At 39.5% G+C, this 129964-nt stretch overlaps 2 protein-coding genes and 1 long non-coding RNA gene across 12 annotated transcripts; 1 reads left to right on the top strand and 2 right to left on the bottom strand.

Annotated features, from left to right (window-relative positions):
* Window positions 1-17147: 17147 nt before the first annotated feature.
* fbxo38 (F-box protein 38) lies at window positions 17148-110509 on the bottom strand. Of its 5 annotated transcripts, XM_053235461.1 has the most exons (24): window positions 110388-110509; window positions 109277-109405; window positions 109043-109114; window positions 108661-108696; window positions 81820-82038; window positions 81334-81467; window positions 80536-80699; window positions 80275-80440; window positions 79875-80150; window positions 71947-72040; window positions 71722-71852; window positions 65246-65416; window positions 54999-55141; window positions 45358-45532; window positions 45147-45272; window positions 44372-44545; window positions 43805-44290; window positions 41047-41147; window positions 40875-40977; window positions 40600-40766; window positions 40139-40284; window positions 26755-26858; window positions 26456-26569; window positions 17148-18107 (listed from the first exon to the last, which is right to left on the bottom strand). In XM_053235461.1, exons 5-24 carry the CDS (start codon window positions 81948-81950, stop codon window positions 17929-17931), a joined length of 3285 nt encoding a protein of 1094 aa, XP_053091436.1. In that variant the 5' UTR covers window positions 81951-82038; window positions 108661-108696; window positions 109043-109114; window positions 109277-109405; window positions 110388-110509; the 3' UTR covers window positions 17148-17928. The 5 variants fall into 5 exon arrangements, with proteins under 5 accessions (XP_053091436.1, XP_026773525.2, XP_026773524.2 ...); XM_026917724.3 differs by lacking the exons at window positions 108661-108696; window positions 109043-109114; window positions 109277-109405; window positions 110388-110509 and adding exons at window positions 87135-87261; window positions 92468-92680; XM_026917723.3 differs by lacking the exons at window positions 108661-108696; window positions 109043-109114; window positions 109277-109405; window positions 110388-110509 and adding an exon at window positions 92468-92677.
* On the bottom strand, window positions 73324-77991 carry LOC128318598 (uncharacterized). Its single transcript, XR_008302007.1, has 2 exons — window positions 76006-77991; window positions 73324-75939 (listed from the first exon to the last, which is right to left on the bottom strand). It is a non-coding gene; the product is annotated as an uncharacterized LOC128318598 (long non-coding RNA).
* Window positions 92686-104203, top strand: LOC113528898 (uncharacterized). Of its 6 annotated transcripts, none has more exons than XM_053235466.1 (3): window positions 92686-100357; window positions 100439-103333; window positions 103425-104203. In XM_053235466.1, the coding sequence occupies exon 1, from the start codon at window positions 94013-94015 to the stop codon at window positions 94952-94954; it is 942 nt and encodes a 313-aa protein (XP_053091441.1). In that variant the 5' UTR covers window positions 92686-94012; the 3' UTR covers window positions 94955-100357; window positions 100439-103333; window positions 103425-104203. The 6 variants fall into 6 exon arrangements, with proteins under 6 accessions (XP_053091441.1, XP_053091440.1, XP_053091438.1 ...); XM_053235465.1 differs by having other exon boundaries at window positions 100439-103086; window positions 103218-104203; XM_053235463.1 differs by having other exon boundaries at window positions 100439-102361; window positions 102471-104203.
* Window positions 110510-129964: the final 19455 nt, after the last annotated feature.

The following is a 129964-nucleotide window of genomic DNA, read 5'->3' on the forward strand; positions in this document are numbered from 1 at the left end:
TTCTAATTATTATTTTTTGAATAAAACATGCTGTGTTAAGAATTATTTTATATCAGGTGCAATGCTTGTTCTACTCTCAGCAGTTGACATACAACAATAACACATCATGCTAAGTATGAAAATGCACCCCGAACAAACCCTTGGTATATAGTTTAATTATTATAGGAGGCAAACCAATATTGTATAGGTATGTAAATTAAAATTATTTCAAATTGAGTCCATATATATTTACATTTACATTTATGGCATTTGGCAGACGCCCTTATCCAGAGCGACTTACAATAATGCTTTGAAGTCTATCAAAAATATATTCTGATATTGGCTCACTAGGTCACAAACTATGAATACCATCACTCCAAAACTCTGTTGGGGAAACGCTGCTGAAAGGTCAAGGAGGATGAGGACTGAAGACAGTTTGGCTGATCTAGCGGCATGTAGCTTCTCAGTGACGGCCAAAAGGGCAGTCTCTGTGGAGTGTGCCGGTTTGAAGCCAGACTGGTTGGAACCTTGGAGGTCGTTCTGTGAGAGATAGCAAGACAGTTGATTATAGACAGTTCGTTCAAGGGTTTTAGAAAGAAAAGAGAGAAGTGATACTGGTCTGTAGTTTCTGATGTCAGAGGGATCTAGAGTGGGGTTCTTCAGGATGGGAATAACCCTTGCTCTCTTGAATGAGGTTGGTACATGACCAGATGTTATGGAGCCACTGATGATAGTGGTGATGAAGGGGAGGAGGTCTTGAGAGATGGTCTGGAGCATTGTGGAAGGGATTGGATCCAATGGGCAGGTGGTAGGATTGCAGGATAAGATGATTTGCAGGATCTCTTCTGTTGTTAGTTTAGAAAACTGTGTCAGTGAATGAAAAGGAGAATCCTCAGTGTGTAGCGTAGGGGTAGGAGTAGAAGTGAATGTCTGGCAGATTTTTCCAATCTTCTCATCATAAAAAGTGGTAAAGTCTTCAGCAGTCAGGGAGGATGGAGCAGGAGGAGCCGGAGGATTGAGTAGTGAAGAAAAGATGATGTGGAGCTTGTGAGGATCTTGTGCAGAGGATTCCAGCTTTTCTTTGTAGAAGGCAGTCTTAGCTGAAGTCACTTCAGATGAAAATTTGGACAGGAGAGCACGATAGGAGACAAGATCTGTGTTGAGTTGCGATTTCTTCCACTTCCTCTCTGCTGTTCTTAATTCTCTCCGATTACTGCGTAACACATCTGATAGCCAAGGAGCAGGGCTGGAAATCTTCCTGGGTTTAGAGGATAGAGGACAGAGGAGGTCCAAGGATGAGGAAAGTGAAGAGAGGAAAGTGTTAGTGGCTAGCTCCAATGGTAGGGAGGAAAAGGAGTCAGGGACAGGAAGGGATGATAGGAAGCTAAGGAGGAAGGGGAGATAGAGTGGAGGTTTTTACGAGTGGAAGAGAGGTATAGATGGCTGGTGGTTTTAGGGAGGATAGGGAGGGTGATGGTGAAGGGTACCAAGAGATGGTCAGAGATGTGGAGAGGGGTAGCATAGATGTCTGTAGTAGGAAAGGGGCGGCTGAAGACGAGGTCCAGGGTGTTACCTCCTTTATGTGTAGGAGGACAGCTGTTGAAAGTTAAGGAGAGATCCAGGTCTCAGTTAGTGCCAAAAAGTCAAGAGAGTAATGGAAAGCTAAAGCTGAGATGAAATCAGCTTTCTTTACAGCAGACTGGCAGTTCCAGAGCCCACCTACCACCACTGTTTGAGATTGAGACAACAGAGGAGGGTAGATGAGGTTACTGGTAGTGCGACCTCTGGCTTGTGCATGAAAGCTTCTGCATCTGTGAGAGGCAACAACAGAGATTGGTTTGCGGCACATATCTGCAGCTTAGTCAGCAGTGGGGTCAGTGAAAGTAAAATTGGGAGGGAACGTGTAGCACTTAAACAAGAATATACACCGTTAAAGTTGACACTTTCTAAATTAATGTGTCTAGCTGTTGCAAATTATGTCTGTTACGCATAGACTAACAGACACTTCCAGACACCACAACAGAATCAACAATATACAATATACAATTCAACAATACAACAATTCTAGTGGCGAGAATCTAGATCCAACTGAGTCAAGTAGATAGTACACAAAGTCAGAAACCTACCTTACCAGTAGAGAATAAATTCAGGATAGAACTTAAAGCACACTGTGATATGTGATTTGACATTTGATATAATACCTTTTGTAGTGAATATCAACCTGTGTATGTGTGTGTTTTTTATAGTGACAAGAAAACAAAGGCTTGATGAAGGATTACTTAATATGTAAAGGATGCCCAGCCATTTACAGTTGTGGAAGATGCTGGATCTAGAGAGGTTGTCAGTGCACTGGACCCTAGCTACACTCTCCCTTCAAGGGCTGCTTTAAAGGAAATGGTGACCCTGAAGTACTATGAAATGAAGGAAAATGCCAAAGCAGAAGTGAGCCTAACATCTGGTATGTGGAAATCCATTAAAATGGACGCATATCTGGAAGTCCTGTGCCGTTATATTAAACCAGATGAACTGGTAACCATCCCGTTGGGTGTTGGGAAAGTCTTACATAGCTGCAAATTTGGGGTCGCTCATAGAGGAATGGGGTATCCACAGAAAGGTGAAATGCATAGTGACTAATGTAGCTCCCAACATGATTGCCTATGCCTCTGAAACTCTGACATGCAACTTGTGTTGCTCACGCACTCAATCTTTTGGCCAAAAAGACTGTTGACCAAACCTCTGGCTTTGCTGAAGTCAGAAAAAAAGCAAGAAAGCTTGTTGGATATTTTAAGTGCAGTACATCTGTTAAAGAAAGACTCTGTCAGGTTCAGGAATAGTTGTGCAGTCCTGTTCTGAAACTGGTTCAGGAGGTGGACACTCAACGGAAAGGCACTTACGCAATGCTACAGAATTTCTTTGATCTGAGAGAGCCAGTGGGGGCAGCCCTGACCACCCTGAGAATGGTCACTCCAATAGAGCCCTCAACATCATCCTCCAGCCACCTCAAGTAACCTCCCAACCTGCATGTACTACTACAAACTCTGGTAATTTCTCTTTTTTTGTTGATTTTGCTTATTATAGATTTTATTCAACAGCCATCAGGAGATCAACTCAAAAGTTTTTTTTTTCTTTCAGATTTTTTTATTTAGATCTGGGCTGTGACTGGGCCATTCCAAAATGTTGATCTGAATGCGTTTCTCTCAGAACGAGGAAGCATTCAACATTAATTCCTTTTCCGCTTGATTCTACTGAAGGTGCTGACGTTGTGGATGTAAAGAATTCGTGATATCTCAAACAGGCTGTGATTTTTCAGAAACAGGCTTTTTTGCTTTTTCTCTTACAAATTTTGTCAAATAACCATGAAATTTGGCGTAGAGCATCAGGAGACCAACTCAAACAAAAGTTGTTTTCGGATTTTTGATTTAGATCTGGGCTGTGCAAAATGTTGATCTTCTTCTGAATGCATTCCTTTGTTTAGATTTGAGCTTTGCGATGTTATTATGCACGAAAGTGAAATTTTTCTTTGTCTTCAGCTGTCTATCAGAGGCGTGTGGGTTTTGTGCCAATATAGATTGGTATTTGAAACTATCCATGTTTCCCTTAATCTTGTCTAGAGCCCTGGTCACAGCTGAAGAGAATTAGCCCCATAGCATGATGATGCTACTACCATGCTTCACTTCTCTTTGGTTATTGGCAAGTATGTTTCTGCCCCATATCTTTCAACTTCAACTATAGCATCTGCTGTGGCTGTGCTCTGGTCCACATTGCTGTCTAGCAGCAGCCACAGGTTTCCAGAACAAAAAACTTGAATGGAAGTTATTCACAAAAGCAGCTACCTGAGCTAGTTGTTGGCTGTGACTGATGGTTCATAGGGTGGTAGGGTACCAGGTGATAATTGGGTACCATGTTGAGCCCTGATGACGGTGGCACATTCTGCTTTTATCCGTGTGACAACCTCATGGAGTTTACTTTGGCTGAGGAATCCAAGGGGTTTTAAAACTTGGGTCAAGCAAGGTTGCCATTGGCATTATACTTGTGTATTCCAAACTGCAGAGGTGTTCCTTGACAAGTCTGATCAGGTTTTCTGTTAGTTCTTTTGCAGCATCTGTGGTCAACCTATCACATTTGTGATGTTTTACCCTCACATGCATTATATTGCTGCAGGACAGGAGTACAAGACTGTATAAATTAGCCCCAAAACATTGTTGTGTGTATATGAATAAATAAAATACAAATACAAACTTCAGTTGTATAACTTTGGGGCCAGAGACACATTTTTCCTCAGACAGCTCCATTGTTGCCTGGTGGAAAGGGAAGAGCACACTCAGAACCTCCTCTATGGCTGCATACTCCTGTGGGTCAAGTGGACTGATGTCTGTTTTGAGAGAGACCCCTACGGGCTGTCTCTGCTTGTAGAGGTGTTCCAACATGTAGAAGGTGACCAATTTAAGCACAGGCCCAACTCTTGTTGCATTTGGGTCATTTTCTCTTTAGCACTGGAGCTAGTCTAAAATATTTTTCATCCTAAGGTGGATGTTACAGAGGGCAGGAACCTAATCAAATTATTTTTTAACATTTAAATTGAGTACATATGCAATACAGACAGCATGCCTAGCAGGAGCATCTGTGACTAGGCAATTTTGTAACGTCAATAGTGCCTTCTCAGGCAAATCCGTGGCTGCCTGCACAGTCCTTTATAGTGCCTCAACCCCATGCAGCCAATTAGCGGAGATGCACAGCACCTGTGCACACCACTACTTAAACCCCTGGGTTTTGTCAGTCAGCTTGCATACATAATGTCTGTGCCAAGTAGCAGAACAGTAATTCTCTGTGAGGTAATTTGGTTGAGAAGCGGAAGCTTTATTTCTGAAGAATAGGCTTAGAGAAGTTTTTAATTGAGGTTCAGGACCAGTGTTTTTATATATATATATATATACACATGTTCGAGGGAGGCACACAATCTCCTCGGTTCATGCCCCGCTTTCAGCGGCATCAGCCGAGCTTGTGTCTAAGCCACACAGACTCCTCTTTTCACCCGAGAGCCGCATTTAGGTTCTTTGATTTCCTATCCTTTATCCGTTTGGATAGTGGGCCTAGATCGGTATTTTTTCCACCTTTGTACTGAGCCTTCCCCATAACAATTTCACTTTGTTCTTAATGGCCAACTTTTCCATATACTGTTTTTTCACCACCGCCATGTTTTCTGCAGTGTGGCTGTTTGGGAATTTCTCTACTCCCAAAAAGATTATGCCAAGCTTGTCATTTTCATATATGTAATGGCAGGTCACAGCAAGATTTGCAACCATATTCATCAATGTCCACATATCTGCTGTTAGTGACATACCACCACCTTCTCCATCTTGGCCTTGGCTTTCTTCTTATGCTACTTATATTTAGAAGCTACTGTTGCCTTCAACGCCTAATGACAAGCACATTAGTGTATAATCGTTCAAGAATGATGCCTGTTAAAGGTTACACAGAAAAAGTTGTCCAGTGTAAGTTGTAAATTGCCCACTGCTTTATTCATCCACACATCCACACCTGTCTGGTATGTACACCTATGTACGTAGGGTCCAGCACACGGATGAGCCCCCTAAACCCCTCATCTTCGATCATTCAAAATGGCTGTGAGTCATTAATGACCATTTCCACCAAGGCTTCCTCACTAGCTCTTTTCTGGAAACTATAAGTCAAAACAATGTTTTTGTAATCTAATAACATGCATTTACTGGGATTATGGTCTGTTATTAGGCATCCAAATTATTGTGCTTGACACTCTTATATCTCACCATAATCTTATCTTGAATCATACATTATTGTAACTATAAGTGTATTATCTGTTTTTAATCATCTATGGATGTGTCAAAGAAAGAAAGAAAGAAAGAAAGAAAGAAAGGAAATCTGGTTAAACATAAGAGGAGATGAAGTAGCCTAATACCTTAGCTGCTTTCTGGATTATTCAGAGGCTGTGCATTCTCATGCAATCTCTATAATGCCTAGGAATGGATGACATGTTATTATGCACAAGCTTCTTTTGGTACAGCAAGCACTTAAACTTCAAAATATGAAAATATAAAAAAAGTAAATTATCATAATAAGAAAAATAATATGCTGAAAATGTTTGATAAAATACTTTATTTGCAGATGTTAATTCAAATTATTCCCAAACAGAAGAGGACCTTTGCTTTCTTGCACGTTCCATTGCTCAGTAAACTTTCAATGTCCCGTCACTCAACAAATCCAGCCAGCAAGTCTGTTCCACCGACATCCCATCAAGTAAGGTGGGGTTTGGAAACTTCCAACAATGAAGCAGGCATATGATTGGACAGACAGAGAAGCTTCGTCTGTCATCGACCAAGACTGTTAAGTGTAGACCCAGCCAAGGCATGTGTTGGAGGCACCATGGACCAATCAGAGGACAGGGGTGTGAGAACAATTCTTTGTTGCTTACTGAACTTATTTTATCATTCAACACCACACATTAAACAGTAGACACAATCTTTATTTGACCAATTAATTTTTAATTCAGTGATTTATCTTTTCTGCAAAGGAGAAGAGAAAAGGTTATATGAAGACAATATGCTTATTTGGGAGATTAAATCACATGGCAATACTATCCCATTTTCAATACTTCAGTTGCAGGAGGTTATGTCTTGTTGAATGGGTTCTTACATTTAAAAAAAATCCCCAGAGACTCCTTGGGGCATCTTATGTGCATGTTGGAATAATAGATAGAAGATACCATGGACATAATCTTGTTGTGAAAAGTGCTGGGAAAAAGAAACCTTGCATGATTAATTATAAACCAAGTGAATTCTTACTGAAAGCATTTATAAAGTGTTTTCACTCACCTGTATTCAGGAGTGTGAGTTGTTTTTGTATTGAAGCACATCAGTGTAACTGGTGTTTAAATCCACAGTTCTATCAATCACAGAATGATGCTTTATTTTTTTTATTGGGTTGCTTTGCTTTACATAATCTACACTGTGTCTTTATTGGCAGTCCATTAAAACAAAGAGAAAGTGTGCAATCCTGCAGGATTAAACTGGCTATTATAATGAACTACAGCCGTTATAGTGTCAAACTTTATATATTTATATTAACACAGTATCATGATTGCAGTTTCCTGCAAATAAATCCATTATACAATAATGTGATCATATCTCCATGTGTGAAGCAAACATGAAACGCAGGGGGAAACCTTGCTTGTGTTCATTTATACTTGCTGTTCAGTTTGACTTCTACCATAGAGGTTTGTATGGGAGTGTATTTCATCTGTTTCTGTCATGAGCTGTGTTAAGGTTTTAAAAAGATTACAGTTTTGGAGCACAAGCTTGTCTATAGAAGACAGAAAGTACTGGATGCGATGAGGGATATATTATTTACACTTTGTTATTTAGAATCTTATTGTTTATACTTCAGATGTACTTTGAACCAGGGGCATTTCTAGAACTTTAAGGTGTGAGGGGCTCAGACCACAAAGATCTCACCCGATTTTTTTGCTGTCTAAAATGACCTAAAATGTTTTGGTGTCTTCATGGTTTAATCATGGCAGGAACAAAAGTTTAAGAACAAAAGTGTGAAATTATCAAGTGAGTTCATTGTGTTTCTCCCCTCCCCGTACTGATTTTTTTCAGTTTGATGTTACTACAGTCATGTACCTGGCCCAGCAGACAGTGACCTTCCTGCCACACACCTCACAACTGCTCATGGCCAAAGATACGTCCAGCCTCACCTTCTCACTTCACCTGCACCCCACCTCCCTTACACTACCACCTACTAAATCAATTAACTTGTGTGTTTGCACTAATCTTGCCATCTTGTATCTGTGTTCTGCTTACTGCAGCTGCAAATAGCTAGACTGGTGGAGAATGTGGGCATGAACGCAGACCAGACACTCGTCATGGACGCCACACTCGGGCACTCAGACCAGCTTCCAGCAAACAGGTGGTGATGCAGCAACTGGCACAGAGGCTCCATGCTGTCACCCAGGAACTGCTGGCTCTATGCCAAACAAGTACTACCACCGCCGCCGTCGCCCCTGATCCCCGCCAGGAGATGGCGGCGGACGATCACATCGAGGCCCACCTCCATACCTTTGAGCATGTTGCCATACAGGAGGGATGGCAGAGGAGAGACTGGGCCCACATGCTCACCCTTTCCTCTCTGGGGAGGCACAACAGATCTACTATGCCCTTGCGCCAGGGTCAGCCTCCGACTACGACCAGTTCAAAAAAGAGATCCTGGCGCAGTGTGGCCTCTCCCTTTTTGTGCAGCGGCAGAGTTTCACAAGTGGACCTACAAGCCCAGAACCACCCCCAGGGCCCAGATGGATACCTTGCTCTGCCTCACCAAATGCTGGCTCCAATCAGAGCGGCACATGGCCCTGTAGGTGGTCAAGAGAGTAACCATGGACCGGTTTCTGTGAACTCAGCCACCCGAAGAGCGGAAAGCAGTTGGGATGAGGGTCCTGAAGTCCTAAAAGCCGCCCTGCCTTCCCCGCACCCAGGAGCAAACCCATGCTGACCGACCCAGCACCCTCACCCACCCCACAGGCCAATAAACTGAGGTTAGCCACCCGCACCATGGAAGTCTATGGCACCCCCGTCCCAGCTATCCTCAATCTGGGGAGTATGAGCTTGCAGATCAGTTCGCAGAGGTGTTTTCAACAACCCCCAGCATGACCCACCTGGTGCAGCAGGAAATAAAGACCCCTCCAGGAGTGGTGATACAATAGTGGCCCTACTGCGTTCCTGAGGCCTGCTGCTTCAAGACTATTGAGTAAGAGGTAAACCCTGATGGTAAGAGATGGCATAATCAAAGAACCTGCCAGCCCCTTGCCTAGCCCCATTGTGGTAGTTCTGAAGCCTGATGGGAGTCTCAGGCTATGCAATGACTTCTAAAGGCTCAACCAGGTGTCTTGACAGTTACCCCTCCCCCGAGTGGATGACCTCGTGGAGCGCCTAGGGAAAGCCCAATTTATTTTCACCTTGGACCTCATCAAGGGATAATGGTAGGTTACCCTAGCCCCCAACACCAAGCCCAAAACAGTGTTCAGCACTGCCAGTGGCCACTGGCAGTACAGGGTCCTCCTCTTCGGGCTCCGTGGCACTCCCACAACATTCCAACTCCCCATGGACATCAACAGGTTGCAGCGGCCTATTTGGACGATGTCTTCATCCACTCCAGCACCTGGTCAGACCATCTTCACCATCTCTGGGAGGTCCTGGGCAAGCTCTGGAAGTCCGGGCTAACTGTGAACCCAAGAAAATGCCATCTGGGGTGACCAAGGCACAGTAACTTGGGTACTGCATTGGCAGCCCAAGACAAAATGACAGGTACGTGCCTTTTTGGGTTTGGCTGGATACTACTGAAGGTTTGTGCCTAACCTTTCCTCTCTAGCCTCTCAGACCTAACTCGGAAAGGCCTACCCGAGCGAGTTCACTGGTCACCAGAAGCAGAGCAGGCATTCCAAGCCCTGAAACAGGCTCTCACCAGCTTTCTGGTTTTCAGAAACCCCAACTTCAACTGGTCTTTCATCGTCCATATGGACGCCTCTGAGACCAGACTGGGTGCTGTGCTCTCCCAGCACTTTGACGGAGAATAACATCCCATCTTGTATGTGAGTAAAAAACTGACCCCTGCCAAACAGCTGTACGCCGCCATCAAACGAGAAGCCCTGGCTATAAAATGGGTGATAGGGAAACTCAGGTATTACCTCGCAGGCACACAGTTCACCCTGGTCACAAACCACGCCCCGCTTCAGTGGATGGCCAGAGCCAAAGATACTAATGACTGAGTAATCCACTGGTTCCTCTCCTTACAGGACTTCTCGTTCCAGGTGCAATATTGGGTGGAGTCCCATCATGGCAATGTAGATGGCCTTTCCAAAACACACAGCCTCTGGGCACAACCATCGCTAGCAGTAGGCTCGGAGCTGAGGTGGGGTACTGTGGTGGTGGGTGCTCCACCAGTGCACGTAAAAGGCTACACACTCCTCACGCAACTATCGGCGTGGTGCTGAAGTGAGAGTGCCCCTTCAGCACTAATGTTGTGGAAAGCACGGGAGCACAAGGCTACAAGGCGAGGTGGCAAAATAAAGCACGGCTGGTGGCCAATAATGCAGGCAGCAGCTCCTCACCATCATCGAGATGAAGGGAGAGAGGCAAGAGGTGAGGACATTGTACTCTTCTGATAATGCTGTGCTGTCTCTTTATTTCCACAGAGTCCGATGACAGTGCCGAAGACGCCACTCCTCTGCGCCACGCCTTGAGACTACGACCCCCACGAGACTGAGAGGTGTCCTGATCCCACACTGCTGCACTTCCTGCCATGTTCCTCACAACTGCTCATGGCCAAAGATACGTCCAGCCTCACCTTCTCACTTCACCTGCATCCACCCTCTGTTACCACCTACTAAATCAATAAATTTACATGTGATTGCACTTATCTTGCTGTCTTGTGTCTGTGTTCTGCCTGCTGCAGCTACAATAGTTTATTTTTTAATGAAACAAAACATACCTCGGTGGCTACCAGTATACTTTGACAGGCAGTCTAAGTGTAACCCTGTGTGGGAAATATTGCTAGTAGTTTTGTACATTACATAAATACATGAATCAAATTATTTCTTATGTTTACTTATTAGCTTATGTTAATGGTCATTAACATAAAATTCTGCTTAACGGATTAGATTACAATATAAACAGATTTACCAAATTTAGTGTGACATAAGTGTGATATACAGTCAGGTCCATAAATATTGGGACAGTGACACAGTTTTGGTAATTTTGCCTCTGTACACCACCACAGTGGATTTGAAATGAAGCAGTCAAGATGTGACTGAAGCGTAGACTTTCAGCTTTAATTCAAGGGGTTTAACAAAAATATTGCATTAATCGTTTAGGAATTACAGCCATTTTTTACAGACTTCCTCCATTTTCTCAGGCTCAAAAGTAATGGGACAAACTAATATAATCATAAATATTAGGATTATTTTTATTACTTGGAGGTAAATCCTTTGCAGTCAATGACTACCTGAAGTCTGGACCCCATGGACATCACCAAATGCTGAGTTTCCTCCCTTGAGATGATTTTCCAGGTCTTTACTGCAGCCATCTTCAGTTGCTGCTTGTTTGTGGGTCATTCTGCCTTCAGATTTGTCTTCAGTAAGTGAAAAGCAGCTCAGTTGGGTTGAGGTCAGGTGACTGACTCGACCATTTAAGAACATTTATTTTTCAAGCTCTTGGGCTTATGTTTTGGGTTGTTATCCATCTGTACTGTGAAGTGCTGTCCTATCAGTTTTGCAGCATTTGACTGAATCTGAGCAGAAAGTATAGCTCTGTACACTTCCGAATTCATCCTGCTACTTCTACGCTTCAGTCACATCTTGACTGCTTCATTTCAAATCCACTGTGGTGGTGTACAGAGGCTAAATTACCAAAACTGTGTCACTGTCCCAATATTTATGGACCTGACTGTATAAGTGGTGATTATCAGGGACCATGCACCTTCAGCAAATATCATGCCCACTGGCTAGTTCTTGCCAACTTGCATAGAATAGTAAAGATTCCATAGACGAACATATCAAGTTTTGTGAGGATTGCAAATTTCAGCTCATTCAGACTTTTGGTTCCTGTAAAGCAGCTATTTGAACTTAACTCTGTTCACTGTTGACATCCATACCCCAAACTTTGCAAACCTCCTCAAATCATTGGCCCGAAGGTTTAATGTTTCGTGTGTATCCGTACAATGAGTCCTCGGTTACAGCTGTTTTAGTAAATCAAGCTCTGCCCCACTTGGATTGATTGGCATGTGGAGGTCATATGGAGGCTGTATGCAAATCTCAAACAAAGCTGAAGAAGAAATTTCACAGTACACCTTATTTTCCAAGAGATATCCTTGTTTTTGTGTGCACAAACATGAGTAGCGCCCCAATGCCCGATTTCAATTTCATCACATAGCACTGTATCTGTACCCACACCATTCAAGTTTCATGACAATAGCACAGTGTTGACCCTGTCAAATGCCTGCTAAAAGCTGACTGGCTGAGGCAGCCATGTTTTTTAAGTAATTAGGTCAACATCATAAATCCAGTTGCAGATTAGAAGACAGATGCACCATACCAAATTTCAGCTTGATCAGACACATGGTTGCTGAGAAAAAGTTATCTAATCTACTCAAGTCAAGTGGCTTTACTGTCATTTCAACCATATACAGCCAGTAGAGTACACAGGGAAATGAAACAACATTCCTCCTGGAGCATGGTGTTACATAAAACAACACAGAACTACAAGAGACTACACATTACTACATAAAGTGCATGTGCAAATGTGTGCAAACAGCACAAGACAGTACAATAATTACTAAAACAGGACAGTAGACACAGTAAGAGACAGTGCAGCACGGACCAGTACACAATCTAGAGTGAAAGTGTCAGATATAACAGGTGGTGCAAAAGAATAACAGTATAATAAAATGCTGTCAATGTAAACATAACTATGGCATAGTACTTGGCAGATAAGCTTATATCACATATGGACATAGCAGTTATTGGGGTAGCAGCCAGGTAGAGAGTATAGTACTGACAAAAATTACACACAATATTTTTATAAATACAACAGCAGCAAAAAATGCAGGTAGAAATACAGAAATGTGCACAAATTGCAAAGGGAGCGGGATGGAGTTCAGTTGAGTGTGTGTGTATGTGTGCTGTCAGTCCAGTCTCAGAGTAGTGAGGAGTCTGATGGCTTTGGGGAAGAAACTGCTAGACAGTCTGGCCATGAGGGCCCACATGCTTCGGTACCTTTTGCCAGCCAGCAGGAGGGGTAGTAGGAGGGGAGTTTGTGTGACGGGTACATGGGGTCATCCACAATGCTGGTGGCTTTGCGGTGTAATGCAGCATGTGGTGTAAATGTCTATGATGGAGGGAAGAGAGGCCCCGATGATATCTGTCCTCCGAGACTAAGCCCTTTTGTAAGATCAACTGTGCAGGTGACCTCAGAATGTTGTCCTAGGTATGCCTTTCAAGTTCCATCCAAATCCACATAAGCACTTATGGGTTACAGCTGTTTGAGTAAATTAGGCTCTACCTCATTAGAATTGACTGATGTGTGGTGGCCATATTGTTTACTTTTACCATTTTACAAAAATCCTAGGACTAGTTTGCAAAAGAAGATTTTTGCATATTATGTAAATTAGCAAAAAAATCTAAGTGGGCAGCGCTAAATGGGTCTTGAGGCTATAGCACCACTATTAGGACAATTGGGCCCATCTCACTTGCCTGAGTAGCTGGAGGGAGTACTATCTGTTGACCAAGTTTCATGTCTGTAGGACTTACGGTTTGGTCTACATGATTCATTTTAAGGCAGAATAATAATAATAATAATAATAATAATAATAATAATAATAATAATAATAGCCACAAGTGTTGATTATTGGGGTCCAAGCAGCTTCAGCAAAGATTGTCCCATTGACCAGTATAACAATAAAGAAATTGTACGAAATGTTGCCAAAAGCCATTTGGCTTAAGGTGGCCATGTTTTTGAAGTAACCCAAAAGAAATTAATGTCCAGTTACAGATTAGCAGAACAATTCAGAACACCAAAATTCAGCTCAATCAGACTTTCAGTTCCTGAGAAGCAGATAAACAGCAAACCCTGCACACATACTCATAACATTGGCCTGAAGGTGCCTTTCAGGTTTCATGTGGATCCATACAATAAGTCCTCAGTTACAGCTGTTATATGCAACATCTTTCTGATAATTCTTGAAAACTCGACTCTGCTGACTAATTTGACACCAAATCAGGGACAAAAAATCTTAGGACTAGTTTGCAAAAAATATATTTGCTGTATTATGCAAATCACACCGTCCTGAGTATTTTGACATCGAATTTGACATCAGTCTGACAAAATCCTAGGACTTGTTAGCAAAAGAAGGTTTTGCATATTATAAATCATTGTCCAGCACTTTGTCCTTGAAAAAAAAATTGGAACAAAAACAATAAAAATCGGAACAAAAACAATAGGGTTCCAACACCTTGTGCTTGGTCCCCTTATAATAAGAAAAACAATAGGGGTGCAGCACTTTGTGCTCCAACCCCAAATGATGCATCAGGTGCATTGAAGAAGAACAAATGATATATGGAATTGTAGTTAGTGCTAAGATATGTCTGTAGTTTTGTTTAGGGAGAGGTGTGTGAGGGCCAAATTCAATGAGCTTGTGGTCAAAAATACCTATAAAATGCCAGAAGGGTGGGGAATGCTTAAGTGACATGTGCAGATAGTATCAAGAGTACAACCAGTAGAAAACCAGAACAGTGGTGGGTGAATTGAGGCTAGGAGGGCTTTGCGTTTGGCCGGTGGATAGTATGTGACAAGACGAAGAAAAATACAGTTAACATTCATTTTCCTTGCGGGATTATCCAATATGGTCCTACATTACTGACGTAATGGATTCTTTAATCAACATATCTCCAGCACAGGGGCATGTGAGATTGAGTTACTTAGATAAAAACTAGAATCAAATGAGAAAAGTGTAAACAGTTCAATTTCTCGTACTCTCCTAATGGCTACTAACCATTTAATTATAATTAATTCAATTACATGCACAGGCACACCCATTTCTATGATTTCAGTGTGATTTCAGATTTAACCCAATCATTAGTAAAGGGTACTACACAACCAGTTATTAGAGGGCCAAGCAGTGAAGGCGTGTACTATTTATTTTCTTATTAATATAATTACACAATGGTAGTTTATGGCAGCCCATAGAACACATTACGAAATTTGGCACAGTGATAGAGGAGAGTCTCAGGCTACCTTTTTACATATATTTACAATAATAACTCCACAATGCAATGTCATAAAAACATGATTCCACATGAATAAATGACCTTGTCCTAAGGGACTCCTAGAAATTTTGTCTAAATACCCTTGAGGGGCACTATAATTCAAAAATTAGTAAAACTGCTCCTAAGTTTTGAACCCATCAACATGCAATCAATTTCTGCTGATTCTCTGGAAGGTATCTTAGAGTTTCTCATGTAAGTAATTTGTGATTTGCCAAACAGGAAGGTGGCCATTTTGAAATGTAATAAAGTGTTTTTTGCTTCTTCTCCTACTAATTTTGTCTAATCATCTTGAAATTTGTATCACATCATCTTGAGACCAATCAAAAAATTATTCTTGGATTTTGTGACATTTTGTCCATAACCTGCAAATGAATTTGAAACCAATGAATTTTGTCAAACAGAAAGTGAGGGCATATCTCAAACACTTGTATATTGACAACTTTTCACATATATTTACCAACATTTACATTATGCTGCTACAAATATTTATTATACTGTACATATGCTGCTACTTCTTATGTTTACACCTACAGCAACTTATATTGTACTCTTTTTGCACTATTGTCACTGGATTCACTTTCTAATAGAACTGTGTACTGGTCGGCACTGTAGTGGGACTTACTATGCCCATTGTCTATCTCAGTAGTCATTGTACTGTCTTGTGCTGTCTGCACATGTTTGCACTTGCGCACTTTATGTATAAATTTATGTAGTCCCTTGTAGTTCTGTGTTGTTCTGTGTTTGTCTTGTGTAGCACCTTGGTCCTGGAGAAACGTTGTTTCGTTTAACTATGTACTAACCAGCTGTATATGGTTGAAATGACAAACTCCACTTGACTTGACGACCTTGTGCCATAAAACAGGCAATGAGGCAAAATCTCTTGTCTTTAAATTTGATAGACAATGGATTCAGAAAGTATTCAGTCCCCTTTACTTGTTGCACACTTTGTGTTGTGGATTTGATTTTGAACAGATATAACTGCCATTTTTACCCATCAATCTACACTTAGTTGCCCATAATGATGAAGTGAAAACATGTTTTTAGAGATTTTTGAAATTTAATTAAAAATCAAAAACTGAAATCTCTTATTCACAAAAGTATTCAGATCCTTCATGCAATACTTTCTAGAAGCCCCTTTGGCAGCAATTACAGCTACAATTCTTCTTGGATACATGTCTACAAGCTTTACACACTTGGATTTGAGCAATTTATCTCATTCTCCATGGCAGATCATCTCTCCGACAGATTGGATGGCAAGCATCTATGAACTGCCATCTTCAGGTCTCTCCACAGATGTTCAACGAGCTTTAAGTCTGGGCTTTGGCAGGGCCACTAAAGGACATTCATAGACTTGCCCTGAAGCCACTCCAGGCTGTATGCTTAGGGAAGGAGAACTATCGCCCCAGTCCGAGTCTGCATGTGCGTTCTGGAGGAGGTTTTCTTCATGGATGTTCCTGTATTTGGCTGCATTCATCCGTCCCTCAATTGTTACCAGTCTCCCTGTCGCTGAAAAGGTTACTCATAACGTCACCACCATGTTTCACCATAAGGATGGTATTAGCCAGGTTGATGTGCAGTGCTTGTTTTTGCCAGACATAGTGTTTGCTGTTCTGCCCAAAGAGTTCAATTTACATCTCATCAGACCAGAAGATCTTTTTCCACATGTTGCCATGTGGTCCTTTAAGCCTTTTCCAGAAATTAGAAATTGTTTTATGTCTTACGCCTTGCAATTTGATCATGGAGATCCACAGATGGTTCCCCGAAATTCTAGGCTTGTTTTTTTTTTTTTTTTTTGTCCCGACAATGCAGCGTAAATTCTGGGCCCTTACAGACCCTGGTGAGTACCTTTCCGAACTATGTACAATCAAATAAAATTTCAACAGGTGGACTGCAGTTGAGTTCTGGACAGATCTCAAGGACCTCATGGGTCTGAAGACTTTTGTGAATAAGAGATTTCAGTTTTGGATTTTTGATGGTTAATAATCACAATTATATCCATTCAAAATCAAGTCCACAACACAAAATGTGCAATAAATAAAGGGGTCTGAATACCTGAATCCAATGTATCTCCTTGGGAGCAGGCACTGATTGTCCCAATGTCTTCTGGTCTTCCGCTATCACTAAGGTGAGGGGACATAAAACGATTGGCCCCCTTAACTGCTTGCAGCTATAGTTATTTCTATGTTCATGTCTGCTCTTTAATTACATGGGTATTGATGTATTTTCCTTTGCTCCACATATTACTACTGCACATTTTCATCTTAAGCCAAATATAAAAATACGTAAAATTGTACAATAATACAATCAATAAATAAATAAATAGAGACCTCAGTTGTCTTTAATAAAAGTTATAAGACAGCAGGATTTTACCATTTTCTTGACAGGAGTTTGTGCTTTTATCTTCCATACAAATGGTTCAATTAAAACCATTTTAGCTCTGTAGACACAAACAGGTAAATCAAAATGATTTTGAAAATGATCTCAAACGTCTAGCAACTATGTATTGTCCAAGCATATATAAAGGGGGGATACCCTTTAAAAACATTACATATTTACAATGCATGTAACAAATGAAAGTAACCCAGAAAAACACTAAAAAGATAGGAAAATGTCTAAAGTCTAAAATGTAGGTATTACATTAAAATAACACCTTAGAAAAAAAAGACATACAGGTCATTTTTAAGAATGCACTTTTAGTTTGTAAATGCAAGCATTGTAAAACTTTCTCTATACCAAAGCTACTACAATATAAGTACAGATCTCCTTGATGTACACGATGCACCAAAATTCACACAAGCACAGTAATTATTTTACAAAATGAGCAACTAATTCATTCAATCCTTACGTGCACTTAGATAGAGACAGATATATTTGCCATGTGAAGACATAGAAATAAACAACCTTGTGGAAGCATTTACTGATTTCTCTTGAAAGAATGGCACACTATTGGAATTTTTTGAAAGCTTCTGTAAAAATAAAAGCATTTCTTTCCAACAGGCATCATTAGGCACACAGTTTCTAAGAATAAATTTGTTAGAACCCAAAAGGAGTAAGAAAAGTGTGTTCTGCTTTTCATTCATCAAGTCCTCTAACAATCTGCTTTAAATATAGTCATCATCCACAGGTTCTCCATGCATGTCACAGTAATGGATGAAAATAACAACCACCCGCTGGAACACACCTAGCTGCATCTGACGACGCTCTGAGATCTCCTCACCAATGGTCTCCATGCAGATATCAGCTGAAAGCTGTCCTTTGCGCCGTGGAGCATAGATAGTAGCTGAGGGAGAAAAAAATGTAAAAGTTCAAAAGCTTAAGCAAAAAAGACATTTGCCATACCTGAACTTATCACAAAGCAAATATAAATTCAAAAAATCATAGTGTCTACGTCAGACATCAAAGTGCACTCAACCCATACTGTGCAATGCAGTTTTATTACATAAGCAAGCCTTCACAACTAATGGAAGAAGAGAGCAGAAGGTGTTAATATGTTTCTAGCTAATGGTAAAAGCCTCCATACAGATGGATCAGCAGCACTAGATAATGAGAGGCAGGAAAAGAGACCGTCATGATCAATCAACAGTATAAAACCAAGACACCCATCCGTGAATTGCACAATGTACTTCCATTCACCTGGATCTCTGATCATCAACTTCAGAGTCATGTTTCAACTCTAATCCTGGCTGATCCTGTATCGATCTTAGTCAGTCTCTATCAGTGCAAGACAAAGATGCATGACAGCTTTGGATCTTCAGATTTGCAATCTCCATGAAAGAATTGTGCTCATTGTGTCATTATGCTTAATCCATGATCTCTGGACAAGCTAATTCAGTTGAAGCAGCTGGACATTTGGCACGATTGCCATGGAGTCATTATAACTGCTTGCTGATTTCCAGACAAGCACATGTAGATGTTCAGCACAATATCTGCTGAACCATGCAACACTGAGAGACGGGACTCTGTTTGATCAGTTCATAGTCCTTTATCAGAACCTTTGAATATGGTGCGTACAACAAAGTTGATTATGATTTGGCACAATATACGAACAGCCCAAAATACTCATTTGCTCTTGTCTGCTCATAGACATGATGGGTATAGGGAGGTGCAGAGAAAATTAAAACATTTTCAACATGTCACAAAAAAATTTTTTCCTAAACAGAGATGGCTTAAATTAGTGTGTAAAGCTATTTTTGTGGATGTCACAAAAAATAAATACATACAGGAAATTATTCAACCTGGAGACAAATGAAAAACGGTTGTTTTTAGCATATCAAATGACAATATCAAGCTGCTCTGTCAACTCTGTTGCTCTGTGCTGCCTAATGACATCACAGAAAAAAGGTTCCCATTGTTTCCTACCTTTGGCTGGTGATACTTCTGGTGAAATACCCAGCTCTAGCATCACTGGGCTCCATTTAATTAAATGGAGCATGAAAAGTAGTATTACTGGTTTTGGTTTTGGTTGATATATTATTTCTGAAGAGAGGCAATTATTTTTGAAAAGAGCAGAACAAATTCCACAAACCTCAAGAACGGTTTGAGCCTTTCAATATGTAATCTTCTTAGACTCCAATCCTAGTAGAAAACAAAAAGCTTCTCATGTTGGTAATAATGGAGGTATGAGGAGGGGTGTATTGAAATGTCCTCTTGGGATCTGAACCCAAGCTCTGAAATGTTATTACAATGTACAACCCAAAGATTGTCAATAACAAACACTTTGTTCAAACACAAGATTGCTCATGTCTAGTGGGTACAAGAGCACCTTGGACCAAAGGTCAATGATCGGTTTTGTGATTATATCGTAACACAAATTTTTCGGGCTGTAAGTTTTGGACGCTCAGATAAAGAGAGGGGCAGAACTGTCTACTAATAACCACTTTGTGGTGAGTTAAATTTGTTGCAAAGGGCACCAGACAAGATTCACCTGGTAAACCCAAGAGAGTCTTCTGGTTTGTCTGGGCATGTCTGAAACTAATTTAACTCTCAATGCCAAAAGGACTTCAGAGTGAGGACAGGGGCATTGGGTCTGAATGGACCACATTCAAGGCCTCAATCAAGAAGTAACACACCTCTTCAACCTTAGAGATATTGGGCAATGTCTTTGGACTGGTGAACTGGCATGGTGGTCCCTTTTTCCCCACCAGAGGCTGTATTCCAATTATAGGGGAATCACACATCACCAGCTCTTTACTCTTGCACAGGTTTTTGAGGTCTATGCGTCTTTTTAGAGAAGGCATATTATCGTGTGCCTAAAATCATGCAAGGTACTGCAGGAGGTAGGGCATATCTGGGTCGCTACTTTGTGCAATCCGGTCTCTGTACGAGTGCAGTCAGAGTTATCCCTGCATTCCCGGTGTTAAGTGGAAACTGTTTAATGTAGTCAGTCTCAAGGCTGGATTTTACATTTTACTATCCATCGGTAACTCACCATTACTACTGTGTATGTGATATTTGGAAGAGACAGGGGATGCTTACCAACTTGAAAAATTAGTAAACACAAACGATGCTGCCTGTCTTTCAGTGTGATAGTTTTATGCCTATATGATTAGACTCTGTGCTATAAGACTCAACTCTAATGATTTCACAATAGTAGCGGCACTTACAGTTCTGTCATTGTAAATAAAGTAATTAGTCAAAAAGTGACAATCAAGCCATTTGTCAACAGCAAAGCAGACAATGTGGAGTCCAAAAATTAAGAGAGAGAGATCATTCAACCCTTGTAGTCATGCATACCACACCGCCCGTGTGTGTGGTTTAAGTACATTCTGGTGTGGTTCATGCGACAGAGCCTCCTGGAAGACACGCTTGAAATTTTAGAAGCAAGTCATCAGCCTGCAACTAAACTCCAAATTCCACAGACAGAAATGCGTTCTTGTCTCAGCTTTTCTCCTGAAAGCTTGGGATCTCACTCTTGTACTGGAGTCCCTTTCCCTTACAGGATAAGCCTGTACAGGATACCTTTTTTGCTAGTGATCACACAAAGTGTAGTGAAGCTACAAGCCTTGGTGATGAGCTCAACCTGCATGCATTGGTGTACATACGACTTTGGAATGCCCCAGGTCATATCACCCACTTTTGTGATTACTGATTTTTATTTGGTGTTTCTGTGACTATTGTCCTTGCAGCATTCCTTGAGGGAGAATCTGCCAAGTGTTCCTTGCTATGCCCTATGCCCTATGCAACCAATGGTACTATCTGGACTGGATGCTGGCGATATGTTCATCAGATCAGCTGTTCATGTGTTATGGGGAAAGACATTGGGGGGCTTTGTCCAGGTCAGGGCCATCGGGTGTATCACCTTGGCCCACAAGCAGACTGGACACTAAGCCCCTGCTATTACACGTTACAGCGAGGGTCTCCTCCTCATGGGCAGTATTTAGAGGCATGTTGCTTCAGAAAGTCTGTGCCACTGCTACCTTGCTATCTATGCACATTCTTCAGGCTCTACAAGGTTAACATCACCCCATGGTAATGATGGCATTCATATTTGAACACCTTTCCAGTCAGTCCAAAGTGAGGTGGTTCCATATGACATTGTGGCATTGTGTTGGACACCACCATGCTGTTTAGCAGGGGTGAAATAGAATGGCAGTTACATATGTAACTGTGGTTCTATGAACACCACACTTGTGCATTTCATTATTCAAAGTAAATTTGGTAATAATATTAATTTAGCTTTCGTGGTGCAAAGTAATGAATTCACAATCAGAAGTTAATATTTATTGCACAGTTTGACTAATATACATTTTACTTCTTGAGAATTGTGTACTTAAAGTACTGTAATCCCGACCTTATTCTTTCTGTCACTGCCCACAGCTATTGAGTATTGGTGAGGATAGGGACAGAGATTGGCTGATAAACTGAGAGCTTTATTGAAGTGAACTCCTGTTTCACCACCACTGACCAGTACAGTGACTATAGCACTGCGGTCGATGACCTGCTGGAGCATCCGACTCTTTGGAGAGACCTCTGTCTTGGGTATTGGTTTGTATCCCAGTCTCCTCACAGTCAGAAGTGAAGCATTCAAGTGCATGTCCACTTCGGATGGTGCCAAGAGAACATCATCATCTGCAGATAATTGTGATGTTACCTCTAGCCCCCCATACTGGACATGACTTCATCCCTAGCTGTTTCTTGATATCCTGTCTCTTTAATTGCACAGCGAAGAAGTGCCAAAAATCAAGGCGAGTTCTGTGTTTCATTGTAGGAATATAAAAAAAGAAGATAACAGATGCAATTTTGTTTTGAAATGGGCTGAGAAAAAAGAAACCTTGCATCATTAGTTATAAACCAAGTTATAAAACCAAGGGTTTCAACTCTTCTGCATTCAGCAGTATGAGGAATTTTGTATCAAACCATTTCAGTTTAACTAGTGTTTAAATCCACAGTTCTATCAATCACTAAATGACAATGTTTTAGTTTTTATTTTTTTAAATTAATTTTTTAAAATTTAAACTATATTAATCTGAATTTGATTAAAACCACAGAAGAAATGTCACAACATCATCAAACTGTTTCCAGGTATACACCCAGTCATGGCTCCCTGCCAACCAATCAGCATTTGCCCAATGCATAGCCCAAAGATACGTACAACGCGCAGTTAGCTCATTGGAAGACTGCAAGCTAGCACATCTCTATGTGCTATGTTTATCCATGGTCCCTCCATCTCTGCATTGCGACACAAAGATGCAATGGTGCATTAATGCAAACGTATAAAATGGCCTTAACACTGCATCTAGTGAAATCACCATTGCAATGCAATTCAATAGTTCAAAACCAATAGTTCAATTCAATAGTTCAACTGTTCACTGCAGTTCAACAATCAGTTCACAGTAAAGATAGAAAATGTCTCCCACCCATGGCCACAGATAAAATATTTACTCTTCTTAGCTCTAGGCTCCTGGGCTATACAGGATAACCATGCTGCTTGGATGCCGTGTGGGAGGGAGAATTGGCTCTCGGTCTATACTGAGGACTCTGCTTAAGGGTGCAAGGTTATGTTGCATGTATCAATTTCAAGATCAGTGATTTCAGCTGAGCCGCAACTCTTGCAGCATGGCTCATTACTCACTCAGAACCAAGCGGAAATTCAGTGATTAGCCACAAAGAGCTATTCACTACTTTTCAGGTGGCGGGAGACTTGAAAAATGAATGAAGAATAATAAAAACTTGGCAGAGAGAAGGCAAGATAGTGGGGAGAACTTGGCTCCAACCCCAGTCGGCTGTTAGCAATTTGATTTAATTGAACTTTATTTGCATATGATATTTTTTAAGAACAGACATTGTCACAAAGCAGCTTTAAAGAAATCCCGATCTAGATTTAGATCTCTAATGAGCAAACTATCAATACTAAAGAGTAGCAATATTCAGACTCAAAGGCAAACCTATTTTCTTCTGGGTGGCACAAGAGTGTGGGATTATAAATCATTACAAGCAGTAATATTAGCATTGGGGTTGCATTTTTTTGATGCTAAATTGGGCTAGATTGGAAACAACTAAATGTGTGTGAACTTAATTAAATTGCAAAGACTGAAGCATGATGTAGGATTTTCATTAGTGACAGGCGGATAACATTGCATTGCTCATAATTAATAATATGCTGAAATACTACAAGATATTGCCACCAGTTGTCATTAAATAAGCAAATGGCAAATAAGCAAAATCCTTTTTAATCAAACAGTGACAGGGTTGTGATCAGAGAGTGACTGCATTTCAGTGCGGCACGGGTCCCACACACTGATGAAAAATAAATGCAGAGGAAAAAAAGCATAGTTGATTACGTTCACTAGACAACTTTGATTACATTCATTAGACAACTTTAGCATTTCATTCTTTGTTTTTCATTGAAATGCTCAAGTGACAAGCAATGCACTGAAGATTCTCTTTTTCATTGTGGTATGTTTTCTGCATGGCAATAATAGAAAGCAATACATTTTGTGTATTGCATTTCATATTTTATTCAATACTCTAATTGCTTTTTGATCTATCATGGAATCACACAGTGAAATGCAATGCAGTGGCATGGATTGATTTTAAAGGTGGATCACATTCATTTCTGACAACTTCATTTAATTGCTTTAGAACAATACTTTGCTGATTTTTTTTTTTTTTTTTTTTTTGAAGAGCTCAAGCAATGTAACAGCAATGAAATGAAGGTTTTGCTTTTCAGTGTATCATGTTGTCCATGTGTCACTAATGAAAAGCAAGACTGTCCATTAGTCTAGATCAACAAAATGTAGGTCCTAACTGAAAGAGAGGAAAGAAAAACCTGAAAAATGTGTGTTGAGGACATACACAGATCGGCCATAACATTAAAATCACTGACAGGTGAAGTGAATAATGTTGATTATCTCATTACAGTGGCACCTGTCAAGGGGTGGGATATATCAGGCAGCAAGTGAATAGTCAGTTCTTGAAGTTGATGTGTTGGAAGCAGGAAAAATGGGCAAGCCTAAGGATCTGAGCAAATTCGACATGGGCCAAATTGTGCTCTTGTAGCTAAACGGGCAAATACCTGTAGCCACAGTCCAAAATCTAGTGGCAAGCCTTCTGAGAAGAGTGGAAGCTTTTATAACAGCAAAGAGGGGACTACATCTGTTCAAAAACCACATACGAGTGTGACGGTCAGGTGTCCACAAACTTTTGGCCATATAATGTATGTAAGCATCTAACGGGTCCTTTTCCAAGTTAAATGAATATCTAGTGGTGGTGGTCTGTTGCAGTAATTGGGTGGAGCTGTTTCCCTTGCTCTCATCCCATATACCTCAGATAATCAGCATTTTAACCAGATAAATATTTACTCACAGTGGTATGTCAGTGTACCTGGTTTCAGACAGAGCACACCAGTTCATTTCTTGACTGCTGAACACAATGGGAAGAATACAAACACTCATTATTGCGTGCCATCCTCAAACTAACTTGACAGGGAGTCTCAAGTGAACCACAAAAACCATTATAATCATTGCTCTCTGGACCTGCCTGATCCATCCTGAAGCCCTACTTCTGTTTGGAGCTGGAAAAAACAAAACAGATCTATCAGAGAGATAGCAGAAACTTTAGAAGTGACCAAATCAACAATTTGGTACATTCTTAAAATGCTCAGCAACACCAAAAGGCTTGGAAGGCCATGGAACACAACTAAAGTGGATGATCACAGATTTCTTTCCTTGTTGGAAAAAAAACCCTTCACAACATCTAGCCAAGTCAAGAACTCTTGACTTCAAGACACAAACCACTGCTAACACTCAAGAACAGAAACGCCAGATTAGACTTTGCTTTCAAAAAAAAAAAAAAAAAAAAAAAAAAAAAAAGCCTGACCAGTTCTGATGCAAGACTTGTAACAGAATGATGGGATGAGAAGAGTAATGAAAAGGAAAGGACGGGCTCATGATCCAAAGCATACCACATCATCTGTCAAACATGTGGAGGAGGTGTTATGGCATGGGCATGAGTCACTGGTGATTATTGATGTGATTGGTAATAGTAGGATGGATGTAGCAGGATGAATTCTGAAGCGTATAGAGCTATATTTTCTATATATTCAAGACTTCAGGCAGTCATAAACCCTTTGAATTAAAGCTAAAAGTCTACACTTCAATCATATCATTTCAAATCCATTGTGGTGGTGTACAAAATTACAAAAATTGAGTCACTGTCCAAATACTTATGGACCTGTGTGTGTGTAATATAATATAATAATAATATATTTGTATATAATAATATTTATAGTCGCACTATCCGGTTTCCTTATGGGTTTCCTTTTGAGTCTGTTTCCTCTCAAGATTCCTTCCTCATGTTGTCTCAGGGAGTTTTTCCTTGCCACCATTGCCTCTGGCTTGCTCATTAGAGATAAACTTATCAATTTAAAATTTATATCCGGAACTTACATATTTCTGTAAAGCTGCTTTGTGGCAATGTCCATTGTTAAAAGTGCTAGAGAAATAAAACTGAATTGAATTATAGCCAGCTATGTGGGAGATAATCATTGCTCCTGAAACCAGTGGATACCAGAAATTCATTGTCAATCAGTACAGCCTGGCATAAGAGCAATATACTCTTGCTGAATTTGAATTGCTTTGGGACGCAAACCCAACTGGCTATTGGACTGCCTCTCTCAAATACCAACTGGTTAGTCAAACTACATCAGTCACTATTGGACATGATCAAAGATAGCAATGCAGACAATACCATGCTGTTATAAAAAATGAATCAACATTATCTTACCAATCAGATTCAAGAATTCAACGGTGCTGTGGCATAAGATTATATACTTTACTTCTGGTTGAAATACGTGTAAAAGAGTAATATATTTCAGGAAAGCCTGTAGTTTTCAGAACGTCATCTAGTAGAAAATATCAAAATTGAAGGGTTTTCGCTCAAAAGCCTTTGTAGTACTTCGCTTGCACATCTTTTAAGGAATGTCCTGCTTCTTTGGAAGTGTCAGAGTTTAAAACAAGAAAGCAGCTGCCTTGATGCCTGTGTTGTCTCAATTCAGTTGTTTCATAAGGCAGCACTTCAATATACCCATAAGAAAATGAAGTGATACCAGTTTCAAAGGTAGATAATTTGATATTTTTAGCAGATTTCATCCTTCCGGTCAACAGAAACACCACAGTGAACTTCACTTACTGCTTTCTTCATCCTCAAAGTCAGAACGAGCATAACTGTTGGGTACTGCTATACGCAGAGAACGAAGCCATGGGAAATCAGAGATCATTGAGTAGGGTGCCCCATCTACGACACCTAAGGAGTAAAGGAAATTGTTTCAGGGTGCTGGAAAACAACGTAAAAAACAAAAAAGGTCTCAATTCATAAATTGAAAACTCTTCGCTCAATACACAGGTAGGAAAATCTACTAGAAGATATGAAATCTCAGGTCATACACAGCGCCTTTTGGAGAAAATTAAATCTTGCAGGATTCTTCTCACCCTCTAAGGTATAGATGTTTCGTCCCCAAGGGTAGTTAGGATATTTTTTTATGTCTGCTTCTGTTCTTTTTGCCTCTGGGAAGAATTCATTCTTGATTAGTTCCCTGTTGGATAAACAAAAGAGCTTAATAGAGGAAATAGGCAGGAGTTTATGCACCTCAAAGCATAAAACATTGCTTATTTGAATTACTGCTTGCATTTTATTTCAAGGAAATGTTCACTATCAATACTAAAATCAGATTCTGTAAATCACTCAACATTTATTCATACATAATGTTTCATATATAAAGTATGTGATTAACCATTGTTTGTCCCTTTCTGCTGCATGTTGGTACAACTGCAGAGTTTGGTAATAAATGGCAGGCACAAAGCTTGCAGAGATTTTTGATGTGCTGGTTTATTGTTCAAATAAAAAACTGAATGTTTTAGTGCTGCTCCACTGTAAGCTGATAAAATGTAGGCAACTAGTAGCATCATTTAATTAGATACAAAATACTTTAATTATATGGTTCACAGTTCTTTTAGATGCATATAAAAAGTTCAATTAAAAAATTAGCCCATTCAAACTTCAACTGAATATACAATAACTGCTTATTTTATGATAAAATTATATCTTCAAAAACTGTGTGAGGATCATGTAGCATACAGTACTACTATACATCTTCTCACTATAAAGTCATTTCCTTTGTCTTTTTTTTTTTTTTTTTTTTTTGAGACAGCAGGTATGACTGCTGAAATCTGATTGGCTGTTGGTGGCCATTTTTTTTTAAATAACTCAGTCAACATTAAAAATCCACTTAAGATTAGAACAGTGACACAGTACTTTATGTAATGACACAAATTTTGTGAAGATAGGCCAAACTCCTAGGACTAGGACCAAACACATTTAGACCAATTTGCATAAAAGGCAGATCTGTTTCGTGACCGCCCTGAGAGAGATCAGGCATCTTTTGTTCTACAACACTGCCTCTGAGCCAATGAACACACTGGTGAATGACAAAATTAATACATCTTTTGGCACCAATGCTCCAGAATCCTACACTTCTAATGGCCCTTCTGTAAAGATACGGCCTTGATGTTTGGCTTGTTCATTAAATTGTCTTACAGTCAGTGAAGCAACATGGCTTTTCCCAGAGATGATGGGATGTTTCTTTTCAAAGTTTAGTGGCATGTTCTCCAGCTGTTCTCAAATCATCAATGATGGCATTTACTGTCTTCAAAACATTTCTTTTAGAAATGTCTTTTCCTGCTTTCTAGAGCATGAACACTTATGAATACACATCCAAGGATAAAAGTTTTGGCTTAAGATAGTTCATCTACAGAGCAAGGCTCTGAACAGTAATGCCATTCACTGAAGGAGTTCCCCACTGCAACTAATTTCTGAGATCATATGATATAGATAAGATGGATAAAGGCAGTAGCTATCAGAAGGGACTTCCACCTGGAAAAATGCTGGGGAAGTGGTGAGATCCAAGTTTGTCATGGGTGACACGGAATGCTAGACTGGTACAGTTTGGATGAACCCCATTGTCTGAGTCTGGGTTTATTCAGTGGGAAAGCCATCAGAATGAGCAAGAAAGGCAGATCCAGGAAACCAGATGGAACTATAAGTCTGAAGCAAGTACAGAAAATGCAGCAAGTCAGTTGGGTCCAAATTTGAAGTTATGTATCGCTACTGTTCTGGTCTGGTAGACTTTCAGATTCCTTGCACTCTGTTGCTGATATTGACATAAAAGCATCTTGTTTGGTTTAGATGTATCCTAGTATAAACTTGCTGTCAGTATATAACTCAACTAAGTCTGGTTTGATGTCTCTCTCTCAAGTTCTGCATGTTCAACAGCTAAAACAGCAGCTGCTAACCCGAAAGAGGAAACTGTGTGGACAGAAGTAGGCACTAGTTTCACCTTCCCAACAATGAGTCCAGTTTCACTTGCTCCACTGGCATCTGCCACATTTAGATAAGCCCCTGCTGCAACAGTCATGGGAGACACATCTGAGAATACATGGATCTCTTTCCTTGAGCTGTGGAGAGTGAGAAGTGGACATAGTGATGCACTTAACACCCAAAGACCACAGGAAACATCACTGATGATGTGTGCAAGGGCATCACAAGATGTATTTTAAAACCTTTCTACCTGGGCAGCCAGTGATGTTCAGGAACAGACTGAATGACTATGAATAGGGTGGCTACAACTAGAGGGACAGCAGACAACTTGAAAGATGGCAAACAGGGTACAAAGGGCTAGCAACCCAACCTGCAGATTCTGAGAGGAAGAACCCAAGGTTGTTACGGAAAGCCCTAAATGTATACACTCAAGGGGAACCCGAGAGGGAAGGGGGAATTAGAACCCCCACTGGACGGCCCAACAGGCAACAACCCATAAAACGTAACTATGTCTTCGAGCGTGGAATGTGCGTGCAGCAATGTCTGTAAGGACCAAGGTGAAATGTTTGGTGAAGGAGCAAGTGGTGCAGCAAGTGGTGCAGAAACCCCCTGTGAGATGCAGGAGAAGCCTGGCCTGGAGTCACCCCACAGCATTTGGAACCTTCAGGTGCCAGTTAATCAGCCAGATAAGGTGGAAGCTGAGTATACTGAAACAGCAGATTAACTCTATAAGCTCGACGGAGGTGCCCCCGCATCCAAATCTCATGTCATTTTCTCAGAATAACTCTGGAAAGACTCTGAAAACAGAGAAAACTATCCAAAAGAGCGGAAGACAAGCTCTCCTATGATACCTAGGTAATGTCTGTATACCAAAAGCAAGCAGAGATATTTGGTTTCAAAAATTTTACAAAATTATTTACTTCTTGTGCACCTGGTACTTCAAGAATTAGCAATGCTTACATGCATATATTCGTCATATTTTGACATGAAAACAAGAGGGGGGGAAAAATCTGTCAAATCTGCTATATATGAATTATGAATGAAATATCAATGCATGAGTCCCTCTTCCACCTCATCAACCTTAACAAATAACAGAAACTTTTTGCTGAGGTGTGTTGTAGAGAGTAGGAAACAAAGACTAACAATGACAGAGATGGAGAACAGTGTATCCTGAAAGTCTTGATACCTCATCAAACCACCACGATGGCTTCCAGTAGGAGGTTTTTATCTACTCAGGAAGTATTAGCTGTGCTTTTTTTTGAAGACAAGGATGATGGAAACACTTTGTCTGATTTTCCTGAAGAGGGAATCGATTTACCCACACACGATTTAAGTATACACACTTCGTGCACTTTTTATAAGGAAAGTGGCTGTTTATTTCTAAGCATCTTTGAGAAACTGCAACAGTGCAAAAGACAGAAAAAGAATGCTGGCTGTCAATGTGTGTGTGCATACACAGAGTTCATTTTTTTAAGACAGACTGACAGCCAGCATGTACACATATGCATGTATATATATGTATATATACACACACACACACACACACATATATATATATATATATATTTTTATTACACACATACACACAGTCAGGTCTGGAAGTATTTGGACAATGACAGAGTTTTTCTGATTTTGCCTTTATACACCACCACAATGGATTTGAAATAAAACAATCACGATGTAATCGAAGTGTAGACTTTCAGCTTTATTTTAAGAGGTTCCACAAAAATATGGCATTTACCATTTAGGAATTACAGCCATTTTAAAGCAAAGTACTTCCATTTTCGGGGGCTCAAAAGGTATTTGGACAATTGACTGACAAGAAGTTAATTGACCAGGTGCGGTCCATTCCCTTGTTACTTCAAGACAAATGAAGCAGATAAAAGGTCTGGAGTTGACATCAGGTACTGAATTGGCATTTGGCAGCTGTTACACTGGAACTACCAATATGAAGTCCAAGGAGATCTCAATGCAAGTGAAGGAGGCCATCATTAGGCTGGAAAAACAACATAAATCTATGAGAGATAGCAAAAACCTTAGGTGTGGCCAAATCAACAGTTGATTCTTAAAAAGAAAGAAAGCACTGGTGAGCTCAACAACATCAAAAGGCCTGGAAGACCACAGAAGACAACTAAAGTGGATGATCGCAGAATCCTTTCCCTGGTGAAGAAACACCCCTTCACAACATCAACAGAAGTCAAGAATACTCTGGAGAAGGTAGGTGTATCATTGTCAAAATCTACAAATCAAGAGACGCCTTCATGAATATAAATAAAGATGGTTTACAACAAGGTGCAAACCACTGGTAACATTCAAAAACAGGAAAGCCAAATTAGACTTTGCCAGAAAACATCTAAAAAAGCCTCCCATATTCTGGAATAAGATTCTTTGGACTGATGAAACCAAGATTAACTTGTACCAGAATGATGGGAAGAGAAAAGAAAGAAAGGAACAGCTTATGATCCAAAGTATACCACATCATGTATCAAATATGGTGGAGGCCTTGCCATAGGCATGTATGGCTGCCAATTGAATGGGCTCACTGCTGTTTATTGATTACGTGACTGCTGACAGAAGTAGCAAGATGAATTCTGAGGTGTATAGGGCTATACTCTCTGCTCACATTCAGACAAATGCTACAAAACAGATAGGACGCCGCTTCATAGTGCAGGTGGATAATGACCCTAAACATACTGTGAAATGGAATATTCTTCAATGGCCAAGTCAGTCACCTGATCTCAACCCAACAGAGCATGCTTTTCACTTACTGAAGACAAGACTGAAGGCAGAAAGACCCACAAACGAGCAACAACTGAAGGTGGCTGCAGTGAAGGCCTGGCAAAGCATCTCCAGGGAGGAAACTCAGAATTTGAGTTTTGAGAACATGGGCTCCAGACTTCAGGCAGTCATTGACTGCGAAGGATTTTGATCCAAGTATTAAAATTATGGTTATATTTACAATTACGTCACTTTGTCCAAATACCTTTGAGTCCCTGAAAATGGAGGTACTTTGGTGAAAATGGCTGTAATTCCTAAATGGTAAATGCCATATTTTTGTGGAACTTCTTAAAATAAAGCTGAAAGTCTACACTTTGATCACATCTTGATTGTTTTATTTCAAATCCATTGTGCTGGTGTATGAAGGCAAAATCACAAAAACTGTTATTGTCCAAATACTTCCGGGTCTGACTGTATGTGTGTGTGTGTATTTATATATATTTATATATATATATAGTACCAGTCAAAAGTCTGTACACACCTTCTTATTCAATGGTTTTTCTTTATTTTTGTTTTCAACATTGTATATTAATATGGAAGACATCCAAACTATGAAAGAACATGTATGGAATTATGTAGCAAAACAAAAACATGTTAAATAACCCAGAATATGTTTTACATTTTCAATTCTTCAAAGTGGCCACCTTTTGCTTTGATGACAGCTTTGCACACTCTTGGCATTCTCTCAGTCAGCCTCATGAGGCAGTCACCTGAAATGGTTTTCCAACAATATTGAGTTTCCAGATGTGTTGAGTACTTGTTGGCTGCTTTTCCTTCACTCTCTGGTCCAACTCATCCCAAACCATCTCAGTTGGATTTAGATTGGGTGATTGTGGAGGCCAGGTCATCTGATGCAGCACTCCATCACTCTCTTTCTTGGACAAATAGCTCTTACATAACCAAGAGGTGTGTTTGGGGTCATTGTCCTGTTGGAAAAGAAATGATGGCCCCACTAAGTGCAAACCAGATGGGATGGCATGTCTGCAAAATGCTGTGGTAGCCAAGCTGGTTAAGTATGCCCACAATTTGACTAAGTCACCAACAGTGTCACCAGCAAAGCACCCCCACACCATCACACCTCCTCCATGCTTCATAGTGGGAACCACACATTCAGGAACTGTCCGTTCACCCTCTCTACATCTAACAAAGACATGGCGGTTAGAACCAAAAATCTCAAATTTGGACTCATCAGACCAAAGGACAGTTTTCCAATGATCTAATGTTTAGTCCTCGTTATTCTTGGCCCAAGCAATTCTCTTCTGCTTGTTGTTCTTCCGAAGTAATGGTTTCTTTGCCACAATTTGACCATGAAGGCCTGACTCACGCAGTCTATTCTGAACAGTGGATGTTGAAATATGTCTGCCACTTGAACTCGGAGACGCATCTATGTGGGCTGTAATCTGAGGTGCTGTAAATCGGCGGTTTCTGAGGGTGGTAATTCTAATAAACTTACCCTCTGCAGCAGAGGTAGCTCTTGGTCTTCCTTTAGCTGCGATAGCTGAAGCAGTTTGCTAAAAAGAGTGGGTGAAACAGGCAGAGTGTTGAAGTGAACTGGAATATTTGGATGCTGTCACCCCCCCAAGCTACACATGCTACTCCTGAGATACCAGTGATCCTGACCTCTTCTGCTTTACGGATCTGCCTGATCCATCCTGATGCCCTACTTCAGGTTGGAGTTCTCATTGGTTGGAGATCGCTCGCTGCTGCTGGGGATGGCCCCACATGGAAGGCCTGAAGATCATTGGGATTGCTGGGGATGGTGTCTCTTGGAGGCCATGGAGATGGCTTGGGGATCTCATATGGGGAGTTGTACTGTGATGGCTTGGGACTGCGACTGCTGTGGTGGCTTTGGCGGCTGTGGTTGCTGCGAGCAATTTTGCACTCAGGTCTCCATAAGTGGACAGTGGATAAGTTCAACAAACTGGACTTCATGTGAAAACTGTAATGAATTTACCAGTTGCACTATTTGTTCATGTAGTACACAGTTATAGAAGGGATTTTTTTTTTATAATTGCACTATCCATTATCACCCAGATGAGGATGGGTTCCCTTCTGAGTCTGGTTCCTCTCAAGTTTTCTTTCTCATATCGTCTCAGGGAGTTTTTCCTTGCCACCGTCACCTCTAACTTGCTTATTATGGATAAAATCACACATTTACAATATATTTTGATTTAATTTAATTTGAATGTATTTATTTCTGTAAAGCTGCTTTGTAACAATGTCCATTGTTAAAATCGGTATACAAATAAAATTGAATTGACACTATCAGCAGAGAAGTGTAGGAATTTTACTCAGAACTATGAAAAGATTTAATTGCTATCATTGGCTCCAAAGGCTGTGCTACAAAATATTAAGTTAATATTTTTGTTCATACCATTTTCATTTGTTTTCTTATTTTAAATGTCAAATCATAAATCAAAAGGAAACTTTCTATTCTATTCAATGTAAAATAATATTGACTACTATGCGATTCTGTAAGTTTCAACTTAATTTAGAGAAAATTGAGTTTATTTATTTATACCTATATTATAGATGGCCCCATCTGTAATTTGACAAATTTTGTGCAGGATGAGTATGCAAAACTTGGTTGTACATATAATGCAAATTATCTTATATTGGAGTGGGCAAGGCTAAAAGGTCAAAAAGGAAAATCTGTAGCTTTCAGCCACAGAATCAGCAGAACAAATAGATTCATGGTACACCTTATTTTACAAAAGATATACTTATTTTAATGTGCAAAAACATCAATAGTCACCCCCAGTAGACAATTTACATCAGTTACAAGTGGGTCCCAACAAGAATTGAAGTTTCGTGATGATAGTTCAATTGTAACCCTGTCAGTATTCCCGCTGAAAACTGATTGACTGATACTGGCCATGTTTTTTAAGTAATTAAGTAATCAAAAACACACTTACAGATTAGCCTATACAATCATGGGGAAAAAATATTCTATGTTTTTATTTTGCAGGGTGCTGCAGCCGGGGCATGGTTGAGCATCAGCTGTGGATGGAGAGGAGGCAGGTCAAACCGGCTGGTAACACGTGATGATTCTCACCTGTGTCTTATTACTGCCAGTCTACTTATTTGTGTCTCTTTGTACTTTTAGAGACTCCAGTAACCGGTGAGAGAGAGAGACTGTGTGGTATAGCTGGCGATGCTTGCGAGACATGCATATACACGTGCCCACGCACACACACGCACTGAGAAGCGTAAACTGGAACTTGACGGAGTGAAAGCTGGGAACAGGACTCGACCTGTTTTCTGTCGAGTTGTACTGTTTTCGTTGAGTTGTTGGAAGTGCGCTGAAATGCACAGACTGAATAAAGCCCGGAGCTGGGCTAAAATTCCACCTTCCTCTCGAATTGGAGCTTGCGAGATGCATGCATGCACACACAGCCACCTTGGAAGCTCCCCACTTGCCAGGATCATCAAGTCCCTCACCGTCCTCCACCAAACCCAACGCCAAGTGTTCCTCGACCTGTGCAATGAGAAGTAGTGGTGCTTCGAAGCCCTCGGGGAGGAGCAGGCTGAGAGCCAGCAGGAACTCTAGAAGCTGCTGCAGCCCAGCATATCACCAACTGTGTCCTTTGCAACTGATCTACAAGTGACGCTCACCAAGTTGGCCTCCATGGAAGATCCAGAGGCCTTCTCGGAGGTGTTCGAGCATATGGCAGCTGCATGGCAATGGCCAGAGAAGGAATGGGCTTTGCGACTCATCCACTTTATCAGGGGAAGCCCAGCATGCCGCCCAGCATTCAAGAGTCAAGCAGGTGGTCCTGCAGCATGTCCACCGAACACCTGAGGAGCACCGCCGACACTCTCTCCCTCTCTCTCCTACGCTTTCCCCAGACCCAGCTCCCTGGATCCAAGGTGCAGAGCCCGAAAACCAGCCCCCTGAACCCGGCTTCCTCCCCACTTTCCTTCTCATTTCTCTTTCACCTCTGATGTATCACCCAACTACTCTCTCTACAGAACCTACTGCACCCATGAGGAACAGGGTAAAAGCCCAGGCAGGTTTGCAGGCATGGCGGGAAAGTCAGGCATTTCCAGGATCAGCTTTCCCTCATGGTTAGTCCTCGCCTCACCCATCCACTAATTCTTGGGACAAATTGGCCAGGGTTTCAGGCATCAAAGGCAGTAAGAGTAATGTTTGTAGATGTGTTCTGCAAGTTCAGCAAGTTCAGCCTAATGTTGCATTTTTAACACATGTATTTTTTGATTATTAAGGATAGGTTATATCGATCAATCCAAGGAACAGATGATCAGTTATTTGTGCCAAAAAGCCATAGGGAACTTCTGTTCCATGTGGCTCATCATAATCCCATGGCTAGGCATTTGGCTCAGGATAAAAACCTAAATCGTCTAGTGACTCATTTTTATTCGCCAGGCATTCTTGGCGATGTTCGCAGGTGTTGAGCTGCATGTTGCAAATGTCAGCTGGTGAACCTACCGGCCACCCCAAAATGCCCAATTGTGCCCATTACCCTTAATTGAGGTCCCCTTCCAAAGAATTGGCATGGACCTCGTTGGGCCATTAGAAAGGTGCATGTTAGGGTATTGCTTTGTGTTCGTCCTGGTGGATTATGTAACTTTGTATCCAAAAGAAGTGCCTCTGCAGGCAGAATTATTAGGGATTAAATCGATTCACACCAGTCTTTACCATCCACAAACAGATGGCCTGGTGGAGCGGTTTAATCCGACTCTAAAATACATAAGTTCATTCACGAGGGTGGTGAAATTGAGATAAATGACTCAAGACCCTATTTGCAGCACAACAGCGCAAGCCTCCATGGGGTTTTCCCCATTCGAATTATTCCAAGGGCAGCAGCCTTGTGGCGTCTTAGAAGTCAGTAGATAAAATTGGGAGGAGGGACTTTCTAGCACTAAAAATGAAATTCTGGACCTGAGAGCAAAACACCACAACTTAAGCCACCTAACACAGAAGAATTTGTGTCAGGCCCAAGAACAACAGTCCTGACTGTATGACAGGGGTACTCGACTAAAAGAATTTGCACAGGGAGATGAGGTACTCAATTTACTATCCACATCAAACTCCAAATTACTTCCAAAATGGCAAGAACTCTAAGGTAACACAGCAAGCTGGAGAAGTCGACTATGAGATCAGGTGAATCTTCAAATATACAACCTCAATTTCCTGAAACTGTGGAGAGAGGCAGTTCCTGTGGTTCTGGTGACGATGGATCCCAAGAGGGTGGTGCTGGGACCAGAGGTAAGTCTAAAAATTCACTCTGGTCCCTACCTCTTACAATCCCAGAAAGCATTGTTGCCAGGGTGCAGCAAGGGCAATTTTCCGATGTGTTTTCACCTCTATCCAGTCACACGGATCTCATAGAGCACCACACTGAGACTCCTCCAGGTGTGGCTGTATGCAGCCACCCATATCGGTTACCTGAACACACAAAAAAAAATGTCGTTCAGGATGAACTCCAGGCTATGCTCAACATGGGAGTAATCGAGGAGTCCCACAGTGATTGGATCAATCCCAGTGGTCTTGGTGCCCAAGACAGACGGGTCGGTCTCTTTTTGTGTGGACTTCAGAAAAGTCAACGTGATGTCTAAATTTTATGCATACCCAATGCTTTGCTTTGATGAACTGCTTGATCGGTTAGGCACAGCTTGCTTTTATTTGACACTGGACTTAACCAAGGGGCACTGGCAGATTCCCTTGACTCCAATATCTCAAGAAAAACCTTTTCCACTCTGTTTGGGTTACACCAATTAATCATCCTTCATGACCACACCTCAAATGTTGCATATGACCTCTTGTCCTGTGTAAGCCTATGAAGTTTTGTCCAAATCCACACAAGGAATCATGAGTTACAGTTTGAGTGAAATAGCTGCTAACCTGGTAATCAAGGAGTCCCAGAGTGACTGGTCCAGCCCAGTACTTTTGGTTCCCAAAGTGGACGGTTCAGTCAGGTTTTGTGTGGATCTTAGAAAAGGCCATGCAGTGGCTAAATTCGAAGCATACCCAATTTGACAAAGGGATATTGGCAGATCCCCTTGACTCCAATATCTTGTGAAAAAATGGCCTTTTCCACTCCTTTTGGGTTACACCAATTCATGACCCTTCCTTTTGGGTTGTTCAGGGCCCCAGCGATGTTCCAGCTACTCACGGACAGAATCCTCTGGCCGCATGGTGCTTATGCCAGTGCCTATCTAGACGATATCATTATCTATAGTAATAATTGGCAGCGGCACAGTCAGCATTTGAGGGCTGTCTTGAGATCACTGAGGCGAGCAGGACTCACGGCGAACCCAAAGAAGTGTGTGATTGGAGTGTGATACAGGTGGATGTACTGTATCTGAGATTCCACTTGGGCCATGGGCAGGTGCATCTCCAAATTGATAAAACAGCAGCAGTTGTGTTCTGCCTGGGACCCAAGACCAAAAAGGAGGTAAGACAGTTTCTGGGGCTGGCTGGCTATTAACAAAGGCTTATTTCAAGTTTTCAAGTTTCAAGTGGAGTTTGTCATTTCAGCCATATACAAGTACATAGTGAAATGAAACAACGTTTCTCCAGGACCAAGGTGCTACATAAGACAAACACAGAACAACATAGAAATACAAGGGACTACATAAATTATACAATAAAGTGCACAAGTGCAAACAAGTGCAGACAGCACAAAACAGTACAAGACAGTACAATGACTACTGGGATAGATGATGGGTATAGTAAGTCCCAGTGCAACTCCGACCAGTACACAGTTCTGTTTAAAGTGAGCCTAGTGACAATAGTGCAAATAGTACCAGAGTACAAAACAAGTAGCTGAAATAGTGTAAACATAAGAGTAGCAGCCTATGTACAGTATGATATAATGAGTAATGTAGCACCATAAACTTGTGCAAAAACTTGCAAAAAAATTGCAGAGAGGATGGAGGATGCTCAGTTGTGTGTATATATTGGTATGTGTGTGTGTGTTCCTTCAGTCCAGTCCCTGAGTATTGGAGGTATTTGTGAGAGTGTTCCTTCAGTTCAGTTCCTGAGTATTGAGGAGTCTGATTGCATGGGGGAAGAAACTATTGCACAGTCTGGTCGTGAGGGCCCGAATGCTTCGGTACCGTTTTCCAGACAGCAGGAGGGTGAAGAGTGTGTGAGAGGGGTGTGTGGGGTCATCCACAATGCTGGTGGCTTTGCGGATGCAGCGTGAGGTATAAATGTCTGTGATGGAGGGAAGAGAGACCCTGATGATCTTTTCAGCTGTCCTCACTATCCGCTGAAGGGTCTTGCGATCCAAGACGGTACAATTCCCAAACCAGGCAGTGATGCAGCTGCTCAGGATGCTCTCAATAGTCCCTCTGTAGAACATGGTGAGGATGGGTGGGTGGGAGATGTGCTTTCCTCAGCCTTCGTAGAAAGTAGAGACGCTGCTGGGGTTTCTTCATTAAGGAACTGGTGTTGAGCGACCAGGTGAGGTTCTCCGCCAGGTGAATACCAAGAAACTTGGTGCTCTTGACGATCTGCACGGAGGAGCCGCCGATGTTCAGCGGAGAGTGGTCTCTCTGTGCTCTTCTGAAGTCAACAACCATCTCTTTAGTTTTGCCTAATTATGTCCGATGTCACCAGCCTGCTGACTGATCTTACTAAAAAGGAGTGCCAGAACTGGTTCAGTGGACGGAACCTTGCCAGCAGGCTTTCACTCAGGTAAAAGCTGCTCTCTGTGGCAGACCGCTTTTATTTTCTCCTGATCTCTCCCTCCCTTTTGCCTTTGTCAGACAGACACGTTGGACAAGGGGTGGGAGGAGTGCCCCATGCTGTACATCAGCCGCAAACTGTCCGTGCGAGAGACTAAGTACAGCACAATAGAGAAGGAGTGTCTGGCCATCAAATGTACTATCTGTTGGGATGGACCTTCACCCTCTGTTTGGATCATGCCCCGCTCCAGTGACTCCACCGGAGGAAAGATGCCAAAGCGTGGATCACCCTTTGGTATCTGGCACTTCAGCTATTTAAGTTCAAGGTGGTCCACAGGCCAGGGGCTGCGCTGCACTGAGCTGGGGGTGTGTGTTTTGTTTAAAATAAAAACACAGAAAAGCGAGTGCAGTCTGAGTGGCCAATAAAAGAGCCTGTGTTTTGAGTTGCTCTAAGCCTGCCTCCTGTGTCCCCATTTTCGTCCCGACCCAGAGCACGTGTCACAGAACCAAAGACTGGAAGAAAGAACTATCTATCACTGTACACTTTATTTTACAATGGATATGTTTGTTTTAAGTGCAAAAACAAGACGCCTGTCCCCTAAAACTCCTAACAATTCTAATTTCTCCTGGACAGGTATGTAGGTGGAAATGGTATAAAACTTTTTGAATGGTCACTTCATATAATGAATAAAGTAAATAGGTTTTTACCACTTAGAGAGCCAGGTAAGGCAAAGCTTTGGATGAACCACCTTCACAGAAATGTATGAAATGCTAGCTAACTCCCTTGCAGATAACAATGCTAATGATACCAACACCGGAGCTTAAAACCTCATGAATACTCATTACAAAGAAATGGCCCATCACACTTCCCTGTGTAGCAGGAGGGAGTACTACAAAGTTTGTCATGTTTCTGACTTTAAATACGGTCTGCTCAGTCGGTTTTAGTAAAAAAAAATAATTATAGTAATAAAAAAGAAAGAGAAGAACTAGTGCCTGTTCACCTTGTGTGTATCAAAAAAGGTTTCCAAGACTATGCTTGCATAACACGTGAACACGTGTACATACTGACTGATGTTAGCGACGGTGTCCATCCAGCTCCGCACCCTCACTTTGTTCCTGATATTGGGGGGGTTACTGAAATCATGGAGAATTGCGATGTGGTATGGGTAGGGACCACTGAACAACTTTCTCTCCAGGGCCAATGAGTCAATCTGGAGAGCAGATGTCACATTTAGATAAGCCCATAACAAAATTAACACATGTAACACATCAATAGTTTAAATGAAGTTTAAATGCTAATATGTACGCTCAAGATAACAATCTATTTTAAAAGTCTCCACAAATGGGGCACAAAACACCAAACACAAGTGATTTATTATAGGAATGTAGGTGCTTTTTGAAAATTAAAGGTTATTTCATGCACAAAATAAACCTGTATTCTTTGTAAACAGCTGGTGGTGACAAGCATCATAAAATAGTTGATCATGTCTGACAAAGCATCTTTATCTAATGCAGTAGAGCCTGACCTGTCTCATAGGACGCAAGTAGACAATGCGATTTCTTTCAGCAGGTATGCGTAACACCTGATCCAAGACCTGTTCTATGTCCAGCTTCTTGCATTGGGCATAATCAAAGCGGTTCACAATGGGAGTACTCTGCACCTTTAGGTACTTCAGCACCCTGCAGCGAGTGGCTAGACAAATCAAAGTGGCAAAATTCAGTCAGCAGAGTTGGAGGAACTGGCTATAGTCTATACTTGTCTAAGACTCCAAGATGATTTATGTAAACTTAACTAACTCACCATGGACAAACATCATTTTAGGGCAGTCCTTCACAACCAGGTCTGTGATGCCACAGTTTGAGAGTGTGATTCCCACTAGATTTTTGGATTTCAATGTGAGCACCTAAAAGAAGTAAAGTTTTCTAGTACAATAAATTCTGATATTTATAATTTAAAATTTCAGGCAGCTTACCTGTACATGGTCATCCTCAGTGACTGGGTCACTGGTGCTGGTTGACTTGTCTGCAGTGTGTTTTCTTTTCACTGCAATCCGTGGCATAGCTTTGGAAAGCCCTACAGGGATGGTGGTAAGTGAATATACTATATATTATATTTTAATGCCTTCTCATTTTCATTTTCATTCATTTTCTATTTGATAGTCATCTCTATTTAAAATATGGGTGGATAAATAATTGTTTCTGGAAAAGCTTACATCTTTAGAGTTACTGATTTTGGCTTATTGCAAAAATGTGGTATATGCCCTAGACAAGCACATTAACTCACAGTAATCCACTTAAATGAATTAAATATCATCTCATTAAATTTCATGAATTGCGTTATCCTTCCCCAGCTTAAAACACACTCATGTTTTCACAAAAATAAAATATTCCAGAATCACACAAATTCTTGACCATTCCAAGTCCCCTGTATATAAAGTATTAGAATGGTACGGCCAATTGTTTTTGCTACACTGAAGACATTTGGGTTTGAGATCAAAAGATGAGTATGAGATGACAGATCAGAATTTCAGCTTTCATTTCCTGATATTTACAGTGATGAAGTGATGAAAAAATATTGGAACATGTGACTGACAGTTGTTTCTTGTTGCCCAATTGTGCCCTGTTAGATTGATGGTTTATACAATTAATAGCTGTAAACGTCTACTCTTGGTTTCAGCCATGGGTTTTGCCTGTGAAGACTGCATTTGTTGTTAAGATGGATACACCGTCATGAAGACTATAGAGCTATCTATAGGAGACAAGCAAGCAATTTTGAAGCTGAGAAAAGAGGGATAGCCAATACGACAATCTGAACTGTCCTGAACAACAAAGAAACCACTGGTGTACTAACAACCAGACATTCAACAGGTCATCTGCAACAACAGCAGTTGATGAGAGCAACGTTGAGAGCTGTGAAGAAAAAGCCAAAAACAACAGTCAGCGACATCATCAACAACTTCTACAGGGCAGAGGGAAGTTATCACAATCCCCTGTTTGAAGAAGCCTTTGAGAGCTATAATATAGAGGCCATACCAGCAGTAAGAATTGGAAAGGCCAGATTGGAATTCACATTCGCTTTGTAAAATGCGAATAAAAACAGAATGCAAAGATTTACAAATCACATAAACCCACATTTTATTCGCAACAGAGCATAGACAACATATGAAATGTTTAAAGTGAGATATTTTACTATTTTGTGAAAAATATTAGCTCGTTTTTTAGGAATTTACCAAAAATCCCCCCAAGGGGATCCACCAGATGGATCAGAGAGGATCCTCTTCTGTTTGGGAAGTGGATGGACACAAAGGACAAGTCTATGCACTCCACAATTCATCAGGCCTTCTCAAAGAAAGTCAAAACCAGAGACAAGAACTGGACTGTGGAAAATGTTCCATGCTCTGCAGTTGTACCGTATAACAGATATATGGGTGGTGTTAACTTGTCTGATGCAGTATTATACCACGCTACATAAGACATTTTGTTGGTACTGGACGCTCCTCCACCACAAATGCCTACCTTCTGCACCGGCAGATCGCTCAAACAGGAGGTCAGAACCCCTGACACACAAAGTGTTTATAGAGGTGCTCACTGCTCAGCTGTGTGACAGAAATTACTGGGTATCCCAGGAAAATTGTCAGGCAGACAGTGCAGGACCTGCCCGTGGGCCACTGCCAGCCAAACAGACACAAGCATGAAGGCCACACAAGGACGCAGGACCTGTTCACTCTGTCAAAAAGTGGATAAAAAGAAAATGTGGACACCTCGTAAGTGCAAGGCCTGTGATGTGGCACTGCACCTCATCGTGGACAGGCATTGGAGGACTGCCCAGACTGAAAAAATAAATGCCTGTGACTGATCCGATTTACTTGTAAATAGCTCACTATAGTTTCTTGTTTCTCATTTTTAAAGTTTATATTTTGAATTCAGGTGGACTAACCAGACTGAAAAAACACCTGTGACTAACCTGTTTTATTTGTAAATAGTTCACTAGATTTCACTTGTAAATATTTATAATAACTATTTGTAAATAGTTCACTTATTTGTTTTTTCAAAAAAAAAAAAAAAAACAAAAGAAAAAAATGTTTAGCTTGTTTTCTTAATATATTAAATAAAAATTTGAGTATTTATAGGCATTTTTTTTTATTTGTGTGTTGTGGAAGCACTTATCAATACAGTATCTTATATTTAAAAAAATATGTACATTCTTAAAGCTTAAGTTCTGCTGAAAAAAATGATACCAAACACTTAAGTTAAAAACATTAGTAAGGTGGTTTAATACAACAAAACTAAATCTATGGCAAATGTTTGAATTCTTTTTGAGACTTCAAAGGATTAAGAATATCTATTCCAGTACTACTATTCCAATACTCCAATACAAATAAAAGCCAAAATTCTGATCTGCTGTCTCATATTCATCTTTTAATATCAAACCAAAATATCTTCAGTGTATAGCAAAAACAAAAAAATTGGCCTTGTCGTTCTACTATTTTCAGAGGGGACTGCATAACACATGGATATGACAGAAGGTCAATAATAGATATTATCACTTATCACATTAATCTGGCTTGTTCAAGTATACTATGCATCATGCATCAAGGGTTTCCGAAGTTTAATTAATACCAAATGATATAATTAAAACTTTAGCAAGACAAAAAAAAATTTTGGAGAGTTGGTATCATTAGTTTTATAGCAGTACTCTGTTGCTTGATAGTCTTATTCTATTGTCCTTACCCGACTCAGGTGCTAGGGGGACAGAGCACAGTCTACTGCAGGCACGGGTCATCGGTCGACTGGAAAACATGTCTCTGGAAGTTGTATGAGACACTACTCCACCTTGGTGTCCTATTGTACTGGAACCTGTTTTAGCTTTCTGCTTGGGAACACGGTGGGATGCTCGGCTCTCCTCTCCTCCTGGCTGACTGAAGGTGGCATGAGTACTGCTCTCTGAGCCCAAGTGAGTCCTGCTACAAGTGCAATGTGCCCTCAGACTACCTTCATCCCTTCCTCTTGCATCCCTTGGCCTTCCGAGATTACCCGATTCCACTCTCCAGTCAACGGCGCAGACACATGCCCCATTATTTCTGTCTTGACCACCATCCACTGCTGTTTCATTGGCTGCTTTAATGTCTGCTTTGATCTGATCACTGGTCACCTGGCAGCCTTTCTCATAGCTGGGATACTGCACTCCCCATCTGCGCAGTGGAGTTTTCCCTTTGTCTGACAAAACAGAGCAACATTTATTTGGCTAGGATCTATATGCATATTTAATGGGAGTAGTAATATCTGAGTATTCACTACCTCTTGTGGCTAGCTCTTCTGCATCATCCCTCTTCTCCTGGATGTCTGCCTCAGAGTACTGCTGAGAGGAGCAAAAGGCACCTTGGGACTTGTCTAGAGCCTCATCATCATCACTGTCAGAGTCAGACACCACTACTGGAATTTTCTTAATGACAGGTTGCACTCCACTGGGCCCTACAGAAGTACACCACAAGTTAATTTACACGTTTGTGACACAAATACACTACATGGCCAAAAGTATGTGGACACCTGACCATCACACCCATATGGGGCTTTCCCCCAAACTGTTATTCCAAAGTTGCAAGCACACAACTGGAAGTCTTTTTATGCTGTAGAATTACACTTTCCCTTCACTGGAACTACAAGGCCAAGCCCAAACATGTTCCATCATGACAATGCCTCTGCGCAAAAAAAGGTCCATGAAAACATGGTTTGCCAAGGTCAGAGTGGAAAAAATCAAGTAGCCTGCACAAAGCCCTGACTTCAACCCCAGTGAACAGCTTTGGGATGAACTGGAATGCGCCCCATGCCTCCTTGCCAGACATCAGTGCCTGACATCACTAATGTTCTTGTGGCTCAGTGCCAACACCCAAATTTCAAAATCTAGTGGTAAGCTTTCCCATTACAAGTAGAGGTAATTATAACACAAAGAGGGGTCTAAATCTTGAATGGGTTGTTCAAAAAGTACATATGGGTGAGATGGTTAGCTGCCCACAAAATGTTTGCCATATATTGTAGGTCCCCCACAAAGTAATGGTCATTTTCACCTTCATACCTGCTTGTTCTTCATCATGATCTGGTGCATGACAGGACCCTACGGACTCCTTCTCTGGACTGGCATCTGTTACCTGTGGCTCAACCTCAATATTCTCCACCATCAAACCCTCAACATCGTGGATCTCTGCATGGAACATACACAACAGTTTAAGACTTTCCATGACAGCAGTTTAGACTTTAATTTTTATAGTACCTAAAGTATAGCATACCCTCAACTCTGTGTGGTGCCATTTCAACAGCATTGTCCCGATTATGTGGTTGAATATTGGCATCATTATTGTTCTGGTGATTGTTATTGTTGTTCTGGTTAGGGTTCTGGTTACTAACCAGAGCAGAGGATACACCAATACCTGTGCCTGCACTCAGACCAACCCGAGCACAACCCTGTAGAAGACAAACAACCTATGTCAGGATACTGCAACTATAGAGTAAATCACACTATGGGTCCTGATCAAGCTAAGACACTATGTTGTAACTTTTGGTCTCCTGGCAAGGATGAAACTAATTCAATGACTGGCCCTTGTTCCTTTAACATTCAATAATACTGTTGACTGTATTGCTCAAATTCTTCTCTCATTGCAAACCTAATCATTCTGGTTGATTCTCTCATCACATGACCTATTACAAACTTTGTCTCATTGCGAACCTAATCAGTGTGACTTAATTCCCTCTCATGTGATCTGCTACAAAATTCATCACTCTTATGGGCCAAAGGGAAACCTTGTGTCTGACAATGTTTTATATATATATAAAAATATAAATATAAAACGTTGTTTTTTGATTAAATAATATAATATATATATATATATATATATATATATATATATATATATATATATAAAACATTTGCTTTGATTAAATAAAAGTTCTGCAAATTCTAGGTTCAAAGAGATACTATAGATTTGTCTCTAGATGCTCTTTCTTGCAGCATTCAACTTCTCTACATACAGCATCATGTGGTTCTTTTTGCCAACACCTATTCCATATGTTGGTTTGGCCAGACAAGAAAGAACATACAAACAAATTTGAGGACCACCCACGTGGTGGTCAGGCTTTACATTTCTGTTGTGCTATACTGCTTCGCTGGCACCAGGAGTTTTGAAGACCTGTTGGCACACCTCCATATACTAGACTAGACTAGTGTTGTGTTGCTTTACCTTAGTGCAGCTTTTAATACCACTGATCATGCTATTCTCTTTGAAAGACTAGAAAATGTTGTTGGAGTTAAGGGAACAGCCCTTCCCTGATCTCTCTACGCATACTAAAGTAATCTTTGGTGTTCCACAAGGTTCTATTTTAGGCCCACTGATCTTTTCTTTATGAATAATTTTGCCCAGCATATATAAACATGGTATTAGCTTCCACTGTTACGCTGATGACACACAGTTGTATGTTTCAGCAAAACCAGATGACAGACACCAGCTTAATCAAGTTGAGAAATGAGTAATGGACATTAGACTCTGGATGCTTATTAACATCCTTTCACTTAATTCTGACAAGACAGAAGTACTTGTACTAAGACCACATACAGCTAGAAATAAGCTTTCTGATTACATAACTCTGGATGGCCTTTCTGTTTCATCAGGTGCAGCAGTAAAAGACCTTGGTGTGATTATTGGCTCCAGTCTTTCATTTGAAGCTCATATAGATAATATTACTAAGATAGCCTTCTTTCATCTCAGAAATATTGCTAAGATAAAAATGTAAATGTCAGTACATGATGCAGAAAAAATTTGTTCATGTTTTGTTACTGCTAGGTTGGATTATTGTAATGCCTTACTGTCTGGCTATTCCAGTAGGTGCATAAACAAGCTCAAGTTAGTCCAGAATGCAGCTGCAAAAGTCCTTATTAGAACCAGAAGATAAGACCACATCACCCCTATCCTATCCACAATGCATTGGCTTCCAATCAAATTTCACATTGATTATAAAATACTACTTTTAACCTATAAAGCAAAGAATGGTCTCGCACCACAGTGCCTGAGTGAAGTTCTGGCTTTTTATGATCTGCCACGCCTACTTCGATCAAAAGGTCCAGGCTATTTCTTGGTACCTGAAATACTGAAGGCTACAGCAGGGGGTAAAGCCCTCTAATTAGTGTTTGGGACTGAGACACAGTCTCAGTGTTTAAATCTAGGCTGAAAATATATTTGTTTAGTCATGGCTTTTGTGAATAGTTTTTTCTAGAGTGTTGTGGTGAACTGGGATGTTTGGATCCCCCAAACACATGCTACTCCTGAGATACCAGTGATCCTGTCCCCTTCTGAACATTAAGATTACTGAGGATGGCTTTGAACCACAATTCATATGAACAGTTATGCTTTGATGGCTTAGGAGTACAATTGCCATGAACAATTTTGCACTCAAGTCTCCATCAGTGAACAGTGGATAAGTTCAACAAAACAGACTTCATGTGAAAACTGTAATGAATTTCCTGGTTACACAATTGCACGATTTAACCATGTAGTACACAGTTATAGAAGGGAATTATTTATAATCGCACTGTTGTCACCCAGATGAGGATGGATTTCCTTTTGAGTCTGGTTCCTCTCAAGGTTTCTTCCTCATCATGATAAGGATTTTTTCCTTGCCACCATCTTGCTCATGAGGGATAAATTCATACATTTAAAATTTGTATCCTGAATGCATTATTTCTGTAAGGCTGCTTTGTGACAATATCTGTTGTTGAAAGCGTTATACAAATAAAATTTAATTGGACTAGACCCAATCTGGTGCTCACTTTTGAGTAAGGTCAGTCAAAGGGCTAGTGATGCCTGAATAATTAGGCTCAAACCTGCGATAAGTCAGCTAGCCCCAAAATGCCATATCTGCTTACAAAGGCCAGTTCCTAAACTGTTTTTGTTGGAGCTGCTACAAGTTCTTTTTTTTTGGATTTAGGCACTCACACATAATGAAGTGATGGCTCTTTTTGAGGAAGATCAGCATCACGGGCCTGTCAGAGGACACTATCTTCTCCTCAGGGATGTTATAAGCTACAATAAAGAGTCTCTCACTGTGCACACTGGTGCAAGTTGCGCAAAGAAACTTGGAGACAGTGAGGGTAACTACATTTGTTCTCCTTACTGTAGTGGTTTGTCTGGTCTTGGCATGCTTTGCTCTGCAATGCAAGTCTGAACCTAAGCTGCTGAAGAGGTGCTGTTAGGCCCTGTCTGTGTATGATTCTCCACTAAGATCTCATCAGGTACACTACTAATGCTGCTGCTTGCTAAGTTTTTACATGATGCCTTTTCCACAGGCTCTGCCTTTGACACGTCAGTTTTATCAGGCGCACCGTGCAAAATACTGGCATTGCATACAGTGTTTTTAGGTGTTGCGCGGTTTTCAACTCAAGTGGGTTTTTATTGTCATTCCTCTATATAGCTTATATACATTGGAAAGAAATGTTTCTCCAATACCATAATGCAACACAGAACAGTATGCAAGACTACACATAAGGTGCAGTACAGAACAGTGTGAGACGAGTGCAGGACAATAAATGCAGAGAACGGAACAATAGACAGAACAACACAGGACAATAATACTCAAAACATGGGCTGTAAACTATTTTGTAGTATAGCAGAAACAAGTAATAGTAAGCAATATTCAAATAATAGCAGCAATATTCACAGCAAAATATGAGTTCCATAATAAAAAGTGTCTGATGCAGCTTTGAGAGGTACAGGTGTACAGCGGTGTTTAGTTACACTGAGTTTGGTGTTTGACTAACACAGGGGAGTTGGGAGGCAGCAGAGCGTTATATGACTGTAATCTGACTGCCTCAGGGAAGAAACTGTTGCGGAGTCTGCTGGTGGTGGCACAGATGCGCAGTGGTGAGTGGGTCCTCCTGAAGTCAATGAGTCTTATCAACATCAAGAGATAGATTGCTGTCTCTACACCATTCTGCGAGCTGGTTCACCTCCACTCAGTACGCTGATTCATCATTATTGCTGATGGGGCCCACAACCTGATGTGATTTGAACTGTACTTTGCAGCACAGTCATGAGTCAGAAAGGTAAACAGCACCAGACTGAGCACACAGCCCTGGGGAGCGCCAGCGTTCAGTGTGGTGGTGCTGGAGGTAGAGTTGCAGATCCTGATGGACTGGGGTCTCCCAGTCAAAAAGGTCAGAGTCCAGTTGCTGAGGGAGGTGGTCAGACCCAGCAGGCTCAGATTCGTTATCAATTTATGTGGGATGATTGTATTGAATGGTGAACTGAAGTCTATGGACAGCATCCTTACATAGCCAGATGGCAGCAGATATGGCATCCACTGTTAAGCGGTTGGGATGGTAGCATACTGAGATTGGTCAAGTGTGGTGGGAACACTGCCCTTTATGTGTTTCATGACTAGCCACCTGAAGCACCTCATAATGATAGGTGTGAATGCAACCGACCGGTAGTCATTCAAGTAGGACACAGATGATTTCTTCAGCACAGGGATGATGGTGGTTGTCTTGAAACGCACAGGGACAACTGCCTGGAAATGCTGAAAATGTATGAGGACATCTGCAAGCTGATCAGCACGTTCCCTGAGCACATGGCCATGTATGTTGTCAGGACTTGCAGCTTTCCAGGTGTTATCTCTGGACAGAGTCTTCCTGACATCTACTGCGGACAGACAAAGTACTTGGTTGGCGGGAGTTGGGGTGGTCTTCCCCGCTGGCCTGTTCTGTGCTTTGAACCAAATGTAGAAATCATTTAGCATGTCTGGGAGTGAGGCGAATGTTGCAGTCTGGGATGACCTGAATGTCTTGCCACATGCAGTTTGTGTCCTTGGTACTTACGAAGTTGCGCTTTGCCTCTTTGATAGCCTGAGTTAGATTGGCCCTTGCTGTGCGGAGGGCCGCCTTCTCATCAGACCTGAAGGCACTATCTTGAATTTTCAGCAGCAAGCGCACTTCAGAAGTCATCCACAGTTTCTGTTTGCATGTGTGGTGATGGTCTTGAAGGAAGTCACACTAGACAAGACTAGGTTCTCACCCATTTCAGAACCACGGGTTGCAAAATCAACATGCTGGTGGAATTTTGGCAGCACTATTTTCAGATTTGCATGGTTAAAGTCCCCATCGACAATGAAAAATCTGATGGGGTGTGCTGTCTGCAAGTTACTGAATCTACAATCTAGCCCTGTTGATTTGTTTAGTGTTGGAATGTACACTATGACAATTAGCCTAATGGTAAACTCTCTGGGGAGGTAGTATAGCCAGCATTTCACAGTCAAACTCCACCAGCGACAAATAGCAGCTTCAGACCACAACAGCATTCCTGCACCATTCGCTGATTGTGTAAACACACTAACCACCACCATGAGTCTTAGCAGATAGTGCTGCTAATCTGTCGGCGCAATGTGCGGTTAGCCCAGCTAGCTGAATGGCTGCGTCTGGAGTGCTGTCATTGAGACATGTTTCGATAAAAATTAAAACGCATCCCTGATTCATGCTGGCTTTCACTTTCTACTTTGAAATAGTTCAAAACAGCAGACATTTTACTGCACATGTGCTTCACTGCCACAAGCTGTGGATGTTAACTCGTATGGCAGTTGTGTAGACTGCACAAGATGATGCACTGTCGTAAAATAATGCTAACAAAAGATTGGACTTAAAATAGCTGATCTTATCGGGACATCCCTATATCTTTTATTAAATCTACTATTAAGAGAGTCCTACATCACCATGGCCTGAAAGGCTGTCATGCAAGGAAGAACCCCCTATTCTAAGACTGGCATAGAAAAGCCTGACTGAAGTTTACAGGTGATCCCCAGCCTTTTGGAGAGGTGTTCTCTGGAGAGATGAAACAAAAAAGAATCCGTTTGGTCATAATTATCAGCGCTATATATTTAGGAAAAGGGGCCAGGATTTTAACCTTACTGTGAAGCATGGGGGGTGGCCACATCATATTGTGGGGGTGTTTTGTTTAAAAAGTGAGAGGTGCATTTCAGAAAATAGCTGGCATCATGAGCAAGGATGATTCTATAGAAATCATCAAGAAATCAACCAGAAAGTTAAAACTTGGTCACAACTGGGTCTTCCAGCAGGACAATGAACCTAAATATACCTCCAAAGTTTTAACAAAATACTTAAAGACAACCACATGAAAGTATTGGAGTGGCCATCACAAAGCTCTGACCTGAATCCCACAGAGAATTTGTGGACTGAACTGAAATTGCATGTCCAAACAAGGAGGCCCACAAACCTGAGTGAGTTATACCAGTTATGTCAGGAAGAATGAGCAAAAAATCTGGCAAAGTATTTTGAGAAGCTTGTGGAAGGCTACCCCAAGCATTTGTTTGAGTTCAAGCAATTAAAAGGCAATGCTGCTAAATAACAACAAAGTGCATGTAAACTTTTGACACACTGAAAATCTGATATAGGAAATAAAAGCTGAATAAATGTTTCCTTGATATTTGAAATGACCTTTTATGGAAATAAAGTAAATAACCTAATTGACTTATCATAGAAAATTTATAGTAACACAAAATGCATGGAGTTGTGATCAGTGGACACGTGTTTGGCTATACAACTAATGGAGATTGATCTCTTGTTGTTTTTACAGTATACTATACAGAACAGTCTGTGAGGGATCAATTTCATACAGGGATTTAGCATTAACCTGATAGACGCACATACAACAATTATTATTGGTCAAAACACAAAACTAAAAGTTGTGTCTGGGCTGAAACACCAGTTATTGCCCACCTGCACTCCCTTTGCCTCTTGCTTGAAGTGCATTCAATTGATGCTTTAGTTACAGTGAAAGCTATTTTAGAGTTTTCTGTTCCAACCAGGTAAGACTTGTAGCTGCAGTTTTTTTTTAATTAGGGCTTTGTCAAAATCACCAATAGAAGTGTTATGTTTTGTTGATAAATTTTTCAATAATTTCATAAAGTTTCATTAAAGTAATTAGTAATTAATTTCATTAAAGTAATTAATTCATTAAAGTAAAGTAATTAGTAGTAATCTTACATTAAAGCAGGATTGTGAGTTAAGCACTAGTCTTTGAGTAATTAAGCCTCAATGCCCAATTTGACCTAATGTTTAAGACTGAATTCAAGTATATCAAGCACTTGTCAAAACCCATAACCATACTCATACAGAAATGAATAACTTATGTCAGTAGTTCTCAAAGTGGGGTTATTTATATAATGTTCATGAAATAAATTTGTACTGAGGTGGTCTGTAGAATTTCTTTCATGGTTAAAGGGATCGTTAGCAACAAGATTTTGACAACCTCTGATGTACTTTGTATTGAGCAATATTATTTCTAATGAAAAAACATCCAAGCAAGCCTAAATATTGCCAGTCCATGTGGCAAAATGTGTTTAGGTCTGTTGAGACCAGGGTACAAATTTTTGTGCATAGTTCTAAAAGATGAGTTTGGTGCAAAAACAAAACAGCTCATCACACAAAGAACACCATACACACAATTAAGCACCACCACCATGCTTAACCGTGGGTATGGCGTTGGCAGCATCATGCTAGCTGGGACTGGGGCTCTAGTCAAGATAGAAGGAATCATGGATAACTCTAAATACCAGTCAATTTTGGCACAAAACCTCCAGGCCTCTGTTCAACAGCTCAAGAAAACTTTCACCTTCCGGCATGACAATGACCCAAAGCACAAGTAAACAAAGGAACAGCTTCAGAAGATGATAAAACATTTTTGCAGGATAGGATTTAAATCCTATCAAAAACCTGGAATCACTTGAAGAGGGTGATTCTGCTGCTACCATCATTAGTTACATGCACAGGAGATCCCATCCCAATTTGAAAGATCTGGAGCATTTTTGCAAGGAAGAGTGGAATAAAATTGCCAGTTGAATATGTGCTAATTTGGAAGACACTTCTCCAAAAAGACTAAGTGCTCCATTACAAACAAAAAGTGCTTTAAGTATAATTTAAGGGGAGTTCACAGTTATACAACCAGGTTATTCTAAGTTATTTCCTTTCCTTTTCTTTTATTTATTTTTTTTTTTTACCTAAAAAAATCTGTTCGGTTTTCATATGAATTTTGTAGGTTGCTTTCACATTAAAAAGATCTGACATGACATCTTGTTTTTTCTGTACAGCACAAAAACCTGCATTTTTGCAGGGGTGTGTAGACATTTTTTATCTACTGTATACAGTCCCCTCCGAAACTAATGGAATGGCAATGCCAATTTATTTGTATTTGCTATACATTGAAGACATTTGGGTATGAGATGTCATTTCCTGATATTTATATCTAGAGGTGTTAGACAACTTAGAACATGGCACCTTTGGTGTCAGTCCACCCAATTTTTGGCGAGCAAAAGTACAGGAACAGATAGTGTTAAAGTAAATTAAAGTAAATAGCATTAATATTTGGTTGCATATCCCCTGCTTGCAATTAGTCTATACAGCAACCCACTGATTACATTCGTCTTTTGTGATGCTTTTCCAGGCTTATATGGCAGCTTCTTTCAGTTGTTGTTTGTTTTGGGGGATTTCCACCCTTCTGTCTCCTCTTCAGGAGGTGAAATGCATGCTCAATTGGGTTAAGGTCTGGTGATTGACTTGGCCAGTCTTATTCCTTCCATTATCCCCCCCTGATTAAGTCCTTCATTGTGTTGGTAGTGTGTTTCCAGTCATTGTCTTGCTGCATGATGAAGTTCCTCCTAAATAGATTGGATGAATTTCTCTGTAAATTGGCAGACGGAATGGGTCTGTAGACTTATGAATTCATTCTGCTGCTACCATCATTAGTTACATGATCAATAAAGATTAGTAATTCCATTACAGAAGCAGCCATGCAAGCCCAAGCCATGCTACTACCTCCATCATGCTTCATCAATGAACTAGTATGTTTTGGATCATGAGCAGATCCTTTCTTTCTCCACACTTTGGCCTTTTCATTACTTTGGTAGAGGTTAATCTTGGTTTCACAACTTTTGTGTCTTATCTCTCCATTTCTTTGCAAATTTCAATCTGGCATTATGATTCTTACTGCTGATGAGTGGTTTGCATTTTGTGGTGTGGCCTCTATATCTCTGCTCTTGATGTCTTCTTCAAATAGCAGATTGTGATAGCTTCATCCCTGCCCTGTTTAGGGTGTTCGTGGTGTCACTGATCATTGTTTTTGGGTTTTTATTCACAGCTCTCACAATGTTTGTCATCAATTGCTGTTGTTTACCTTGGCCAACCTGATCGACCTGGGCCGACGTCTGTCTGTTAGTACACCAGTTGGTTCTTAAATTGCTCTGATGGATTTTCCCTCTTTTCTCAGCTTCAAAATGGCTTGCTGTTCTTCTGTAGACAGTTCTTCATGGTGTCTTCAGGTCTTCATGGTCTTCAATGGGTGGCTTCAAATGAAAGGTGCCATGTTCTAAATAGATGTAAACATCAGGAAATGAAAGCCGTAATTCTGATCTATCATCTCATTCATCTTTTGATCTCAAACCCATATGTCTTCAGTGTATAGCAAACAAAATTACTGACCTTGCCACTGCAATACTTTTGGAGGGGACTGTATGTTTAAAATTTTTATCATGCTACTTGTATTGTAGGAAGATACAGTAGATGAAAATTTAGGAATACATAGTAGCTTTTCTTGATATTTTCACAGAGCACAGTTTGCAGTCTGTTTTACTTTAATGTGATACCTCCAGATAGCTGTCATTACCTGTCGTCTGTCCATTAGCGAGATAACATACACTAGGGTTATGAGCACTTTCACAAGTTCGAGAACGAGTAAGTGAGCATGGTATTGGACGATATAATACTAGTACTAGTATGCCTAGAGGTTATTATTTGGATGAGCTAAACTTTTGTGGTTCACAGATATGTGTAATAACTCATGTTCATGTTATACATGTATAAGAAAAAGAGCACACTCACCTTTGGGGGCTCACGGAACATCTGATCTAGGGAGATGAACTCCAGATTGGGCAGCATTTCAATACACTGGCTAAAGGACTCGAGCTTAATGGCATGACAGCGTACTAGTGTAAGATCCAGCAATCTGCTCCAGCGAGAATGATCTAATGGAAAACCAACGTATGAATCATTCAGTCAACATGCACAAACAGGGTACTTAGAACACAGCATTATGTTCACATATTACTGTTAAAGTACAGCATGAAAAATTATGGCAGAGATAACCCCTGGGGTTATGACATATAGTATATGGCCAAAAGTTTGTGGACACTCGATCATCACATCCATATGTACTTTATGAACATCCCAAGGGAAACTGTAATGCTACAGCATATAATGGCATCCTACACAACTGTGCGCTTCCAACTTTGTTACAACATTTTGGGGAAGGGCCACATATGGGTGCGATGGTCAGGTGTCCACAAAGTTTTGGCCATATAGTGTATATACATACGTATGAGCAAAAATGCAACATATCCATTAGAAACAAAAGAACTCCAATATATTTTCTTCCTAATTAATTAATAACCTTTATTTAACCAGGTAAGTCAATTGAGAACCAGTTCTCATTTACAATGACAACCTGGCCAAGAGGCAGCATAAAAAGCAGGTACAACACAATAAAGACATTTTACAATTACAAATAACACAATTATAAACAGTGACATAAAAAAAATAACTAAAAACAAGTACAATGATCCTGTACTATTGACTGAATTAAATTTTTAAAGGAAGTAAGCGAAATGAATGAACTAAACTTTAAGGTCTGCTGCAGATGATTCCAGTCATCGGCAGCAGAAAACTGAAAAGAGTAACGACCAAAGGAGGTACGGGCTTTAGGTATGCAGAAATTAATAAAACTACTAGAGCGGAGATTATGACTTGTATTATGAATATTAAGAAGTGACTGTAAATATAGCGGAGTTTTCTACAATAAGAGTTTTGTAAATAAACAAAAACCAGTGAATATGTCTACGAGAATGAGGAGAAAGCCAGTTCAATAAAGAATACAAGTGACAATGGTGAGTGTTAAATGAAGCTCCAGTCACAAAGCGGATTGCAGCGTGGTAAATAACATCCAGTTTATGAAGGAGAGTTTTTGAAGCAGACCTATAAACTACATCACCATAATCCAGAATTGGGAGCACTGTCATTTTAACCAGAAGCTGTTTTGAAGAATGCGTAAAAGAAGATTTGTTACGATAAAGAAAACCAATACGAGTTTCAACCTTTGTGAGCAGTACATTTATGTGAGTTTCAAATGACAGTTTGCTATTGAGCCAGATACCAAGATATTTGTAGCATTCAACATAATCGATCTCAGAGCCATCCAATGGGAAAATTTTAGGCGGATACTCAACATGTGGAAGATTTCTGTTAAAGAACATACATTTTATTTTATTTGTATTTAGAACTAAATGAAGACTGGAGAAAGCATGTTGAATGCAAGTAAAACTGGCCTGCAATAAAAACAGTGCAGTAGTCAGGGAAGAACTAAATGTATAAATGATAGTGTCGTCAGCATATAAATGTACATGAGAATCACCTGCATCAAGAATAATGTCATTAACATAAATATTAAAAAGTATAGGCCCCAATATGCTTCCTTGTGGGACCCCTTTGAATAGGGGCAAGGGATCGGACAGAAGCCCCTCCACCCTCACTGATTGTAAACTACCAGAACAGTAACTCTTGAACCAGGCCAGACAGCTCTCAGAGAGTCCTATACCTCTTAGCCTATCCAGCAATATTTCATGGTCCACAGAGTCGAAAGCCTTTGCCAGGCCAGATCAACGAATGCAGCTACACAGTACTCCTTCTTGTCAATGACACATATGATGATGTCATGATGTCTAATAAATTAATAATAAATAGTAATGGATATTAATACGGCAAAGCATTCATTTAATGCTTTACGTTCATACCTGCTCTCAAATTAAAAAAATTTATTTAAATGAAATTTTAAATTCAAGGCTGAAATAGTTTTTGCTGTCAAAGCTTACGTGAAAGATGTTAGATAAAATATCAATGAAGTTGTGAGGCAGGAAGCTTTAATTCTGCTGGGATAAACTGAGCTTTATTAAAAACACATTTGTTGAATAAACCATTTTACAAAGAAAGTCCCCATTTAACACCCCAGACACACAGGTTTGTCTGTAATGTGAGCACTGATAAATAGCATATTTATGTGGTGACCCATAACTATTTAAATACACCTCCCTCTAAAAGTATTGGAACAGCAAGGCCAATTCATTTATGTTTGCTATACTTGAAAACATTTGGGTTTGAGATTAAATGATGAATATGAAATGACAGAACAGAATTTTAGCTTTAATTTCCTGATATTTACCTCTAGATGTATTAACTTAACATGGCCCCTTTGGTGGCAGGCCACCCAATTTTTGGGGTGCGAAAGTACAGGAACACATAGGGTAAAAGTGAATAACACTTAATATTTAGATGCATATCCCTTAATTGCAGTAACTGCATCAATTGAGCAGCCCACCGACATCACCAAACTGTTGTATTCTTATTTAGTGATGCTTTTCCAGGCTTGTACTGCAGCTTCTTTCAGTTGTTTGTTCTGGGAGATTTCTCCCTTCAGTAGCCTCTTTAGGAGTCAAATCCATATTCAGTTGGGTTAAGGTTTGTTGATTAACATGGCCAGTCTAAAACCTTCCACTGATGAACTCCTTTTTTGTGTTGGCAGGGTGTCAATTTGGCAGAGGTTAATCTTGGCTTGAGAACTTTAATGGCTTATGTGTGTATTTCTTTGCAAATTCAAGATGCAAAGAAACAATCAAAGTGTGAAGAAAACAACTCTACCCATAAGTTAGAGTGTTTGGCTTTAAAATGGGTGCTGTGTGAAAAATTCAATGATCACTTGTATGGTGATCATTTTATTGTCTTTACAGACAACAGCCTTGTTTGCTCTTGTTGAGCGTCTTGCTCTTGATTTTGCTGCAATCCCTGATCGCTTTATCTGGCCTGGGCAGGATATAGTACTAGGAATGTCACATGATGATTGATATAAATCACAAAGAAAAGTCCCCTCTATCAGATATGTCATTACTTCAGAATCAAAATGCCTTGAGTTCTCCAAAGTCAAACTTTTCCTGAGAGATAAGCTTGAGCTCAGGAATGGAGTCTTGTACTGGCAGCAAGTGCACAAAGGTGATGTATGTTATCAACTTGTTCTACCCTGACAATACAGAGAGACTGCCCTGTATGGTGTCCATGATAACACTGAGCAACTTGGGTCTGAGCAGGGTCTTCATCTAGTTTGATTATTTTTTTTTTGGCTGGGGATGAGTAAAGATATTGAAGAACAAGGTCACATACGTGAACAGTGTTTCAGGAGAAAGGCAAATACTCAAAAAGCTGCCCCCAAGGAAACAGTCACCATTTACGCCCTGGAGCTTGTGCGCATGGACTGTCTTTCTCACAAATCAGACAGCAGAGACATTCACAATGTATTTATCATTTCTGATCACTTTACCAAATTCACTATGGCCAAGGACCAGAAGGCAAAAACAGTGGCTAAAGCACTTTGAGAGAATTTCTTGTGTACTATGGATTTCCTAGTCATCCACCCGAACAGTGATCAGGGGAGAGATTTTGAATCACAGACCAAAGAGCTGTGTTCATTGATTAGAGCACTAAAGGTGAGAACTATAGCACATGGCCCCATGAGAATCCTATTGAGAGGTTCAACAGTACGCTCCTGAGTATGCTTGGAACGCTAGAGGAAAAAGACAAATGCCACTGCCAAGACTTTGTCAAACCTCTCATTCATACATACAATTGCTCAAGAATTGACAGCACTGGATTTTCACCATATGACCTCATGTTTGGGTGACAGCATATATTGCGAGTTGACCTCATCTTTGGCACCAGTCCTGCAGGAAAAGGTACAAAAGCCATTCAGAGTATGTTAAGCAGCCGTGACAGCACCTTCAAGAGAGTTACTCTGTTGCAGCCAAGAATTCTCACAAAATGAGAGAGAAGAACAAAGCAAGATAAACATCAGAGGGAAGCATACATCTATTGATAAATGGGAACGTAGCATTCATACTGTAATAAAAAGGATTCCCCATCAAGATCTTCTTCTATGCTGTGGGTTTCTACCTGTGGAAGATATCCCAGTTGCAGTTCTTAAGCCTGACCAACCCACGAAACTGAGAAAGAGAAGGGGGTCACAAACACAAGGAGCCTAACCACCATTAAGTCCCCAAAAGATAACCCCCCCAAAAAGATAAAATGTTTCATTGCCTAATAAGGGTCGAACAAGAATGTATGGAGAATGAAAATGCTCAAAAGATGTCAATAAATAAATAAAGTTTTACTTTAAATAAATTTTCTAATATATACACAGATTAACATTATGACCACTTTCAGACGAATTGAATAATGTTGAATATCGTAACAACACTGCATGTCAAGGTCTGGGATATATTAGACAGTAAGCGAACATTTGGGTCTCGTAGTCGATTTGTTGGATGCAGGAGAAATGGGCAGATGTGAAGACCTGAGCAACTTTGACAAGGGCCAAATCTTTATGGCCAGAGAACCACTTATCTCAAAAAAAGTAAGGTTGTGGGGGTACTCCTGGTAGCATTGGTAGCATTTTATCAGTACCTACTGATAAAAGGTATCTTATCTGGCCCGAACCAAAATGGCTACTGTGGCAGTCACAGTAAGTCACAAAATTTTAATGATGGTTATGAGAAGAATGTCAACATACAGTGCATCTCTATCTGCTGGGGCTGCATAGACACAGACCGAGTGCCCATGCTAAGCCCTGTCCACCATCGAAAGCACCTACAATGGGCACACATTGGAAGAAATAGTCTGATGAGTCCTCTTTTCTTTACATTCACATGGACGGCCAGGTATGTGTGCACCATTTACCTGCAGAAGTGATTGTGTACTCATGCTTTGGGCAATGTACTGCTGGGAAACCCTGGGTCCGGGCATTCATGCGGACTTCAATTTGACACATGCCACCTACCTAAACATCACTGCAAACAGGTGTACCCCTTCCCTGAGGGCAATGGACTCTTCCAATTATCCAGCAGGATAATATTCCCTGCTGCACTGCACAACATTCAGGGAATGGTTTGAGGAACGTGACAAAGCGTTCAATGTGTTGCCCTGGCCTCCAAAACCCCCAAAACTCAAACTTACAGGACTTAAAGGCTCTGCTTCTAATGGCTTGGTGCCACACACTACAAGACTTCTGAAGGTGCCCTGTGGAGTCCATGCTTCGGTGGATCAGAACTGTTTTGGTGGCATGTAGAGGACTGACAGTATATTACACAGGTGGTCATAATGTTTTAGCTCATTGGTGTATAATCTTACTTTAAAATACCAGTACATTTCATAGTAATGAGCTATATGCTTTCAAATTTTATATTAAAATTCTGTCTTCCAAAATAACGATTGGACAATGTTTGTTTAGGTCTGGGTCTTGGGTTTATTTATTTCCAAACAATGTTTCTCCCAAACGTTTTTCAGTACCAATCCTCTGGAATTCTTAGCAATTGATTTTTTTTTCTCTTGGCTCCATTGTGAGAAGTTAACATGGAGGACTAAAAGGAAATGAGGAATTTCATTCATCGTCAGTGAACGCCGTTTCCTAGTCAGCGTTATGCCAGATCCAGAGTCAACCCCAGTAACACTATGCAAAAAAAAAAAAAAAGGAGAGTCTACAGTAGCAAAAAAGTGATTAAAATTTGGATTTAAAAACACTCATTTTAAAAGTCACTGAATCCTTAATATTGAAAATTAAAGACCACTGAATTCATTATACTGAAATACGTTATATGGCCAAAAGTATGTGGACGCCTGACAAATCATACCCACGTTTCTTGAACATTCCATTCCAAATTTACTCATCCCTTTGCTGTTATAATAACCTCCATTCTTCTGCGAAGGCTTTCCAGTAGATTCTGAAACGTGGCTGAGGGGATTTGCCCATTCAGCCACAAGAGCATTAGTAAGATTAGACACCGATGTCACAGGAGTATACATGGGACACAGTCAGCATTCCAGTTCATCCCAAAGGTGTTCAGTGGGGTTGAGGTCAGGGTTCTGTGCAGATCACTCAAGTTCTTCCACTCCAACCTTAGCAGACCATGTCATTATGGACCTTGCTTTGTGCACAGGGGCACTGTCATGCTGGAACATGTTTGGGCTAGACCCCTTACTTCCACTGAAGGGAAACTGAAATACTACAGCATACAAAGACATTCTGTACAATTGTGAGCTTACAACTTTGTGGCAACAGTTTGGGGAAGGCCCACATGTGGGTGTCCCCAAACCTTTGGCCAAATAGCGCAAGTCTGTAGACATAATTATGGGCAAAATTCCCAGTACTTCTGGTAGAAAAAGTAATAGTTGGTGGTTTCGTTAAATTACTCCTGTTTTTACTTTGTTCTTTCTAATATAGTATCTTGTAATACAACCGTGTGGATAGTAAAAATGTCATTATAGATTTTTTTGGGTGTACTAACAATCACGCTAATTTAAACCAATAGCTGAAACAGGAGTGTAATGAACAAAGAAGAACATGGCTGAAAAACTGAAACTTAAACCACCAAAGCTCCTGTGATCATTTCACTTTGTTGTCAAGAAGCCGATACAAGAGTACCCGCATCTTAGGCTGTGGCTAGGCTACGAGAAACCACTGGTAAAGAGACAATGAGTCCACTAGAGCAAGGGCTTTCAATCTTATCCACAAAGGCCCGGTTTAATTCCACTCATTTAATCAGTTCATCTTGCTCTCCAATCAACCATCAAGTGTGCTCCTATTTAGCAGATATGAAAGTTTGCAGCCACACCGGTCCTTTGCGGATAAGACTGAAGACCCCTTCAGTCTTAGAGGAATAAATTGATGTTTCTTGAGCTTTCAGTGTAAAGAAAATGCTCATATGAGCAGGAGTTATTTTGTTATGGGTATATAAACACATTTGTGAGTGTCAATAAATGGGAGAAATCCTATTAGAGGTGCAAGTTAAATTCATATCTTACTGCCAGATGCTCCCAAGCAATCCAAAAGCCTATCCCGGGTTTACCAGGTAAATCTGATCAGTGCTCTGTGTGACAATTTCAATTCATGACTAGGTGGTAATCAGTTGACAGCTCTGCCTATCTCTTACCCCAACTGTCCAAAACATATAGCCTGAACTGTAATGATCAAGTCTGAAAATTTAAGGTGTTCTGGTACCAAGTACACTGATAATTTACCACTCTGGTTCAGATCCTCAAAATATCACCTATTTCAATTAAGAGTAGCAGCAACTCTCCCAGATTGTTGAGCTCCTCACCCTATTACAAAAGTAAACACAGCAACCCTATATAGGGACCACATTTCCACCATCTGTACTCTTTCAGTCATTAACCAATGCGTGTGACCATGGGTAAGGATAGGGACATAGATTGACCAGTAAACGGAGAGCTTCATCTGAGCTCCTGCTTCACCGCCAAAGAGCAGTATAACTAACACTGCTGCTGCTGCTGACCAGATCCATTCGTCAATCTTGCACTCTCTTTTTCCATCAAGATCCCAAGACACTTGCACACCTCACACCCAACTGCAGCCTTATCACTATGAAGGTTACTAACTGCCATAGTAACCTCTGCCAAAGGAGACCCCAAAACAGAGATTTCTGGCATTGCTGTCTAAAGGGAGGGCATGTTTCCTGTGGCGCTGAACGGTTTGCCATGCTTGGGGCCACGCTCAAATCTGATGATACAATCACAAAATCGAACATTGACCTTTTGGTGTGTGTGCTGTGGTACCAAGTACACTTGCATTTCTCCACTCTGATCAGATCCATGAGGCTGTTCCTCCCAATCATGTACACACTATTAAATCTTTTGTTTCACAAGATGAGGTTTTGCGTTAAATCAATCTTTAAAATGTATTGTAAAACATGAGATTTTGGTCTCAAAGGTTTGCTTAAATCTGCCCTACTAGCACAGCAGAGGTTTTCAAACTGTGGATACGAATTGTAGAGAGTGCATAGAAGCTGAACAATGCCAGAAAATAAATATTTAAATGACCATTTCAGACCTGCCAACCAGTTTACCATTAATGCATGCAGCAAGACAATGTCCCTAAATCACACAAGTAAGTCTACAAAGAAATGGTTAAAGCAGAAGAAATGTAACATTTTGGAATTGCCAAGTCAAAGTCTAGACCAACCCAATAAATGTTGCGGAAGGACCTAAAAAGAGCAGTTTATGCAAGGAAGCCCACTAACATCACTGAGTTACAGTTTTCTAAGGAGGAATGGGCTAAAATTTCTCCAATTCCATTGTATAGGATTTATCACCATCTCTGCAGTTTTGCCTTCACCCCTGTTGCCACCCCAGAGTCATCTGACATTTAACATGCACAAAGCAAGCTAATCACCACAGCATACAAATCCCCACTCTTTTAGTTGAAGAGATCACTAACAAAAAGGCAGTTTTCACAGACACTCACATCCTGCATGGGCCCATAAATAGGGCCCTGTGGCAGCAGAGTGTGGTCGAGCATTTGCTTTGGATGGAGAGAGGCGGTGGCTTGAACCAGCAGGTAATGAATGAACATTCTCAACTTGTGTGTTAATACAGGAAACATACTCTTACGGTTGTTTTTCCTTTGAGTAGAAGCTGTAAACCAGAGACTTTTCCAAAGAGCCTGAAAGTGCACCACAGAATTGAGTGTGGGTAAGTCCTTGCACTATGCCATAGCAAACACTGCATAGCTGCAGTGTGAAAGAGTGCAGATCCCAAGAGTCTTTCACAACCACAAAGGAGCTAGCAAGGACCTGCCAGTCTTTCCCTAAAATACCGTTGAGACAGGAGTTGAACATGACTGCTGGTAAGTCATTATCAGCCTATAAGAATCTGCTAGACATGGCTGTAGACATGCTAGTTCACAGGGGATGTAGAATAGTCAGAGGATAGTAATGCTAATACGGGAAAATCAATTTGAATTTCCAGTCCACTGGAAACGTGGCTTTATAAACCATGAAGGGAATTTTCTGTGAATTATGTCCTTATACACCTCATACATTTTTAGAAATATACTGTTTGTTTAAAAGGCCCATTATATGAATAATATGATGTAAATCTGTTGGAGTCCCACACAGATTCAGTGGATAATCTCATCTGGATACTGTAGACTTGTACCTAAGACCTGCTGCTGTGATCATAAAAACTGTGATGTTCATACTGAACATCCTTTCAACACATTTAGTACTGTTTGACTATATAGTATACACTTGTTATGATTTGTAATCCCACTATCAAACAGAAGAGGATCGGTTACATTTTGATTCCTTGTTCATCTAAAGGCATCGCCCTTTGTCATCCCCTTTTCTTGCCATTTTTGTATTCAACTTGCTCATTACAGATCTAAATCAACAGCTGGATTCATGTAAAACTGTTTTGTGACAACAGCTACTGTTAAAAGTGCTATACAAATAAAATTTAATTGAATTGAAGTAACCCATGCAGGTGAATGTAAAATCTTTTTAGTAATGTTGGTTGTGGATTTTTTCTGGTCAAGATATAAGAAAATGTCTATAAAAACCTTTGCATACATACAAGGTTTGTATGTGTACAAAATCTCATACATACAAGCTTCTCCTCTTATCATTTATTGAAAACACCACTTCAATAAACGTCTTGAAAACACTGTTTTGTGGTTTAAGACATTTATTGTTATATTAGTTAATTCTACAGACAGGTTTTGAGAAAGCTTTTTAATATTTATGTACAGCAGTGAGGTATCAAATACATCTGCAATAAACTAGAGAAGATCTATAGTTTAACCATTATACAAAACTGTGACTCCTGCACAGTTTGTAAGAAGTTGGGCTGCCAGTTATTTCCTTAGTTTTGAAATAGTGGACAGCGTATAGATGCAAAGGGACTATAATTACATTCGTCAAATACTGTAACAATATGGTTTATCCAGTTGGCTGAAGAACAGAGCCAAAGACCAATACAAACATTAAACTATTGTCTCCTAATATAGACCAAGTACAATATAACTTGCAGTCAATAGAAACTGTGCACCTACTGAACTAAAAAAAAAAAAAAAAAAAAAATTTTAGTGACTAAAATAATTATGTGTAAAACATACTTTTTAAAATAAAAAGAAATTTTAAAAGAATTAAGAAATGTTTAATATAGAAATTCATAAGAAATACCTGTGATCCAGCTGTGTGGGCTGTGAAGATGCGGGCAGTTGTAAATGACAAGATACTTGATGGAGGGAAACACTTCATTAACAGCCTTCATTCCAACATCAGTGATGATTCCTGGGTTTTCTATTACATCAGCAAGGCCATATTTGACCAACTCAGTATGACTCAATTTACCTATGAAAGAATGACTTGCAATGAGTTCCAAGAAAATAAGAGACCAATTTTGGCACAAGATTAGCTGTAATAATACACTGCGTTTTATAGAATCCTTTCCAAGCCATTTCTCAATATCAAAACCAACAATATTATTTTAAATAGAACAGAACAATACACCGAGAACAATCCTCGAAAAGTAATACATAACTTAGTGTTTTCAAAGATTTTATAGAGTACGATGCGTACAGTGTCCCCTCTTCTAACCAAACATGATTTGACATAAAACGGAGTGTTAATTCAAATAAAATTCAAAATAAAAATGTATTTTTTATTTTGTAGTTGTGGCCCTATGGTTATATAAAAATGTATCTACATATATCAAAACACAGTGCATACAAACAGAAATTGTTCTCATCATTCGCTATGTATGATTCCACTATGTGACTACGAGATACGTCGCTACAGATGGGTAATAACCGATGCAGTCATCTAATTGATCTCCGCTAAGCACTATCTGATCCAATATAAACACAGAAAAATGGATGGATTTGGAAAGGCAACAACTGACTTTTTATGGATATTGACTTTGATCCACTGCACCACTACTACAAGCTGATCTTTGTCTCATCTGTCCACAAACTGTTGTTCCAGAATTGTATGGGCTTTTGTAAAGGAGTTTTTTGTCAACCGTTAATCTAATCTTCCTGTCTTTGATGCTTACCAAAGCATCAAAGACAGGAAGTTTACATCTTGTGGTAAACTCTCTGTATTTACTCTGGTGTAGTCTTCTCTTGATTGTTGACTGACAAATATGCCTGCCTCCTTGAGGGTGTTCTTGGCCAAACTTCTGTGAAGGGGTTTTTCTTCACCAGAGAAAGAATTCTTCTGCCATCTACCACAGCTGTTTTCTGTGGGCTTCTGGGCCTTTTGATGTGCCTGAGTTGAGCAGTGATTCCTTTCTTTTTAAGCATTTACCAAATAGTTGATTTGTTATTTGTTTTGATTTGAAATAGTTTTTGCTATGTCTCTGATGGGTTTGTTTTGATGGCTTGTTGCACTGGTAGTGACAGCTCTTTGGAATTCATATTGAGAGTTAACAGCAACAGATTTTAAAATACCACACTTGAAATCAACTCTAGACCTTTCACCTTCAATTCTTCACTTAGCCCTGGCTATTACCTAAATCCTTTAAATGAGCAGTGATCAAAAGCCTGATTAAAAAACCTGACCTTGACCCCTGTCAGCTGTCCAACTACAGGCCAATATCAAACCTCCCCTTTCTCTCCAACATCCTAGAAAAGGTTGCAGCACAGCAGTTTTGCTCATACCTATAGAGGAATATCATTTTTATGTACATATGAAATTTATCAATCAGAATTTAGGCCTCGTAGCACAACGACAGCACTGGCTAAAGTGGTAAATAACCCACTACTGATCAGGGTTGTGTCCTTGCTTGTGCAGCTTGACCTTAGTGCAGCTCGACAACACTGATCATACCATTCTCCTTGATAGACTAGAAAATGTTGTTGGAGTTAAGGGAACAGCCCTCCCCTGGCTCAGGTTTTATTTGACTGATCGTTATCAGTTTGTAGACATAAATGGTGATTTCTCTATGCACACTAGGGTAATGTTTGGTGTTCCACAAGATTTTGTTTTAGGCTCACTGATTTTTTCTCTATATATATGCTATTTGAGTAAAATTATTCGTAAACATGGTATTACCTTCCACTGTTATGCATGATGACAGTTGTGTGTTTCAGCAAAGCCAGATGAGAGACACCAGCTTAATTAAGGTGAGGAATGTGTAAAGGACATTACACACTGGATGCTCAGTAACTTTCTTCTACTTAATTCAGACGAGACAGAAGTATTTGTACTAGGACCACAGGCAGCTAGAAGTAAGCTTTATGATTACACAGAAATCAGGATTATTGTAATGCCTTGCTGTCTTGATGTTCCATTAGGTGCATTAACAAGCTATAGTTAGTGCAGAATGCAGCAGCTAGAGTCCTTACTAGAATCACAATATGACTACATCACTCCTATCTTAATCCACACTGCACTGACTCCCAGTCCAATTTTGCACTGATTATAAAATAGTACTATTAACACAGTACCTGAGCAAACCTCTGGTCTTCCATGTCTACTTCGATCAAAAGGTGCAGGCTCGTTGTTGGTACCTCGAATAGTATAGCTACATCAGGGGGCAGAGCTTTCTTTTACAAAGCCCCACAGTTATGGAACAGCCTTCCAATTACTGTTTGGGACTCAGATACAGTCTCAGTTGGTAAGTCTAGGCTGAAAACTTTTTTTTTTTCTAAAAAGTGTTAATTTTCCCTATGTATGGGAGACTTTTGGGACACCCTGTAGTATATAGTTATAGAAGGTAAATTATTTATAATCGCACTATCCAGTGTCATCCAGATGAGGATGGGTTGCCTTTTGAGTTTAGCTCCTCTCAAAGTTTCTTCCTCATTAGGGATAAATTAAAAAATTAAAAAATCACCCGTAGAACTCCATGCCCACAGTGAAGCAGAACACAAATTACTCCAGCAAAAGATTACCCTTTAATCTAAGTGCTTCACTCAACTAAAACAGAAGTTTGGCTCCAGCAAACTAAGAAGGCTTAGTCCTAAATATAGTAGCCAAAATTTAAAAATATCTATAAACAGTTTATTAAAAAAAAAAAAATAAATTAAAAAAAAAAAAAGGTCCAATAGTTATCTAAAACTAAAAAAAAAAAAAAAAAAAAAAAAAAAAGTTTAGTGCATCAGTTGGCTAATGCTAAAACAGCTCAAGCCATGAGACTCAAAGCTAAAACATAAATAGATGCCAAATGCCATTTATACACACATATATACACACAGTCAGGTCCATAAGTATTTGGAAAGTGACAATTTTTGTATTTTTGCCTCTGTACACCACCATCTGAAATAAAACAATCAAGATGTGAGTAAAGTGTAGACTTTCAGCTTTAATTCAATATTTACCAAAAATATTGCATTAACTGTTTAAGAATTACTTTGCTTTAAAAAATAAATAAATAAAAAAAAAACCTCCCCATTTTCACAAGCTCAAAAGTAATTGGACAATTGACTGCAGTTTCATGGCCAGGTGTGGCCTGTTTCCTTGTTATTTCATGACAAATTAAGGAGATAAAAGGCCTGGAGTTGATTGCTTGTGTTGAAGTTGCATTTGTTAGCTGGTAATGGGAACTCTCAATATGTGGTCCAAAGAGCTGCCGATGAGCGCTGAAGTAGGCCATCATTAGGCTGAAATCAACAATTTGGTACATTCTTATAAAGAAGGAATGCACTGGCGAGCTCAGCAACACCTATGGTCTTCCAGGCCTTTAAAAGACAACTAAATTGGATGATGGCAGAACTCTTTCCTTGGTGAAGTAAAATCCCTTCACAACATCTAGCCAAGTCAAGAACAAGGAGGTAGGCTTACCATTGTCAAAGTCTCCATTCAAGAGATGCCTTCATGAATGTAAATACAGAGGGTTTACCTCAAGATGCAAACCACTCGTAACACTCAAAAACAGAAAGGCCAGATTAGACTGCTAGAAAACATCTAAAAAATCCTGCCCAATTCTGGAACAAGATTCTTTGGACAGATAAAACCAAGATTAACTTGTACCAAAATTATATGAAGAGTATGTAGAAGGAAAGGACAGGCTCATGATCCAAAGCATACCACATCGCCTGTCAAACATGGAGGCAGTGTTGTGGCATGGGAATGTATGGCTGCCAATGGAACTGGGTCCCTGGTTTTTATTGACGTGACTGTTGATAAAAGTAGCAGGATGAATTCTGAAGCATATAGAGCTACTCTTTCTGCTCAGATTCAGTCAAATACTGCAAAACTGATAGGACAGCGCTTCACAGTACAGATAGCTAATGATGCAAAACATACTGCAAAAGCAGCTCAAGAGCTTCTTACAGCAAAGAAATGGAATGTTTTTAAATGGTCGAGTCAATCACCTGACCTCAACCCAATTGAGCACACTTACTGAAGACAAAACTGAAGGCAGGATGAGACACAAATAAGCAGCAACCGAAGGCAGCTGCAATTCAGGCCTGGCAAGGGAGGAAACTCAGCATTTGGCGATGTCCATGGGTTCCAGACTTTAGCCAGTCAAGATTTGCTTCCAAGTATCAAAAATATTCTTTATCTTTATTATTATGTTAGTTTGTCCAATTACTTTTGAGCCTCAACAACTATGGGTGGGACTATGTATTAAAAAAAAAAAAAAAAAAAAAAAAAAAAAAAAATAAAAAATTGGCTGTACTTCCTAATGGTTACCGTGATATTTTTGTTAAACCCCTTGAAAGTCAACACTGATCACATCTTGACTGCTTCATTTCCAGTTGTGGTGAAGTACACTGTCACTGTTCAAATGCTTATGGGCCCGACTATAAATGTACAGGCAAAAGCAATATTTGTTTATTTATTTTCATATTATTGTTAATATTATTATTGGAAACAAGACTAGGCAGTGTAACAGTGTACCAATAATATTGCAGAAGTCATTCTGCATTGTCATTAAAGAGAGTCATAGTATCCATTAATATGGAATTGTGACTCAAGCACACAGAGAAGCTTTCACGTATGAGGGTACCTCCATTTGACAAGCACTGGCAGACAACATGTGCAAACTTGGGTTTGTGCCTTCTCATCAGGGCCAACACTGTCCACGAGTCAATTTTAAGTTTTTGATACTCTGGTGGTGGGAAAGGGTGTTGTATTACCCATCTTACTTGTATCCTTGCCCTTAGTAGCTTGTAATGCCTACAAACTCAAGAAATCAACAGTCAGAGTCCTTCTATACACAAGTATACTTGGCCAATAAACTGCTGGAATCTGCTTCTATTACAATAGCCAATGCGTCCACCTTTATGACTGGTGATGCCTCTAGTTTTCCCATCATTTTTTATCCTAATAGCTAGATAATTAATCTGTTTAAATTCCTTTAGGTAGGTACTATGCATCCACAGATAGACGATTACCTTTCAGTAACCCGGAAGGACGCAAGCCAGTAAATCACACTAGTAACAAACGAAATGGCCCTCCAAGGCACTGTCTCATGCTCTCTCTGGTCTGACACTCTGATGGACGGATATCAAAGAGGGGACAACTCACAACTCTTGCTGGTTGAAAATCAACCAATTCCGCTCAACAATTTGGTTTGTTCATTTGTTTCATACTTGTTCATTTGAAAGCTTCCCAGTTTGCTTTCACTTTCAACCGTAGGTGGAACAGCTGGCGTTTAAACCTCGTTGGACAGCTGGACCTCTGCTAGATGTAAAGACAACTGAATAGAAATTCACAAGAAATTAACTCACAAACTCATTCACACACACACAGAGAGATGAAGCTTCTAAATATGCTGCATGACCATTCATTCAAAGCGCACAAAGAACCAGGATTGAAAGGCTCAAGCCCCATTCCTCTCGTGCACTACGAACTGAATACAACTAAGACTGTTGGTTGTATATAGTTTTACTGCTTTGAGTAATGCTTTTATTACAATCAGCATTCTGTTAAACATTCTGTTGAGTCTTTCTAGGGAGAAGAAAAAAAAAAAAAAAAAAGAATCATGTGCTTCCTATTAGTGTCAGTGTTTGTATCCATTTAGAGTGCATTATCAGAATCAGAATAACGTATTAATATTCGGTCATATTCCTTGAATAGACCCCTTTTCCACCTACACAATTATAACATTTACACAAGTACTGAAGCACCCTTGGCAGTGATTACAGCTTTCAGCCGTCATGGGTATGATGTTAGAAGCTTGGCACATCTGAATTTTGAGGTCTTAGATATCTAATCTGTGCCAGAAATAAATCAACAACATCCACACAAGTCCATAAATAAAAAACTGTGTTACCAGTATGTTAACCCCTTTTGGCCTCACAATCATCAATCATGGACACTTTCATTTCAGATATTTTTTTGAGACTTCACCATTCCTGAAAAAGTGTGTCACCTTGCAGTGTTGGCCCAGGCTAAGAAGTTAAGAAGCTAAGTTCACAGTCTTTACCTCTCTCACCAAAAGGTAGAACCCGTGTGTGTGGAATTCTCTGTGTGCTTGCTTCACGGTCCAATGCTTGCAGATACTGTTTTGTGTGATCACAGCGCCTCTCACTTGTCTCCATTTTTCACAGTATAGATTCTCAACTGTCCAATTATCAGACTGCTTGTGAATCAAGGCAATCCAAGCACAAAAGGCAAGAATAATTGTGAATTCTGAATTCTGAAAATAATACATTTTAACAACTGATTTAATCAGTTTATACGACAGGTTGTCTCATACTTACACTGTAATAGGAACTCATCAACATATCCAAGATGCAAAGTCTCAAATTGTGGAAACTCAAGTTCAGCCATTTTCAGTGCAGAAAAGACCCCATCTTTGGTTAAGGAAGGCTGGATTCGAACTTCATGCAATCTGAAGTCCAACAAAATTATATTAATTATGATATTTATTAAAACACTAATAAACACTAATCAAGAGCATATTTTCATGACAGAGCCACTCTTACCCATGTGCAGCAGTAATGATGAGGTAGCCTAAGTCCACTTCAAGCGCATTCTTACAGGCACCAAATACAATAGTGCGCAAATTGCGAAATCCTCCTAGAACATAAATCATGTTACATTGACATAAAAACAACACAGCTACAACAGGTTGCTCTGTTACTATGCAAACTATATCTATGAAACAATAGACACAATACACACACACCCACATACAGGGAAACTAAGACAAATAACAGAGGAAGGATAAACGAGAAACACTGCTACATGGCTACATGCTAACAGCATAAATAATGAAACATATTGGTTGAACTGCTAATTTAACTGCAATCTGCAGAGATTTATTTTTTGTTTGGATTTATAAGCAACCAGATGAGTGCATAAGCTAACTTTAGACAACTGTCACATTAATAACCTAAGAGCATGTCCGTTCTGCAGCTTGGCCCATTTCAGATGCTGCACATGACGAGTCTACACATTCTACACATTCCTGTTAAAATGGCAAGTTTTTGTGACTGAAAAAAAATAAATCAAGATAAATCATGTCAGAACTTGCGTGAACTTGAGGAGCACCACAGTGACATTATCAAGGACAGGACGGCCCTCCAAAATTTACAAAAGGACAAGGCAAAAACTTACGAAGGAGGCTGCCAAGAGACCAACAGCAACCTTAAAGGAGCCGCAGGAATATCTGACAAGTACTGATTACTCTCTGCATGTGACAATCTCTCATATTTTTCACATGTCTGGACTATGGAGTAGGGTGGCTAGATAAAAGCCCATCGGCAAAAGGTATAATTTCATAATTCCAAAAGGTACATTTGGTGCAAAAAAAAAAAGCACATCACCAAAAGAACACTATACACAGTGCAGCACGGTGGTGGGAGTATCATGCATTAGAACTTCTGCTATTTTTCAGCCAGAACTAGGGTTTTTAATCAAGGTAGAGGGCATCAAGAATAGCTACAAATACCAATTGATTTTATTGCAAAACCTTCTGGTGTCTGCTAGTAAGCTGAAGATGAAAAGGAATTTGATCTTTGAGCATGACAATGACCCAAAGCATACATCCAAATCAACATTCAATCAAGGAATGACATAACCAAAAGAAGATGAATATTTCTGAATGACCTAGCCAGAGCCCAGACCTGAATCCAACTAAAAATCTGTCAGGTGACCTGAAGCAGGCTGTCCACAGGAGATGCCCTTACAATTTGATGGATCTAGTATGTTTTTGCAAGAAAGAGTGGGAAAATATTGCCAAGTCATAATTTGTCACGCTGATAGACTCTTACCCAAAAAGACTGGGTGGTGTAATGAAATCAAAAGGCGTTTCGACAAAGTATTAGTTTAGGGGTGTGCACACTTATGCAAGGTTACCGTAAGTTATCGTAAGTTTATTTTTCTTCTTTTTTTTTTTTGATATAAAGGTTTCTGATTATTTTTCAATGTATTTGTATACTTTCCAACTGCACATTAAAGATAAAAAAAGATCTGACATGATTCATCTTAGCGTCATTTTTTTCTTCACAAAAACCTGCCCTTTCAACAGAAGTGTGCAGTTTTATGTCCATTGTAAATATCAGTACAAGATATTGCTTCAATCAATAGGCATGCTAAATTTAAATAATATATATATATATATATATATATATATTTTTTTTTTTTAAAGATCTGATGATACAAATAAGTTTGACTTTGAAAACTTGTTTTAAGAGCATATTGGTTTGCAATAAAAATAATGGCTAGAACAATCTGTGCAACTATCATTAGTAATCCAGACGAAACTGATGACTTTTAAGGGGGGGTCGAATTCTTTTGCAAGGCACTGTATATACATGCATTAAAGTTTCCCTAATTTCCCCCACTAGGGGAATGCATGAATGCAAGTATATACGGTGCCTTGAAAAAGAATTCATAAAACAAACCCCAAATGGTTAATATACTATACACTCACAGAGCACTTTATAAGAAACTCCTTTACACCTACTCATTCATGCAATTATCTAATCTGTCAATCGTGTGGTAACAGTGCATAAAATCATACAGATATGAGCCAGCAGCTTCAGGTAATGATTGCATCAACCATCTGAATGGGGAAAAAATGTGATTTTAGTGGTTTTGACCATGGTATGACTCTTGCTGCCAGACAGGCTGGTTTCAGTGTTTCTATAACTGCTGATCTCCTGGGATTGTCATGCAAAACAGTCTCTGGAGTTTATTCAGAATGGTGCAATAAAGAAAAAACATCCAGTGAGCGGCAGTTTTGTGGACAGAAACACCTTATTGATGAGACCTGGCAAATCATCTCAAGGGAGGAAACTCAGCATTTGGTGATCTCCATGGGGTCCAGACTTCAGGTAGTCATTGACTGCAAAGGATTTACCTCCAAGTAATAAAAATAATCCTAATATTTATGATTATATTGGTTTGTCCCATTACTTTTGAGCCTGTGAAAATGGAGGAACTCTGTAAAAAATGGCTGTAATTCCTAAACAGTTAATGCAATATTTTTGTTAAACCCCTTGAACTAAAGCTGAAAGTCTTAAAAGTACACTTCAGTCACATCTTGACTGCTTCATTTCAAATTCACTGTGGTGGTGTACAGAGGCAAAATTACCAAAACTGTGTCACTGTCCCAATATTTATGAACCTGACTGTATTTCTCTTTATTAAATAGAGTATAATAAAATTATTTTAACCATGAAATTAGAAACTATGTCTAGAAATAGGCTTAATTGTCTTATATTTGTTAGATAACAATCTCATTATAAGAAATATTTGATAACTTTTCCCTTACTCAAAATATCTTCACTTGCTAAGCTATCAATTTTTGCAATGCAGGATAAGAAAACAAGTCTATCATAGCTTTGGATGACAGAAAAATTGTAGCTTGGGCTGGAGTCTGACAGCTCCAAAATCTGCATGCGGTATGGCATGTGTATGTCGACAAGAAGAGAAAAGAAAAATAAGTGACGTGGCATGAAGGTATGTATAGCAAATACTATGTCAGTCACGTAATGACCTTGTTGAAAGTCTTGGCATGCATGCACAGGTGCAAGATAGGATATTCAGGTGTAAGAAACTGTCTGTGGCAGTTAAGAGGGGTGAAATAGTAATAATAAGATCTTGCTGATCATCTCCGTGCCACAAAAAGTTCTTAGTTGGAGAAGTTGCCAAGCTGGAGAATTTTGTGAAAAAAAAAAAAGAATCAGCAATGGAGGCAGAAATGCATATGGTAGACAGTAAGGCCAGTCACATGTCAGTGTGTCCTGTCCCAGCAGACAGGCTAGCTCCACTGGGGAGACCCACAGTTAGCAATGAGTTGAGATCCCATCAGTCAAAAGGACCTGTGCATTCCGGGTAGGCAAGTTGCTCTCAGTGAGGCTAACCTCCAGGCAGTGAGGGAGGTGTCTGTGGTGACTCCTTCTCCCTCCAGTAGGGCATCACTACCAGGCAGACCTCTTTCATGAGAAAAGTCTCAATCTCCAGGGAGCTAAAGCTTGTGCCCCTTCCACCTGTATCTGTGGTATTTGGGGTCTAGCCGCTAATAGTTTTGAAAGTTACAGTACGCCCAAAGGAACTGCCAGTGTACCAGTGCACCTCCAGTTGACAAACCTAGCATCCTCAATGTTAGTCGGTCACATAGCACATAGCAGCCTGTCCGAATTTGACATATCGTGAACTTGAATTTCAATGTCTGGAAGGTTAAATTCAAAAAGCATGTGTTGTAGAGCAATGGGGACATTCCTGTGGATGCAAAGCACTAATAATTTCTGATGGCCATAATGAAAAGTACAAGAGGTGTTTTTATATAGTCAACAGCCAACAACATAGTTGCTTTTAATTTCAAGAAAATGTATATCCTCACCCACTGACCAATTTGTCTGAGGTTGTATAGGTTACTAAAGAGTCCCTAAATAAACATATGATTGAAGTTTTGTAATGATAGCTCAATGGGTGCATGCTGACATGCTAACATACGAATGGCCAGTCAGCTTGCATTCAGCATGTCAGTATGTCAGCATGCTGACACACTGAACGCAAGCTGACTGGCCAATCACATATACGTTTTTTATATAATCATCAGGAATCCACCTTAATAAATTGGCACAATGACATAGTTTATGAATTTTTGGCTTGGTCAGACTTACAGTTCCTGTGAAACACATATTTGAATTTAACTCCACCCCATATGAATAGCCACACCCCAAAGATTGCACACGTCTTCAGAATGTCATGCAACCAATCATGTGTTAAACCTGTATGAATAAATTAAGATCCACCCTGCTAGTGTTGAACTATGAGCCAGATCTTAAGGCAGAACTACTGGGAAAAAAATAACTGCTATTCCATCCATAAAACATTTGCCAGAGGTAGTTCCGTGACCTTTCAGCTTTAGAAAGTATTGAGGCAAGTTAGTTAGCTAACTCTACTGTATAGACCAATAGCTAACCTTATATTTTGGCATATACCATTGTTGTTAAAACATATCCTGCTTCTTGTATGAACTGTTACTTAGCTCAGTTTAACTTGGGAAGACCTGCTCATTATTCTGTGGTCTCCTGCTAGTCAGTAAGCCTAATAAGTTTTGAATTTGAGCTCTATGCTCTTCCCAGTGCCACAGTTCATTCATATGCTGTGGTTGGAAATGTATCAAAAATTTAATCATTGCAGTAGTTCCCACTGTAAAACTTCTCAAAAAAGTTTGAAAAGTTTTGTTTGTGTTCAGAGACCAGGAGCTGCTAAAAAAGTGAGATGTAATAGTATATTAGACTATAGTATCAATATAAAAAGAAGCCATTGAAGTTTCAATTAAATACCATGGTCACTGATTCAAGATAGAGTGCAGAATTTAAATGTGTGGTGGCCTGGCAAAACCCTTCACCTGGTCAAATGTGATGCAGATGCATTGCAGACATTTTGACTGCCAGTATCTGATCACAAACTGAAATAATTTTGTTTCACTATGGCATGTATTTCTCCACAAACCCGATGAAAGCATGAGAAAAGCATGCTGACAATCAAATTTAACCATTTTCAGCAAACTAGCAGTTTTTACCACTGTGCTTGCCAAACCTGCTAAAGTAGAGCTTTCAAAGTATATTATGAGGGGGAAAAAATATACATTTTGGTCAAAACCTGATTTTATTATTTTTTTTAAACTTTTGTTGTTGTTTTTTAATTCAGCCAAAGCAAATTCCAACAGGTTTTTACAGTCACTGGCTGCCTTTAATGTTTTTGCTTTTTTGATTTATAGTGCAAAATGGACTTTTTATACTGAAAATGCAATCTGAATGCAGTTTAATTTTTTAATTTTCCAATTTCAAATTTGCTTGGGATTGGGGCATAGCTTTAGTTTTGGGTGGATCAATGACCCAATGCCCCCCAAAAGATGGTACTGATAACTAAATTTTGAATTTTAGCCACGGAGTCTCTTTAAATGGGGCTGAGTTGGAGATATGAACATTGTGGTTTCCCTTGTGTGTTTCAGGAACTGAATCAGAAAGAGGTTTCACTGTACATCCTATTTTCCAAGAGTTATGCTTGTTTGTGTGTGGCCCCCCCAGTGGTCAATTTGTGTGAGACTGCACCAGTTACTACTGAGTCCCTAAATGAATGCACCACTCAAGTTTCGCAAAGACAGCTTATTGGTAGCCCTGTCAAATGCCAGCTGTAACGTGATTTAGTAGGGTTATAAATCATAATATGCGAAACCTACTTTTGCAAACTAGTCCAGGATTTATGGCCTCTTTCCACAAACTTGAGGTCAAACTAGAACTGCAATAATGACCAAAAACATGTTGACATTTGAAAACAATATGGCTGCCACACATCAGTGAATTCTAAGAAAAATATCCCAAGGTTAATTGACCAAGGAATCAGTGGGGGAAAAAGAATTTTGTTTGTAGGGCTCACAGATCAAGAGATACCAAAACAAAGTATAAAAGCTTCTAATAGAGCATCACCATTAGACTGATTGGGCCCATCTTGCTTGCCTAAGCAGGGGCATGAAGTACTACCTATTTACCAAGTTTCATGCCTGTACGACTTACCGTTTGGTCTGCATGATTCGTTTCAGCTGAGAATCAGAATAATACGAAGAAAAATCCTAAAAAAAAAAATAACAGGGTTCCAGCATCTTTGGGCCTTAAAACCTTAATTAATTATACTACATTATAGGGGTAGGTCATATAATGATCTTAGATCACGAACAATTAAAATGTCTCCACTATCTGTTTTTACACAGAGATCACGTATATCATGACAGACACATTTTTTGAGTTCCAAATGCTCATACATGGCATCCCAAGTTGTTTTATGAATGAGATTTGTTATTCCAGCTCATGACAGACATAGGAGCAAACCAATAATAGCCAAGAGTAGGCGGTTCCTCAGTTATACGGAACTCTCGGATTTTACAAACCAGACATGATGCAAACAAAGATGGTTTGCAAAATATGCAAAGGTGGGATTGGCAGATCAAGGAAACATGACAAATTTGTTCAACCACTAAGACAGCAGCCAGAAAAGCAAAATTCAGTTGACCTAGGGTGTGCACATAAACAGCACCACAGCCAGAAACAGTGCCGAAATAAACAAATGTGTTTGAAAAAAAGCACTACTTATGAGAAAACGAGTAAGGGCTTAAAAGACATCACTAATACTATGACAATTTACCTGGTCAAGGAAATAATACCCAATTAAACAATTGAAAATGAGGGTTTCATGTGACTTCTAAAAATAGTTTATCCTTTCTACGTATTGAGTTGCAAATATTTTTCTAACACCGCCATTTATCAGCTGTACACAGACCGCTGAGAGAAGTGTAATAAAATACAAAACAATTAAACATGAATAGCATATTTTAAAAATGTTAAAGAAAATGTAAATCAGCTCAGCTAATGGACTGGTCAAGCACTGTTCCAAGAGCGCTGATATTTAGTATAATAGCACTGGGACATTTCACTGTTGACCACTCTGCCTGTCTGCATTTACTACATAAAATTCCAATTCTAGTAATAGTTCATTACATTGAAGCCATTACTACACTTACTATGGGCATTCAGTCTGTGCGTTGCGTGGCAACATGCAACGTCCATCCAGCTATCAAGCTATCCAGCTGTGGCTTCTTTGACAACTAATTAATTTGATTGAGCAAAAATAAACAAAATATTTGGTCATATGTCTGAAATGTCAGTAACTTGATACTAACTTCTTGGTAAAAGAACTGTTGTATAAAGGCAATATCACACTTGCAATCATGCTGTTGTACTGAATATCAGCATGGCTGTGATTACCTGCAGCCTTGTGTCTATGGCCGAATTACAGCCATGTCGATATTCAGTGTAACAGCACTCTTGCTCGGGCGAGGTTGCTTAAATAAATACTCACCTGTCAATCACTTTTCCATGTATTTCACTTCTAAATACTGAACATATTAGCAGAGATTATGTATTTTTTTATTCAACATTTTTACATATAGTATCCATGCTTGATTGCTTTTATTTCAGACATAATTGTTTACTTTTTTCTTGTTTTCTTGAGAAGTGCACTTCACTAAAATTTGTTTGAAAAGGGACTTTGGCCTTAGGGGTGTCTGTTCTTTTTGTTTAAGAGTATATTTCCTTATTGAGCTATATTTTCATCAGTAGGGAAATTAGCTTGGTTGCTCTGTTCAGTAAATTTGCACAATAGTCACAACAGTACAAAAAAAAACATGAAAAAAATCATGGATCATGATCCACCCTGAAAAACTGTGCTAAGATATTTTGCCAGATTGCCCACCCCTAGTACATTACTTTATTACACTATATTGTATATGCACTAAGTGACACGAACAGACACCACAAATTTAAACTTTCACTGCTTTACAAGCTACTGTGAGGAAAACAGATAAACAGACAGAAGCATTGAAGGCAGTTGTCCTCACCTGACCTCCAGCTGTCCTCCACCACATGTTGCATCAGTCCTCCTAAGAAAGGAACCCTTACAAGTTCTAGCTGCTCCAAATTGCGTGCAGAGGCCAAACCTGTCACCAGTGGTACATACTTCAAGGAGTTGGTGGGACCAGCACAGTTCCTCATCACAAATGTGCGCAGGCTCACACACAAAAAATCCTTGAATGGCTGAGGTTTTGTAAGACGAACCCACTTCAGATACAAGTGTCTGAGCATGGACACACAAGGAATTTCTGGGACATTGACCCCTGAGGAATTAAATTATTTTAGATATTAATAGAACCACATATTTAAGTTTAGCCCGAGAAATTAACAATGCCTGAAAAACTATTAAAATATTACATAGTGAAATTGTAACAGTTTTAACCCTACCAACAAGATGAAGGGTCTGAATTTTAGCTGCAGCTGGAATTGTAAGTTTGTTTTCTGGGGGAATAGGAAATGCCCCATTGCGGTTCCTGAACTTTCCAAGGATGTGAACTTGAGGCATGTAATTCCATATTGCTTCCACCAGCTCCAAATGAGATGTCTCCACACCCTTTAAAAAAAATTAATTTGAGGAAACAAAAGAAGGCATGGAGGATAAAATAAAGAAACTAACCATTTTCATTTACTTGAATGTCCTACACTCACCATAAGACTGGGACAAGACTGAAGAGCCTCCAAAACACCAGGAATACTGAAGGCTTCATATCCCCTGACCCTTCTACGCTCTAAATAACGTGGGTGCAAACCATACAACTGCTCCAAGTCAGGCATCTTCTTCAGAAGTGTGAGAAAATTTGTGTCTGTAAATCCTATGTGAAATGCACATACCAGAAAACATTTTAGAACTGGATTATTTTTGGACTGCTCAATATGCCATTATCAATATTCCATCTGTAAAATCATGTCACGTGTCCAGCACAAAAATGGACACAAAAATATGCTTATAAAGGCAATCTGACTGGCACACAGACATCTACAAACCTGAATGCATGCGCTCTTAATTTAGCCATTGCTAGTTCCTATCTACTCAGCTACCAGCCTGGAAGGACAAAGGGAAGAACATGCCTCCACCTAATGAATCAAGCCAGCCATAAATGTTACCCTTGCAATGTCACAAGGCATACTGCCAAATTACCACTTTGACAAACAATAGTTAATAGACGCCTAATACTGGCTAGAAACTGAACAATAGAGGAGAGCAGGGCAGGACAATGAGACACTCTTGGATTTCTGACCATTGATGGCAACAGCATCATCAGATGACAATGAGATTCAAATTTGTGACCTAATAACAATAGGATGAACACTAAGACTGCTGCATCCACTGGGAGCCATGCATGAAGTACATATGAAACCATGTTCCATGTTAAATGATCAACAATGATCATTAGAAAACAGACATGCGTGTAAGCCAACCCACCTGGCATAATAAGCTCTACTAACCTGAAGGCATGTACTCCCACCACCGGCTGGCACATAGGTCCACCATTTTTACCACCCGCAAATACAGAGTTACTGCCTCTTGTAGCTTTCGTGATAGACATTCCATGCACATAATGTCTGGCAAAGGCAGATAGCTTCACAGGGGCGAAAAATAAATTTGATTAGTTCTTCCATATGGACATTTTTTTCACATTCTGTTTTCAGGCAAGCTATAAGCTTGAAATGAGTTGCTGATAGGGAAATAATTAAAAATTCAGTCCCAAAAGACCACATACATTTGAATTTAGCAAGCCTTTTTTCAGGTTAGTCTGAATCAAAAATGCAATATGCACCCAATTTTTATTTTCCATTTGCTTCAAGCTCTGTAATGGATGGTGTGAACATTCTTTTCTCAAGCTCACTACTGATTGTAATTCTCACAATCAAAGAGACTTCACTGTAGATAATTAGGGTGAATAAGTGATGTAATATGTATACGGTACTAACCGGAATATATGGCAGAGCACCTCATGTGAAAGCTCATTTATGTAATCTTTTGGTTCCTCTTTTTGCAAAGAAGTGCAATTTGTTCCTCCAACCACACTTGTCTTAGTGGATTTTCGCCTAGGGCCCATCATGTCCTGGATAGTGTTGCAGTCAGTCAAGAATTGCAAGCTACTCAATCCATCAAACGCTGGTCTCTTTAGGCATTCACATCTATGTTTTCTATGAGAAAATGACACATAAAATAAAAAATATAAACCAACAAAATACACATTTAAAGCAACAATTAATAGACATGGATCATGTGTGATACATAACACTACATTTGTTAGAATAAATTGTAACTAAAAGACATAACACCAGAGAGTGCTGTGGCATGTAACCTCTCTGTGATCTTATCACTACCTCAGATAACATAGTTTTAGCACTTGTTTGCATTCGTGAGTTAGACTACTTTACAAAAATCAAGCTTGGTGACCTGCAACTAATAAAAAAAAACTAGTAATGGAAGATGAAGTTTCAAGTAAATAGCTCCAGTTAATGTTCACATAAAACATCAGAATGGGGAAAAATGTTAGTCGATGATCTCCGTGACTTTGACTGAGGCAGGGTTGCTGGTGCCAGATGGGCTAGTTTGAGTATTTTGGAATACTGCTGAGCTTCTGGAATTGTCAGACACACACAGTCTCTACAGTTTACAGAGAACGGTACAGAGAATAGCCACAATTTACCCATCTTCTAATGGCTATTTCCAGCATGATAATGCACCGCATCACAAAGTAAAAGTCGTCTCAAACTGGATTCATTTAAGTGACAATGAGTTCAGTGTTCTTCAGTGGTCTTCCCAGTCACCGGATACGAATCCAATAGAACACCTTTGGGATGTGGTAGAATCATGGCAGATTCGCAGCATGAAAGTGCACCTGAAAAATCTGCATGACCTGTGTGATGCGATCATGTCAACATGGACCAGAATCTCAAAGGAATGTTTTCAACATCTTGTGTAATACAGGCCATGAAGAATTGAGGCTGTTTTGAGAGCACAGGAAGGCCCTACCCAGTATTAGTGTTCCCAATAAAGTTCCTCATGTGTGTACATCCAAGCTGGATAACAAAATGCATCAAGCAAACAAAACTATGCAAAATATCACTAAAGATTCATTTTCTGCATTTAGACTGCTTCCCTGCAAATCTTGGCACAGCCAGTGACAAACATGGTCAAAGGTTTCACCAAGCAACTGCAACAATGGAAAAAAATGGTACCAGAGCAACTGCAATCCATCAACGTTAGTTGATTATTGTTGGACAGTTAAACAAAAAGCATCAGAACATGGAACCTTTGGTTGCAGACCACCCAATTTTTAGGTGAGCAAAAGTATTGGGACAGATAGTCTTAAAGTAAATTAAAGTAAACAATACTTAATTTTTGGTTGCAGACTTCACAGGTGAAGCCTAGAGTTCAAACCAAAAGTAGACATTCAGAGCTATAAATTGTTTAAAGAATTAATCTAACAGGGCACACCTGGGCAACAAGAAACACCTGTCAGTCACCTGTTCCAGTATCACTTGAAAAAAAGGTGGGTTCAAACAAAAGGTGCCATGTTCGAAGTTGTTTAACACAACTAGATGTAAATATTAGGAAATGAAAGCTGAAATTATGCTCCATCATTTAATAGCCACCTTTTGATCTCAAACCCAAATGTCTTCAGTGTATAGCAAAAAGAACAGAATTGGCCTTGCCATTCGAATACTTCCGGAGGGGACTATATCTCCTCACTGTCTGACATATTTACACTTACAGCATTTGGCAGATGCCCTTATCCAGAGTGATTTACAGAAGAACCAATAAATACATCCTCATACTGGTTCACTAGGTCAGGGACTAAGATTACTATCAGCTTAAAAACCCCTTTAGGTAGGTAGTATAGTATGAAAAACACACAAGACAACACAAGGCATTCTAATTTAAGTACTTCATGGAGAGGTACATCTTTAATCGTCATCTGAAAGCAGTCAGTGCCTCAGCTGTTCGGATATCCAAGGGAAGTTCATTCCACCACCTGGGTACCAGAACAGAGCAGAGCCTTGATCCATGCCTTCGTCGTAGAGGGCTCGACAGTGTGAGCGTTAAACTCGCATTTGCAACTAAAAATGTGTGTTCAAACTGTAAAATGTATTTAGGAGCATGTGTCCAAATAAAAAGCATTACAAAATTCAGCCCAAGCAGCCTCTAATTATAATTTTTTTTTTTCATCCAAAAGTTTGATAACAGTGACGTAGTCACTGCGCTGAACCGCACCGCTTTTTTGTGTGATCCACTCGGCAGTACAAAGGGCACTCTAGACATCACCTTTTCTAAAAATAAAAATAAATGAATAAATTTAAAAAAAACACAAGTGAACACACAGTGAGCTAGACAGCTGAAGTTAGCTAGCAACATATGCAAAATATTAGTTATTATTTCAAAAGACTGAGCGTGACAGAAACTGAAGTTTTGGAAGCTTTGAGTGAAATAGTCGTTGATGAAGAAGAAAAAGTAACGTTAAATGAAGTCCTAGGCGGCAACACCAGTTCATCCTTCACTGCCAGTAGGAAACACAGTTTTAACCTGCAGTGGCGGAGAACATTCCCATGGCTCATTTTCAAGGAGAAAGAGAATAAAGCAGGACTACAAAGTAAGGGAGAGCAGTCCCAAATAGTCTAGACACATTCATGTTTTTTTAAAAAATAAAATTAATTTAAAAGAGGTCATCTTCTCCCTTAGAACATACTATGGTTGGTGTAGATCATGCTGGTGCTCTCCATTTCAGCTGCGGATCAGCTTGGAGGGGCCTTGTAAAAATGATGTAGAACAGCAGTTATACTCACACCTACATAGGAATAAGATTCATGAAATCTATCAGTCAGAATTTAGGCCTCATTATAGCACAGAGACAGCACTGATTAAAGTGGTAAATGACCTACTACCGGCCTCTGATCAGGACTGTGTCTCCTTGGTTGTGTTGCTTAACCTTAGTGCAGCTTCTGACACCACTGATCATATTCTCCTTGATGGACTAGAAAATTATGTTGGAATTAAAGGAATAGCCCTCTCCTAGTTCAGGACTTATTTGACTGATCGTTATCAGTATGTAGATATAAATGGTGACTTCTCTATACATGAACACCAGTTTGGCGTTCCAAATGGTTCTGTTTTAGGTCCACTGCTTTTTCTCCATGTGCGTTACGTCAAGGTAAAATTATTCGTAACAAGGCTTCCATTGTAATTTCTCTAATTCCCCTTAATTCTCTACAATTGCTGTGCAATACACAAGATAACCAAGGAACATTCCTGGGTTTAGAAGACAGAGGGCAGAACAGGTCCATGGATAAGGAAAGCAAAGAGAAATAAAAAAAAAAAAAGTAAAAGGTCGGTGTCTGACTCCAGCAGGTGAGAGGAAATGGAGTCAGGGTCTGAAAGGGTCGATAGGGTCCAGGAAGCTACAGAGAAAGGGGAGAGAGAGTGAGAGGGATGCTGTTGATAGGGAATGTCCACTTCTTCAAGAAAGTCTCCTAGTGAAACAGAAGGGTAGCAGATGACAGTGATAAGGTTGATCAGAGTGGTAACTGTAACTGCATAGAATGCAAAGGATGAGATGTTGAGATGAGATGGGCAACCCTACCACCCCTGCCAGTTTCTCATGGAGTTTGAGAGAAAGCATGGGCAGAGGACAGAGCAGCCGGTGTAGCAGGGCTCTGTGGAGTGATCCAGGTGTCAGTTAGTGCCAGAAAGTGGAGAGAGTAAGAAGTCAGCTTTCGGTATGGTTGCTTCTAAGCGCTACATATACTAGTCATCTTCAGTATATCTTAGTAAGCCCTGCCCACAATTAACACCTTAAGGGAGACTGAAACTACTCTTGATAAAACACCTGAATTTTGTAATGCTTTTTGGTGTGTATGTGTAATTATTATATATATATATATATATATATATATATATATATATATATACACACATACATACACATACATACACATACATACACACACACAGCCTGGCCAAAAGGTTTAAAAAGGCAAATACTCAAGAGCCTATGATTGGATCATTACTGCAGTGATTATGTTTCAGCTGGCAACAATTCTTTTAACCTTAACTGATGCAGTGTATAGCTTCTCATTTCTTAAACAACCATGGCAGATTACGTATCCCATGGTCGTGGAAAACATGTTACTGAAGGGGAAAAGTGTTGGCCTGCATCAAGCAATGAAAACAACTAAGGAGATTGCTGAAATCACTAAAACTGGGTTATGAAATCTCCAGTGCATTATTAAAGCCTGGAGGGATAGTGGTGAACTGTCAACTTTACAGCAGAAATGTAGTCGAAAAAAAATCTTGAATGATCGTGATCGGAGATCTTTAAAACACTTGATGTCACATCGTTAAAAAAAAAAAAAAAAAAAAAAGACAGGAGAACTCGCGGCTATGTTTAATAGTAAAAGTAAGAGCATTTCCACACACACAATGTGAGGAGAATTTGGACTAAACAGCTGTGCGGCCACAAGAAAGCCATTTGTTAGTGAGGCTAATCAGAAAAAATGACTTCAATTTGCAAGGGAGCATAAAGACTGGACTGTGGAGCAATGGAAAAAGGTCATGTGGTCTGATAAAATCAGATTTACCCTATTCCAAAGCAATGGGTGTGTCAGGGTAAGAAGGGAAATGCATGAAGTGATTCACCCGTCATGCATAGTGCCTACAGTACAAGCCTCTGGAGGCAGTGTTCTGATCTGGGGTTGCATCAACTGGTCAGGTCTAGGCTCAGCCTCATTGTGCAGCAATAAAATGAAGTCAGCTGAGCAACTGAATGTACTGAATGACCAGGTTATCCCGTCAATGGACTTTTTCTTCCCTGACGGCACAGGCATATTCCAGGATGAAAATGCTAAGATTCATCAGGCTTAACTTGTGAAAGAGTCGTTCAGGGAGCATGAGGAATCATTTTCACACATGAATTGGCCACCACAGAGTCCTGACCTCAACCCCATTGAAAGTCTTTGGGATGTGCTGGAGAGGACTTTACAGAGTGGTTTGACTCTCCTGTCCTCAATGCAAGATCTCAGCCAAAAAATAATGCAACTCTGGATGGAAATAAATGTTGTGAAGTTGCATAAGGTTGTTGAAACAATGCCAGGACGAATGCGTGTCGTAATCAAAGCTAAATGCAGTGCAACAAAATATTAGATTGTGCGACTTTTTTTTTTTTTGGTCAGGCAGTGTGATATATATATATATGTATTATATCTCACACACGATCAGCCACAACATTAAAACCACCTACCTAATATTGTGTAGGTCCCCCTTGTGGCACCAAAACAGCTCTCAGCCTTCACGGGGCCTTCATGGGGCCTTCATGGATCAGACTTGTTTGTCCAGCACATCCCACAGATGCTTGATCATATTGAGATCTGGGGAATTTAAAGGCCAAATCAACACCTCGAACTCTTTAGCATGTTCCTCAAACCATTCCAGAACAACTTTTGTAGTGTGGCTGGGCACATTATCCTGCTGAAAGAGGCCACTACCATTAGAGAATACCTTGTACCTGGTCTGCATCAATGTATAGGTAGGTGGTATATGGCAATGCAACAGCCACGTGAATGCCAGGACCCAAGGTTTCCCAGCAGAACATTGCCCAGAGTATCACACTACCTCTGCTGGCTTGCCTTCTTCCCACAGTGCATCCTGGTGTCATCTCTTCCCCAGGTAAGTGACGCACATGCACCCGGCTGTCCACGTGATATGAAAGAAAACGTGATTTATCAGACTAGGTCACCTTCCTCCATTGCTCCACGGTCCAGTTCTGATGCTCACATGCCCATTGGTGGTGGACAGGTGTAAGAATGGGCACTCTGACCCGTCCGTGGCTACGCAGCCCCATATGCAGCAAGCTGAGATGCACTGTGTGTTCTGACACCTTTCCATCATAGCCAGCATTAACTTTTTCAGCAAGTTGTGCTACAATAGCTCTTCTGTGGGATCAGACCAGACGGGCTAGACTTCGCTCCCTACGCCCATCAGTGAGACTTGGGCACCATGACCCTGTCACCGGTTCATCTGTTGTCCTTCCTTGGACCTCTTTTGGTATGTACTAACCACTGCATACTGGGAACACACCACAAGACCTGCCATTTTGGAGATGATCTGACCCAGTCGTGTAGCCATCACAATTTGGCCCTTGTCAAAGTCGCTGAGATCCTTACGCTTGCTCATGTTTCCTTCTTCCAATACATCAACTTTGAGAACTGACTGTTTACTTGCTGCCCAATATGTCCTACCCATTGACAGGAGCCACTGTAACAAGATAAATGTTATTCACGTCACTTATCAGTGGTTTTAATGTTATGACTAATCAGTGTGTGTGTATATGTATGTATAATTTTATATTATATGAATACGCACTAGTATTGCAGATCAGAACATATAATTATTAATATAACTTTTTCAGCAAGTTATATAATATAATGCGGGGATTGCGCATAATTTAAACCATTCCCGCAAATTTAACTTTTATAATGTGAGAAATTCCCGCACAAATGTATTTGCTTCATCTCAGATCAAATTATGAAATACATCAACAGACGCGAAAAAAAGAAATCACCGGTTCAAACAGTCTGTCTTTATTTTAGAATTTTAGAATTTGAATTCCATAAACAGCGCTGCACCGGCCATCTCTGACTGTCGTTGAGTCCTGTAGCGCATCGTAACGTAACGACCCATGTTTCAACCGCGAGGAGACGCCAACAGCTTGGTATGCAATATATTTTCCCTTAACTGTTATATAATTTATGTCAAAATAAACATAATTCACTAAAATGGTTTTTAATCTTAGAGAGCTTTTTTTTTTTTTCTTAAAAAAAAAAAAAATTGACACACTGACTAGACTATTTTACAACGCTTAAATATTAGCAAAAAATAATTAGGCTACATCTTAGAAAGCTGAGACATTCCTTCTTCATTCAAAAAAACAAAGAAATTGAACTGAAACTGGAATATATGCAATTCACAGATTCTGAAAGGCATTAATATATAGTTTTAATACAGTTCTTAACGTCAATTTGGAGGAGAGCATGACAAATTTTGTTATTAATCTGTTTTGAAACCCACCATACATTCAAATCTGTAGACATAAATAAATGAAGATTATTAATTTAGCTCGTTGTGTCAAAAATTATTCTCCCCCCCATAATCTTTAAATACCCCCATGTGACCCGCGTAAGGGTCACTAATGCTAACTCACTAATGCTCTTATGGACGATTGGACATAAATCCCCACCAGCCATGTTCCAAAATCTAGTGGAAAGCTTTCTCAGACGAGTAGAGGTTGTTATAGGAGCAAAGGGGGGACCAGCTCCCTATTAATGGACTTTTCACAGGCAGCACCCTACAGATATATCAGGCATGTCTCACTGGACAGAGACCATGGGGCGGACAAAATCACCTGATGGAGAGATTATATTTCACAATCGACTTGAGAATGTCTGGGGATTCCACAGGATGTGCTGGAATCTGTGGTTGAGGATAGAAAATCTGAACTCAGCCTTCTCAGCCTGCTTCCACTATGATCCCCACCAGGAAAAGTGAAAAGTAACTGAATCAACTGATCAATCTATCAATGAATTAATGAAAGCAAATTTCAGAAAGTAGTAGACCAATGTTAGTCAGATTTCCCATTTTCATAAGCCATGAAATATGAATAGCACAATAGCATAGAGCTTTTTCTGAAGTATGCATTCATATTTCCTAAAAACCAACAAAGTGATTTACAATAAAGGAGCACTTAGTATTGCAGATCTGTTGCACAAATCTACAGTTTAATTTTTCTATTTACTGGAATTTAGCTTTTTATCAGACACAGAAAACAGGACATCTCAAGTCAAGTGAGTTTTTGTCATTCCTCTATACAGCTTCCACACACTGCAATGAAATGTCACTTCTACAGGACCATGGTGCAACACAGCACAGTACGCAAGACTAAATGAAGTGCAAATACAATGTCAGACAAATGCAAGATGGGACAATAAATACACAGAAAAATAAACACATAGAATGGGCTGTAGATTGTAAACTACTGTGTGATGTAGCAGCACAAGCGAGTTCCATAATATAAAGGTATATGATGCATCTTTATATGCAGTGGTACTGAGTCATAGCGGGTTAGGTGTTTGACTAGCCCAGGTGAGCATTGGGAGGCAATAGGGTGTTGTAATCTGACTGCCTCAGGGAAGAAACTGCTGTGGAGTCTGCTGGTGGTGGCACGGATGCTCCTGTACCTTCTACCAGATAGCAGGAGGGTGAAGAGTCCATGAGAGGGGTTAGAGAGGTCCTCCTCAATACTGGTAGCTTTGCGGATGCAGTGGTTGTTGAAAGACGTGTCGATGGTGGGTAGAGAGACTCCAATGATCTTTTGAGCTGTTCTCACAATCCACTGTACGGTCTTGCGGTCGGAGACTGTGCAGTTCACGTATCACATAGTGAGACAGCTGGTCAGGACACTCTCTATCGTCCCTCTGTAGAAGGAGATGAGGATGGGAGGGGGTTGTTTGGCTCGCTTTCAGCCTCCGCAGGAAGTGGAGGCGTTGCTGGACCTTCTTGGCTAGGCAGGTGGTGTTGAGAGTCCAGGAGAGGTCCTCAGTCATGTGCACACCAAGAAACTTGGAGCTTTTGACTCTGTCCACAGTTCTATTGATGTGCAGTGGTCAGTGGTCCACTTGGGTCCTCCTGAATTCGACAATCCTCTCTTTAGTCTTATCAACATTAAGAAATTGATTGTTGTCTCTGCAGCTTTCTGCGAGCTGGTACACCTCTCTGTATGCTGACTCACCATTTTTGCTGATGAGGCCCACGACTGTACTGTCATCAGCATACTTGATGTGGTTAGAACTGAACTTTGCAGCACAGTCATGAGTCAACAGTGTGAACAGCAGAGGACTGAGCACACAGCCCTAGGGAGTGCCAGTGTTCAGTGTGGTGGTGCTGAAGGTAGAGTTGCTCCAGTCTCCCAGTCAAAAAGGCCAAGATCCAGTTGCAGAGGGAGGTGGTCAGACCCAGCAGGCTCAGCTTTGTTATCAGTTGTTGTGGGATGATGAACTGAAGTCTATGAACAGCATCCTTACATAGTTGTCCTTTTTGTCCCGATGAGTCAGAGAAAGGTGGATGGTAGCAGATATAGCATCCTTTGTTGAGCGGTTGGGACGGTTGGCAGCTTTCTAAGATGTTAGCATATTGAAATGGGTCCAGTGTGGGGGGGAAGACTGCTATTTGTGTGTTTCATGTGTTTTCATGTGCGGTTAGCCCGGCTAGCTGAACGGTTGCGTCTGGAATGCTGTCGTTGAGCCATGTTTCCGTAAAAATGAAAACACAGCAGTGCCTGACTTCACCTTGGGTAGTTAGCTGTTGTCTGAGTAAGTCCAGTTTATTGTCCAGAGAGCAAACATTGGAGAGGAGAATAGATGGTAGAGACGGGTGGCTAGGGTTAGCCTTTAGCCTAGCACGGATGCCGGCTTGCTTACTGCACCTCACACGATGTTTCCAGTGTTCTCTCTCCCGGCCAGCCGCATCAGGCAATACCATGGTCCCAGGGCCTGGTTCACATAGCAGTCCAAGGTTGCGTAGCTCTTCGCGCAGGCCATCGTTTATTCCTCCTGAGCTTTGTTCTCCAATGCCCAGCAAAAGTTATTGATGATAGACATGTGCACCAGTGCTTTCGATATACATCTCTTTGAAAAGTTTCCCCAATTGGTGTAGGCTACACGTAACATGCACCATATTTGTGAACCCAAAGTGGCTGCTGAATGCTACCGCGCCGCCATCTTGGAAAGGAGATGACAACACACTATGCGGTAGCACCCAGCATTTTTATATTTCTTAAAATGAACACAGTGAATTTAACTTTTGAAGTTAAGTTTTTGAATTTAACTGTCAGTCTCAAATTTGATGACGTTACTATATTCTATGCAGCATGTCCTGTATTTTCCTTTTCTTACAAAATCGTCACAGAACACTGACTTCTTATTAAAGAACAGTAGAATCGTTTATTTCTATATAGAACCGAGATGTTTATTGTTTTGCATATTTTATTAACATTTTCGACGAACAAACCTACGCAATACGAACAATCTATTCTAGGAAAGCACATGTAACGGAGAGGAATTAATAATAAAGTGTGCACGTAAACTTTCTCAAGCGTTTGCGTTTTAGCTGTTACCGTAAAACAGCGTACATACGCGCACTTACACTGTGATTGCGGTGACAAACCGAAATATTACATACGCCAGCTTAGCAGCTACCGACCGACCAAAATTTTTCAAATAGTTCAAAAACAATACCGAAGAAATCAAAATTTAAATCGAATTGCTAACCTTAGCCAAGACAATAGCTACCAAGGCATCAAAGTAAAATTACATGCTAACATGTTAGTTACATGCAGCAATTAGCGTCTGCTTTCACGGAGACTATCTGGATATTCAAAGATGAAAGCTGTAACAACAATGGTACATGAAGAATTTTGCTTATCTCACTTGTTTTCGAGCAGACGCCAAACTGTACACTCCTGGCTGTAAGTTGCTATGGAAACACACACTTGATCAATAGTGAAACATTAAGATAACTCACATTAGTTAGCAGATTTTTCTTCTTAAGGCAACATTTTGTCTAAAACAAACTGCAGGCTCGCTGACAGCAAAAAGACGACTCAAGACGTCAGGCCTCCTCTTTCGTGATTTTATTGGCGGATTGCAAAGCAACTGGAGAAGTTGATACTGCCATCTTCTGTGCTGGAGTATGCAAACTGTATCTTTCCTGACTATGGGTCTCTGCAGGTAGGAGTAATGGGCGTGTCGAAAGGTATGGGGGTTAGGTTCTTGCTGGCAAATGAACTGATCAATCGAGACTTTGAGGCATTGGTATTTAACTGCGGAGTCCTCAGTGGGAGAGCTGAAAATTCGGCTGGTGTCTTCGGAACGGAGATAAGATCGGAGAAGGCAGCGGGAGAGTTTGAGCCTCAGCAGACAGAGGGCCAGTTTGCATCATCCTAGTTAAGAGCAAAAGCGAGGAAGTGGGAAGATGGGAAGAAGATAATTACAAACAACTGTATCGTGAATGTAACAGTCATGACTTTTGGGAGTGAGGATGAAGATGGGGATAATGGAGGTATAGAGTGGCAGAAAGTGGGATTCAAAAGAAAGAAAAAGAAAAGTGGAAATAATAGTAATGTAAGCAGCTCAGGGGCAAAGTCTGATGAAACGGTCAAGAGAGCTAGAATAAGTCAGTCTGAGGGCTGAAATCCAAATAAATAATTGGAAAGTTAAACTTGTGTGTCCTGAGAATTTCCACCTTATATCGGTGGCTAAAGCTCTAGAAAAGGATGTAGGCAAAGTGAAGTTCGCAAAGTATTTGAAAAACAAGCACATACTTGTATACGCAGTGAGTAGAGAACAGCAAAACTCTCTACTGAAAATGAATATGCTGGATGGTAAAAAGTAAAAATCTGTGTACCTGGAGCCGCTGCTAGACAAAGGAACACTAGAAGAGCACTAGAAATAGTACTGAAACTTTTTAATAAAATATGGAAAGAATAAAGACTACCTGTTAAGTGGAAGTGGAAGATGGCAAACTACAGACCTATAGCACTTGAGCAAATGGATGGAAAAATGGTTGTTTACAGGTTAGCATATTTTTTAGAAAAAAGAAGTTTGTTCAACGAGTACCAGAGCGCCTTTAGGAAAGGCAGATCTACTGCAGATGCTCTTATTAAAGTAATAAAATTGAAAAGATCCTTAAGATGAAAGTCATGGCTATAGTTTTTTTTTTTTTGACATCAAGACAGCTTATAATTCTATGTGGAGAGAAGGTCTTTTAATTAAAATGAACAAGCTAGGCATAGGTGGAAGGTTAAAGTTAAAGTAGGATCAAAATCTCAGAATGTGGATGCCACAAGATATAATAATATCATGATGATTTTATCATAACATGATTAATGATATCTCTGAAAATACAGGAACAGGATTACAGTCTTCATCGTAAGCAGACGATGGAGCAATCTGGAAAAGGGGAAAACATTTCTTAAATGTGCTGAAGTGTATACAGAAAGCAATAATCAGTGTAGAGAGATGGTCTTATGATTGGGGCTTCAAAATTTCAGTAGCAAAATCATGTTATATGCTTGTCACTAAAAAGAAAATAGGTAATAGGCAGGGGTTAACACTATATAGCAAACCCATGAAAAGAGTTGGAGTATTTAAATATCATGGTTTGATGAAAAATATACATGGAAGAATCATTGAAAATATTGAGACTAAATGTAAGAAAGTTTTAAATTTAATGAGGCGTGTGGTCGGATGTGTATGGGGAGCTGACAAAGAAGCACTACTGCAGATATACAGGGCTTTGATGAGAGCCACTTTGGATTATGGTTGCATGGTGTGTGAAGCAGCAGCCAAAATTCATCTAGAAAAACTAGACAGGATACAATACAGAGTATTAAGGCTTAGTTTGGGAGCAGTCAAAACCACGCCCATTAATGCACTGCTCGTTGAATCCAATGAACTGCCATTGCATTTGAGGAGAAACAAGTTATCACTACCATATTGGATAAGAATTCAGGGAGGAGGAAATGGAAATTTAGCATCAATTGTTCTGCAAAACTGTTGGGAGTCCACAGATTTTTCTGGTGAAGATTTTGGATGGGACATTAACAAGAAAATGAAACAGTACAAATTAGATACTATACAACATAGTCCAGCAGTTATCAGAAGCGGCATTTCCCCACGGATATTTACACAACTGAAAGTAAATTTTCAAATATTAAAAATAAGGAGAGAGTGGACAGAGAGGAACTATAACATTGGGTACTTGGTTCAAGAATATTTGAAGAAGAGCTACTATAATTATCTAAATATTTTTACAGACGGATCAAAACACTCAAATAATGAGTATGTAGTGGGTATATACATTCCAGAATTTGATAAAGGAATTGCTAAGAGAATTTCAAACAGGTTACAACCCCTGGCAAAAATTATGGAATCACCACAGCTTTTTTACTTTATAGCAAACAAGCAAATCACAGATATGACACAAAAAAGGTTTTGTTCAATAGCTTAACATTCTGGTTTGTGAAATATACATAAAAAAAATTCAAGGACATTTTTTTTTATTAATGGCATGGCTTTTTCCAAATCAAGTAGAGGAAAAAATTATGGAATCACTCAATGTTGAGGAAAGAATTATAGAATCATCAACAAAAAAAACACAATTAATACTTTGTTGCTCCTCCTCTGGCATTTATTCTTTGAGGCATAGACCTCACTAATGAAAAACAATATTCCCCATCAATCTGGTTCCAACTTTCTCGAATAGCAGTTGACAGATCAGCTTTGCAGGGTGGAGCCTTAACATGGACCAGTTTTTTTTTTACTTTCCACCATAAATTTTCAATTGGATTGAGATTCGGACTGTTTGCTGGCCATGTCATTGAGCTGATATGCCTTTCCTGAAAAAAAGCTTTAAAACTGTTTGCTCTGTGGCAAGATGCATTGTCATCCTGAAAAATTATTTCATCATCTCCAAACCTATTTTCTATGGATGGAATGAGAAAATGTCAAAAATTTCACTGTACAACTGTGCATTGACTGCTGAGGTAATGCTGCCATCTCCCCTGGTCCTTTACCTGACATGCAACCCAATATCTTAAATGAGTTTGGAAATTTGATTGGTTCAGGCAGTCATATGTTTTGTTAGAACGGCACCAGACAAAAGTTCCAGCATCATTTCCTTGGCCAATGCAGATTCATGATTCATCACTGAATTTCACTTTCATCCAATCATCCACACTCCATGATTGCTTCTCCTTAGCCCACTGTAACCTTGTTTTCTTCTGTTTTGGTGTTAGTGCTGGTTTTCTTTTGGCTTTTCTATATGTAAATCTCATTTCATTCAGCCGGTTTCTTACAGTTCTGTCACAAATGTTGACTCCTGTTTCCGCCCATTTGTTTTTCATTTGTTTTGTTGTGCATTTTCTATTTTCAAGGCATAGTGCTTTGAGTTTTCTATCCTGATGCTTTGACATCTTCCTTAGTCTGCCTGTATATCTACATTTCATAAACTTCCCATTAAGTTTATACTTGCAACAAATTTTAGACACAGCTGACTGGGAGCAACCAACCTCTTTGGCCACACTCCATGTTGAAATTCCTTGTTGAAGGAGTTTTATAATCCTTTCCATTGTTTCAACTGACAACTCTCTCATTGGAGCCATGTTTCCTTTCAATTAGCCAAGTCCAACAGCCCATTAAAGTGTGTAAGCACTCCCTTTTAACTGCTGACTTATTAGCATTTTTAGACTTGTCCCAGTATTTGTTTTAGAAATGGAAATTAAAAATCGATTCCATAATTTTTTCCTCTACTTGATTTGGAAAAAGACATGCCATTAATAAAAAAAAAAATGTCCTTGAATTTTTTTATGTATATTTCACAAACCAGAATGTTAAGCTATTGAACAAAACCTTTTTTGTGTAATATATCTGTGATTGTTTGTTTGCTATAAGGTAAAAAAGCTGGGTGAACATCCTCTAAGTGTGGTGATTCCATAATTTTTCCCAGGGGTTGTATCAGTATACACAGCTGAACTGACAGCCATAATCATCAGTCTTCAGTGGGTAGAGGAGGTTAAACCAATCAAAGTAGTGACACGTTCAGATTCTGCAGCTGCAATACAAAGTATAAAATCAGGACAAACAGTTCGAGAGGATCTTTTAATTGAGATTCATATGATCTTACTGAATCTACAGCTAGGAACAGATATTCATTTCTGTTGGATAACAGCACATACTGGAATAGAGGGACATGAAGTTGCCGATAAACTTGCTAAAAGTGCATTAAACAAAAACGATAATGATAGTGTAGAAATTTGTTTTGGGAGATTAGAAGCAAAATCATTAATACATCACACAATAATGACATCTTGGCAGGAAATCTGGAATAAGGAATCTGGAGTCTATTACAAAAGTCTGTCAGAGTGAGAAATAATAGAGGTAAATGTAGGAAAGAATTTGTTATTTTTTCTAGGTTAAGATTAGGACACACAGGACTCAATGCTACTTTATTCACCATGAAAAAGACAGTGTCAGATAAATGTGAGATTTGTAATTGCAAGGAAACTGTTGAACATGGGCTGATAGATTGCAGGAAGTTCATTGTAGAAAGAGAAAGACTGAAGGACAGGGTGATAGAGATGGGAAGAGAGTGGAGCATCAGTGGTCAGGAGTCAAAAAAGTACAGGTTCAAAGGGCTTTATTTAAATACTTAAAAGAGGCAGGTTTAATATCCAGAATATAACTTCTTTATAAAGTCATGACTGTACATACTCCGGTTAGGTGGCGGCATGCACCTCTAACGTTGGTTTGTAGCCCGCCAGTAAATCGGAGAAGAAGAAAAAGAAGATGACTTGATCAATCAGAGTTAACTATATAGATACATCATTTCCCTTAGACATGAAGAAGATGGAGGTAAGATGTGGTGTGATAAATTATTAGAAAAATATATGTATATTAACAATAGCTATGTAGTTAAGGATATACAGTCAGGTCCATAAATATTGGGACAGTGACACAGTTTTGGTAATTTTGCCTCTGTACACCACCACAGTGGATTTGAAATGAAGCAGTCAAGATGTGACTGAAGCGTAGACTTTCAGCTTTAATTCAAGGGGTTTAACAAAAATATTGCATTAACCGTTTAGGAATTACAGCCATTTTTTACAGAGTTCCTCCATTTTCACAGGCTCAAAAGTAATGGCACAAACTAATATAATCATAAATATTAGGATTATTTTTATTACTTGGAGGTAAATCCTTTGCAGTCAATGACTACCTGAAGTCTGGACCCCATGGACATCACCAAATGCTGAGTTTCCTCCCTTGAGATGATTTTCCAGGTCTTTACTGCAGCCATCTTCAGTTGCTGCTTGTTTGTGGGTCATTCTGCCTTCAGATTTGTCTTCAGTAAGTGAAAAGCAGCTCAGTTGGGTTGAGGTCAGGTGACTGACAGCCAAATATGCCCATGCCATAACACTGCCTCCACATGTTTGACGGATGATGTGGTATGCTTTGGATCATGAGCCCTTTCTTTCCTTCTCCATACCTTTCTCTTCCCATCATTCTGGTACAAGTTAATCTTGCATCAGAACTGGTCAGGCTTTTTTTTTTAGAGGTTTTTTAGCAAAGTCTAATCTGGCCTTTGTGTTCTTGAGTGTTACCAGCGGTTTGCATCTTGAGGTAAACCGTCTGTATTTACATTCATGAAGGTGGCTCTTGATTGTAGACTTTGACAATGATAGGCCTACCTCCTCCAGAGTGTTCCTGACTTGGCTAGATGTTGTGAAGGGGTTGTTCTTCAATAAGAAAAGAATTCTGCAATCATCCACTTTAGTTGTTTTCTGTGGTCTCCCAGGCCTTTTGGTGCTGCTGAGCTTGCCAGTGCATTCCTTCTTTTTAAGAATGTACCAAATTGTTGATTTGGCCCTCCTAAAGTTTCTGCTATCTCTCTGATAGGCCTGTTTTGTTTTTTCAGCCTAATGATGGCCTCCTTCACTTGCATCAACACCTCTTTGGACGGCATATTGAGAGTTCCCATGAACAGCTACCAAATGCAAATTCAACACTTGGAATCAGCTCCAGACCTTTTATCTCCTTAATTTATCATGATATAAGGAGGAAACAGGCCACAGCTGGCCATGAAACTGCTTATCAGTCAATTGTCCCATTACTTTTGAGCCTGTGAAAATGGAGGAACTCTGTAAAAAATGGCTGTAATTCCTAAACGGTTAATGCAATATTTTTGTTAAACCCCTTGAATTAAAGCTGAAAGTCTACGCTTCAGTCACATCTTGACTGCTTCATTTCAAATCCACTGTGGTGGTGTACAGAGGCAAAATTACCAAAACTGTGTCACTGTCCCAATATTTATGGACCTGACTGTAAATACATACATGGATAATTAATAGTCCTTCTTGCATTATCCTGCAGTTAGTTATTAGTTTATTGTTTTTAACAGACACATGTTACAGTTAGAAGCAGCTTTGATTCTATTTTATAGAGCTTAAAGAGTTTATAGAGCTGCTTTCATTTACAACAATACTCAATAGATCGGATTTCAGCAAGCACCTAAGTGTGTGCAACCATTCAGCTCCTCCGTGGAACCAGACATCACTTACTGCACCTCAGTACAGCAAGACAGCTATAAACTGCTTTAAAGGTGTTACAAATAAGCAAGAGAAAAAGCTAAATTGCCCACACTGTGATTTGTGCATTTTAAAGAAAAATCATAGAAGGCACATGCAAACGGCTCATTCAAATATTGACCATGATGTCACTACTCAGTCCCTCCTTCAAAGTCAGTGCATTAATGCAAAAGAGTGGAGTCTTCGCTGTGGCAGAATCATCTAGAGGCCCTTGTATTCCCATACATGTCATCAGAAAGACATAGGGCAGTTCACACAAAGTGACTTGTGAACTCGATGTCTGCAATGCTGTCATGTATTTCAAAAGAAGAAGTCACTTGCGATCTTGTCAGTGTACTCACTTAAAATCACTTAAAATTACTGCAGAGAATGAGGTCCTACATGAAAAGACTTTAACAGAAATGGTCCATCAGAAATAGTTTTCAGAAAAAAGAAAACGACAGTGTTTAAATCATCAGAATAAAGCTGAGGAATATGGTTTTTGTTTTGCATCATATGTGAACCTTGGAGGTCCATCTTATATGCACTATGTGTCTGTTTTTGAGCCAAAGGTATCATTTTACAGCAGATTAGGAAGGATCATCATTGTTTACAATGCCAAAAACAACACAGGGCATTGCCTTTGTATTATATCAAGGTGCTTCTGCATACATAAAGTAGTGTTCAAATGGTACCTTTTTTCAAATCAACAGAAAACTGTTTCAAAGAATTAAGAGCACTGAGGTGGAGGTGACCTGCAAAGACAAGACTTTGTCAAAATCTGACAGGTTTTCCTCTGGCAACAAAGATGCTGAGAACATGGTGTACAAATGAGGAACTCAAGCAAATGGTACAGCATATCTTCAGAAAGAAAAAAATCCCAGCTTCCCTACCTAAGTCAACCACTAATTTTAATGACAAGGAATTCCTAAAAATCTTGGTTCCACATGAACTGCACTGCTCATTGTGTCCAGGACCTGTACCCCTTAGTGATCTTCTGCTTATCTCCAACAAAGCCAAAATTCTCACAACAATTGGTGTAATTGAAGATTGGTGTTTGTTTTTATAGAAGAAAGCTCTTCTTTAAAAATGTGTTGGTATCAGCTGGATATGAAGATGTTAACTTGTTTATTTTGTTTGTCTTTTATATTTTTTACGTCTTGAAACTTATTGCCAGAAATGTCCAGTGTGTGGTCTTGCATACCATTATCAAGAATGTAACACTGGTGTGCATAACTATGATGATGACATCAGTCTGAAGTTGTCTTATACTTCGAAGTTTTATGCAGGTATTGTGGATTGCTTTCTGTATAAAGTCTTTTATGTCATAATCAAAACAATTACTAATACTACTTTTTGTGTCTCTTTAGTCTCACACTGCTGTTGAAAGGGTCTGCAAAGCTTTTTCAATAGCCACTGGAACTGCTTACCCAAGCAGTAAAAAAGTGCTTTGTGCAAAGATGCACTTTGACACATTAACAGATCATAACTACAACTTTTCTTGTTTAAAGTGTGGGTTACATCCACCTATTGTTATCACAGATGTCCATCGAAAAGGAGTTTTTAGTATGCCAGGTAAATTACATTTGCAGTCAGATTTTATTTAAGCTTGACATACATTTAAATTTTTTGTCATCAGTGATTTCCCCATGTGTTTTAGTTAAATTGACTTCGTTTAAACTATTTTACTCACTGCTTTTGTTAGGTTTCTTGTGATATTTATGTATTAGAATAGCTTTGTATGTATTAGAATTGAATTATTATACAATTGATTACTATACATGTTTGTTTAGTGAGTGAAATTGAAGAACCTCCAACAATCTTTGATAGGTAGGTGGCTGTGGAGGCTTTTTGGGATTCCCTGAGTTTGGAAATCATTGCAAGGGGTCTTGCGCAAGTTTTTTTTTTTTTCTTTTTTCTTAAATACAAATACTAAATACTATGCTGAAACCTTAGCCAGTATACAGTTGATTTCAAAAGTTTACATTTTACAGAAGGAAAAACCATGTATTAAGAGCCAGGGGGTGAAAACTTTTTGAATTTGAAGATCAGGGTAAATTTAACTTATTTTGTCTTCTGGGAAACATGTAACTATCTTCTGTAGCCTCTGAAGGGCAGTACTAAATGAAAAAATACGATATTTAGGCAAAATAAGAAAAATGTACAGATCTGTTCTGTTCAAAAGTTTTCATGTTTTTTCCTTCTGGAGCATCAGTGTGCATTTGAACCTTGCATATGAGTCCCTCAGTTGTCCTCAGTGTGAAAAGATGGATCTCAAAATCATACAGTCATTGTTTGAAAGGGTTCAAATACACAAAAAATGCTGGAAAACCAAAGAATTTGTGGGACCTGAAGGATTTTTCTGAAGAACAGCAGGCAGTTTAACTGTTCAGGACAAACAAGGGACTCTTGAACAACTATCAGTAAACAAAAAAACACAGCTGTGGATCATTCAGGTAACAACACAGTATTAAGAATCAAGGGTATGTAAACTTTTGAACGGGGTCATTTTTATAAATTCAACTATTATTTTCTCTTGTGGACTATGTGTAAACATCTTTTATGTGAAATATCTTATTCAGGTCAGCACTAAATAAACAATAACATGCATTTTGTATGATCCCTCTTATTTTGGTAAAATAATAAACATTTTGCAGATTCTGAAAGGGGGATGTAAACTTTTGAACTCAACTGTATGTATATGTGTTCGGGCTGTGCCTAAACTCAAAGTCTGACACCAGCAATCATAAACTTTTAAATTTAAAAAGAAGGGTAAACGTCAATTCCAAATAAGTTTTAACCAGCAACAAAACTAACAACTTATTATAAACTATTATTTATTTTATTTTTTTATAGGTGGAAGTCACAATCCATCCACTGCCAACCCAAATTTCCACTTTTGGAAGATGCACTAGAAAGTCTGGCTCTGTTTTAAATACAGAGTGGGAGAAAGTGCATACATCAAATCTCATTCTGTATCTGAACTTCTGAACTAACTGGCTTGTTGATGAGCTGATCACACTGAAGGTGAAGTGTGTTCCTGTGCATTGTTTACCTTTTTGTAACACTACTTCTATTTCCATTCTCAAGTTATTTGAACAGAATTTTCCAGATGTTGCAATTTTTTCTAAGTATATTTATTTATTAACAGGTGTCTGGTGTCCGACAGTTATGTAGATCTTGTGGGTTAAATACGAAGGGATCAGAGATGGACCTCATAATGAGACTAAGGAATGAAATGCAAAGCAGGTCATCGTATGACAAAATTTTCCAGAAGGTTTGAAGTGCATCAGGTACATATGCATTTATAATATCATCTAAGTGTGTTTTTAAACTACAGTTATTTAAACTACAGTGTGCTGAAATCATATTCAAATTTAAAAAATTTTGTTTTTTAATTAGGTAGTTGGGCAGTTGTTATGTGCTCCTGCAATGTGGTTTACAGCGTTAAAGTCCTGTTGAGGGCTGAAAGTCCAAGGGACTTCACCGACCTTTTGCTGTCATGGAAACACATTCCCAATATAACAGTTTATGATTCTGCATGAGGAGTAGTCACTCATTCAAATCTCTGGTATCCAGATATGATTCCCTTCAGTCCACATGACAGTTGACTTCTGGAGCCAAATGAGGCTAATATTACAGCAGCAGAAGAGGGAAAACTGAATCTTTAACATGGCTTAAAGAGAAGAAGGTGCCAGCTAACTTGAATGGACATCCTTTGACTGGCTCATCCGAACACTATGTTCTCTACGACAGGTTCCATGAGAACAATACTAAAGATTCCCATGATAAACTTGAGAAAATACAGCTTGTGCTTGAGGTGGCTGGAAAAGTTAATTCTCAGTGTGCTGAACAGTTGTTTTCTCAAATGAGAAAAAAACAACTACTTTTTACGAAGCCAACAAACCATGTGTTCCTCATGAGAAACATGTTGCACCACTACAATGTAAACAGAAACAACAGATTGTTGGAACAACTATCAAACCATATTGGTTGCACTCAGATTGTTCTGGACTTGGTGAATATTATGTGGTTTAATTTTTTATATTATTTTTAGTTTCATTAGCATTTTTGAATCAACTTTTTCAAAAATGTTAATTATTATTGGTATGGCATGTTGACGTGTTTTCTTTATTACTTGATTACTAGGGACTTCATATGAAAACACATTTACAGCTGAAAAGTTGGCTGTGACAGGGCTGAATGATGTAATTCCCAGCAAGACTTGCTAGGAACAACCATTCAGTGAAGCAATGGAGGCAAAGGTGATGACTTTTTGAGGCTGAAATATTCTAAGGTGTGTTGAATGAACAGACTCAAACATTTCAATGTTGAAAATATTCTTTTCTCCAATAGCTAACACATAGAATTAGACACGCAGAAAAATCCAAGTGAACATGTTGGAGGTGTTTACCACTCTGATGCAAGAAGATTTTCAGGGGTTGGGATTGCAGCGTGATATTGAAGGGACATTTAGTATAATATTTGTCTTTTTGATCTCATTAAATTTTGTGAATAGTCTGTTTCGGTCTTAAGAAGCTGTGGTTTCGCAAGATTCTGAGTTGCTGTTTCAAGGTGGTTGAAGACATGTGTATGTGTACAAAAGTGTGGACATCCAATAGCTATGTCACAGCAACTTGGATTCCTCCAGTTTGTGCAGATCCAATGGTACATATGGCTATAAGTATTTATTATTTGTTGGAACAGTGTAACTGGTAATGTTTTAGATATGGTTGGTTGTTCTGGATTATCACAATGCTTTTCATTTCATTCAGTGTTCTGAGCTGTAGTTGAAACAATGCCATATCAAATCTAATTTTGTATAGAAGTTGTAGTACACAATCTGTCAAAGCAGTTAAAAACATTTTACAGCCCACATTGTGCATAATGCATATATTTTCACTCTGAATTGTGTTAATTTATGTTTTGTGAAAGGTTGATGCTTCTGTAAAAGACTTCATTTTACTTCCTACGTGGAGCAAATCACACTGGAACATTTGTCTAAGTCATCAGTTTAATACATAATTTTATAACAAGATTTGTCATATTGGTGTCTGTATCTTCTGTGTATTTTGGTAACCTTTTTCAGATTCTGTATTCAAAGCTGAAACAAGATTGGTCTAAGTGATGGCAGATCTTTTACACAGGTCTTTTACATGAAAGTTCAACAGATCACATTCAGCAGTTCAAGTTTTCAGCTGCTGTATGGTTGTTCTGTTCTAAACCGTGTAGCCTTTTCCTCTGCCTTTTTCTGCCAAGGTTGTTCTTATGGGAATAATGATGTCTGAAGGTAGGGATGGCTAACAGCAATGATACGCACTGTTGAACTGACAAATAAAAATTAAGTAGCATATAGTAAAAAAATATCATTATTCTCATAAAACCATGGATTGTACTACCAATACTACTTCGTTCAGATCCAATTATAGTTACATTATGTTGCTGATCTTGCCTATTTGCGTTCATTTAATGGGAATCTTTCTCAGAGAATTATGTCTGGACATTGGACTGAGGTATATTGTAAGGATCTTCAGGTAAGATTTTAGATCTTCAGTCATTCTTTTAACATACAAATTATTCACTTGCATACTGTTCTCAAGTAAATACTTAGGGTATTCCAATGCAGGGTTCCTCAAATAATTGTGGAGTCTTTGTGCTCACGGTGAGTTTATATGACACAATTACATACAGTGACAATCACAGCAATCGTGCATCTTTTTTCTAAACAATTATTCTTTGATCTTCAGTTTGCACTACTCAGAGGTGAGTCTGTAGAATTTTGAACAACACTTACAAGCCAGTGTAATATCAGAATTTAAATTTTAGCTTTTTAATAATTGTTGCTTTTTGACACAGGCTCACATGCTATGCATAAGGAGATGGTGGTGTACACTCCTACTTGAAGAAAGCTTGGGGTGAATATTAAGCCTCAAAGTGTAAGATCCCCTTCAGAATGGAAAATGAAGAGAAAAGAGACTGGCACACTAAGTAAGTTTACATTATAATTTAAAATTGTACTATTGTGTTTAAAAGTTAACACACAATAGCAAGTGAAAGGTCAACTAAAAACATAGTAGATTGAACTGATTTAGCATAATAAAGAACATGCATCTAGAGCTGCAACAACTAATCGATAAATTAAAGAAAAATTGACAGCTAACTTCCTTATTGATTAGTCGGGTCTGTGCACTGAGAAACTACACCAGTGACGTCACTTTACAGTAGTATAAAATGCATTTTTAAAAACGACATAGGCTACAGAGCTGCTGCAGTGGTAGAGTACACAACTTGAGTTATCCAAAACACTACAGAAGATTATTATAACAGTTCAAAAAAGCTCATGAGCACAGAGTTTCACATAGGCAGGCTGCCTTATTTCAGGTGCTTTGACAGATGTGTGTGCTGTTTAATGTGCTTGACAGGTGTTTTCCCAAGTGCATAACAAAGATATCAGAACCTCTTACAGGAAAGTAAATGACAATAATGTGTTCCTTTGTTCAGGAGATATGAGTTCCTGCAAAACATTTTACTTCTTACCAGTTAATACTTACATTGTGCTTTTTTTTATCATTTATAATTTAGTAAATTAAACTGTTTTTATTGCCCTAATTCCACAACAAAATAGTTTGGAAGAGAACATTGGGCAGTATATTGAATTGCATGTTTTTTTTTGTTTTTTTAAATCAATAATCAACATTCAACATATCACATTAATCAAAGAAATAATTGAGATTAATGGATTATCAAACTAATAGTTAGAAAAATCTGGTATTTTGATAGCGAATGACATAGAAGTAGAAGCTTTTGAGTAACTTATTTCTTTTTCAGTCATGGAACTAACAAGAAGCCTTGCCGACATGATTTTATCACAGTATTTCAGTAACCTAGTCTTTGGTGTGAACTTACATTTGAATTTGGTTTATATATCATTTTATCTTCTTTTTTGTTAAATCATGACTTATAGTTAGCTCAGCTGAGACACATTATTCTCTCTGTTGTTTATAAAGAAGGATATGAAACCTTTGTTTTACACTTGTTTATAAAGACTTGTACAACATTGTCAACCAACAGAGTTTTCAACGAAAAGCTCACTGTGGCTGGCTGGACAGTATGTAACATTTGTTTTCCCCATATTACTGATTTAAAGAACAGGATGTTTAGATCTTTCACAAGTTTATATTCAACTCATTATTCTAAAGGTTGTCAGTTTCTAAATACTACTTTTTTTTCTAGTGTAGGTATTGTTGACTGGAAATCTGTTCCTTCAAATGTTAAAAAAAAATAATAATGAGTTGAGTACAAGCTCACCAATTGTGAAGGCTGTGGACACCTTTACAAAAACACAGTTGGTTACTTTGGCCGTGGAAAGAAGGGGGTTTTCACAGCATTATATTCAGACCGAGAATTCACTGGAATATGTTCAGTGGACTGTTACAACAGCTCATGCAATGTGCTGAATTAATGATTTGTGTGCGTTTCCCTTTATTTTCTAAAACAGACAGGTTAACACAGAAGCCCACACTGTTGATATCTCCATTGACAAATAGTTGACAAATAAATGTTTTATTTGTTAAAATGGTGTTTTGTGTGTGTTTCTAAAATATAAAGTTATATAATATACATAATATAGTTCTCAATCATCTAGAAGCAGCAGTCTATCTTTAAATAATTCTGTGGTTATATTGTGTCAGTGTTTTGTGATCTACACTTGTATTTCCATTGCTTTATTACTTCTATATTTCAAGTTTACATACACTTGCAATGAAATTCCAGTATAGAATACAATTCTAAAACAGAAATTTCAGTTTCTTTGACTTTTGTATTGGCTCTGCACAATGATAGCAAACACATTAGTAATAGACAAAGAAAGCAAATTTCTGTTAATTTACGAACAGCTAGTGCAACTCTAACAAGGTTGTTTTTTAATTATGCCCAGCCGCAATCCCGTGACTTAATTGCTGCTATGCTCAAACCAAATCAATGCCACGCTGGTGATGATAGAGACCCCTGTCTCAAGTTTTACGGCAACAAGAACTCGAAGAGCTAAGGTGGCGGTTTAGGGTCACTGTTTAAAAAATAAAATTACAAAATTTCAACAATACAGTCGTGATATATCGAGAAAAAAAAAGTAATAACTGATATTACAAGGGAAAAAATGCAGTATTTCGAGAATAAAGTCCATGGAGTCGTAATATCTGATATTAAGAGTTGCAGTATTTTGAGAATAAAGTCAAAAGAAAACAAAACCACAATACTGTCACAAAATGGTATGCAAAGCAATGTATGACTGCAAAAAAACTGCTTAAGGAAGAACATGAATTTGGAGGAATTTTTTTCTTTTGTTGAAGGAGAAAGCACTGATGTGCTCAGTACAGCAATCAAGTCCCCAGTGCATTAAGACTTGTGGCCTCACGTGGTTAACTTTTTTTTTTTTTTATACCACAGCACGGTTAAATGCTCGAATCTGGTTGCTCAGATAGTGTACATTATTGTCATATAATAACACAGGTAAGTTCTGGCTGTAACATGAACTTTAAAATTAATGTGCCTATTCTGTTATTGCTTCTTTAGTAACAGTTGAAACACAGGGACACTCCACATAATCTAAGATTAATAACATTTGGCAGATTTAGACCCTTTTTAGGAGAGAAGAGCCCCCCCTTGGACATTTCACCGAAGCACTGGAACCCAAACACTTCTCTGGATATGGTACTCCTCCATAGGACTTCTCCCCTCAAATTGAAGAAAGAGCAAATGTACAGTCGCTTAAGTGGTTTCTATAGATTCAAAGCTTTTAACCAAAGCCGAAGAGCGTCTTCGTGTCTAGGAGATGGCTGGGGATCATATGGCGTTCCACATCCACATTCAGCTCTAGTGTGTGGTTTATGGTCAAAACACACCTGCTCTAACAATACTTTTTTTTTTTTGTGCAAATTGTTATGGCAACCCCTTACTGCACTACAATACTAGTTTTCCGCAAATCCATAACTATTAACATTAATGAGATGTCCCTGCTGAAAAAAACAGCTAAAACCAGCCTGCTAAACCACCTATGACCAGGCTGGGAGACCAGCCAAGACCAGCCAACCAGCTTAGGCTGGTTTTAGCTGTTTTTTTTCAGCAGGGTTGTCAGGAGGATATTAGCAAATAAATCTAAGTTAACCTGCTTGTGAATGAGGTTAAATGTTATTGAGATTAAGCTAATCTCAATAACCCATACGTCTCAACAATGCTGATATTTGGCTGAACAGTGAAAGGTGAAAAAGACGTGTATTAAAAGACATCCCTCTAAGTCTAAATTTGGTTGAAAAGTGAAAGGTGAAAAGCCCACCTTTTTCAGGCCATTTCAAGGACTTGAATTCAACCTAATTTCAACCATGAACTCATGATTATATTTATTATATTCTTATATATTCATAATTACTCTCAAAATAAGACAACTGGCAAAAAAGTACCAATAAAACATTTAACACATCAGATACATCTGCCAGACCGTCCAGGGGCATGTTATTGTACATACGATTAAAAACACAAACAAATTTCTCTGAACACATCTTGACTAGTAAAAGCCAGACAGCATCAACAGACTTACATGCCACTCCACCACAGATCAGTGAGGAACTTCCATCTGTGGAAACAAAACAGTGGCAGATCTAGGATTTTTTAAAAGCAGGGGCCACACTTTACAGACAGGGGCCAAGTACAATGTTGCAACTCTTAATGAGTTATATACATTTTACCTCTTTCCTTTGCTGCTGGCTCTAGCAGTTTAATACAGTATACCTTCTTAAATGTTCCTTAAAGCCCTTAAGTTCAAGCACTTTGTGGATTTGGAGTAAACTTTCACAATGACATCTTAAATACTTTCAGAATTTATTTTTATTTATTATTTTTTCATTAAGAATAATGTACACATACACGAAATAAAATAATTCAATATTTGAAGGGGAAAAAAAGGAAACCAAAAGGCATACCATCAGGTCCTAGGGGAGCAGAATAATTCTTTGATGGCTGGACAGAACTCGCTGCTCTGCACTGGGAAATGTCTAGACAGAAGCAAATGAAAATAACTCCAGGGTGAATGCCCCTGCACTTTCATAAACCCACTGTCATCAAGACACGCAAACAATAACTATCTAACTGTTGATCCAAAAATCTATGATTTAGATTATACTCACTACAATTGCAGTATGAAAACAGCAGCATACCATTAGGTCCTTCTGGGCCAGAAGAACTGCTTGGTGACTCTGCTTCTGGTTCTGAAGATGATGCATCATGATCCCCTTCACTAACACACTGGCTGTCTTCATCTGAACCTGCAACACCCAATTTTGGAGCTGAAACAAATAAATGTTATAGAAATCCATGCATATTTTCACACAAAATGTTTGACAACTATTCATGGGTGAAATTTTTAAACAAAAGCCTGAAAGCTTGAACCATATATTGAGAGCTCTGGTAGACATGAAAATGCACTGGACGGCATAACAAAGGCATTAGACCCTGTCACGGTAGGGGACGAGAACTAATGACAAGAAATATTTTCTTTTCATATCTCACCCATCAGTGTTTTAAATTGTAAACCTGAGTGTCACTTACAGAATATACAGTTATTTTCACCTGTTGTCCTTTTCTTGCTGTGCCTAAATGTTGCTAACCTGGTGAAAAGGGATGGGAGCTGCACTGCTCTTTGCCACTGCTGGCAGCTTGACTCTCCCACATACTCTTCTCACTGACTGCTGTCATTGTCAGCGACGGGCAGGCTGGGCTTCTTTTTGGTCAGAAACCATAAAATGTCTTTCATCTTTTTTCTTCATGTTTTCTACCTCTGCCAAACATTGTAGTTAACACAAAAATGTAAATTTAATTTTATGTTAATCTAAATTTAATGTTATTCAGTGAAGCTAATTTAAAAAAAAAAAAATGCTTCACTGCTTAACATTAGTGCTATGCTGCGTCAATTCAAGTCACAGCTCCGTGTGGAAGTCTGTGCACTTCCCAGCTGCGACTTATACGGGACGCAGCATTAGTTTTATTTACAACAATTCATGGCTGTGTGGCATGACGAAACATTACATGTTTTATGTGTCACCGGCTATATTTTGCTTCCCTGAACTGTGCAGCTGCGAACTAATGTGTGAAACCCAACTAATTAACCAGCTAGCTACCTGCCATCCAACAATGCTTAGCGTAGATAACTAGCTAATAAACTAACGAGTGTGTTGTAGCTAACTAGCTTCCTAACAGTACACAAAGAGAAGCTAAGTAACAGCAACACTAATGTCCTTCGAGACGTTAGTTAAAGTGTCGAATATTTACCATTGAGGTTTAAGTGGACGAGGACGATGAAAACGCACTGTCTGAGCAGCAGCCATTACGAGATGCGGTAAAAGGAAATGGTTACGCGGGTTGAATTTCAAATGAACCGACTCTTCTTCTTGTTTTTTTTTTTTGTTTTTTTTTTTTTTTTTAAACGGCGGCTGGCAACCAGCGTAATAGGTGCATTACCGCCACCTTCTGGTCCGGAGAGTGGAACAGACAGATTTATATTCTATTTATCAGCCCCGTCTCCCAAACAAAATCAAAGAAAGCTTTACTATTAATTTCACTTGACCATTCTATTAAAACCTTAAAATTTAATTCTTGAATTCCATTTTTCTTTATTTCTTCTTTCATATTGTTCCTTTCTTGTTCATACTTAATACATTCAAGAATCACATGAGGTATTGTTTCTTCAACATGACATTGTTCACATAACCTGTTTGGATGTTTCCCTATAATTTTAAGTGTGCTATTTAAATTTGAATGACCTAACATTATTCTGTTATAAATAACCTCTTCTTTCCTTGATTTACCTATACATTTTATCTTTTGATTTATTCAATCGCTTTACTCCAAATTAAAACCTTAATCTCTGACTTACTTAATGGAACTTGAATCTCTATGATTTCTCTCTGTAACGCTTGTTTCACTAATTTATCTACTTCTTCATTTCCCTTTATTCCTATGTGTGCAGGAACCCATATAAAACTGACTGAAATATTATTTTGAACAATTCTTGAGTGTATTTGTAAAGTACTAAAGAGAATATCTTGGTGGCTAGATTTAAAAGATCTCAAACTCTTTAAGACTGATACTGAGTCAGAACAAATTAAAACATTCCCAGGTTTATGTTCCTCTTCCCACTGCAATGCCAAGAGAATTGCTACCATTTCTGCAGTATAGACTGCCAAATGATTTGAAGTTCGCTTTATTCCCTTGATTCCACTGCCTGGAACTAAAAAAGCAGCCCCAGTTGTCTGACGCTCTGGATCTTTTGATCCATCTGTACATATTTGTATATACTGGGTATATTGGTTTCTGATATATACTGAAAATGTCTACTTCTACTAGTCTAGTCTAGTCTAGTCTACTTCTCTTTCTGCTTTTTTGACTTCTAACAAATGCAAATCTACTTGAGGTGTCACATAAACCCATGGTTCATATTCCGGAATTAAAACTGTTGGGCTTATCTTGATACTATTTACCTGCATTTCTTCTTCATATATTTTACTCCTCCACCCAAAACATATTCTACACCTTTTATTTTGTTCCCAGCACTTCTGTAAGACCATTTTCATAGGATGTTCTTCTTTATGCCCCTGGAAGTTAGCCCAGTAGTTGATCATTAATTGTTTCCTTCTAATTTCTAGTGGCATCTCTCCTAACAAGACGTGTAAAGCTGGAATGGGTGTCATCTTTACTGCACCACAACACTGTCTCATAGCTTGAGTTTGTATTTTATTGAGTTTTTCCAACAAGTTTTTTGAGGCTGAATCATATATCACACTACCATAATCAAATACAGACCGGATCAGTGCTACATAAATAGTTTTAATGAAGAAAAACTTGCCCCCCATTCCACTCCACTTAAACATCTCATGACATTTAACACTTTCTGACATTTCTCAACCATTTTGTTTATATGTTCAGCCCATGTAAGTTTCGTATCAAAATAAATACCTAAAAATGTAAAAATCTTCATCCTCTCCAACTATCTCTCATACATCTTCAAACTCACTTCTGGAAAACCCTCTTCCTAGAAAAAATTACAGTCTTAGTTTTCTCCACTGAGAATTTAAATCCCCAATCATATGCCCATTCTTCTAACTTTCTAATTGCTTCTTGCATCTTCCTATTAACATACAAAATATTCCTTCCCCTTTTCCAGAGAGCCCCGTCACCTGCAAAAAGAGATCTACCTATATCTTGATTTACTTGATTAAAAACATCACTGATCATTATAAAAAAAAATTAATGGACTTATTGCACTCCCTTGTGGAGTTCCATTTTCTGTCTGGTATATATTTGACACTTCATTCCCTATTCTTACCTGGATACTTCTGTTCGCTAAAAAGTCTTTCATCCAATTATATATTCTCCCACCTATATTCATCATTTTTAGTTTAATCAAAAGTCCCTCTCTCCACATCATATCATACGCCTTCTCGACATCGAAAAATACTGCTATTACTGATTCTTTATTTATCTGTGCTTTTCTAATTTAATTTTCCAAACATACAATAGGATCCATTGTTCCTCTTCCTTTTCTAAAACCACTTTGGTATTTAGTTATTATTCCTTTCTTTTCCAATAAATGTGTCAACCTTTCCGTAATCGTCCTTTCCATAATTTTACAAACATTCGATGTGAGGGCTATTGGTCTGTAATTAGAGGGTTTTGAAGGGTCTTTTCCAGGCTTTCTTATAGGAATTATTATAGCTTCTTTCCAACCTTTCGGTAGTCTTCCTTCCTCCCACACTCTATTATACAATTCTAAAATTTTCCCCACAGCCCCATCTTTAAGATGTCTCAGCATTACATATCCGATCTGATCCTTTCCTGGAGACGAACGTGTTTTATTTGAATTACAAATTGCTCTTTTCAATTCATCTAAGGTGAATGGGAAGTTAATTGGCTGATCTTCCATTTCCAAACTCCTTTCCAACTTTTCTAGATTTTTCCTCTTTGTTATTTCTCTCCTCCTCCTTCCTTCCTCACTTAAGTTCCCTGACCCATGTATCTGTACAAATGTTTTTACCAACATTTCTGCTTTGTCCTTATCCGTTACAGCTATTTCTCCTTCTGACTCTAATACTGGATATTCCCACTCTTTCTTACTACCTTCCATTCTCTTTATCATACTCCACACATCACCTACTGGAGTTCTTCTTCCAATTTCATTGCAAAATCCTTGCCAGCTTTCTCTTTTAGCTTGCCAAATAGTCCTCACCACTGCTTGAGCTTTCTTGTATAATCTTAAATGGTTAAAATTATGTGTTCTCTTGAGAAGTTTAAAAGCTTTATTTATCTCTCACAACTTTACTACACTTGTCTGTCCACCATGGAACAGCTTTCCTTGTCATTTTTCCTTTACTTTTTGGGATTGATTCGGACGCTGCTTCAAGTATTATGGCACAGACTTTTTCATTAAGGATGTCAATTTCTTGAGTTGACTCAATTGCTACCATTCTTTCCTCACAAATTTCTTCAAATTTAGCCCAGTTTGCTTTTTCAAATATCCACCTTCCTTTTCCTTGTGTTATCGTTCTATCTATCTCTACATCCAACGTTGTAACTATTGGGTAATGATCACTCCCAATGCTAGATTCCCCCCATACTTCCCAATTACACTTACTAGCCAAATTGTTAGAAACTAGCGTCAAATCCAAAACAGACTCCATTCCCGTATGAACATCTATCCTTGTTCCCCTCCCATCATTTAAACAAACCAGCCCCCTTTCCTCTATTAATTCCTCTACCACTTGTCCATTTGCATTTATGTATCTCCCTCCCCATAGTGTATTATGTGCATTTAAGTCCCCACACCATATTATTCTATGACTATCTTGACCCTGTACTTCCTTTAACTTATCTAACTCCAATTTTGTACATGGGTTATAGTAATTTATGATAACTATTTCCTGTCCTCTACTCCAAATCCCCACAACAATATATTCCTGATCTCTTCCTTTTCCCAGTATTCTATATATTTCTCTTTTAATAAATGTAGAAAATCCTCCACCATTCCCTTCTTCCCTATCATGACGTACTATAGTATACCCTTGTAGAACAAAATCTAAACAACATTTCATTCAAGTTTCTTGAACACATATTACGTCCGGTCTTACATTCAATTCTTCAATAAAATACTTGAACTCCTGACCATTTGAGATCAGAGATCTTGCATTCCACTGAAGTATTGTTATCATATTTATGTATTATCCGCATGCTTCTTGACTTGATCTTATCTGAAGTTCATCCCTAACCTCTTCCCAAGTTAGGCCTGTCAATCCAAGATGATGTATTGCTGCTATAACTACTAACTGAGTCTTCCGAGTTTTAGATTCAATCCCAGCTATACTATTAATAACTCCGGCAATGAATGTCACCAATTTTTTCTTTTCAACCATCATAAAAACTTCATTGTTTCCTTCAACTGGAACCCCTGACTGAACTCTTTGATCTTTAGTTTGTCTTCTAATCTGTTTTGCTGCCTCAGCGTATGTTAGTTTCTTTTCTACTCTCCTTTTCTGAATCTCCATTTCCATTTTTAATACTTCACATCCTCTGTAGGCTGCACTGTGTGCCTCTCCACAATTACAACATTTGGGTTGTACTCCCTCCTCACATTTGCCATATTCATGGTTTCCTCCACAACGAGCACATCTACACTGTTCCTTGCATCTTGTAGCCACATGTCCAAACCTTTGGCAATTAAAACATCTCACTGGTCCTGGTATATACTCTCTTACGATGTAGCTCATCACCCCCAACATTACTCTTTTTGGAATTTCATCCCCTTGAAATTCTATTACTACGGTTTCCGTATCTCTCCTGTTTCCATTTACACCTGATTTTATCCTTTGAGCATTCACTACCTTCCCTCCCTTTAAGTTACCTTTAAACTCTTCCATGCTTATGTTAAGAGGAACACCAAAAATGATCCCTTTTCGGCCCCAACTTTTACTTGTTTCTCCAATTCTGTTTGTGCTGACAACTTTTATCCCTCCTAACTCTTTCAACTTGAGAGCTTTATTTGCTTGTTCTTCTTTATTACATCCAATTAGCAAATTTCCATCAGAAAGCACTTTAGCGAAGTCTATATTTCCTATATCTCTATTTACGAACTTTGTCAGTTTTAATGGATTAATTGTGCTTACACCAAGCTGATCTCCAAACCTTACTATGCACTTTATACTCTCCCTACTCTTTTCATCAGACTCCTCTATCTCACTCCTTTTCTTCCGTTTTTCTCCTTGATTGCTCCTTACTTCTTTCAGGGGCCAATCAGATTTCAGCTGAGGCCAGTGCCCCTCTGGCCCCACCCTTGGATCCACCAGTGAATCAAAAAGAGGGAAGTTCATACCAAACAGGCTGTAACTTTGGAATTAATAAAATTAATTCCAAATAAATTACCCAGTATGTCTCTTTCGCTCTCGGTTTCAATCTAATGTAAGTACATCTGCGCGCCTTTTTTCACTACCCCGACCCTTCTCCTCCACCTGCAACTATTTTGACTTTTGAAGTCTGAGTGACCAATCAGCCACTCTGGTGTTCTGTACAGCTATCACCCCAAACATCCTGTGGTTGTGGGTGCGTGTCATGAAGTAGCAGGAAAATACGTTATTATAGTTAAATTTTATATTAAAGAGTAGTAACGTCAAGTTATTTGTATTGCATATTTTAAAAATATTTATGTTTATGTAAATATATTACGGTCTTTTAAGAGCAGTGATTATGTTTAAAAAAAAAAGTTTCACAAAAAAGTCACATTTTCATCGAGATATAATTCTCCACTTGCTGCAATGTGATTTTATTTTCATGGATGTATTAAGGCTATATGTGGTCCGAAACAGATGTCCATCTTGGGATAAATTTGGACCAAATCAGACAGACTAAACAAAGCCCAATCGTTGGGCTAAATAAAGACTATGACAGGCCGACCAGATTTAGCCCAAAAAACAACATCCATGGACATCTGATGCTTGGTGGGCTAGCTTAATGGTGTCCAGTGCCCCTAAACAGGAGCTGATTCAGACTAGGATTTGGTTATTTGAGGAGTTGATTGTTCTTTGATAATAACCATGAGAATGGCTAGATAGCAAGCGAACATTAGCTACTTCTGTTCATAACAGTAGCTTACAGAGTCAAATAACTATGCTCATAGTTCAGAATTTGCAGCTAAAAGATACAAAATATCTTGTACCTGAATAAAAGGTTTTCTATTTATATTTCTGCTTTAGTTAAAGTAGAAATATACTTGGAAATGTCCTTAGGTAAGGGTTTGTGTGTCATGCAGACAACATATTAGTGTATGGTGAGGATATTAAGCAACACAATAAGAAACTGCATCGGGTCCTTAAGAGACTGAAAGATGAAGGCCTGACACTGAACAAATGTGTTTTTGCTACGGACAACATTATTTTTGTGGGGCACCACATCACAGCAGATGGAGTCGCATCAGATCCAGACAAAGTCAGGGTGATCATGGAGATGCCCGAACCAACCGGAGTGGAAGGTGTGAGGAGAGTGATGTTGAAGTTCACTTTTGATATTGTGCATGTGCCGAGTAAGCAATTGATAACCACAGATATATTATCTGTGAAACACACATTCACTAAGACAGAGAAAGTAAAGTGAAAAAGAGGTTGATGAAGTGAAAGTGAAATGTTTGTGGATGCTGTAATTCAAAGCATTCAAGCTACCGAAGCAAGTTTGAGTGTGATGATAAGGAACCAGAAAGCTGACCCTATCTGTGCTAAGCATATCCAATATTGTGAGATCAAGTAGCCTGAGAAACATGTCCTTCTAACAGAGCTGGGGCCATACTGGTCTGAAAGAGAAAATCTTACCTTGGCAGGAGAGTTGCTCCTCAGAGGCCAGAGAATGATTCATAATTCCTCACTGTATGAGGCAAGTAATCCTCCACAGTATACATGAAGGATTATTTTTCACACTACATTGAAGTAGCATGCCTAAATGTCGCCACAGCCAACAGAGTCATTGCGGGCCTGAAGGAGGCGTACAGCCGCCATGGAATACCAGAGAGTCTTATGTCTGATAATGGGCCACAGTACAGTAGTGCACTCTTTAAGAACTTTTCCACTGAATACGGGGTTACACATATTACCAGCAGCCCTAGATACATGCAGGCAAATGGTGAGGTGGAGCACACTGTGGCTACAGTGAAAGGACTATGGAAAATGGGGGGTGAGAAAACAAAAGCTTTGATGACGTTTCATGCCACGCTTTTGGAAAACGGTTACTTGCCAGCACAACTCATGAGGAGACAAATGCATATCACTATACCCCAGCTTCCAAAATCTCTACTGCCTCGATGGCCAAACACCAAGGATTCAGGAAGTTAGAAAAGCAGGCAAAGGAGAATAAAAAATGCCAGTATATTTTGCATCACAGAGCATGTCCCAATACTGCAGTGTGGCCAGAATCTTTGGCTGCCAAGAGAGAAATCACAAGGGACAGTCATTTGTCAAACAAAGAGGAGGAACTGCACACGTGTGCCGTTGATGTGTCACAACATCCAAAGCCTCCTGTCACAATTGACAAAACCCCAGAGCCGGGTAACACTGACACACACACACATTACCAGGGATATGAACAAACACAGATACATAAGAGCAAAGCACTCTTTGTGACTATTTCAGGTCACGGCCTGTGTTCAGTTCAGTGAGAATGTACACCGATCAGCCATAACATTATGACCACTGACAGGTAAAGTGAATAATATTGATTATCTCGTTACAATAGCACCTGTCAAGGGTTGAGATATATTAGGCAGCAAGTGACCAGTCGGTTCTCAAAGTTGATGTGTTGGAAACAGGAAAAATGGGCAAGTGTAAGGATTAGAGAGACTTTGACAACGGCCAAATTGTGATGGCTAGAAGACTGGGTCAGAGCATCTTTAAAATGGCAGGCCTTGTGGGGTGTTCCCGGTATGCAGTGGTTAGTACCTACCAAAAGTGGTCCAAGGAAGGACAACCGGTGTACTAGCGACAGGGTCATGGGCACCCAAGGCTCACTGATGCACGTGGGGAGTGAAGGCTAGTCCGTCTGGTCTGATCCCACAGAAGAGCTATGAACAGGTGAGCATCAGAACTGGACCACGGAGCAATGGAAGAAGGTGGCCTGGTCCGATAAATCACATTTTCTTTTACATCATGTGGAAGGCCAGGTGCATCGTTTACCTGGGGAAGAGATGGCACCAGCATGCACTATGAAGAACGCAAGCTGGCGGAGGCAGCGTGATGCTCTGGGCAATGTTCTGCTGGGAAACTTTGGGTCCTGGCATTCATGTGGATGCTATTTTGACACATACCACCTACCTAAACATTGTTGCATTGTTGCAGTTTTGGTAAAATTGTTGCTTGGGGTAAGATGGTGTGGGAGTAATTTCAGTAAAAATTAAAACTATTTAAGAGGTCAAATCTAATATGATATGTATTGTTCATGAAGATTGTCTTTTTAGTTGTTCATGTATTCAATTTATTTTGCATATCAATTTTCATTGTTTTGGGGCTCAACAACTGTTTTCACAGAATTTGGGTGTCTTTCTAGTCACATAGTTGAATATTTGATGCATGGGGGAATCAAGATTTTAATGGTCAACAGAGAGATCCTCAACACATTCAAACTATTAATTACAATGATTTCTGTTGTAAGTTTATAGCATGAAGCACATTAGTCAGACACACACACAAGCAATCACATTTATCAGTAAATTTCAAAAGACCATGATTTGAAAACCAAGTTTGAAAGAAAGAAAGAAACAGGACAAGCTTTGTCCTTGGTTCAGTATAACTTTTCAGAGAGCATTTTTTCACAACCATTGCGTGGCACCGTCATACCCATTTAAAATCCCATTTTTGTTTATTTATTGGTTTGCTAGTTTTATAGGTCACCATTATTTTTTTTGGTTAACAACAGTAATCAATCAACTAGCAATATGAAAACATTTACATTTATGGCATTCGGCAGACACCCTTATCCAGAGTGACTTATTAAAGTGCTTTAAAGTCTCTATCACTAAACACATCCTCTTACTGGTTCACTTAGTCACTAGAGTTGATTGTCCATGGTTACCCCAAGGTTGTGTGCAGTGACAGATGGTGAGATCTGACAGTTGTTCAGGGAGATCACAATATTGTGATATGGGGATGTATCTCTTGGGATGAACAGCAGTTCAGTTGGTTCAGTTTTGCTGGGAAGTTTCAGCTGATGAGCAAATTGCTGTCTTGAATGCAGTTAGTACATAATCAGTTGTGGAGTTATTAATGATAGTAGCAACGAAGGGGAGGAGGTCTTGTGAGATGGTCTGCAGCATGTGGAAGGTACGGGATCCAATGGGCAGGTGGTGGGATTACAGGACAAGATGACTTGCAGGATCTCTTCTGTTGACAGAGTAGAAAAATGTGTCAAAGAAAGAGAAGGGGAATCTTGAAAGTATAGTGTAAGAGTCAGGGTAGGAGTGAAGATCTGGCAGATTTTTTCACTCTTCCCATCAGAAAAGGTGGCAAAATTATGAGGAGTCAGGGTGAACGGTGAAGGAGGAGCTGATGGATTAAGAAGTGAATAAAAGATGTGGAGCTTGTGAGCATGTTGTACAGAAGCTTTTCCTTGTCAAAGGTGGTCTTAGCAGAATGAGAATCATCACAGGAGAGCACTGTATGAGAGGAGATCTGTATCAAGTGGTGATTTCCTCCACTTTCTCTCTGCTGCTCTCAATTCTCTCCAATTCTTCCTGCACAAAACATCTGATAACCAAGGAACAGGGCAGGAAATCTTCCTGGGTTTAGAAGAGGGCAGAGGAAGTCCATGGATAAGGAGAGTGAAGAGAGGAAAGTGTCAGTGGCTAACTCCAGCAGTACAGAGGAAAAGGAGTCAGGGTCTGGAAGGGATGATAGGGTGCAGGAAGCTACGGAGGAAGGGGAGATAGAGTGGAGGTTTTGGCGAGTGGAAGAGAGGTATGGACAGCTGATAGGTAGGTAGCACAGGGAGGATAATGGTGAAGGATACCAAGTGATGATCAGAGATATGGAGTGGGGTAGTATTCATGCCTGTAGCTGGAGAGGAGTGACTGAAGACCAGGTCCAAAACATTTCCTTCCTTGTGTGTGGGAGGGCAGCTCTTGAATTTCAGAGAAAAGGAATGCAGAAGAGGGAGACGGCAAGAAAACTGGAGCTTGTCGCAGGGGAGGTTGACATCTCTGAGGAGAGTGAGAGGGGTATTGTCGGTGGGGAAAAGACATTTCTTCAAGAAATTCTATTAGGGGACCAGAGGGCGGTAGTTGACGATGAGAAGGTTGATTGGGGAGGTAACTGTCCTGCATTAAGTTTGAAGGATTGAAGGACCATCTCTGAGACAAAAGCAAACCTGTACCAACACCGCTGCCAATTTTGTGTGTTTGTGTGAGTGTGAGAGAAAGCATTGGCAAAGGACAGAGCAGCCTATGGCATATGACAGAGGACAGAGCAGTTATATGGCATGATCCAGGTCTTAGTTAGTGGCAGGAAGTGGAGAGAGAAATAGGAAGCTAAAGCTGAGATAAAGTCAGCTTTCTGTACAGCGGACTGGCAGTTTCAGAGCCCACCTACCACCACTGTTTGGGACTGAGACAACAGCAGAGGGTAGATGAGGTTACTGGTAGTTCAACTTCTGGTTTGTGGAGGAGAACTGGATCTGTGAGATGCTATCTAACCAAACCAGATGAGGTAACAACAACTAACATTGACTAACTAACTAATCTTAACACTTTATAACTAAATTTTTACTTTTAACCTCTGTGTAATTTTGCTACACATGCCAGCATTTGTAGCAGTTACATCTTTAATGTATCTTAGTAAGCCCTGCCCACAATTCACACCTTAAGGAAGACTGAAACTACTCTTGATTAGACACCTGAGAGAACTATTTAGCTCTATTTTGCTCTCTTGGACTCCCAGCCACAGATGGCTGTGGCATCACTGGGATTCAATCTCACAATCTCCGGGCAATAGAATGAACATTTTTTCTGTTGTCCACTTAGGAGCTTGTGTGCATCATATTAAACTTTCTCTATCACCTTCAAACAGTATCATGCACAAGCTTTATAAGATTAAATTTCATACAAAACTGTTTTGTTTCTATGTGACTATTTTGGCTTTCCATAGTCACAGTTCTGCTTCTCATACACTTCAGTGTCTAATAGTGAGACCAAGAAACTCTGAGTGTGTGATAGCAAGACCGCACTAGTAATTTCTGCCACACAGTGCCATCTACCTCCATGTCAGTAATAGTTTGGATATCACCAAGCCTATGAAATATCACTTCACATTTTAATAAAACAAAGTCATCCTGATAATCTGCTAAATTCCATTAATTCGCCAGCCATCTCTTGCAAGCTGTTGTAAGCTGCACTCCCATCCTCCACATTGCTAAGCTCAGAATAGAAACATGAGTAGCCATGGCCTGCTCAACTCTTAGCCATACCTATAGCTTCTTACAAATTTGGGTGAACTTGAAAATGAAATGGTAAGTGTGAAATGAAAAGTAAATTACGAACAGTTGGCACCAGTGATCACTTGTATTTTCCTTTTCATTTTGGCACAAACAGTGCATGCATGCTGAAAACTGAATCTCATACTTGCACATGCATTTGATTTTTATTTCACTTATCCATTTTACTTTTTTAATTCGCATTTTCTCAGGTATGCAGCCTAATGTTCTGAAAGAGAAAAGACAAAGAATGCATTCCATTTTTTGTTTTAATTTTGGCAGTCATTTTGTAGTTCATGATGCAAAATGAAAGTGTAATTTGAATTTTCCTGTTAGCATTTCAATTTTAATTTTGCCCAAAAAATACCAATATGATGAGGAAAATGAAATGACAATGAAGTGATGTTTTTTTTTTTTTTTTTTTGACCCTAATGTTGCATGGCAATTGGACATTGGATATTAAAATACAAATGCCATTTTTTCACTTCATTTTGAAAAGAAAAGAAAAGGCAAATTGAGGTTTGCCGTTTAATTTTCACTTTTTAATTTTATTTTTGGCACAAAATACCTCCCTTAGGATAAATGCTAGTGCTGTCAATAGTCAGGCAAAGATCACTGATTTTAGCAAGGCACCATGTGATCAAATCAGAAGCATCTCTGTTTTAGAACTCTTTTTAAGTCTAAGGAAATTCATTCAAATCCATTGTTTGATATCATGAAGGCAGTTTTGCAGGAATGCAGGAGGAGGTGAAAGAGAGGGTTTAGAACTGAGGTAGATCTGAATGTCATCTGCATAAAAGTGAAATTTTAAGCAATGCTTGAGCCAAGTGGAAACATATAGTTAATAAAGGGGACCTAGAATGTAACCTTGGGGAACACTTTGTGTGTGAGATGAAGTGTGAGATGCAGATTTTCCAATAGAGATGAGTTGCTGTCTGACTGTGAGATATGATGTAAACCATATAGATTATTGCTAGAAAGATGAGACTGAATTTGTGAGGCAACAATTTTCTTCAAGAACTGGGATAAAAATGGAAGATTGGATAGCTGGGTCCAGAGTGGGTGTTTTAAGAATGAGAGTAACTGTGGCAGTTTCGAGAGGTATGGGGACAGAGCTGGTGGCTAAGGAAATGTTGATAATTTTGGTGATGAGATCTGAAAGAGTATATAGACATGCCTTGAGAAGTGGAGTAGGAGCTGGGTAAAGTAAGCATGTGGAAGTGTTAGATTTTCTGATTATTTCACTTATGGCACATGGAGCTGTTGGATTGAAGAAATGGAAAGGACTAAAGCAACTAGGTGGACTACTGCATGTAGGATGATAAGGCAGATGTTTGTAAAGATGTTTGTAAATCATTTTCATTTTGGAAGAAGTCAATTAAGTCATTACAATGTTTGACAGAGCCTGTTTGTGTGGTGGATGGTGGCTGAAGTATTTTATTGATTGTTTTGAAAAGGCAGTTTGGTTTGCTACTGCCAGCATCTATAATGGAAGAATAATAAGCTGATTTGTGATATGGAAGAATAATAAGCTGATAAGCAGAGTGCACCTCTATACAGGTTCATGTGATCTGCATAGGCTACGGAATGGACTATGAGGCCAGTTATCTTATAAAACCACTCAAGACGCCATCCAGTGGCTTTTATGGCTATCAATTCAGAGGTGTACCATTGAATGGTGTGAGAAGAGGGCAGAGACCTGGTAATCTGGGGGAAAAAGTATTGAGTGTATTTGAAATGAGAACATTGTAGTTGGACACCAAATCATTCCATGACTATGAGGAATCAAGAAGAGAATATAGCCATAAGTGTTCATCATTGGGGTCTGTACATGAAACAACCATGAATAGTGCCCCCCAGTGGCCAGTGTGAGTGAGATTGCATGAGATAGTAGTGGGCCCCATACTCAAAACTTACCATTCAAGTTTTATGAGGATAACTCAGTGTTAACCCTGTCACATGCCTGCTGAAATCTGAAATCTTTGGGTAAATTATTCTGGTTAGAATTGATTGATAGAATTGACTGTGGTGGCCGTAGTGTTTACAAATGTCGACATGTTTTTTGAATTTATGAGTCGCCTTCTCAAGTGATGGGCACTAATTTGGAAAATGTATAGCACTAACAAAGGTAGATAGATGGATAGATAGACAGATAGATAGATAGACAGATAGATAGACAGACAGATAGACAGACAGATAGACTTTATTGATCCACAAGAGTAAATTTGGGGAAAATAAAATGAAACTCCACTCAATCACCTGAGTACAGGTCCGAACTCATGATTTTGGCATTGAAAAGTGAAGCTCTACTACTGCCCCACCTATTACCTCCTGCGGCACTCGCTAATTAAAATAAAAATGGACACACTCATCCATGCCGTACAGCATATACTCCTAATCGTGTGTTTCAATATCATGGAAAAAAATAAGTTGTGATCTCGAGAAAACAGCTTTTGATCTTATCTTAAATATTTAATATTTATACTGAAACTTAAAACTATCATTTCACATAAGTTGCTATTTAAATATATCAGATTGGCAAATGTTCAAAAAAGTACACTATATTGCCAAAAGTTTTTGGGCGTCTGCCTTTACATGCACATGAACTTTAATGACATCCCATTCTTAATCCGTGGGGTTTAATATGGAGTTGGCCCACCCTTTGCAGCTATACCAGTGTCAACTCTTCTGGGAAGGCTTTCAACAAGGTTTAGGAGTGTGTTAATGGGAATTTTTGACCATTTTTCTAGAAGCGCATTTGTGAGGTCAGGCGAGCAGGCCTGGCTCGCAGTCTCCGCTCTAATTCACCCCAAAGGTGTTCTATCGGGTTGAGGTCAGGACTCTGTGCAGGCCAGTCAAGTTCGTCCACACCAAACTCGCTCATCCATGTCTTTATGGACCTTGCTTTGTGCACTGGTGCGCAGTCATGTTGGAACAGGAAGGGGCCATCCCCAAACTGTTCCCACAAAGTTGGGAGCACGAAATTGTCCAAAATGTCTTGGTATGCTGAAGCATTAAGAGTTCCTTTCACTGGAACTAAGGGGCCAAGCCCAACTCCTGAAAAACAACCCCACACCATAATCCCCCCTCCACCAAACTTTACACTTGGCACAATGCAGTCAGGCAAGTACCGTTCTCCTGGCAACCGCCAAACCCAGACTCGTCCATCGGATTGCCAGACAGAGAAGCGCGATTCGTCACTCCAGAGAACACGTCTCCCCTGCTCTAGAGTCCAGTGGTGGCGTGCAGCTGCTCGGCCATAGAAATCAATTCTATGAAGCTCTCTACGCACTGCTCTTGAGCTAATCTGAAGGCAACACAAAGTTTGGAAGTCTGTAGCTATTGACTCTGCAGAAAGTTGGCGACTTCTGCGCACTGTGAGCCTCAGCATGCGCTGACCCTGCTCTGTGATTTTACGTGGCCTACCACTTGGTGGCTGAGTTGCTGTTGCTCCCAATTGCTTCCACTTTGTTATAATACCACTAACAGTTGACCATGGAATATTTAGTAGTGAGTAAATTTCACGAATGGACTTATTGCACAGGTGGCAACCTATCATGGTTCCATGCTTGAATTTACTGAGCTCCTGAGAGCGACCCATTCTTTCACAAATGTTTGTAGAAGCAGTCTGCATACCTAGGTGCTTGATTTTATACACCTGTGGCCATGGAAGAGATTTGAACACCTGAATTCAGTGATTTGGAGGGGTGTCCCAAAACTTTTGGCAATATAGTGTAAGAGATAAAAGAGTATTCAACTTTTTATATTTGGTGCCCCATACACTTTGGGATGTGGTAGAAATGGAGATTTGCAGCATGAAAGTGCACCTGAAAAATTTGCAGGAATTGTTTGATGCAATCATGTCAACACGGACCAGAAGAAGTGAAGCTGTTTTGAGAGCAAAGGAAGGCGATACCCAGTATTATTATAATAAAGTGCTCTTGAGTGTGTATCATCCTAACATTACCATATTATTCCTTCAGCATAATTAAAGTCAAACAACAATGAAAGTAGCATAGTCGTACTTAATATACATGCACAATATACTTTACTGAAGGTAAGTAATCAACCAACCACTAAATAAACTTAGCACTAATCGATTCTTGAAACATACTCAAGTCTATTACGCAAGTCGATCCTCTCACAGTATCACTGAATTTAGTGCTTGTGAATGGCGCACTCTGATTTGTCAGTCGCGAGCTCATTTAAAGGGACAACAGCCTCTATAAAACATGATTATCTCAGCTGAAAACAAACATATACTCCCACCACTCGCTGGCAGATGCTGGCGCATATGTAGTACATACACACACACACACCAGGGTCCAAACGTCTGCCATTTTCTGAGAATGCAGTTTTTGGTAGACTATATTTCTTCCCCAAATTTATTAATTAGAAAAATAACCCGATGTAAAGTTTTCAATTTTGACCAAGAAATAGTAGAGCTAATTTCATCTTTGTATGTCAAACGGTTTAGCCAGTCAAAATTGTTTTAGCATGTTTTTGTCATCAAACTTACTACATCTCCTTGCCACATTTCATATTTTATGCTGATCATATGAACGGCCTAGGACTAGTTTGAAAAACAAAGTTTTTCATAAAACTAAAAACAACAAAAGGATGTCAGCCAAAGGTATTTAAACCATATGGCAAAAAGATGCAGGAGTACGTAGGAATTCTGCTGAATATAACAAGTTTTACTCTATTCCCTACAGTTGTGACGATATAAAAGCAAAATGAGAATTCATTTATTATAGCGCCCCTTAAGGTGGTGTAACATTAGTCCGCCGAGGCGAGCGTGGTGATGAACCCAAGTGCAGCTTTATTTAACAAAGTGAAAACCAAAATACAAATAAAGACTTGACTTAACTTGGACAGACTTGACTTTGCATGAACAAACTAGACACGAACAGACTGCAGGTTACGACATCAATACACAACAAGAGACAATGGCTACATGAGGGCTATGTATACCAAACAATCAAGGACACAATCCAACCCATGAGGAACAAAACACATGACTAAACCGACCAATCAGAACATGACACAAAGACAAGGGTAACACATGACAAGATTACAGGAGGGGCAAGGAACACATGGGAAATGGAGTCCAGAAAGAATTGGCAAGAGTCCAGGGTGGAGCGCCCTCTAATGGAGTTCATGGGAACTCCAGCTGGCGATCATAACAGGTGGGTATGGATCATTTCATTTTCCTGAGTAGGGGGTGGGATATGGGACCTGACTACCAAATTTGGTGGCAATATTTCAAAGGTGTTCAGACAGTGGCATGCTTTCCTAATACAAGGTAGGGATAAGAAAAAGCATGAGAGAAATGAGATGAATGCTGAGCTGGCCCAGGAATGCGCTAACCATAAATGCACCACTATTTCCACTCAAAAAATTGTGAGCAGCTCCAACGCTCCAATAACTCTTTCCAAGCCAAGGTTTTTAGGAAAAACCTAAATCTAAATTTAGGAAAAACCTAAATCTAAACCTAAATTGCCTTTGACTAAAGCAGGGGTGTCCAATCTTATCTGCAAAGGGCTGGTGTGGGTGCAGGTGTTCATTCTAATCAAGCAGGAGCCACACCAGATTCCACATGTTTAATCAGTTGATCTTGGCTTTCAGTAGACTCAGGTGTGGCTTCTGCTTGGTTGGAAACAAAACCTGCACCCACACTGAACCTGTTCGTTTGTGTTTTGGTCCTAAGTCACTTGCCACCTCTCTTATGGCACCACAGATTAACAGCCCTCCTATTTTAGGCATTGATGTTTTTTCACAATTATACATGCAGTTGGATTTTGAGTGATTTATTTAGCTGTTACTGTCTGTGCTCCAGTAGTGTTAACACAACATCTTACTGTTGTCCACATGCTGTTCTCTCTCTGTTGTCCTCAGCTCCTGTGATAGCAGTGACTGCCCAAAGATGGGGCAATTATTTTTTGAAATAAAAATCAATTTCAGCACCCAACATTACCTTGCAAAGAGCCAAGATCACCAATCCCTCATTGGTAATGATGTCCGATACACAAGATGAGAGTGTATTGAGTAATCATGGTTGTGTGATGCTTTCACACTCACTGCCATCGAGTGTTTCTGAGATTCCTCTGGAAAATCCAGACATGATTTTGTTCACAGAAGGTTCAACTCAAATCCAGAATGGATGCAAACATGCTGGATGGGCTGTTTGCTCATCAGACACAGTGATAGCTCAGAGTTGACTCCCTGATCAACTCTCAGCCCAGGTTGCTGAACTTGTGGCTCTGATAAATGCCTGTGTGCTAACTACCAGTTGCACGGCTACGATTTACACAAGATTCATGATATGTGTCTGTTTTCAAATAAAAATTCTGGAGAGATTAAAAAGAGATATTTCTTGTGAAGCTCTGGAAAAAAAGAACAAAGTTGTTTCTGTGTCTGTCACAAGATACTGTTGTCTTCTGTGTGTGTGTGTGTGTGTGTGTGTGTTTTGCAAGAAAGACCGAGTGAGGCATATCTGAAGTTGGTGCAGGTGCTACAAGAGAACCAGGAGTGTACTACTGGATACATCAGGTTTCCACTTGCTCCTAATTGGCCCCACAATGCTTCTCAATGCTGTTCACCGTGTGTGCGCACCATGCGGAAGTAAGACCCACCCATCCTTGCCATCATCACAACACAAGAGACTGACTCTGACTCTATACTTCAGGCAGAACCTTCAGGCAGTATCACTGATTACAAATTAGTCACAATGACTGGTTTCACATTACACAACAATATGTATGCAGCAACTGGGCCCCATGGCTATTTCATTAGATATATCAAGAAGCCTAGTTCTCCTACAGTGTGGGGAAGGTGTATAAAAGCTATAGCTTACACAGCCCATGCTATACTCATTCACCTCCCAAGGTCAAAATTCAAGAATTAGAGACATATCAGTTAAGTTCTCAAATTAAGGTCAAGGTTTTTCTAAGGGAACTTCAGGAAGACCTAGGCTATTTTAGTTACTATTCAGGTACTGGGCTTATTGGTACTGATGATATTAGTGAGGGGTGGGAAATCCTCAAAATATATAAATCTTATCTTAAGCCTCAAGTAACAGTAAAACCTGTTGACGGCCCTCATATATTTTGGTCCATCGGCCTGCCAATCATAAGTCACACATCTGTTCCTAGCTCTAGTGGACCTGTAATAAGGTCAAGCGTACTTGGTATAAAAATGGTGAAGTGCACACAGTTGGAGATAAGGAGGCCTACAGAATGCCTAATAATGCTAAACTTTACTCTAATGGTACTTTAGAGCTTATGCCTACTGATAAGGGACATCAATCTTTCTTTGAGGCTGCGAAGAGATTAAGGCCCAATCCCAATTCTATTTTATACCCCTTCGCCTACACCTACCCCTTCCCAGAGTGTCAAGGGGTAGGGGTGAAAATATTCCCCTAAGAATTGGGACACCACTACTATACCGTTACACGTCATCATACGTCATCTAGGTCCTAATTCTCTCTCCTAGGTCCTAATTCCTAATTATTGGGGGGACTAGCCCCCCTCAATGTCTTTGGTGGTATGGAGGAATTTCCTGTTATCTATATCAATATCATTTGTTAATCAGTATTATATCAATCAGTATCTATGCAACAGTATTGAAAAGTGACCTTAAATCACCTCATGTATTAACTTTTAGAGCTTCATTTATATACTACACTATACCATTTCTAGTGCATTTAGAAGAGTGACTCTAGGCCTGTGGTCCTGCAGGGATGTTTCTGTGAGTACGGACTGGTGTGACCTTGAAGATGGAGTTTTTTTAAGGTGAAGGCTAGTGTTGTTTTCAAACATAAACTGACTGAACTCTTGCAGTTAAAACTAAGATAAGGGGACAGTGAAATAATTGTGACGAGAGACAGATGTGTGATTAAAAGAAAAAAGAGAAAACTCCATCCAATGAGATTATTGTTTTAGAATTGTGTAAAAGCATGGGCCACAATTATGTAAATCAGATGCTCTGCAGACCACCTCGGCTTTGCTGTTTGATTCAATAAAGTCTATAGATTTTTGGCATCTAGAACCCCTCGATTTTGTAACTTATATTTCTTATTCTGATTTGCAGAAATATTTGCCACGACAGTGGTTACAGCCCTGATCAGACATGAAAATATGTTGTGGCACTATCGTGCAGTCTGTAATGATATGACGTTAGCAAACTTTAGCAATTTTTTTGCAAACATTTCTTTGAATAACATCACCGTAAATATGAACACACGATTGAATGTAACATAAAACAAATGATTTCTTTAAAATCTGTATTAACGTCAATAATGCTTAAATTTGTGGGTCTTTTTGTTCGCTCGGGCAGCCATGTTGCCGCTGTAGCCGGTATAC

Source organism: Pangasianodon hypophthalmus, chromosome 7 (assembly GCF_027358585.1).
Source record: "Pangasianodon hypophthalmus isolate fPanHyp1 chromosome 7, fPanHyp1.pri, whole genome shotgun sequence".
NCBI lineage: Eukaryota > Metazoa > Chordata > Actinopteri > Siluriformes > Pangasiidae > Pangasianodon > Pangasianodon hypophthalmus.

Coding starts and splice junctions, on each gene's coding strand:
- fbxo38 (XM_053235461.1), bottom strand. CDS start 81,950: ATGATGGGCCCTAGGCGAAAATCCACTAAGACAAGTGTGGTTGGAGGA. Junction 65,417..71,721: donor TGATGAGTTCCTATTACAGT/GTAAGTATGAGA, acceptor ATTCTTTCATAG/GTAAATTGAGTCATACTGAG. Junction 40,285..40,599: donor ACTTGCGTCCTATGAGACAG/GTCAGGCTCTAC, acceptor TCTGCTCTCCAG/ATTGACTCATTGGCCCTGGA.
- LOC113528898 (XM_053235466.1), top strand. CDS start 94,013: ATGCTTGTCACTAAAAAGAAAATAGGTAATAGGCAGGGGTTAACACTA.